A 144,179-nucleotide genomic window follows, 5' to 3' on the forward strand; every position below is an offset into this window, starting at 1 on the left:
ACCAATTGGGCTTCTTTCAGTCTTAGGGAAAATATATGAAAAAATGTGGGTTACTAGATTGAAATGGCACGTATATAAAACTATAGACCAGCATCAATATGGCTTTATGCCACAAAAAAGCACAGAGGACTCCCTCTACGATCTAGTAAAAGTGCTGAAACAACATATAATAGGAAAGCGAATAGCTATACTGATTTCACTAGACGTAGAGGGAGCCTTTGACAACGCTTGGTGGCCAAAAATGAAGGCTGAGATAGCAGCAAGAAAGTGCCCTGGTAACCTACAAAGGGTTTTGAGCTCTTATTTGGAAGGCAGGAGTATAAAAATAAATTATGCCGGTGAAGTATTGGAGAAAACTCAAACACGCGGATGTGTGCAAGGCTCTGTTGCCGGACCTACTTTATGGAACGTTATACTTGACCCACTCATTAGACACTTCACGCAATCAAACGACGTCCATTGCCAAGCTTTCGCCGATGACGTAGTGCTCGTGATAGCCGGCGAAAAATTGACAGAATTAACTCAAATAACTGACAAAGCGCTAGACTGGGTCCACAAGTGGGGTCTAGAAAACAAGCTGAACTTCTCGCCGGCAAAAACGAACGCTATGATTCTGACGCGAAAGCATATCGACAGAAAAGGTATCCAACTCAAAATGAACGGCACTGTGATCCCGATAGTTAAAGACTTCAAACTGCTTGGTATACAACTTGACGACGGGCTGACATTCAACAATCACGTGACCCTTATGTGCAAAAAGCTGGTAACCTTTTACCAACGATTAGAAAGAGCTGCACGGGTTACGTGGGGGTTGAATCCCAGTGTCCAGAAAACAATATACCAGGCAGTTGTCGAACCAATAGCACTATACGCTGCAAGTGTGTGGGCGCCTGCAACAGAAAAACTGGAAATCTGTAAAAAATTGAGAGCTACACAAAGAGGATTTGCGCGACGTATATGTAAGGCTTACAGGACAGTTGCATTGCTACCCGCCCTCGCTGTTGCAGGCTTGCTCCCACTGGACTTGAGAGTTCAGGAAGCTGCCCGTCTCTACTGCATAAAAAGAGGAAGCCCTCTATTGCAGCTGCCAGACAGAGAATACGAGGCTCGGGTGCCATATGGAAATACTCCTCATCCTGTGGACCTGGCCCCGCTTGCCTTTGAAAAGGTCGAAGACCTGTCAGAGGAAACCGTGGCCAAATACCAAATTGAAGGGCTTCGTATTTTCACAGACGGCAGTAAAATAGAGGGAAAGGTCGGTGCGGCAATAACTGCATGGAGAAATGACGAAGAAATAAGACAGTGCACTTTCCGGTTGGAAACCTACTGCAGTGTGTTCCAGTCGGAGCTTCTCGCGATTCTGAAGGCAGGCGAATTGGCAGCAAAATTAAAGGACACTACAATCAACATCTTTAGTGACAGCATGTCATCACTACAAGCTATAGAAAATCAGACGTGCCTCCACCCGCTTGTATTCCGAATCAGGGAGCAAATATATGCACTGCAAAAAAGCGGTACAACCGTACGGCTATTCTGGTTGAGGGCTCACTGTGGCACGGTGGGCAACGAACGGGCTGATGAATTAGCTAAATATGCAGCTCTTCGGAAGAAAACAAAAGCTGCGTATGATTTGTTTCCAACCTCATACGCCAAGCGGACCATCAGGGAGGAAACGTTGTATAAATGGTCAAAAATATATAAAGAGTTAACAAAAGAAAAACAAATAGCAGATTTCCTCCCTGATGCAACGTCGGCGTATAGGTATGCAACAAGTCATACACCAGACAATTTGCTTACACAAGTGATCACTGGACATGGCGGAACGGGCTACTATCTACACCGCTTCAAAGTAAAGAACAACCCGTCATGCCCATGTGACCCCAACATAATCGAAACAACAGAACATGTACTCACAGAATGTCCACGATTTGAGGAGCTCCGATTAAACACCGAACTAAAATTAAAGGAAAAAATTATAAGATGTAAATTCAATATATTATTGGTCGGTAAGTCCACCCACGAAACGTTTGCCAAATACTGCAGGACAATAATTCGGAAAGTATGTGTCCAAAACGGCAGCACAGCTCCATGGGCAAGGACGGATAAATGATAATGACAATAATAATGGAAGCAATAGATAAATATGATCAATTAGAAATAAATATAAACTAGTCTATCTAACAATCAATATGTGTACATATTTTGACACATATTGATTGAGAGATGACATGATATCCCAGCAAGTTAAAGTAAAATGTTATCAATAAAATAGCAAAAAGAGAAATAGAAAGAAAAACAAAAGAATAATAATTATTTAAATAAGCAAAATAAAAATGCAAACAAAGTCTCGGATCAAGTCCGAGGATTGACGATGGCAAGTAAATCACTTGCTACACTTAAAAAAAAAAAAAAAAACCTAACCTAACCTAACCTAACTTTTTTTTTTTTTTTTTTTTTTTTTTTTTTTTTTTTTTTTTTTTTTTTTTTTTTTTTTTTTACGAGGGGAAATGCGTTGCGCATACTCCCGCCCCCGGGGGGGGGGGTCGGGAGTTATGTGGGACTCTCCTCCCTTAGGGGGAGGTCTACCCACTAAAACCCCTCGGTGTACCCTCGCTCCGCCTGAGGTAGGGCTAAGGGAACGCTTGGCGCTTACCTCGGCCCTGCCATGTGCGTGTCGCCCTTGCGGGCTCGACTATTGCGGCTTTTGCCACTGTCCCTCCTAGGTGTGCACTTTTTGCGCCTTATCCGCCTCGGGACACTCCACGCCGGGATACACGGACTTTTTCACGTTTAATTATTTCAGATTTTTAGTGTTTCTACTCATCAATTGATGGCAGTACTAGTATCTATATTTGTATAATTATTTTAGTACCTGCATGGCTTGTAGACAAAATTGTTTATTGTTGTTTATTTTATTTTACAATTAGCACTAACAGTTAAACCTTACGTACTAATCGGTGTTGTGTTACTTATGTCTAACATGCAGACAGAACTTTGACTACTAACGCCATCTGTGACCTCCGAGATCCATCTCATCCATCTGCTTTGGGGTGGCTTTGGGTGTATTCGGTGCTGGAGTGTTAGTAGTACTTGTGTAATTATTTTTGCGCATCAGGATTGTTTCAATTGAAATGATATTAGGTACTTGATTTTGATTTCATATGATTTTCATGATGGTGAGATGTTTGTCGGCATTATTTTAAAACTCAATCGTATTAAGCGGTTTACTGATTTATAGCCCTAGCCTAGCTTGTATTTATAAACAGAACTGCCTTTAGTGTTTCTTTGCCACATTATATGTATAACGGGCAGAATTACTTGCTTTTAGCGCAAATAAAAGAATATAAATAAATATTATAGGACAATTTTATACGATCGCCCAATAAAGTTAGCTCAATAAAGCTTGCTTTATTCAATTCAATTCAATACTTTATTTCTAAGAATATGGTATACCCTATATGGTATTTATAGGTGTACCCTATGTTCTATCAGAACCAAAATTTTATAATTCTTATTTTATTTAGCTGGGCCATTACCAAGTCATTTATTTTAAACTATTTGTGTTTAAAATACATCAAATTTTGTAAAAATATTGCCGTAATGTCAATGTCCATCGAAATTATGGTGTTGGCATTGGAATTTGGAACTATTGGAAAGGACTTTAATAGGCAGATTGTTGGATATTCAAATATACCAGTGGGGAATGGATAAGCGATAATTTACCTTAAAGTACTTAAGAACACATTAAATTAAATTTTAATAATCAACGTGCTAAAACCAAAATTACAAAAATATGACGTTTCCAAATTTGTAAAGTTGCAGCCGAGAGTTGTCGGGCGCCGCCTCCCGTGAGCTTCATGAGCTGCGCCGCCGTCGAGTTGGTGTCGTCCTCCCGCAGCGCCAGCGCCTCGGTCGCGCGCGACGCGGGCGCCTCCGCCGACGGGGACGTGCGCGCCGGCGCCGGCGCCGGCTCCTCGCCGCCGCCCGGGCCCGCGTCGTAGCTCGCCTCGTTGTCGCCGTACTCGCCGATCTACAACACAACACATGGGGCAGCCGTGCCTATTACCAGTTACCACCGACGAATACTCACAAGCACTCGCTTATCGATCTATTATGGGAATTGATTGTATTGCCCTAATGAGCGGTTTTCTACGGCATCAAGTCGAGGCGTCGAAAACGGATGCAGAACGATACGTATAAAGGGAAAATGGATGAGTCGATACTTGCAATGACCACCAGACGCCGGTATAAAGTTGTCGGCGCGACGGTAATTGTAATAAGTAGGTAATTGCTTTACGAGATTATTGCTCGCTGTCAACACCGTTCCCGCTCCCGCTCATACAACCATATTTTAGACATCAAGAATATGGCTCTCTACTGCTGTGTGTTACCCACTTACTTCTGCTGTAGTGTATGGTGGTACGGCCCCAATTGGGCTTCTCTTTGTTGCGGTTCCTAACTCTGCCTAACAGTTTAATATCAGGTGCACCTGCACTGCATCGTAATGGCAAACGGGCACCTGCTCCATGGAGCAGGTGCCCGTTTGCCATTACGATAATGAGTGACGGGTACAGAGTAGGTATGGAAGGTGCATTCGGTACCTTGAAATCAGCTCGGTAGGGTTCGAACTCGAACTGCACCATCCTGGCGCCCGTTGTAGAGGCATTGCGGTGCGCTTTCGGCGTCGGTGGCGGAGTTGACGGCGAGCGTGAGGTGCGCGTGGGCACGGTGCCGGCGCCCCCGTCCGCGCCGGCGCGGCGCCAGGTATGTTCCGCGGTGCGCCACTCGCTCTGCGCTTCGCTGCTCGCTCTGCGCCACTCGTTCTGCGCTTCGCTGCTCGTCGCTATGCGCCACTCGCCTTGCGCTTCGCTGCTCGCTCTGCGCCACTCGCTCTGTGCTTCGCTGCTCGTCGCTATGCGCCACTCGCCTTGCGCTTGGCTGCTCGCTCTGCGCCACTCGCTCTGCGCTTCGCTACGAGGCTGCTGTGTGCTGTATGCCGTTATCGGCATTTTCATGTAGTCATCTGAAACAACTTCGAATTTAGTTAACATATGTCCCATGCATGCTCGAGCTCCCAGGCCTTAGCCGGTCGGATGGTAAGAGGCCTGACGGTTTGTCTCTGGTGCCTTGGCAGAAAGGAAAGTGCTCGCTTTGGGACGCTACACGCGTCAGCACTTTTGCTGCATCGGACATTGGCTGCATCGTGAGGGCAGCAGGGGCAGCTGCCGAGGTGGCAGCGCTGAGAAAATGAGAGAAGTACGCCGGGTTAGACGTAGACGGCTATATGTTTGTGCCTCTGGCGGTCTAAACGGCTGGCTATTGGTGCTCGAAGATTAGAGAATTTTTTGAGGAGGTTGGGAACCGTTTGTGACGAGAGGCCTGGATCCCCACTCCGGGTCGTTCGTGTGGTGCAGACTTGCAGAGGTTATCCATCGCGGTTCAACGCGGTAATGCGGCGAGCGTTATGGGTACCTTTGCTCCTGGGATGACGCGGGGTGGAATTTTTGACTGAGTGCTTTGTTTTAATTTTGTATTTTTGTTTTATTTTTATTTTTTATGTGAAATAATTTGTAGTAAATGTAATAATTATGTGTTTTGTTCTCTAGTTAGTAATTTTGATTTAGTGTGTATTTATGCGTTTATTTGTTGTGTGTAATTTTTGTAATGGCATTATTGTTTTTCTGTATCTTATTTAATGAGGTAACTAATAAAATTATTTACTATTGTTAACATAGAACAAAGATCTACTTTAACATCAGAAAAGGAATACTAGGACTAATACGAAACAGAGAGCCATTAAAATGGAAATGTGTCCATTTCATTGAAGAAAAAAACCATAATTATAGGCATTCTTATATAGTCACTACTTAAAAAAAAAACTAATTAAAATACATTTCATATGCTGCACAAACTCTAACGTCGATAAATCGACGATATAGTTAAATAATAAAAAAAGATAAAAAGAAGGGCCAGGTGTTCAAAATGATCTTGACGCGACTTTATCATTAAGAGAATAAGAGCGTGTCAAGGTAATTAATGTTGAACTCTTCGACCGCTTAGCAACATGTGCTGCTGACTGTACCTACATGCCGATTTGTAAAAGTAACCACCAAAACGAAACTGACGCCACTATAAGGCTCGCACTATCAAAAACTTATCAGATCTCTTGTAGAGCCAGGCTTCTAACTCTACAAGCCCTAACTTCACAAACTCTACACCTTAGTCAAAACATGTGGCATGGCCGTTTCGTTATTACAAAAACTATACACCCAGTGATGGTAGCGAAACGGCCAAGCCATATAATATAAGTTGCCTTATTTGGATGGACCCCCCCACCCCTTCCCCTCTCACATAAGTTTTGTTGTCTCTTTTAGTCTACATCGCGAACGGTGTACAACGCAAAATGCCAACATTATTTTTTTCGCTTTATCTTTACGTTAGCGATGTCGCCGGAGCCCCGCTGCCGCGGGGCCCCTATTCTGTACTGTTTGGCCTTCGGCCATCTAAAGGTAACTAACGAACCTAATCTACTTAGTAATATACAAAAATTGGTCATTTTGCGTTCTAGTAATATACAAAAATTGGTCATCTAGCGTTTTTGCATAAAAAAACCTAACATAGAGTGCCTTACCATTGATTATTGCAATAATCAAAAATAATAATCATATAATCATTTATTTGTCGCAATCCATGGTGTTACAGATGTTTATTGTTATTTAATACGTACATTGTTGTTTCGGACATACATTCGGACATGATTTCGACGTTTCAAAAATCTGCTAAATTAGAGATATGCTACACAACAGTATGCATGTTAAAATTCGGCCATGCCAATATTATGCTAAAAGCATTTTCGGGTAAGCAAGCATTCGGCTAATTACTAATTATGCTCAATACATTTTCGGCAAGATTAACATTCGTCATGAATAAATTATGCGAAACTTGGTATGCATAATACGTTTCGGACATAAAAAACTATGCCAAATGGATGGCACCCTTGGATGGAATAGAGGCCTAGAGAAGGCTTTTTTGTTGTGTACTCGTGGCATGAATTCCTGGCATGATCTCACTACTGGAATTATTATTAACTATACTAAGTAGTCCTATCGTCGCATCGGCGGCCAATGTTAACGAACAAATCTTGTGGATTGTTTTGCAGCTTATTGAAGAAACATTGTAAGTAAATAGGTCGGAGTATATAGTGCCGGCGCGTACTTACCGTGCTGGCCGTCCCGCCGCGCCGGGCCCGCTGCATCCTTGACCGGCGCCGGCGCCGGCGCATCCAGCAGCAGGCGCTCGCTGCACACCGACGCGCAACTATCCCTGCTCACACAAACACTTTATTTTTGGTAACAGTGCACTCAAATCAAAAGGTAGTTGATTTAGTTCGGAGTCGAACCATTCGACAATACGAGCTAAGTCTTCTTACAATAAATGTGAAACATATATAGAAATTGATTACTTTGAAAATCTTTCAGTTGTCAGGGACTTATGGGGGTTTATGGTTGAATAATCAATAATCAGTTAATCACATGTTACCTACCTACTTATAATGGTCGGATAGATAGCCAGACGCACGAGTGATCCTATAAGGGTTCCGTTTTTTCCTTTTGAGGTACGGAACCCTATTTAAAAATGCCAACATTTGTGTTTTCGACAATGATGGCCATAAATACCTAACTTCCGTTAAAAATTTCGCAATTGGAGTAAACCTTTTCTTGCATTTTACGTTGTTAAAGTACTTTATTAAAAACATTAAAATTTATAACTTTGTCCAGATTTCATTCCGGATACGTTGGGTGCAGTGTACGGCACGTACCGGCCGCAACGACGCCGCGTCTGGGCGCAGTGCACGAACTGCTGCCAGCGCGGCACGTGCAGCGCCGCGTGCGTGTCACCGCAGCCCGCGCCGCCGCCGCCGCCGCTACTGTTGTCGCCGCTCTCGCCCGGACTGCGCGCCGACCGCGACAGCACGCCGCACAGCTTGCCCGCGCACACCACGCCCACGCCCCAATCGCTCTGAAGTAACAAAACGAATTTACGAATTGATAAACAAATTATTGTTAACAACACGAGTTCTCAAACTACTGAAACTACAATACCCACGAACGGCGATTACCGTCTGCTTAATCAGATGCTGACGACGCAGGCAACCGAATTTTCGTAAATGCATATGCGTGATGGTCTGGCTCAACTACTACACGGTATTCAAACAGCAATAGGGTATTTGACTGTATTTGAAATAAATTATTTTACACCATTAACACCATGCAAGAAATAAAACACCAGAAGATTAATAGAGAAACGTAGACAGCAGTTATTTTTTGACACATCATCATTCGCTTGCCCTTGTTCCATTCACTTGGTGTCGGCGCGGCATGTCTTTTTCTTCCATGCCTCTCTGTCACCCGTCATTTCATCATTCACTTCCGTTCGTTTCATATCATCTCTCACACAGTCCATCCACCTTTTCCTCGGTTTTCCTCTCCTCCTAACTCCTTCCACATTATTCGTAATAGCTTTCTCGTCACCTGACTTTCATTCCTCCGCAGCATCACATGCCCGTACCACGCTAGGTGATTTGCTTTTTCGGTTATGGGTACAATTTATATTTTACAACCCGTATATAAAACTATAAAGAATAGGTAATTTGATTGTGACGTCACGTGCTAGTGTTTCATATAAATTCCAATATCTGGGTGACCGAGCTTCGCTCGGAAAACATAAAAAAACTCGAAAATGCGCGTTTTCCCAGAGATAAGACCTAGCTAGTTCGATTTTTCGCCCCCAAAAACCCCCATATAGCAAATTTCATCGAAATCGTTAGAGCCGTTTCCGAGATCCCCGAAATATATATATATATATATATATATATGTCGGCGAACGGATGGTCCCGATGGCGGTGGGCGCGTGGGGGTAGTACCTAGATGTATTACTTCACAGCCAAAATAGTAGGTATGCTACAAACGCATGAAATAAACATTCGGACTTGTTAACCATACTAGTGCCTACCATATTTTAGGACTAAGCGATAAAAATAACTAATTGCTATTTAGTTTTAAAAGGTGTGATTTGAAAATAAAAAGATCGCATAAATCCGTTCAAATCTTTATTCAAGTCAAACTACACCGGCTCCAACCCTACACCTCTGACTCGAGAAGATTTAACCCGGCAACAAACTCGGCGGGACACATCTTTTCAAAACAACACATAGTTTCTTTATTTTAATGGCATTATTTTAAGCTTGTAATGGCACATAAGAAATCAAAGTAACACTTGGAATAAAACACTTAGTTAAACGGTTAAACAACGTGAGAATCTATAAGCTTTCAGAATAATCCTTCAGGTGTAAGCCTTCAGGAACGTAGCGAATTAGGCACGAGCTTGGCTAACGTCCGATCTCTAGCGCAGTCCGATCAAGAAGAAGGAAGCCAGTTCCAGCGGCGGAGCCAACCGCTCCCGCCTCCAATTCAAGTTGGTAAACCTGCCTGACCAGTCTACCAACATAACGACAAAAATGCCTGCTCGTGCCTACGTTCACTCAAGATACGCCTCTTGACGTTCCAAAGCCTTCTACCTGTCATTTTAGTTCAACAATACGCCAAACATTGCTAATCGATTTTATACAGGCGTCTAACTATGAACTGTAATGCTGCAATACGTCTTTCTGGTGTCTCGCTCCGACACGGCCGTCCTGCGCTACACACGTCCTCGTGTGTGGATGTATGCATTTGATACTGAAACAAAACATACAGCACAGTATCTCATCGCTCGGTCATTCCTGACCAACAAATTGGGTCTCACTCAAATTACTATTAAAATCAAACCTTGTTATCAATCAAACCAGAAAAAATAATTGTTCTAAATTACTTTAACAATCCTCAATTCTCTAGTCAAAAATAGTCCATCGGGCAACGACTAAATAAAAATAATCATCAGTAATCATCGCCGTTATCTAACGGATACACTCCAATAACCATTGCCCCAATCTGGCGGATACTCTCAAAAGTCTCAAACTTATGTGAAAACAGAACAATCCCAAACATCAAAAACACAAATCACAACAGCTCTAATTCATTGCTCGACAGTATCACTAGTATCACTACTATTGTCGTCAAACTCGTCAATATCAATTTACGGGGAAATTATCTGGCTTTAAAAAAAAAAAAAAAAAAAAAAAATTGGTCATTCTACATTTTTGTAAGTCATCTTAAAATAAATAACATTCTGAATTGATAGTTCCAATTTTACTCATATGAACACAGTACATAAACGGGAAATCATTTTTAACAAAACAACACCAGTTCTTCGGTGCATTGCCAGTCCTTCGGCAGATACCAGATAACCAGATCCTCGTCAGAAGTAACCATCTCAGCTGCGTAAGTGCTACTCCTCGCAAAGAGCATTCTGCACATAAAAAGCAGACCACGTGCACCTCTTACATGCTCCGGCACTTCTGATGCGGTCACTAAAAAAAAATACCCAGTCCATCGGGCATACTTTCAGTCCATCGAAAGCAAACCAGTATTGCCCAGTCCATCGGGCGTGCCTTCAGTCCATCGAAAGCATGACAGTATTGCCCAGTCCATCGGGCGTGCCCTTCAGTCTATCGAAAGCAAAACAGTAGTGCCCAGTCCATCGGGCATAATTTCAGTCCTACGAAAGTACAAGCTTTCAGTCCGTCGAAAGCAAAACAATGTTAACAGTGAATTCCAAAAAAAAAAGAAATTAAAAACAGGTCTTTAAATCATGTTACCCAGAACCATTGGTACTATCAGCGTCAACTGATCAACTGAAACTGAACATTACTGATCAAATTCACTAAAGATAGCTTTCTTCTTTAGCTTTAACAACAGAAACTCGCTCAAGACTTCTATGCAGAAGTAAAACATCTCAAAATAATCCCAACGAAATGGGAACTGCTCACCAGCTTAATAAAGTATGATGCACGCGACCAAGTCAAAGGTGGTGGTGGTGAGGTCCAACCCAAGCACGGAGGCTGATCCTTTCCGCTTGCCGTTGCCGTTGCTGCGACAGATTGCGAGAGACACGATGTGGTTCAACATAGCTGGCTGTTACTGAAATCATTTGCACGGTATCAGGTTTATCATGTATGCAGGCTAAACTCAAAAGGTTTATGAAATGCAAGGTAGCAGACACAAAAAAAACATGTTTCCAATGTATACGGGACTTCAAAAATCTCAGAATAAAATTTAAACTTCAATGAGTGCGTTTTATTTTATTCTATGAACAAACAAACACGTGTTCCAAAAATAAGTAACACGGTAAAATGGGCCAATACGAAAAGTGACAGCTTATTAGTTACGTTCGACTGTTATGCTTCGCCATTACACTCAAAATAAAATTCACTAATAAACAATTAGAACGAAACCTGTCCTTTTATTTCCAAATCTCCAGCACAGAAGATACTGCACAGCTGTCTCTGTGTCACGGGCGTAATGGTATGATGTCTGCAAGTTCGCTCGGCTCTGGCTGCAGGACACTGTAACATTAATTTTCATATGCGTAGCTCATGTTTCCATAGTGTGCACGATTTGTGATCTATCACGGCATTACGAGCAATAATTTGTCGCAATTTTATTAATTACTAAACGTTACAGGGTAAAGATTACATAATCCTATGCATTGGCAAATCAGCAGGATCAATTTCTAACGGTGCATTGTATTTTCATAAAAAAAAAAATTTTTTTGAGGTTAGATGCACAAGTGAGCGATGAAATAATATCACGTCGCGACAGCCAATATTTGATTTTAATTAACAATATGGATTTCATACCAAAATAACTTAAGATCACTTAGATTTAAATGGATTTTAAAAATTAATTGTATGTTCAAATCAATTATTGAGGGTAGATTCACAAGTGAGCGATGAAATAATATCACGTCGCGACAGCCAATATTTGATTTTAATTAACGATATGGATTTCACATCAAAATAACTTAAGATCACTTAGATTTAAATGGATTTTAAAAATTAATTGTATTTTCATGAAAAATCAATTATTGAGGGTAGATTCACAAGTGAGCGATGAAATAGTATCACGTCGTGATAGCTAATACTTGGTTTTAATTAACAGTATGGATTTCAAATCAAAATAACTCAAGATCGCTTTGATTTAAATGGATTACAAAAATTAATTATAAAGAAACGTGGCGATACCAGAAATGACATCACGTCACGACCACTCTGTTCGACAGCCCCAATCATAATTCACAATGATTCACACCAAATAACATAATGAACTGCACTCACCTTTAAATGAAGGTTAAACACGTGAGCCTACCTTACCACGTGTCCAGATTAAGGAATGTAGGTCACCAGAAATACACCACGCTCCCAGGTGGCTGTGTAAGCAATACATGAAACTACGCATCGATCCCACTTCTGATGTCGGCGAACGGATGGTCCCGATGGCGGTGGGCGCGTGGGGGTAGTACCTAGATGTATTACTTCACAGCCAAAATAGTAGGTATGCTACAAACGCATGAAATAAACATTCGGACTTGTTAACCATACTAGTGCCTACCATATTTTAGGACTAAGCGATAAAAATAACTAATTGCTATTTAGTTTTAAAAGGTGTGATTTGAAAATAAAAAGATCGCATAAATCCGTTCAAATCTTTATTCAAGTCAAACTACACCGGCTCCAACCCTACACCTCTGACTCGAGAAGATTTAACCCGGCAACAAACTCGGCGGGACACATCTTTTCAAAACAACACATAGTTTCTTTATTTTAATGGCATTATTTTAAGCTTGTAATGGCACATAAGAAATCAAAGTAACACTTGGAATAAAACACTTAGTTAAACGGTTAAACAACGTGAGAATCTATAAGCTTTCAGAATAATCCTTCAGGTGTAAGCCTTCAGGAACGTAGCGAATTAGGCACGAGCTTGGCTAACGTCCGATCTCTAGCGCAGTCCGATCAAGAAGAAGGAAGCCAGTTCCAGCGGCGGAGCCAACCGCTCCCGCCTCCAATTCAAGTTGGTAAACCTGCCTGACCAGTCTACCAACATAACGACAAAAATGCCTGCTCGTGCCTACGTTCACTCAAGATACGCCTCTTGACGTTCCAAAGCCTTCTACCTGTCATTTTAGTTCAACAATACGCCAAACATTGCTAATCGATTTTATACAGACGCCTGTAAAAGTCGATTAGCAATGTTTGGCTGCGTATTGTTTGCTTGTGACGAAATAGTAAAGTTGCGTAGTGAGTGGCGCCACCATCTATTGGCGTATTATTGAACTAAGATGACAGGTAGAAGGCTTTGGAACGTCAAGAGGAGTATCTTGAGTGAACGTAGGCACGAGCAGGCATTTTTGTCGTTATGTTGGTAGACTGGTCAGGCAGGTTTACCAACTTGAATTGGAGGCGGGAGCGGTTGGCTCCGCCGCTGGGACTGGCTTCCTTCTTCTTGATCGGACCGCGCTAGAGATCGGACGTTAGCCAAGCTCGTGCCTAATTCGCTACGTTCCTGAAGGCTTACACCTGAAGGATTATTCTGAAAGTTTATAGATTCTCACGTTCTTTAACCGTTTAGCTAAGTGTTTTATTCCAAGTGTTATTTTGATTTCTTATGTGCCATTATAAGCCTACTTTTGTAAAATAAAGAAACTATGTGTTGTTTTGAAAAGATGTGTCCCGCCGAGTTTGTTGCCGGGTTAAATCTTCTCGGGTCAGAGGTGTAGTTTGACTTAAATAAAGATTTGAATGATTTCATGTGATCTTTTTATTTTTATCGAATCCGATTCCATCGTAAGATCGTTGTTATTTTGATTATTTAGTACTGAAATAATAGTAGGCACTAGTATGGTTAATGAGTCCGAATATTTATCTCGTGCGTTGGTAGCATACCTACTATTTTGGCTGTGAAGTAATACATCTAGGTACTACCCCCACGCGCCCACCGCCGCCAGGACCATCCTTCCCCGACATATATATATATATATATATATGTCGGAGCGAGACACCAGAAAGACGTATTGCAGCATTACAGTTCATAGTTAGACGCCTGTATAAAATCGATTAGCAATGTTTGGCGTATTGTTGAACTAAAATGACAGGTAGAAGGCTTTGGAACGTCAAGATGTGTACCTATCTTGAGTGAACGTAGGCACGGGCAGGCATTTTTGTCGTTATGTTGGTAGACTGGTCAGGCAGGTTTACCAACTTGAATTGGAGGCGGGAGCGGTTGGCTCCGCCGCTGGAACTGGCTTCCTTCTTCTTGATCGGACCGCGCTAGAGATCGGACGTTAGCCAAGCTCGTGCCTAATTCGCTACGTTCCTGAAGGCTTACACCTGAAGGATTATTCTGAAAGCTTATAGATTCTCACGTTGTTTAACCGTTTAGCTAAGTGTTTTATTCCAAGTGTTATTTTGATTTCTTATGTGCCATTAGAAGCTTACTTTTGTAAAATAAAGAAACTATGTGTTGTTTTGAAAAGATATGTCCCGCCGAGTTTGTTGCCGTGTTAAATCTCCTCGGGTCAGCGGTATAGGGTTAGAGCCGGTGTAGTTTGACTTGAATAAAGATTTGAACGGATTTATGCGATCTTTTTATTTTCAAATCACACCTTTTAAAACTAAATAGCAATTAGTTATTTTTATCGCTTAGTCCTAAAATATGGTAGGCACTAGTATGGTTAACAAGTCCGAATGTTTATTTCATGCGTTTGTAGCATACCTACTATTTTGGCTGTGAAGTAATACATCTAGGTACTACCCCCACGCGCCCACCGCCATCGGGACCATCCGTCCCCGACATCAGCAAGTGGGATAGATGCGGAGTTTCATGTATTGCTTACACAGTCACCTGGGAGCGTGGTGTATTTCTGGTGACCTACATTCCATAATCTGGACACTTTGTAATGGTAAGCTCACGTGTCTAACCTTGATTGAATGGTGAGTGTAATTCATTGTTATTTGGTGAGAATTATTGTGAAATTGTGAATTATGATTGAGGCAGTCGAGCATAGCGGGCGGTCGTTACGTGACGTCATCTCTGGTATCGCCGCGTTTCTTTACAATTAATTTTTGTAATCCATTTAGATCGAGGCGATCTCGAGTTATTTTGATTTGAAATCCATACTGTTAATTAAAACCAAGTATTAGCTATCACGACGTGATATTATTTCATCGCTCACTTGTGAATCTACCCTCAATAATTGATTTGAAAATACAATTAATTTTTAAAATCCGTTGAAATCTAAGTGATCTTAAGTTATTTTGATGTGAAATCCATATTGTTAATTAAAATCAAATATTGGCTGTCGCGACGTGATATTATTTCATCGCTCACTTGTGAATCTACCCTCAATAATTGATTTGAAAATACAATTAATTTTTAAAATCCGTTGAAATCTAAGTGATCTTAAGTTATTTTGATGTGAAATCCATATTGTTAATTAAAATCAAATATTGGCTGTCGCGACGTGATATTATTTCATCGCTCACTTGTGCATCTACCCTCAAAAAATATTTTTTTTCATAAAAATACAATGCACCGTTAGAAATTGATCCTGCTGATTTGCCAATGCAAGCATTATGTAATCTTTACCCTGTAATGTTTAGTAATTAATAAAATTGCGACAAATTATTGCTCGTAATGCCGTGATAGATCACAAATCGTGTATACTATGGAAACATGAGCTACGCATATGAAAATTAATGTTACAGTGTCCTGCAGCCGGAGCCGAGCGAGCTTGCGGACGCCATTGCGCCCGTGACACAGAAGCAGCTGTGCAGTATCTTCTGTGCTGGAGATTTGGAAATAAAAGGACAGGTTTCGTTCTAATTGTTTATTAGTGAATTTTATTTTGAGTGTAATGGCGAAGCATAACAGTCGAACGTAACTAATATGCTGTCACTTTTCGTATTGGCCCATTTTACCTTGTTACTTCTTTTTGGAACACGTGTTTGTTTGTTTATAGAATGAAATAAAACGCACTCATTGAAGTTTAAATTTTATTATGAGATTTTTGAAGTCCCGTATACATTGGAAACATTTTTTTTGTCTCTGCTACCTTGCATTTCATAAACCTTTTGAGTTTAGCCTGCATACATGATAAACCTGATACCGTGCAAATGATGATTTCAGTAACAGCCAGCTATGTTGAACCACATCGTGTCTCTCGCAATCTGCCGCAGCAACGGCAACGGCAAGCGGAAAGGATCAGCCTCCGTGCTTGGGTTGGACCTCACCACCACCACCTTTGACTTGGTCGCGTGCATCATACTTTATTAAGCTGGTGAGCAGTTCCCATTTCGTTGGGATTATTTTGAGATGTTTTACTTCTGCATAGAAGTCTTGAGCGAGTTTCTGTTGTTAAAGCTAAAGAAGAAAGCTATCTTTAGTGATTTTGATCAGTAATGTTCAGTTTCAGTTGATTAGTTGACGCTGATAGTACCAATGGTTCTGAGTAACATGATTTAAAGACCTGTTTTTATTTTCTTTTTTTTTGGAATTCACTGTTAACATTGTTTTGCTTTCGACGGACTGAAAGCTTGTACTTTCGTAGGACTGAAATTATGCCCGATGGACTGGGCACTACTGTTTTGCTTTCAATAGACTGAAGGCGCGCCCGATGGACTGGGCAATACTGTCATGCTTTCGATGGACTGAAGGCATGCCCGATGGACTGGGCAATACTGTTTTGCTTTCGATGGACTGAAAGTACGCCCGATGGACTGGGCACTAGTGTTTTGCTTTCGATGGACTGGGTATTGTTTAGTGACCGCATCAGAAGTGCCGGAGCATGTAAGAGGTGCACGTGGTCTGCTTTTTATGTGCAGAATGCTCTTTGCGAGGAGTAGCACTTACGCGGCTGAGATGGTTACTTCTGACGAGGGTCTGGTATCTGCCGAAGGACTGGCAATGCACCGAAGGACTGGTGTTGTTTTGTTAAAAATGAATTCCCGTTTATGTACTGTGTTCATATGACTAAAATTGGAACTATCAATTCAGAATGTTATTTATTTTAAGATGTCTTACAAAAATTTAGATCACATATGACCAATTTTTTTTTTAATGACAGATAATTTCCCCGTAAATTGATATTGACGACAATAGTAGTGATACTGCCGAGCAATGAATTAGAGCTGTTGTTATTTGTGTTTTTGATGTTTGGGATTGTTCTGTTTTCACATAAATTAGAAAGTATCCGCCAGTTGGAGGCGATGATTATTGGTGTGTATCCGTTAGATAGCGGCGATGATTACTGATGATTATTTTTATTTAGTCGTTGCTCGATGGACTATTTTTTGACTAGAGAATTGAGTATTGTTAAAGTAATTTTGAACAATTATTTTTTCTGGTTTGATTGATAACAAAGTTTGATTTTAATAGTAATTTGAGTGAGACCCAAATTGTTGGTCAGGAATGACCGAGCGATGAGATACTGTGCTGTATGTTTTGTTTCAGTATCAAATGCATACACCCACACACGAGGACGTGTGTAACGCAGGACGGCCGTGTCGGAGCGAGACACCAGAAAGACGTATTGCAGCATTACAGTTCATAGTTAGACGCCTGTATAAAATCGATTAGCAATGTTTGGCGTATTGTTGAACTAAAATGACAGGTAGAAGGCTTTGGAACGTCAAGATGTGTACCTATCTTGAGTGAACGTAGGCACGGGCAGGCATTTTTGTCGTTATGTTGGTAGACTGGTCAGGCAGGTTTACCAACTTGAATTGGAGGCGGGAGCGGTTGGCTCCGCCGCTGGAACTGGCTTCCTTCTTCTTGATCGGACCGCGCTAGAGATCGGACGTTAGCCAAGCTCGTGCCTAATTCGCTACGTTCCTGAAGGCTTACACCTGAAGGATTATTCTGAAAGCTTATAGATTCTCACGTTGTTTAACCGTTTAGCTAAGTGTTTTATTCCAAGTGTTATTTTGATTTCTTATGTGCCATTAGAAGCTTACTTTTGTAAAATAAAGAAACTATGTGTTGTTTTGAAAAGATATGTCCCGCCGAGTTTGTTGCCGTGTTAAATCTCCTCGGGTCAGCGGTGTAGGGTTAGAGCCGGTGTAGTTTGACTTGAATAAAGATTTGAACGGATTTATGCGATCTTTTTATTTTCAAATCACACCTTTTAAAACTAAATAGCAATTAGTTATTTTTATCGCTTAGTCCTAAAATATGGTAGGCACTAGTATGGTTAACAAGTCCGAATGTTTATTTCATGCGTTTGTAGCATACCTACTATTTTGGCTGTGAAGTAATACATCTAGGTACTACCCCCACGCGCCCACCGCCATCGGGACCATCCGTCCCCGACATATATATAAACAAGAATTGCTCGTTTAAAGGTATTAGATTGTAGCAAATCGTTTTGACAGTTCGAAAAAGGAAACTGATTTGACTAGTAAGTAGTCAAATAACCTGTACGGCGTCCACCCGCCGCGGCGTCTGTTATAAATAGTTGAGATAATTAACACAAAAAAAATCTAAATACTTATGAGTTTAATGCAGTGGCGTTTTAAGAAGAGCATAGCTAAACCTGGCAGAAGTGTGGCCCAACGAGACAAAGCGCAGTGTCGGAGATGGCGGCCCAGTGCGGCGCGACGGTGGCGCAAGCCATAGGCGAGGTGCGCTCGGCGTTGCCGACGCGCAGCGCGCCGCCGGCGCGCTCGGGCGTGCGCACCACGTGGCAGGCGGGCGCGGCGCCGCGCGGCTCGCACTCGTCGCCGGCCGCCATGAGGATGGGCCGCGCGCCCGCCGCCGCGCCGAGCGGCGCCTCCAGCTCCAGCAGCGCCATGTCCAGGACGACGCCGATCCACGCCTCTTCTTTCCACTTCTCGTTCTCGGGTGAACCCTGCAGGACGTCGCTTAGGTTCATCATAAATTGATTATTATCATCTGTGTCCATGTCAGAGTCACAACTATCACGATATACATACATACATAGATATAAATAATTATTTTTAATTATCAAAGGGATGACGACATAACGCGTAGACATTACTCAACAATGATAAAGATAAAGTTATATAACTAGTTAAAGTAATAAAGAAGCATATTTTTTCGTCTCTTGTCATTTATATTAGGTACCACTGATAATCTGCAAATACGTATATCTCAGAAACAAATGTCAGTTGAACTCCCGTGACAACGAAAACTTTTGTGTAGGTATTTTGTTAATTAATCAGACGGTCTGCTACCTGCTAGTACCTAAGTATACAGGGTGGATTTTCTTTTTAGGTCAGTGAGGGCAGCTACCAGATCCCGTGCTGCTACGAGAAACGGTCTTAGAAGACCTTCCCTCGATTTCAAATTTAGATATTGTAGGAATGCCGAATCAATTAACGTCATTAACGATAGCGATGTAACCTGTGAGTCAATAGCGAGCGCGATGCGCGCGACGCGTCGCGCCCCTTCTGCAGTGACCGCGCCGGGCGCGCGCGCCCACAGGTCGGCGGGCGGCTCGCCGCGGCCGCGCGCACACGACGCCGTGCTCAACGCCGCGCGCAGCGATACCAGCGCGCCGCCGCAGCGCCACCCGTCCACGTGCTCCACCACTATCTGCAACACAACTAGGGCTTGCAAATATTCGAAACTTTCAGATATTCGAATATTCGACTTTTTCTGACGACGTATTCGAATATTCGAATAATTATTCGAATATTATAAAAAATAAGAAAAGGAACGGGAAATCGGTTTATTATCGTTTTATTCAAAAGCTTTTTTCACATATTGCTAAAACTAAGGATATTTGGCAGAAATCCACTTAATTGACTAGATTTTATCATCCTACTATTTATAAGATGCCCACGTTTATAAAAACAAGTAAAACGCCAAAATTAGACGTATTTAATATTTCTAGATAAAACTTATTATAAATGCGTCGTTGCGTGAAATAATATAACTTTAACCATCCAAACACCTAGGTATGTAAGATATTTTTTTTAGTAGGTAATTATTTTCCGATTTAAATTAACTTGTAATCACTCAGAGGCCTGTAAAAAGGCCTTAATTTCATTGTATTTTGAATCTTTATTGACTTTATTTGTTTTGGCAAGTTATTATTCCTAATGGTCGGCTAATTATATAATATTGGAATATTTAAGGGAAAAAGTTAGTTGAGTACTGGGTAGATTATTCGTCAGCTAAAGGTCCATTGTTAGATTACCAAGTTGGGCAGGTTTGGTATGATTAAATTTGAGAATTGCGATAAGTGGCAAGGTTTAGACTTCAAAAATTCGCTGAACGTACGCTTGTACTGAATAAACAGAATATACCCTATAACTTAAAACTTACGCACCGTAAAAATAACATACTTTTTGATTTCGTTTTCTTTTAAATTGAGTTAGGTTTCACTGTATTCACGAAGTCTATCGAGAGGAATACAGTAAAAATATTATTTCCTTCGTATTTGGGTACCTACCGTTCCTCATTCACTGTAAATACCCGTAAAACACACAGAAACTGTAACTACAGCGGATGACATAGATTTTTTATAGTAATAAAAAATATTCGAATATTCGAAACCTGAGCGGCCGAATATTCGAATATCAAAACAGGTCGAATATTCGACAGATTCGAATATTCGAATATTCGAATTGCAAGCCCTAAACACAACACATCGGTTTTACGTGACCAAAGACTTATGCCACGTCACCCCGACAAAGGGTGTTTAGGTGGGAGTGGGACTAGGGAATGCAATCTCGCATCAAGATTGGCGATTCGAGATCTCGCACGAAAAATCTGAATCGAGATAGGGTGTTTCGAGATCTCGACCGTCACACTTTCGAGATCGAGATTAATTTCGACGAGATCGAGATTATACAAAGTAATTAAAAATGTCCTAATCTGGTCAAAAAACTCTAAGAATTCTGTAAACACTACTACTTATTTAGGGTTCACCATGTTATGTATTGAAAATAAAGACAACAAATTTAATCAACATTTGACAAAAGAACTACTTTTTTTAAAACAAGATAAGTCTTATTTAGCTCTAAGTAGCACGAATCATGTTAGTAAGAAAAAGTGGTAATTATTATTTTTAATTATACATACATAATTGTAACGTGTTTTACTTAGAAAATCAGCATTTTATTTCACTATGCTTTTTGAAAATAATTTCGTAAAAAAACACAGGGTGCTCAAGGTATTGTCGGCCAAGCGGCACCCGTTTGTTGCAAAAAGGCCAACAGCAGAAAACGCTCGTTCATTATTCCGCATATATTCCGCACAGAGTGCGCCACAGTGCTATTATCGTCGGCTAAAGCTGGCTAAACACAATAGTACTGCCAGAACATCATGAATCTAAGGCCTAAGGTAAAAAGATTACTCAAAACAAGTAATTCACAGAAATCAATTTTTCAATCTCGTTCGAGATCTCGAAAATTTTAATCGAGATCTCGACCAAGATTACATATATCGAGTTTCCCTATCAACGAGATTGAATCTCGCAAATTCGTGCGAGATCTCGCGAGATCGAGATTGCATTCCCTAGATGGGACTGACCGCAAACGGCGCACTCTCGACCTCGTCCTCTAGCGGCTCGTCGGCGGCGGCGGCGGAGGCGGCGGCCAGCAGCAGCAGCAACGCCGCCGGCGCCCAGTCGGCTCCCAACATGCTCGGCTCACGCCGCGGCCCGATGGCTCTCGCTGCACGCTGTAAACATCGCGCCTCTTCCGAGCTGCTATCACGGCTGAATGGCACCTGTCACTTGTCACAACTTTTGCTTCTTTTTATTTAATTTAGTTTTAGAGTACATGTGGTATTCACCAAGAAGTGCGGCATACTAAAAAATCTGAGTCCATTTCTATAAAAAAATTACAAATCAGTAAGTAATGTCAACAGATTATACTATACAACTCTCGGAAATTAAATGCTGTCTTGAGAGTTCGCAAACATAGATATACTCGTATGCACCCATGGGCGTGAGGGCGTAACTATTCCACAATTGTGAGCGTTGCGAGTGTTTCGCAGCATGAAGTTTAGTAGGTATAAAGCTATAAAGCATGAGAGGTGAAGAAACTTTGCGAGTGAAACAAAATGTTCCTCTCCAGCCCAAGGAAAATACTAATACTCGTAGCTGTAAAACATTACAAATCCAAATAATTGTTAAATAAAGTGTGTTCAACTTCATTGCTTAATAAATGCATCCTAGCAAATAACGTGAATCAAAACTGTGCATTGTCTATTTGATCACTTCATAGAAAATAGAAATCCCATTTAATGAATATAGAGATAGATTCGAGTCTGTGCGGAGAGAGAAGAGTCGTGGAATATGTACGGGGCCAAATACAATCCACGACTCTTCTCTTTCCGCACACACTCTAACACAATTAACCCTGAAATGCATGATTTTTTTCTTTTTCCCCGAAATTAATATAATATGTATCACATATATAATTGTTTGCAGTTTCTAGGAAAAATAGTAAAAAAAATTATATCATCGATTTTCACTGCGAAATCAGTGTTAAAAGTTGCATAGGCTAAATCATATTTTTGGAAATATATAGCTATTAGTAAGTGGTATAGGAAAAATCTTAACTGCCATCAGAAAGGTACACTATTTATGATGTTCCCATGATAAAGTTTGTAAATATAAAATAATTACAAACCCCGAAAAATCTGCCCAAAATCACATACTAAAAAACATCAACTTCCAGGTTTTTCCAAGTTTTTCGACATTTCGTCTATAAACAAATGGAATTTTTATAAATTAAAATACTGCGTAAATTTATGTAATAATTCGGAAAATTTATTAGTTTTACTATTGAAATAATATACAGGAACAAATATAATTTGTTTAACCCTTAATTTGTGAGCTGTCTAATGCTTTGTGACATTTGGCAACACTATAGCTCGGCATTTAAGGGTTAAGTAATACAACAGAATAATTTATATTTCTATTTCTATTTCGAATATCAAGGTCAAAGAGTAAAGTAAGTAGTTATCTAGCGCTAAGTACTATAAAAAACCTGTTTTTTCCACAATAGAGCGTTCAATATTTCTTGTTTTCAAAATTTAAAACATAAAATCATTATCTTATTAGACCTGGTTTTTCCAAAATCTTTTAGGTAGGTACTAAAGTAGGTAAGTATGTACCCTAAAATGGGCATATTTAGGCCTCGGACAAACTTCCTTGCTTTAAGTTTCAGCCAGACCCGTTTGAAATCTAAGATTTGAAAATTTTGAAATAAATATGTCTGTGGCATGTCTGTGGTAGACATGACTGCAGCATACCTCTATGCTATGGCATGAACCTAGTATTTTCTCTATGATGGCAGATGTTCAGTTGACAGTAGTAAGTTGTGATATGTAGGTAGTAAGTTCAAAGACTGAAAGTTATACATATTTACTAGAAAATAATGCATGAAATCCTTGGAAAAGTCTGTAAATATCATCTCAAAATAGTGCATTTACTATACACCGCGCCTTAATCAGTTGACAGCGACATATGACAAAATGACTAAAAACGCAATCTTTAAATATCTGTGTGTATTTTCGTTAGTTTAGTTGAAGTATTTTATAAATGTAGCGTCGTTGTAAAATCTAATTAATGACTCTACTATAATATAGTTTCAGTTCACTGACTCTCTGCTGCCCAAACCGATATGCATAAAACTTATATTTAACGTGGATAGATGCCGAATGCTATTTCCAAAATGTCGGTGAAAGGTGAAATTCAAACAACAAGCAAAAAATATATCGTATGAAGTGAAGCCGGTCACAGACGGAGCGATAAGTATTGTAGAGGTTCAGGATGGAGGTGGTCGGTGTGGGAGCACATCTCCGTGCGACATGATGTGTCGAGAGCGAGTAGAGAGGAGGCCGCAGACTCCGCGGCGACGGCGCGGGGGACGGCGCGGCGGCGGCGGCGGCGGGACCGCACCGCGCGCCAGTCCACGCCGCGCCGAGCGAGCGTCGCCACGTCTCTCTACCCTCCGGACACCGCGTGCGTCACGCGGCGACACTCGCGAGCGACGCGATCTGTCATTTATCCTAGAATCTGAGTATTGACCTTTGGAAATATCAGTGTTGTGGTGAAGTGAAGTGATGATAACTCGTCCGCGGCCCGCATGACGGGCGCGATGTGGCGCGCGCTGGTGCCGGCGCTGCTGGTGCTGGCGGGCGGCGCGGGCGGCGACGGCGGCGGCGGCTGCGCCGAGCCGCTGCCGACGGGCTGCGCGTGCGGCGCCGCGGGCGCGGGCGCGGCGTGGGGCACGCGGCTCTCGTGCCGCGCTGCCGGGCTGCGCGTGCTGCCGCCGCTGCACGCCGCCCTGCTGGAGCTGTAAGTATCTCTGAACCTCCTTAATTTCAGGCAGAATTACCTATGTGTCTTTCCAATGAACGCTTTAATTTAACAGACGGGATTGTCGTGTGCATACCTATATGTATATAAATCCGGCAGCCGTATAAGCCGTATTGCATTTCTTCGTTTCGATGTGGTGCAACAATCGGATCGTGACCAGTCGGGATAAATAAACAATAAACAGTCGTAGTTTCTCATAAAGTCCTCAAGGTTGGTCATGATCGAGTGCGAAGTTGACATGCCACCATGTGAGTGGGCTGGGCGCAGCGCAGGCTGAGCGGCCAGATGTACAGCGGCGGGAGGCGGCGGTGCGCGCGCGCCGCGCGTTGAACTCTTTTACTTAGCGCCGGCGCTACAACCACCACCTGCGCGCAGCCTGAATTTTAACAAAGCCTAATTTACGTTTCAATTGATAATTAAACTACCTATTTTTCTATGTATAATTTCTGTAACCACCTTAATATTAACTAGAGATGCCCCGAATAGTGGTTTTGGCCGAATACCGAATATCGAATATTCGGCCACTTTCTCGGCCGAATATACCGAATATTCGGCATGAGATGCGAACATTGTGAGTACAATTATTATGAAAACTGTTCGCAACAAAGCACACCGTTTGCCAAGATATATTTTTTGTAAAACAGAACTAATGAATGTAGTTAGAGTAAATCAAATCAGACCAATGATAAAAAAAAAATCATAATCAACAAATGCTTAAAAAAGGGTCTTCCTATTTAACAACTTTCCAATAATACATTTTAAATATTAAAAATACCTAATTTTTGGTATTTTTTGTGTATTTTTTCTTTTTAGGTAGGGGCAACAGATATTCGGTATTAGGCCGAATAGTAGACAACATTCGGCCGAATACCGAATATTCGGCAAAGTGGCAAAATAGGCCGAATACCGAATAGTTGCCGATTTAAATATTCGTGGCATCTCTAATATAAACTCTTTGATCCAAAATAAGTTTTATAGTTTTTATCAAGTGGGTACGTATACCTCAACTCACTTCTTGGTCTCGCTGTCTTTCATTTGGACTCGAGTCTTGACCAAAGGACCCACCGTGGCGTTCGCGAGGCGCGAGTCCGAGTGCGAGCGGCGCGAGGGGCTCCAACAAGAACAACGAGCACTTGGGTACCTATTGCTCTCGAAGCATTTGAAGTATCCAGAGCACTCCACACCAGCTTGAAATATACTATATAAGTACTCGTAAGAGTTTTGTGCTAGTTTCAACTATCTATTGCTTTTATTATTTATTACATTGTATTAAATTAATTGGTAAATAAACGCCTTGTTGAGCTGGCTCCATCGCCGCCACGCCCTGATGAGCTGGCTCCATCGCCACCACGCCTTGTTGAGCTGGCTCCATCGCCGCCGGCCTTGTTGAGCTGGCTCCATCGCCGCCACGCCCTGATGAGCTGGCTCCATCGCCGCCACGCCTTGTTGAGCTGGCTCCATCGCCGCCACGCCTTGTTGAGCTGGCTCCATCGCCGCCACGCCCTGATGAGCTGGCTCCATCGCCACCACGCCTTGTTGAGCTGGCTCCATCGCCGCCACGCCTTGTTGAGCTGGCTCCATCGCCGCCACGCCTTGTTGAGCTGGCTCCATCGCCGCCGCGCCCACGTATCCCCGCGCGTACCACCCTGTACTCGGACGAGGGGGGCGCCGGCCTGGGCGCGCTGCTGGCGGAGCGCTTGTCGCGGGGCGTCATCAACAACTGTCACCCGGGGGCCTCCGTCGATCGTCTGGTCGAATGTATTGCCGCGGGCGAGTTTGACCGCGACTCGACGCTTGTAGTTTTCGTAGGGAATAGTGTCGACTGTACTAAGCGAGATATCTTAAAATTATCCGCTACGCTCTCGGCGATTGACCGGGGAGGGGTTGCAAAAATAATTATCTGTGCGCTCCCATATAGAATGTCGAGCAAGGTCAATAAGAGGGTGTTTAATTACAATTCTTTATTGTATAACCTTTCCTTGTACAGTAGTACGATTTCGTATTTTGATACGAATAAATTTATAGAAGATTTTGTTATGCCCCATAAAAGAACCTACCTGCCGAGAAGATGTCTAGTAGATTGTGCTAACCTGTTAGCATATAATATTGAAGACCCCGTCGGGGCTAGCACGGCGTCTAGTAGCCTTAAGTCACGTAGTATTGTACGCCTTGGTAGCGTAGGTTTTGAGATGGAGCCGCCTGGTGATTTGAATTTAAACTAACCGCTCCGACAACGTGTGCACCAGCCGGCTCCGTTCCTATTGATCACTGTGATGCTAGTATATTTAGTAAAGCCGATGTACTGTATTTAGTTCATCAAAATATCCAAGGATTTACCTGTAAGGAACTTGAAATTGATCTGTTTTTACAGTCCACGAATGTTGACATTCTCTGTGTTACTGAGCACTGGCTTAAAGGTCATGAATTTATGTTTAATTTTAATAATCATAGTGTAGTAAGTTCTTTTTTTAGGAGATCCTGCAATCGCGGCGGGTCATTGATATTAGTGAAACATAATTTAAAATGTAAGGAGCGTAGAGACATTGTTGACATGTCTGTGGAACGGCATATAGAACTTTCCTGTGTTGAGTTGGAACAATTTATAATTGTATGCGTGTACAGGCCCCCTTCGGCGGACTATAACTTATTTGAATCTGTGATAGATGAAGTACTTAGTAGTGTTTTTAGAACTCAGAAAATTATAATTGTTTGTGGCGATTTTAATATTAACTTGCTTGAAAATTCGCCAACTTGTGGAAGGTTACTAAATACTTTCAAATCTTTTAATTTAGATAACTTATTTTGTGAGCCCACTCGAATCACAGCAACCAGTGCTACATGTATAGATAACATCTTTAGTAACAGGGATGCGATTAGTAAATCTGTTATTAACAACCTAAGTTCTGACCACTGTGGACTAAAAGCTTCTTTCAGCGGGAAAACTGAAGAAATTCCTCAAGATACTATGTGCAGGCCGATTTCCGAAAGGCGCCTAGATTTATTCAATCGTAATATCACTAAACAATTATGTTATCTTTCATGTACTCAGGAAGACCCCGATTGTTTGAGTTCCGAGTTGTTTAACTGTATTAAAAAGGAATTTGATGCCTGTTTCATTCAGAAGAAGGTTCAAGGTAAGGCCAAGACTAAATTTAGCGACTGGGCTACGCCGGATATTCACGAGAAAAGACGCCGACTCTACGACTTATATGATTTAAAAGCAACTGATAAAAGGCCGGAATTTCTGGAGTACGTTAAGAATTTTTCTAAATCTTTTAAGATGATGTGTGTCGCCGCGAAAGCTGATTTTTTGTCCAAAAAGATCCTAAATTCTAGTGATAAAGTTAAAACTGTATGGCAAGTAATCAGCAATGAAACTGGAAAACGTAAAATGAAGGATCCGCACTACAACCTACGAATTGCTGACACTTTAGTAAGTTCCGATCGTGAAGTGGCAGATCATTTTGAGCGGTTTTTCTCGAATATACCGGTAGAAACGACAAAGGCTCTTAATTCATCGCCAGACGTCGCTGAAGAAATTTTGAAGACAAATGTGGCGGCATGTACAGAAATCTTCAAATTTTCATATGTCACTCCGAACACTGTTCTTAAGACTTTTAGGTCATTAAATTTAAAGAAAACAGAAGATCTTTGGGGCCTGTCAGTCAAAGTATTACATTCCATTATTGAATCGATTACACCATACTTGGCTGAGATTTTCAACAGATGCATTGATGCTGGTATTTTTCCAGATATTATGAAACATAGTAAAATCATCCCGCTGTTTAAATCAGGAACGAAAACAGATCCAGCGAACTTTAGACCAATTTCAATACTACCGGCATTAAGCAAAGTGTTCGAGAAACTTATTCTGAATCAACTATTGTCACATTTCAACAGAAATAAACTGCTGGATAGCAATCAATTTGGTTTTACCAGAGGTCGATCTACTACTGACGCCGGTGCGGTACTCCTAAAACACATCTTTGACGCTTGGGAAAAAGCTCAAGATGCTGTGGGAATTTTCTGTGATCTGTCAAAGGCATTTGATTGCGTTGATCACGAAAATTTAAAGAGAAAATTAAGCCGCTATGGGATAAAGGCTAGTGCCCTTGACCTAGTCTCATCGTACCTTTCGGATAGAACTCAGCGAGTAGTTATTAATGGAGCTCAATCAGCGGGGTCCCCGGTAGCCCTCGGAGTGCCTCAAGGTTCAATTCTTGGTCCCTTCCTGTTTTTGGTATACATTAATGATTTACCAAAAGTTGTGCAAGATAGACATGATATAGTGTTATTCGCAGATGACACTTCCCTTATATTTAAAGTGGACAGAAAGGAAAATAGCTTCGATAGCATTAATGAAGCGCTATCTACCGTAGTAAACTGGTTTACGGCAAACAATTTGCTTTTGAACGCCAAGAAAACCAAATGCATCAAGTTTACGCTACCTAACGTCAAGCAGGTAACTAACAGCAAGATTAAAATAAAAGGTGATACGCTGGAATTTGAAGATCGAACTGTTTTCCTGGGAGTCACTTTAGACTCAAAACTGCAATGGCATGCACATATAGCCACTCTAGCCGGCAAACTCAGTTCAGCAGCCTATGCAGTGAGGAGAATCAGACAGCTAACAAACGTAGAGACGGCCAGGCTGGTATACTTTAGTTATTTCCATAGTGTTATGTCGTATGGAATTCTGTTGTGGGGAAAAGCGGCAGACATTCAGACAATATTTGTGCTGCAAAAACGAGCTGTACGTTCCATCTATGGACTGGGCGCTCGAGTATCTCTGAGAGAGAAATTCAAAGAGGTTAACATTCTTACCATTGCATCTCAATACATACTTGAGAATATTATGTATGTTCGGAAAAACATCCACGAATTCAAGCTTAACAGTGACATCCATAACTATAACACTAGAAACAAACATAAACTTGCTGTGCCCGCCCACCGCCTCCGTAAGGTTAGTACGTCTTTCGTCGGGAACTGTACACGTTTTTATAACAAAGTCCCTACTGACATAGCGAATTTACCACTTACCAAATTTAAGTCACACATTAAGCGCTCCTTGTTAAGTAAGGCGTACTACACTGTAAATGATTTTATACACGATAGAGATGCCTTTAAGCCTGTAGCTTGATTTCGATAGTATGATAAGAGTTCAATAAATATTGTTTTTTCATTGTAAATTAAATATGCTAGTGTCCAGTAGAATTGACACATGAGACAATCATGTTCTCGCTTGATTATATTGTTTAATTTAATTTTAGTTTTGGACACTTGGAGACCATATACATCTCTAAGTAATTATTTATTTTATTTTTAATGATTCTGACACTTGGAGACCTTTACATCCCTAAGTATTTATTCATTTTATTATTTTTATTTTATTGTACATACTTATATTTTTAATGATTCGGACACTTAGAGACCTTTACATCTCTAAGTCAATTTAGGCTAGTAATTATGTGAAGCTATACCGTCTTTTATGTAACATACGAGCACAAAATGCTGTGTCTCACAGCTAAGTGTTATCACTATTTTAATATTAATATAGGCCGGTAGCTTGAACATGTCATGCTCGCTTAAAAGTCTTTGCTTACGGTGGCGTCGTTGATCGGGTCGCCACTTTCCCGAATGAAGGTTGAGGGAGGCGATGGCTGAGATACGCGTCGTACTCGTGAACGGGTGCTGTTTGTGGAGACGGGTCTGTTTAAGCTAACACGAATATATTTAGTAACTTTATTTTTTAATTTAATTGCAGTGAGACGCCTCATTCGGTTCTCGTATGTTTTTTTTTCTCGTAATGTGTTAATCATACAGGATTGTGACTCTTGGAGACCCTATACATCTCTAAGGATAATTTGATAAACTATGTTATTTTTTAGTTCTGACACTTAGAGACATTTACACCTCTAAATAAGTTTAGATTTTTTTTTCCATGTATCTGTTTTGTTTTTATTTTAATATTATTATTATAGTTTTTTTATGTAATTCGACATTAAGAGACCTTATACATCTCTATGTAATTGTATTACGTTAGTTTGATTTGGTAGTTGTAGTTGTATTTAATAATTGTTGATGTATAATTATTATTATTTTGCTTTTATGTAAATTCAATGTTGACGTGTAAAAGTGCCCTTGTGGCCTATTTGCTGAATAAATGTTGAAGTTGAAGTTGAAGTTGAAGGTGCAGGGCTAAAACACATTTAAAATTAAACTAGCACTGATAAGGCGCATTAACATTTCATTAGTAAAAAGTAATTTGTGAGACTAATATTTATTTATTTATTTAATCTTTATTGCACAAAAGAAAAACTTATCGTACATAAGGCGGACTTAGTACCAAAAGCATTCTCTACCAGTCAACCTTATGGCAAAGCAGAGAGATGTGGGCGGTACCTAGTATAATATGTTTTGTTTCAACGTTAGGATCGCACGTCCGATCCTAGCGTCGATATCCGATACCACATTGCATCTGAGACGCAACAGCTAAAGTGCACGTTATAAGAAAAATTGTCACATAGGTACCTATTAGATATAAGAAGATAGAAGATAGTTTATTCAAGTAGGCATATTACAATGCGCTTATGAGCGTCAAATAAAGCTACACCGGCTCCAACCCTACACCTCTCGCCTCGAGAAGATTTAAATCCCCCCTCAATTGAAGGAGGGTATCCCAATATGGGACTGGCAACAAACTCGTCGGGACACATCATTTCAAAACATTACATGTTATAATATAACATGCATTACGAGTAAATAAGAAAAACACAATTTAAATTACTATAGAATTCATGCAATTATACACAGCAGGTATTTTTCTTTATAGAAATTTTATTATGTAATACATAAAAAAAATATGTACAAATCATACAAATACGTATGTAGCTCTTTCAGAAAACATATCAAATTCTTATAAAAGGAAAAGAAAATAAAGTCAATAAAAGAAATGAGAATACATATTAATACTATATGTATTACTTATATAAATAAATCTGACTGATTGTTATGAAATGCATACATAAAATATTTGATGTGCTTTCTTACCAGAGCTGTAACGTGTCACCTATAACTCTACACATAATACAATGCTTTTAATTGCTACTTGCTCTTATTACAGCTTCTGGTTTGGACCGTGCATGTTTGTCTGTCAAGTAGTCCTCGACTCTGTAATAAGCCTTCAACATCAATGACTTTTTTTAGTAATTCTTAAGAGCTGGAAAGGGTAATCTTAAAGCATCCTCAGGTAACTTGTTATAAAAATTAATGCGTTGCCCAACGAACGGCTTTTGTACTTTACGGACACGAAACTATTATTTATTCTGTGAGAGATAATATAAGAATATCTGGGAGACCGAGCTTTGCTCGGAAAAATGCTCGGAAAACATATAAAAACTCAAATATGCGCGTTTTCCCAGAGATAAAACCTAGCTAGATCGATTTTTCGCCCCCGAAAACCCCCATATAGCAACTTTCATCGAAATCGTTAGAGCCGTTCCCGAGATCCACGAAATATATAATTATACATATAAATAAATAAATATACAAGAATTGCTCGTTTAAAGGTATTAGATAGCTAGTAGATATACGCAGTTTCAACACCCCCTAGCACTGACTAAAAATAATCGACTTGGACCAACATTTACATCTCAAAACTTTTTTGTAATACAAGAATTGCGTTGCGAGACTTGCATCTTTTTACATGTAATATTTTTAATGGGATAAATACTAATATCAGCAACCGGCTTTATCCTGTTGCAATAAGAAAGATTTACCTATAAATGGTAGGTGCATAACAAGTATAACAACTTGTTGTCTCTCGCTTGAGACTATCCTCGCCTCGGCTGGCTGTGGCAGTTTTGTTTGCGTCCGGATTTTATTTCCTGTATCATATCAGTAGAGTAGAGGAGAGTGAGGGACGCGCGACGCGACGCGATAGCGCTCCCCGAGCCCGGGGCCCGGAGCCCCAGAGGGGTGAGGCGTGCAGGCGCGGGGCTAGGGCTGCTACATAGCCGACATTATATTCTCGACGATTCAAGTTGTACTTGTTGAGTTTGTTTTTCAAATATTTCGAAATTGTAACTAATTTACCTAATATAGTAAATAATAAAGCGCTTAAAAATTACCGACACTAAAAATGATGCAAACATGTTCACTTGTTTACATGACTAAAGTAAACCATACAATATTAATCCTCCTTATTATTAATCCTCCTATATTGATTGTTAATCCTCCTTTTAAAATTATAATATGACTGTGTTCATGTGTCGGACCTAATATGTTGTCTTAAATAAACGGATTTATTATTATTATTATGTCTGTCATTTACATAATCTCGGGACCATGGGGTCCCGGACATTTGATAGGCGTGCGTGGGGCCGAAGCCAACACGTAGAAGCCCCTTGTAAATAGACAATTTACTCTGTGATGTGACACTAACCGACGATTATCCCTGTATGCACTATAGTAGTACACCCAAGGATAAGCCCCGGTTAGTGTAGGACTATTGCAAGAAAAAGGAATAAAAAGAATTGGGTTATTGGGTTGAGATGCTAATGGACTGATGGTAATAATAATTATTATTATTTGTATGTCTTTAACCCTCGATTTATACTCTCGCGCGAGCCACGAGACGAGCCGCGAGCCGAGCCACGAGACGAGAGTGTAAGCGGTGGGCTCGAGGCTCGTCTCGTGGCTCGCACGCTCGTCGGGCTAATAATATAATTTAAACACTAACGGCACGGCATAAGGTTTATAACCGAATGACAAGCCGAACGCGAGTGTAAACGGTGGACTCGAGTCTCGTGGCGCGGCTCGCGGCTCGTCTCGTGGCTCGCGCGAGAGTCTAAACCGAGTGTTCCATATCTCGCGACCATGGGGTCCCGGACCTTTGGGAGGCGTGCGTGCATGGGGCCGAAGCCAACAGCGTAGAGGCCCTTTAAGACACTTTAAGCTAAAATATTATTAATAGGAGTTTAATCTTCGCCACATCTTCCTGTGAGAACTGGTGGTAGTTATTGATATGTAAAGAAAATCATAATATTATTGTATGTCTAAATTGAGCTTTTGTTTTGTTCGTCTTTGGCAGAAACATTCGCCGCATATTATCACATTTAAGTAAGTGGTACTCCGGAGCGGCGAGTGGAGACTCAACGAAGGTTGAGAATATTTCAACTTGTCCTTTATAAATACAACAAACTGTAGCTTAAATGAAGCGATAATGCAGTCCGGCAACCCTACGCGTGTGAAACTAGCAACAGAGTAACTCGACCGCTGGGACGCGACTCGCGACCAACTTCCCAACAAGCGGCTACATTTACTTACAACTCCATTACTTACTTTATTTGATCTCGCGCCGCCGCCTCGATGTTCCCGCGCCGCGGCCGCTGGCTATTTGTATAATGTAAACAGTTCATTTAACTAATCGTTTGATTTACGAGCCTCCGCCGCCACGCCACCGACGGACGCAGCTCGCCGCTCCGCTGAGATACGACCGCCCTAATATTATATGTAGGCAGCACTCATTTACCTACTTTGTAATTAATACATTTTGTAATTGCTTTCTGATAAAGATAGCAATTTTTTAACTATTCATAATGGTCTTGCTATAATCCTTCAAGCAAGCTACCTATCAGAAATCAGAAATATTTTTTGTATATACTGTGTAGGTACAGGAAGTATAACTAGGCCTATAGCCAAAAATACTCTCGAATAAATAATCGCTTTTCAAACTGAATCATAATTGCTTTGTCAGTAGGTAGGTAATTACACGTAAGTACGTACTTACCTATTTATGCATGTCAAAATTTTATACAGAACATTTCATTTTGCCGCTAATAAAAAACGTAAAATGTAATAAAAAATAACAAGCAAGAACGGTTGCACTCCGGGAGTGCCGATAGAAGTGAAAACTCACCTCACTATGTTACCGACGCCCGGTAACACGATACATACGTTTAGCGCAGGTATTCTATTTATTTATTATATATTATTATCATTCTCAAATAAGATCACACTTTTTCATTGACATGTTTATTTACATACTGCCATGACAACGTCAAATTATTTGAACATAGGTAATAAATGTCAAATAACATTGAGTTTTTCTTTATTGATTTAAATGCCATTTAAATTATGAGTGGCCACCTTACGGGGCTTACGGTCACGTGATCGCCTTATGCCCCTTACGGTCACGTGATCGCCTTATGCTGTCTCGAGTTTATCATTTTTTCCCTACCTCAAAAAGTGCCCAGCGCCGCTAAAGAAGTTATCACTTCAAAAACATTTTTCAGCCGTACTTACAGCCGACGGCGTACCGCTTGGTTAAGAGCCAACAGGAGTGGTCATTTCTCCATACAAACGTACTCGACTGTTTCCTCCGTGGGTTTTGAAGCTAGAGCAACGAGTGTACAGAGAGCGTGATTTATGTCCCGCGGCGTGTTTATTAGAGCCGCGACCGCCCTAACGATGTTAGCGCCGAGGTGTTTGTTTACACACGAACAGGCACACGCGGGGGATGATGCACGAGTGCCGTCGTCCCGTCCACACTCTAACCGATAATTCGTAAATCTTATTGCGTAGACATAAGGTCTACGAATTGGCCGCTTCCGATCCTGGTCGCCGCGCGTATAATTATACTCGACTAATCGGCGTGCTCTTAGCGCCGCGACCACCATGAAACGATGTTAACACAAAAGTATTTACTTACATTTGACACACAATAATTACGTAGGTAGAGGGTGTCCGACTCCACCGCATCTATTTGAGAGCTCGTTATTTATCCTGAATGCCGCCGTTTATAAGTAGGTAATAATTAAGGTAATTAAGGTAGGTAGGTAAGGTTTATAATAATTTATTACCGTCGTCTAGATGGGATCTTGTCACTCTCGGTTGTATTTGCCATGATAGCATGACATTGAGACATTTCGCGTCATTTGCATGTCGTTCAATGCTATAGGTAGGTACTGCGAGTATTATGTATGTAGTTGCGTAAAAATGAAAATCTTCTTAATGTATAGGTATAACAAATCCCCAGGGGAAAATTTGAACGGTTCTGTAAGAAAGTTTCAATTACTCCGATGAATCGAGTCACTATAATAGCCGCACGCAGGCAGCAGTCACTCCGTCTATTAACAGCAACACGACTGACCATTCACAAACCTTAATATCATTACAATACTCATAAAGTCGTAAGGTTCATTGAAGGCTCAGTTTAGTGCGTCGAACCGTCGATGATGGCAAGTTGTAGCGATGCGCTAGTTGCAGCGCGTATCGATTGCACCACGCGCTATTAATAGCCGCTCCTGCTGCACCCACACGAGGGCACGGGGGGCACGGGGCAGGAGCACGGGGGGCACGGGGTGCCCCGCCCCGGCCTCGGCCGCGTCCTCCGTCTAAACTAAACCCTCTAATTGGAGTCCAATAAGCGCGAGGTCTGCGATAAATACCTCAAGGCTTGTTTACTTCGCGTTGAGAAACATGCTATCCGTATCTATCTACCTACTGCATCTCTAGGTACGATTACATTAGTAGTACATTATCTAGACACATATTTGCGCTCACTCCCAGCTCCCGTCGTTGTGCAATGCTGTACTTTATCACTCCGATGTATAATGTAAATATTTAGATTGCGATTCACGATTACAAGTGTTATTCTATTATCTTATAAATATGACGATAATTCAGTTCAAGGATAGAATATTGTGATTGCAAATGCATTTTATCTTACATGCTATGACGGGCCTACATAAATGCAACTGACCAGACAGGGCAAATTGGCAGCAATTAAGCATAACATATTAGGTATAACACTTGTTAAGTTTGCACTACCTTCTGTACAGTCACCGTGATTATTACGCCATTTAGGGTTCTAGCTAAATTGGACATACATAGCGTAAGTATGGAATAACCAATTTAGCTAGGACCCTAAATGGCGTAACAATCCCGTGTGGTGACTGTACCTGATACTAGCCTACAAATAGTTAAATTAAAACTACGAATGGTGTAGCAGCTTGCATTAGAGCACGTCTTACAGGCCGCGGCCACTCGCGACTGATAAATCTGTCTGACATCGACATTAATCTCCACGTCGCTACACGTCGTACATCACACGCACCATGCGCGTCTAGCGCGACTTCATACGGGCCCGTGTGACACGCCATCCAACATCCAGCAAGCGAGCTATTTCTGACAGCGGCGGCGGAGTCACTGACCGCGGCGCCGGCGCCCGACTCCACTGACGGAAGATAAGATAAGGCGACACGAGGGCTGATGAAATATGAGCGGTGACCCGCTGGTGAAGCCTTCGCTAAATACCTTCCAGCCCACTCTCTACCTAGGTAATTCATCTTGTAGTAAAAAAACATCAAAAAATCAGCATCCATAAAATAATTATTCACCGCGCCAACTGGTAAGCTCTTGATTGTTCAAAAACGGATAGCAAAGTTGCATTTTATTCACATGTGAGGCAATTTAAAGTAATCAAATGCAAATTTTGAGTTGTTTCTTATGTTTGCTGGTAGAATTGACTTTTAAATGATGATTATGAATGATAAATATTTTTTCTACTCCCGTACTTTTATTTGTCATTTAAAGGGTCGTGCACACACCTTTAAAACCCTACCTTATAGTTGTCAAGACAAGTCTTTAGTCTATTCCCCAAAAAAGAATTTGTGCTTACACGCAGTATCTTTTTGGCGATTTTACGATACTTCTATTGAATATAGAAATTTGATATTGGCTGATTTGGCTGCTGTCATAGACAGCACTTTAGTTTTTATGTTTAGTTCCAAAACTGACCATATGGCGCTAGTTGTACGATGGTGGACGTTCGGTCGTACACGTTTACTTACCGGTGTTATTCGATTTAATATATTCATTATTTACGAAAGTCTTCTTGTTTTTCTCATATCGCCAAGTGGTTATGGGCCGTCTGCTCACGCGAGTGATAGTTAAACAAAGAAATAGTTATACGGTAAAGTAAATTCAGTGAAAAAGTGCCTCGAAGAAAAAACAAAACACGGCGGCGTGTGAACAAAAATGGAGGTTACAGGACTTACTGGAAAAGTCGAAAAATTCGATGGAACGAATTTCAAGCAATGGAAGTTTCAAATTATGTGCGCATTACGAGCGAAAGGTTTAGATATAAATGAGGTTAAGCCGGAATCGAATGCCACAAAATGGAACAAAGATGATGGGATGGCGATGTTTATCATGACATCGGCTATGCATTTTGACCAAATTGCGCTTATTGAAAATTGCGAGACTGCACTAGAAATATTGACCAAACTAGAATCAATTTACGAACAAAAGTCTGAGCTTACGAAAATGATGATTCATGAAAGATTTTATCAATATAAAATGAGCCCTACGGATAGCATAGCTCAGCATATCGCTAAAGTTGAAAGCTTGGCCAAACAGCTCAAGGAAAGTGGAGAGACAATCAGTGATACTGCAATTATGACGAAGATTTTGAGTAGTCTTCCTCCGAAGTTCAGATCTTTACGTCAAGCATGGATGTCTCTTGATCCAAAGTCACAAAGTATAATAAATTTGACTGCTCGTCTACTGGACGAGGAGGCGAGCTTAAATGTGGAAGAAAACGTTGAAACCGCCTTATTTGTATCAAAACAGATAAAGAAAAAGGTTACCACTTCTAACTCAACTCCTAGTTCAAGTAAGAAAGATTCAAGTAAAGGACAAGGTCATCGTTACCCTTGTTACAATTGTGGCATTCGTGGTCATTTTGCAAAAGAATGTCGAGCTCCGAAGAAAAGTCAGGGAAAAGGTGACATGTTAGCCTTCAATGTTACTCACTGTGAGTGGAAAGAACCTGATGTAGATGATAAGTGGCTACTAGACAGTGGCGCTTCTGGCCATATTTCTTTCAAAAAGGAATATTTTACAGAAATTCATGAGTACAGAGGTTCCCCATTGAAATTGGGCAATAAGGAAGTCGTAGAAGTTGCTGGACAGGGTGACATCTTGTTGAATAAATGGGTTGATGGTCAGTGGGAGACCAGTATCTTAAAAGGTGTTTTATATGCCCCTAAAATGCATCGAAACTTGATCTCTGAAGGTGTGATAACAAGACAAGGTTATGAAATTGTTAAAAAAGACTCTGATGCGTTTATTTATCTGGACAATAAAAAAGTTATGTGTGCTTCTTTAAAAGGAAATAACTTATATGAAGTGAAAGTGAAGACTGTGTTAAATCAGTGTAACTTAGTGCAAAAATCGGACTTGCGTACGTGGCACGAGCGTTTAGGTCACATGGACATTAAAGAAATACAGAAAATGTGCAAGAATAATGTGATAAACGGTGTGGACTTAGCTAATTGTGACAGTTTTGTGTGTGAAGGTTGTGCTTACGGAAAACAAGCCCGGAGACCATTCCAGAAGTCCAGCAGAGGTCCACTGCAGCCAGGTGACATGGTTTATAGTGATCTCTGTGGGCCCATGAGCGAGCCCTCAGTACAAGGTATGAAATATTTCATATTATTCAAAGATGCTGCCACTGCTTATAGACATGTGTACTTTCTTAAGAACAAGAGTGATGCTTTAGAATATTTCAAGAAGTACAATGCTATAATCAAGAACAGATTCTTGCATAGTGTGCGTGTGTTGCATACAGACAATGGCGGTGAATTTAAGAATAAAGCTTTTCAAGAATATCTTGATAGTGAAGGCATCATGCATGAATTGACTGCACCATACACACCAGAAATGAATGGAAGGGCCGAACGTGAGATGAGAACGATTATGCAAAATGCTCGGTCTATGCTATATGCTCGTGATATATCCCTTGATCTGTGGGCAGAAGCAGTTAGTTGTGCTGTATATATATTGAATCGTACATCTTCAAGTCAAACCCCAGATGTCACACCTTATGAACTATGGACTGATATGAAACCAAGTTTAGATCATGTAAGAGTGTTTGGATGTGTGGGTTATGTTCATGTACCAGATCAATTAAGAACGAAGCTAGAGAGTAAAAGTCGGAAATTGATGTTAGTGGGATATGAACACACAAATTACAGGATGTATAACCCAGAAACGAAAAGAGTGACTGTGTCAAGGAATGTTATATTTGATGAACATAACACACCAAATTTTCAGAAAAGTGAAGCTGAAGTGTCACTTCAATTTGGTGATGATGATGAAAGCGAGAATAATTCCGAACAAGTTGAAAGGGTAGTAGTAGAAAGGGTGGCACAAGAAGAGGCTGATGATACTGTGGATACCTCTTATGATGATGCAAATGAACAGGATGAGACTTATATACCACCTCATGAAATTGAACAAGAAAGTTTAAGCCATGACATGCCATACAACTTGAGATCCAGGAGAGATTGCAATTTTGAAGTGAATCTGTCAGGTAGTTTAGACGTACCAGTGACTTATAATGATGCTATCAACAGCCCAGAGTGTAAAGAATGGCTGAAAGCTATATCTGAAGAGCTGGAATCCCATCGTGAGAATAACACCTGGAGTTTTGTTGACCGAGAAGATCATAGAACCATAACGTCTAAATGGGTTTTCAACATTAAGAGAAATAAAGATGGTGAAGTAGAGAGATATAAGGCCCGCCTTTGCGCTCGTGGCTTTACACAAATTCAAGGTCTTGATTACTATGAAACTTTTTCACCGACCACCAGATATGAATCAATTAGAATATTGCTGAGCATTGCTGCTCAATTGAATTGGAATATAAGACAATTGGATGTTAAAACAGCTTTCTTATATGGAGTCCTAGAAGAGGACATATTCATGGAAGTCCCTGAAGGTGTTAAAGCACCAGCTCCTAATAAGATATGCAAATTGGAAAAATCCCTCTATGGGCTGAAACAAGCGTCCAGATGCTGGAATAAGAAATTTACAGACTTTTTAGTGAAATTTGGTTTCAAACAGTCACAGGCAGATAGTTGTGTTTTTGTAGGTAATTTTGAGAAAGTGAAAGCACTGTTAATCTTGTATGTTGATGACGCTCTGGTTATGTCTGAGTCCACTAGAGTTTTGGACCTGATTGTTGGCCATTTGAAGACAGGTTTTCAAATTAAAGAAATTGATTTGAACAAATATGTAGGATTAGAAATAGTCAAGAACAATGGCGCTATCTGTGTCCATCAGAAAAGATATATCGAGCAGATAATAGGTAAGTTCAATTTGAATACTGCTAATGCATGCAATACACCTGTTGATGTTAACGTGCCTATTCAAAAAAATGAAACTGAAAATGATAGGATTGATTTTCCATACCGTGAAGCTATTGGCTCGCTATTGTTCTTGGCAAATGCAACTAGGCCTGACATATGCTTTGGTGTTAATGTTTTAAGTAGATATATTAACAATCCAAGTTTGCAGCATGTAGCTCAAGTAAAAAGAATAATCAAATACCTTATTAAAACAAAAGATGTTTGTATTAGATATGAAAAGCAGTCAGACTTAGTTGGTTATTCAGACTCAGATTATGCCGGGGATTTAGACACTAGAAAGTCAACTACGGGTTACTTGTTCATGTTAAATGGTGGGCCTATTTCTTGGGCTAGTCAGAAACAGCCCTGTGTGGCCTTATCAACATGCGAAGCTGAATTTTTGGCTGGTTGTGAAGCAGCCAAGAATCTTTTATGGCTAAAGCAGCTTTTTAAAGACATTGACTTTGACATGAATTGTACAACTTTGTGTATGGATAATCAAAGTGCTATAAAGCTGATAAATAACCCAGTGTTTCATAAAAAAAGTAAGCACATAGATGTAAAATTTAATTTCATTCGTGAGAAGGTCCAACAAAAGTTGATTGATATTAAATATGTGCCTAGTTCAGAACAACTTGCGGACATTTTTACCAAGGCTTTACCGGCTGTTCAGTTTATGAACATTAGAGATCAGATACTTTCAGTGTTGTAATTTTCTTTGTTTTGACAGTCAAGAAGTTGTTCTGTTGTTGATTTACAGTTATGTTTTAGTTAAATATGTACTGTGAGTAATTGTACTACTGATTGCTGCAATATCAGTCATTTCAAATTTAGTGGGAGTATTGAATATAGAAATTTGATATTGGCTGATTTGGCTGCTGTCATAGACAGCACTTTAGTTTTTATGTTTAGTTCCAAAACTGACCATATGGCGCTAGTTGTACGATGGTGGACGTTCGGTCGTACACGTTTACTTACCGGTGTTATTCGATTTAATATATTCATTATTTACGAAAGTCTTCTTGTTTTTCTCATATCGCCAAGTACTTCGATACCACTCAAAAAATATTGAATGAAATACAGTGTTGCCAACCTTATTTTAAATGTCATCTCTGACAAATAAGTGAACACTGATTTAAACTTTCACGATTTTTACACATTATTAAATTATACAACGCGATTAAGTCCCGTTGTATAATTTAATTAAATAAGTGAACCTTAGACATGTTTTTTTTTTAATTTCATTCATTCATTCATTCTTTTCCCGCCCGTACCCTCCATTTTTGCTACTTCTTGAATTAAAAATATTTGTTAAATTTACAATTTTATTTCAAAGTAAGTGCTTGGTCGTAGAAAAAGTATTGTATGCAACGTTGTTTAAGAGAGGTCAAAAAATACTCGTGGCGTCTTTATTAACAATTTTCGGATTCGCCTCAAATTGTTACTCACGCCACTCGCCTTTTTTGACCTTTCTTAAACAACGGTTGCATAAAATACTATAATAACATTCATTTGGATTTGATTTGGTTTGATGATTTCGCTCGAACACTCGGGGGCAAAGTTTGTTTAACCCTCGTGCTTGGAAACCCTCGCAACGCTCACGATTACATTTTTCGAACCAGTCATTATTGATAACTCTTATAAAGGCGTCGGCTATCTGACGCGGTTGCACGGACCGAGTGAGCGGGTTAACGAAAAGTAGTATGATTAGTATGAACAAGTGCGACATATACCGCGGTATTCGGAAAACAAGATCCGTCCTTGAAAAGAGAACGATACGATATGTACTAGATACCTGTTAGTTTAGATTTCAACTAGATATCTTTTGCAGCTCAATTCGGGCAACCAATGTCACTTTTACGTTAAATTATCGTATTAAGATCGTTTCAAAATCGTTTTGAGATCTAATAAAAATACATAACGAGACGTTTTAGACATTGTTTGTATCTCCAGAATCGCGGAAATGTCAAATTTGACAGGATATCGTTGTCGTATCTTGGTTGATGTCTAGTTCAAAATCCGAATCGGGCCCATATTGTACCTACAATGGTACCCGCGTGCGTGCACCTGCACCGCACCCGCTCCATGCATGCACCCTCGCTAGCTAGAGGACGCCCTTGTTGTACCTATTGTACTTATAACAAATAAAGCTACGCCACCAAGCCAGCTGCGCCTGGAACAATAGCGTGGCGTGGCGTCAGTGACGTGCAGGTGAATGAAGCGGAGGCTCACATCACTCACTGAAGTTGTTGATACAGCGAACTGAACAAAAGGCCAAGTAAACAATCAATTTTGTTTTCAACTAATCCATCGACTGTTTACTTAATAAATTTAGCGAAGGCTGCAGAAATGTAAATAGTAAATTTGGTAGTCAACTTTTTTTTTTCAACTAATATTAAATTAAGTTGTCTACTCTACTTACTGAATCCGCATAATGCGATTAATTCCCGAAGCTCTGCGCGCCGCCGGCGCGTTTTTGCGAACCTCAGCCAATAATCCATTGAAAGGAAAAAAGCGGCCAAGTGCGAGTCGGACTCGCCCATGAAGGGTTCCGTATTTAGGCGATTTATGACGTATTAAAAAAAACTACTTACTAGATCTCGTTCAAACCAATTTTCGGTGGAAGTTTACATGGTAATGTACATCATATATTTTTTTTAGTTTTATCATTCTGTTATTTTAGAAGTTACAGGGGGGGAGGACACACATTTTACCACTTTGGAAGTGTCTCTCGCGCAAACTATTCAGTTTAGAAAAAAATGATATTAGAAACCTCAATATCATTTTTGAAGACCTATCCATAGATACCCCACACGTATGGGTTTGATGAAAAAAAAAATTTGAGTTTCAGTTCTAAGTATGGGGAACCCCAAAAATTTATTGTTTTTTTTCTATTTTTGTGTGAAAATCTTAATGCGGTTCACAGAATACATCTACTTACCAAGTTTCAACAGTATAGTTCTTATAGTTTCGGAGAAAAGTGACTGTGACATCCGGACGGACAGACGGACAGACAGACAGACATGACGAATCTATAAGGGTTCCGTTTTTTGCCATTTGGCTACGGAACCCTAAAAAGGCTGAGACGCACACTTGCCACACAACACGCAACTCGCTAGCTCTACAAGGCTACAGAATAAAATAAAATATATGTATCTGTTTATATACTCGCATCGCAAGGAAATTAACCCTTTAACCGCCAGAGTCTGATATATAAGACATTACATATTATTATCCAGCTCATTTCGCCACAGTCTGATAAATAAGACAAAGATCTGATTTGATTTTTACAGCACATTTATAACTCCCGTAAAACAAAAAAAAAATCCGACTGTCGACATATTTTTGTAGTGGTCTTTTTTGGTAGGGCGTGACAAATAAAAATACATTATTGTAATCATTCATAGATTTAATGCTCAGTAAAAGGTGTTTAGCACGCAAACCACTGCTCCAAGTAACATTTATTTTATTACATCAATATACAGGATTAAATAATTATAAGATTACATGAATTCAATCGAACATAACCTCGAGCAAAAACGTCTGCCGCCCAATCTGACAGTTCTCTGTCTCCACCAAATGACCATAGATACAATAACCAAAAAGTATAAAACCCGGTGCATATATATACTACATGATTATCAGTGTAAAGCCACATACAGGACATTAACTAAAGCCGGTCAACCAAATCTTGTCAGTAAAAAAAGGCGCGAAATTCAAATTTTCTATGGGGCGATATCCCTTCGCACATACATTTTTCAAATTTGCCGCTTTTTTCTACTGTCATGATCTGGTTGACCAAGTATAGGTATTATGATGCTTACAATATGTATATGTCGTAGTCAGATCGTATAATCTGCCGTATTACATTACGGCTAGCCGTTTTCAAAAACAGGGGCGTTTTGAAATGCGGCGGTTCGACAATTAGCCGGATTGTCATTGCGACACGTTCTTCAATAAGGCGGCATACTTTTCTTATTTTTTGATATATCTGGTTAATTATGTTTTAACATTATATAGAGGATATTCACAGTCACTTGGTTTGTATTTTGGACTAATCCATTCAGCCATTTTCAATTTATAGCAGTTCGAAGTCAACAGTGAATTGTGAAATTTTTGAACGATTTCAAAACAATTTGTTAGACCAAGTATTGAAAATGTTACAGTATGTTATATATTTGTGATCTACTCACAAAGCCCTTTGATTTGGTACCCCACAAGGTATGTTTAAACGAAAATAAAAATAAAGTTTGTACTGCCGACTTTATGACGTCACAGCAACTACCCCCACCACTTTCACGCTTGTCATCTCATATATTTGGGTTCAGGGCATTACACTGAATGCATTGATACCATATTCACCCATATCCGAGACGACATGAGCGAAAATCGATTTCTAGAAGACTTTTCTTTCGCTGGCCGATCCACTATGTATACGAATGCTTCTTTTATATACTTAAGTAATAAAACTTAAGTAAATATGTACTTATCTACACTTCCGATTTCATTTTTCCTTCCTTACTTATATAAAATTTTAATTTTATTCACTAGGAAATTGCAATGAATCGTCATTTGCCATATAGGTATGTTACAGGCCAATGAAGATACTACATACCTACTTAATGACAAACAAAGGTGAAATAATGCATATCGACAGCTAATACTTAGTTAATATAGCGAGCGTAGATTGCTTCCCGGGCTCCAATAAAACAATCATAATATCTGCCTGTTTGGACAGCCCGGCCCGGACCATAGTTACATTACACTACTAACAGATGCAAATACAATAAGTTAAGAGTGCAGGCAGTATGGAGTAGAGTGACGGCAGTGACGCTGTGCGCATGCGCGGCGCGTGCGTCAGCGCAGCGGGTCAAGAGCGCCCGCCGCCGCCGGCGCTGCGGCCTGGCAACTCACAACGAGACCAGCACGGCTCAAGCACGAGTCAAAAGCTTCGGTAAACCAGTATAATATTCGGCCCTGCAGCAGTTGTGTGAGAAACCGGCTTAATGTAGGTATTGGCAAGGTGCGAAGTCGGTGGAGGGGGAAGTGGCGCTGATCGTCACAAACACAGGTAATCTTATGGAATGTCCGCCATTAGTACTAGCGGCAGCCGCTTGAACAAATTTTACTCCATAAGATTTAACGTAGAAAGTCCGCCAAAATGAGGGCAGCACCAGTCGTGCACCTAGCGAATATCAAGTTCACATCAAACTGGTGCACTCAAGATTTCGACTCGCTGCGTCCACGCAACCGTTGGTAACGCATCACTCGCTGCACTCGCGCGCAATCACATCTGTCTCAAGGCGCACACGACTTGTCTTGGTCCGAGCGTGGCCCGCGCATGTTACTTGTGGTCGTATGTGCGGGATGCGCCGCGCCCCATTCACCGGCGCTGTGGGTCGAGGCCGGCGGCTGCGGCGGGGCGGGGCGGGGCGGGGGGAGCGGGTGCATTCATGGCGCGAGCCACGCCGTTTGGCCGCCGGCCAGCTGATGCCCAACATCACGCTCCACTTGACACATCAAAGGCCAAGCTAGATTGCTACTTGCCAAATTCCCCGGTTAAAATACGCAATGCATTTATTTAATTGAAAACAAACCCGCGCGAAAGCTTCATTCATTTGCGCTCGAAACGGGAGCGCTGCATGCCGGTCTCATTCCATTCAACGTAAACTACGGAAGTAGTTCCGAGGCGGAGCTTATTTTGCATCAAATAACGTGTAATATGCAGTAGTTAGGGGGTGGAGGGGAGGGGGTGTCCGGAGTCCGGGCAACGACCGCTGCCGGCGGCAGACGCTCGCCGCTCGCCCACCGACTATCGACGGGGCTGCTTTATTTATTGCACATCGTGTGCCCACAAGCAAAACGAATGGAAAAGCATTTTCATAATGTATATAGAAAACCAACTAGCTATTTTACAGACAACGAACAAAATGCCGCTCTTTCAAAGATAGAGTCGCATCTTTCAGATGCGATGTCCGTCGTCGTCACAACCATGTAGTGTGCCAGCGCAAGTCATTTTCCGCTTGGAAAAGGAAATTGTTTCTTGCGACAAATCCGGCCTATTATCGGGACAAGCCGCTCGGTGTAGGGCTGCGAGGTCTATCAATCACCCGCCGATAGTATCGCGCGGCGAAATTAAATCCGCTGTGAATGAGCCGTGGGAGGGGGTACACGGTGGGCAGGGGGGGAGGGAGGGCCGGATGATGGATGACGTCAATAACGAGGCGTCAGCCGCGGGTCGCGCGGCGCGGCAACGGTTGCCGCGGCAGGGAACCGCCGCCGCCGCCGCTGCTGCGCGCAAGTTGTGGATTCGATTTTATTACCTCCCGTCCATTGTCTACGTATGCCTATCTCATTCACAAACAATAACTGTTGAATTTATGCAGTAATAATTGTTTATGAGCCGCTTTTAAATCTCGTTCCTTTATATGCGGAAATTATCGTTTCTAATTCCTATTAACAAACTTGAAAACTCGGGACTCTATTTATAATCTAATCATAATCACTTAGATTGTAGTTCATTTAAACGTAATTACCTAGCTACCCTTAAAATTAAATATATCGACTACCGTAGGCTCAAAGGGCTTAACGGACAAAACGCGATTTTTCAGGAGAGCCAAAACACAGTTTTTTTTTGAGAAAAAAAATCATAACTTTTTTGTTTGTTTCAATAAACTGATGCCTGTATGTTTTAAACTGATTGCATGAACTTATAATACAATACTTAGTTACGAAAATAGCATGTCCGTTACGCCAAAAAACACGACTGTTTTTAAGAAGGGCGTCCCTTACGCCTCTTTTTTATGGATTATCTTATTCGAAAAAGGGCGTAATTTACAAAAAAAAATACTATTTCAGTACCATTTGGCGTAAATCCAACAATTTCGTTGCAATATGGCAACTTTCATTTAAGGAACACTATACTTCTAAGTACTATAATTTACAATTTTTTTTTTCAAAAACTTAGAGATTTTATTCATTGTTAAGTTTTTTCCCCATTTTTGTTATTTTGGATACTTAAACGTGGAAAAGGTAGTTTTTTTAGCCACAAAACCAATGTTTTATTTTTTATTTGTTTATATTACTTCAACAGAATCACTTCTGTCCTACCATCTGTATCTATTTATGTATATCAAAACAATTTATAACAATTACTTTTACTATAGAAAGTATGTATGCGTTATTTCTGTTTGTAATCTTAATTTGATCGTAAATTTTACTTTTACATACCATAATACTATTAGGTACAATAGTAGTTTTGACTAGGGTTTGCTCCCGGTACTGAGTTTGTATGGCGAGAACAGGGAATTCCCGGGAATTCCCGGTTCTCGCCATACAAACTCACTACCGGGAGCAAACCCTAGTTTTGACATCTCGTATTCAGTAAAATTTAATGAATAAGTATCTGATTATTTATAATATAACATCAGAGTAGGTAGCAAAAAAGACAAATGGCCAGGCCTACGTACTTCTATGTAAACGTTTATAGACAGTAACTTTCATAACGTTAATTCTATAAATTAGGGTTTAAACAAAAAAGTATTAATACTACGTCTAATCAAAATTGCAAATGGCCCAGTCACATACAAAAGTAAAAGTTATCAGTCTAATCTTTATCAATCGCCATAATTATCATTTGAATATAGTCGTGTTTTATTATTTTCATAAAACTGATGAAAAAAGTACCCACTAGTTCAGTATAAATTGTCAAATTTTAGTAACCCTGTAATAAAGCATGAGCACATGAGCAGGTACTGTAAGTACTTACCTAATAAAAAAATGACATGGAAATCCCACTTAATTAACTCGAAATTGTACATAGTATGTTTGCGTATCTCTTACATTGAATTCTCTAACACTTGTATAAATATCCACTAGTTGTGGGCGTAACGTACATTTAGCACTCAAAAATCTACTGCAAATAGGCGTAACATAATGACAATTCCGTCACAATACATTTTCAATGTTGCAAAATTCGTAAGGACTAACATTAATCACTTCCCATTAAGGCCCGACAATCTGCGATGTTTGAGAGACAGACAAAGGGGCAAACTAACTACAACAAAATGCAAACTAACCAAGTCTGCCAAAACCAGCTATGTAATCGGTCCGAAAATATACAATGCTATCCCAAATGACATACAAAACATAGAAAATAATAACTCATTTTATAGGAAATTAAAGAAATGGCTAATTAATAATGCTTTTTATGACATTCGAGAATTCTGTGACATTTAAATTGAATTTACTTTAGTTTAATTTTTAAATTTATGGCTATTTCTTATTCTAGTTAACCTGACATTGTATAATTTGTTTCAAAGTAAACTTTGCTCATTCTGTTATCAATAATGGAAAATGTAATTAAGAATAAGTGTTAATTTAATCTTATCTCTAAGTACCTACAATGTTTTGACGTGTAATGTATCCGTGCATATACGAAATAAAGAAATATAAAAAAAATATGAAATATAAAATAACTGTCAATAAAATAGCACAAATTTGTATAAAATTTCCGATGCAAAGGGCGTATCGTACAAAAAGTTGGGAGTTACGCCAAAATGTCTCACAACATTTATTTGAATTGGCAGATACGGCAAAATGCGTTGGAAAATTGTGTTCGCGCATTGATTTTTCATAGGGCTTAACGGACAAGTTCAAGTTATGGAGACGTTAAATATACCAATCGATAGAGAAAAAAATACTGAGTATAACTGCATTCATAACTCATTTTCGTCATTTTGTCCCTTACGCCCTTTGAGCCTACGGTAGTCGAATTATATCGGTTTCAAGTACCTACTGTGAGATACTTTTAAGCTCACAACAAGTTCATTGCAGACAAAGAATGCTCAAAAGGACTCGTTCTTGTTTCACAAAGTCTGCCAGTTTTATCGCAGTGTTTTGTTCTTTTTTCAGTTGTAACTCTGTAGTTCTAAAACTTATAAATCGTACCGACTGTTTGTTCTTGGGAATGGTTCTCAGGACATTGTGAGCGTAGGTAGTAAAGATACCTTACTATACTGCTAACCAGCCGGTCCGCGAGTGTTGTTAAGTGTTAGCTTGTAAAAGTTGTTAATAACAGCCCAAGTAGCATGTAAGTGTCGGCAAAATCAATATACCAGCTAATTTAGAACTTAGAGTAATTTAAGGGACGTATAAGGGTGTCAGAAAAGATTTAAGCTGTATAAAAGGTATTTTACAGTTATTATACAACTCAAGCTGTATAAAAGCATTATAAAGGATACTGCGTAAGCATGAGGTGCTTTATCAGAATATAAAAAATCTACTATAACACTTTAGGTGTTGTGTGACACTACAAGCTAATTCTACCCTTAAAGCTGTATACAGGCTGTATTGTAGTATCACTTGGCACTTGTAGCTGTACAAAAGTATCTGTCAACTCCGTTTTAAAACTTTAAGAGTTGTGAGACACTACAAGCTAATTTTAGCGTAAAAGCTGTATATTGGCTGTATTGTAGTATCACTTGGCACTTGTAGCTATACAAAATTATCCGTCAACTCCGTTTTAAAACTATTTCTTATGGCGTAATTTTACTCTCCTATAAGTATAGTAGTTGTATAACTTCTGCCTATAAGGGTATTATAAAACTAAAAGAATAAATGATAGCTATAGTACAGCTTTTTTCTGTATTACTGACAGAGCCGATTAAAGCAATTTTGTGCCGTAATTTGACACTCGTATAAGTATAGTATAGTTTTACGAGTTCTCACTGAGTGTAATATAAAACTGAAGGATTATACTTTATGTAAGGAGAACCAAAATACAGCCAAACGATTAAAAATATTCTATTTTAAAGCTGATTTGAATCTAAAAGCTATAAAAGTTACTCCACTAATTACATAGTAAAGCTACTAAGATTATAATGCTCTCCAACTATCTTGTAGGCTGTTTAAAAATTGTCGCCATTTTACAATGAATTAAAACGTATTTAAAAATGTAATTAAAGAAATACTTGCAAATATTTAGCAAAAACTAAAGCCATTTTAAGATTACCAGCTTAATATAAATTGACTATAATGACTATAGCAATAGAAATTATATTTAATAAAAAAAATACTAACCTTAAAAACAAACACTATCTTAGCAATTTTTTTTATTTTTTTTGTGTTTCTCTTGATTATTTTGCGGGCGCGTGAATATTTTGCCGGTAAATATACACAGGTTCACAATAAATATTAATCGGCACTTAGGTACCTATATAATATCCGCTCCCAAGGTCCTTTATTAATATTTAAAGTCCCTTACTTATCATCCACTTATAACATTTGTCGCCATTACAAATATTACGAATGAACAAGAAGACATTTTAGTTTCTTAAATTATTTTTATTCTCTTGTATTTCTTTTTAAAAACTTTCTTACAACTTATATTCTTAAATCATACTTATAAGATATTATCTGTAGTGTTAAGGTTTCCTTTACACCAAATTACAGCTATAATACAGCTATTATACAATTTATACAGCTTATATATAGCTACTCTACAGCTCCAATAACGCGAAAAGCTGTGTAATTTCGGCCCTTTTTTAACTTATAAGGGCTATATAAGCGCTTATACAGACTTTGTACAGCCTAAGTGTACAGCTTATAGTATACAAATAAACTTATATAGGTACAGCTTTTATACAGCTTGAAATGCTACTTGGGAGGGACATTAACGTACGGGGCACGGACATTGGTCGCAGTCGCGCGGGACTTGAACAAAACTAAACTGCTAGCTACTATACTACAGTGTGGACACACTGTTCAACGACAATCTCTAAACCTCAATGCAAATGCATTGTTTTTAGTAAGTACTGAATCTTTGTTCAGACACTTCAGACTTAATGGAAAGACGACATTCGGCTATAAAATACAGAATCGCTACATCGATATTACAGAGGTCGGTAACGATAACGCGCATGTAACATCTCTGGAATTTCAGGCGTCCAAAGGAGGAAAGTAACTGATTACCAGTTAGTTTCGGCAAGCGGGCAGGAGCGCTTAAAAAAAACATTTATTTCAAGCTACAAGGCTCATAATCAGTTGTAAAAAAAATTGTCTTATTGCTAAAATCATCTTATTCTTATAATAGGTAGGTAATTAAAAGATAAACTGTACGTCAAATGGCGGTAAAAGATAACTTTTTTCATACGCATATATGTCACGCATCCGTAGTTTTTTTTAAATTCATACACAAAAGAATGAAGTCCGAGCCTATTCTCATGTCATGTCACTCGAGATCAAATTTTAATGCCGTGCGGTTTATATTTAAAAAAAAGGCCAAGAGCATGTCGGGCCATGCTCAGTGTAGGGTTCCGTAGTTACCATTCTGCCAGAATAGGCTAAACGGGGGCATGTACATTACAAGCAAAAGGGGAGTACTTTCGCAGCGCTTTGTAAGAATTTTTACTAAGAAGAGAAGACTTTTTGTAATATGTAACTCAAAAACGGCTAAAGTGATCATGTTCGCTATACTTAGTTTTCATTTAATGTCTTTCTTAAGCTCTGTTTCTACGATTATTTTCATAGTTATTGGACCCATGGTTCAAAAGTTAGAGGGGGGGGGGGCATTTATTTTTTCTTTCGGTGCGATTATATTAAATAATATTCACTTTACCTATCAAATAAAAATTTTAAGTGTACTGTGGGTAGGCACATGACGTGATGAGTGTTTACAGTCAACACGTCATGTGACATTTAGAAATAGAAAATATATTTAATTAAAATGAACAATTATAATTACATTTATGTAAAGGTTACCTAAATACCACTCACGCAGACCCATAGTATATAAGCCCGTTCTTGCTAAATAAATCAGTGAGTACTCACCAGACTTTCTTGTACTGCCAAGACGAGACAAAGGGCAAAAGGCATATCGGCACGTTTCGTAGTATTTTCGAACCCTCGTAGTTTCGGCTTGGATAATTAATTACTACCCCGAACACCAAACACTTCATGGCGATTCTGCCAGTCGGGCTACTCGAGGCAGCCCCAGCTTAAACGCCGCCCAGACCCAGTCACCCAGCAAGCCAGCTAGCCAGTCACCCAGCAAGCCAGCTCCACTGAAGCCCAAACGCAAGAAGCTCACCAACGAACCAGGAAGCCGAAGCACAGCACTAGACCGCGTCGCGCTCCACGCAGCTACGACCCTGCACAACTATGGGAGAAACAAGCACAGCTTCAGCCCATTGCGGCCTAAATACAATCACGGTAACAATCATAGTAAATACTGAAGGACAGCCTACAAGAACAGCAAAATGGACAAGGAAGCCGCCACCCAGACCTATAGTATATAAGCCCGTTCTGGCTAAATAAATCAGTGAGTACAACTCAACAGACTTTCTTGTATTAATTAGGTACTATCCCGAACACCAAACACTTCAGAAGACCCCTATTCCCTATTTTGAAAGTCCTATCCAACGATACTGTAAGTCTGTAACTTACACCCACACTTTACATATATAGGGAGATACCCTAAAATATATTTTTGAAGTGAAAACTTCTTTAGCGGCGCTGTGCACTTGGAGGTGGGGAAAAAATGTTAAACTCGAGACTGCGTAAGGCGTAAGGAGTAACCCTCTCTTTCTACCGCGCGGCGAAAATGTATGCCTGAGCCTGCTGTTTCGTTTTTATTCACCAAAAATTTTAGTCATTACGTATCATAATCAGGTCAATTATTTAAAACTGGACTTTCATATTAAGCAATAAAGCTCAATGTTATAATCTTGTACGGGCTGAAATACGAGGATCTCACAGTTACATTCTAACTTTATATCACTCCAATATAATTCAATAAAGCTACATCTTGATGAAATCGCTAATAAAAGTGAACTCTAGTACTGGTGAATAAAACTCAAAATATCATGACCAAATATATTTAGATGCGAGGTCTGCAAGGTAACTTTACAATTTCTATTCGGATTTTAAACAATTAACGCTACAAATTTAAGCTCACTGGCCAGCAATTTCGGAACTAAAGTTTTTCAATAGTAAGGAGGATGGGTCAATTATACATACCTAGTGCTGCAAGTGCAGACATTTTGGACTAGTTATTGAGTTTTCACTTCTGTCGGTACTCCCGGAGTGCAACCCGTTGTTTTTTTTTTTCTAGATTTTATTGTACGACGTTGTCGGATTTATTGAGTTACTTACACATTCATGCCAATAGTGAGGAAATGAGATGACATAGAATCTATCCTCTTTCATTTCCTAAAAAAAAAGCCAAACTAACCATTTAATTTTATTATCTATTATTCTTAGTTCGAATGCCGCCCTAGGGGTGCGGGTGAGGGGACTGGGGGGTCGCGACAGCAATCGTCAGGCGCTTAACGCGCACTTTACGAGCGGCTACAACTTACATTCGTCCACAATTACAACTGACGATGCGTAAACCTTATTGCCAATACACAAGGTCCACCAATAGTAATAGAGTATTACTGCTAGTTTACGTTTACGAGCAACCGACTGCTGCACTCCGTTCTCGTAAATCGTCAGCAGCCCGCTCCGCCCCGCGGGGCCCGTTCGCCGAACTTCAGATTGCCTCTCGACCTTGGTTAATGACACTTGGACAAGTTTTTCGCCTTTGTCCTTAACGGGTACTTACTAATTACCTTCAACTTTTTCTTAGAAAAAGTTATTATATCTTTGAGAAGAGAAACGACAAAAAATTTAAGAGTAATGGAACAACTTCAGAACAATAAATGATTAAGTTGATACCTATCTAAGATTTAATCAAGCTACTTAAGGGCTATAGGTCAAATTTTCTACCCATTCCCTTAGGAGTTCCTCAGGGCTCGCACCTGGGACCTTTTCTTTTTGTTTTATATGTGAATGATATTGATACTATTTTTCAGTCTTCTTCCCACATTCTTGACATTCTTTATGCAGACGACACTAAAATATATAAGACTATTAGAAATTATGATGACTGTGTTGCGTTACAATCCGATTTGTCACAATTTGAGGACTACTGTCAGCGAAATCATTTAATTCTAAACGCTGAGAAATGCTACACTATCACGTTTTCCCGCTTAAACATAATCCTATTATTTTTGATTATAAACTAGCTGGTAGCAGTGTCTCACGTGTGTCGTCGATTCGAGATTTAGGGATCACTCTGGACGCTAAACTCTCCTTTAATTAACATATCGATAATATTGTGACAAGAGCTTATAAAAAATTAGGCATGATCTTGCGTTTAAGTAAACCATTCAGAAGTACGTTCACGTTAAAAGTCCGCAGTATTTTGGAGTTTGGCAGTGTTGTTTGGAGCCCACATTTCGGTATTCAGAAGTCTCGACTTGAAAGGATTCAGAAGTAAAAATCTTCGAAAATTGTAACCTTTTAACAAGGTTACCTTATCATTGGGCCATTGGGTTATCTACTGAATTGATTGGGTTACCGAACTGATACGCTTAAGCCTCAAGAGGGGTTTTCCGGTCCTTGGTTATAATGTTGATCGTTTGTGAATTATTTGCTGAACAAGAGTTGTATTTATTAAAAAATAAATAAAGTTTATTCAGTAACATAAAAGTATGTTATTAATTATCTTTTATTCAGCCCAACGTTAATCTTTCCCAGTATTAGGGCGCACATGTGACATATTAGCTTAATAAAGGGTCTGGTGGTCTCTTATCCAGTCAATATACACCTCTTATAACTCCTGTTACCTACCCCTTATAATTCCGTTAAATGGCTGCTACAACGCTCTTAAGTAGCTATGCATGTGAACTTAAGGCTGCCTAAATTTGTGCCCATTTAAGAGTTATAAAAGCTGAAAATGCGCAAATTCAGCTCTTATGCAGCTTTTATATTCAGCTTCAAGCGTATTCGTACTTCATTATTCGGCTACTACACAAGCTATCTGTGCTACTTGGGTTCCCACCGATCGGCTGGAGTCGGGCCGCGCGGAGAATATTTTCAATGTGCCTATACCATTGACGTATATCTCAGGACTGGCCTAACGGGCAATAATAATGGTGCATGAATGGGGCTAGTACAGCGGTATGACACCGCTACAACGCGATTGGTTGATGGGTTCGTATCAGGGATGTTGCGAATATCCGCATCCGTAACCGCGGAACTTCCGCATTATTTTCAACATCCGCATCCGCATCCGCATCCGCATAAAATCGATGCGGATTTAATGCGGATGCGGATGTGGATCAGGTCGGTACAGGAACGTTTTAGCATCGGCGTAACTGCGTAAGTGCTAGACTGCTAGGTAATTTAGTCATTAACCAAAAAACCTATTAGAAATGAGCAGTCAAGCGTGAGTGGGACTTAATGTACGGAACCCTTGGAACGCGAGTCCGACTCGCACTTGGCCGGTTTTTTGAAATAAAAATTACTAAAATGTAATATTTGACGTTTTTTATGGTACTATCTTGACATCCGCATCCGCATCCGCATCCGCGGATGTGAGCCTTTAAAAATCCGCATCCGCATCCGCGGATGTCAAAAAATCGGCATCCGCAACATCCCTGGTTCGTATCACGTGCGCGATTGGTCGTAACTAGTTGCGTTAGTGTAAGGCCTGAGTGGACGCTCGAAGCGGAGCGTTCGGCGGGGCGTGCAGCGTGGCGTCGAGCTCCCAAGGGATTTGAGCAGCATGCACTAAGGCCGCTACTATACGTTTGCATTTGTTTAACATGCACGCCGCACGCCCCGCCCCGCTGCACGCCCAACTCGAGCGTCCACTCAGGCCTTACACTTAGACTGCTCGAATTCTTGAGTGACACCGCTGAACTAGTAGCATTTTTAGTGCCCGTAAGGCGCGTCCTGAGATATACATACGTCAATGGCCTATACATTATGTATGACAGAAGGGATGGAATCCATCCGGAGCCGTCCGCGTATGCGGGCAGCCGACAGGCTTGCGGCCGTACAAACGTGAAATGCGCTCCGACTCCGCCCGCCCGCGCGTTCGGTGGGAATCGTACTTTACTGACGTGGCTCTATCTAGCTAGGCTCTCTCGGTCCATCTTTCTGCGCACCCCGCCCTGGATCGCGATTACTTACTTGTAGTACAATGTGCGTGTTTGTTGCAGGGACCTGTCGCACAACAACATCACGACGTTGCCGCGCGGCGCGCTGCAGCCGGCCGCCTCGCTGCGCGACCTGTCAGTATGAGTACCTACCTTACTTATCATCTCAGGTCAGCGATGAGATGACCAGAAACGATACGAGTTATGACGTTTGAGCCAAAACAGACCGTTGTCGTAATTTTATACAGGTTGCTCCAAACCTCGACGTCCAAAAATGTTTAAAGCGAAAACTTCTTTAGCGGCGCTGTGCACTTTTTGAGGTGGGGAAAAAATGTTAAACTCGAGACAGCGTAAGACGATCACGTGACCGTAAGATTTAGATGGCATTTAAATCAATAAAGAAAAATTCAATGGCATTACATGAAAAACTGTTACATGTAATGTCATTGAGTCATGATAAATTACTTATGACTATTGACACTATATGTAGTTAATACATTTTTGACCTTTTAAAAAAAACTTATGGTCAAGCAGTCTCTAAAATAACCAAAAGTCCTTGAAATCGCTTGTAATTTTTTTTATTTAGGTAGGTAGCTTATTTTTTTTTCTAACTCGCAGTCAAGTTAGGATGCTGATTTTTTTAGCAACTGCGCGGTTTGTAAAAGATTATGTTACATAAAGTAAAATTCAATAAAGTTCAATAGTTTTTTTTTATTAATTATGTAATTGGTTATCCCGGAATTTCTTAACAAATTTAAAAGTTGATAAATTCATAACTCGAAAACTACGAAAAATCGGCTAACATACATGGGGTATATTCTGATAGCCCACGATGTGAGGAATCTAAAAAAAATTTTGGACGTCGAGGTTTGGACCACCCTATAGTTTTCTGTTAGAGCCACACTACACTAGCGTCTCCCGAGTGTCGGCGTCTATTAGTCAACTCTCTGGGCTATAACCGCGAAAGTCGAAGTTCGCAAATTGCGGGTATCTGTCTCTATCTCTCTAATTACGTCTTCATTAGAGTAAAAGAGTAAGATCCCCGCAATTTCCGAAAATCGGTTTTCGCGGTAGCCCCTCTGGGCAGCTGTTTGACGCAACGTTGGCGCAACTGCGCAGCGATGCCATTTTCCATAGCGCTGACTAGATTCGATAGGTAATCAAAAGACGCTTCAAGGATTAGGTAGGTACACTAAGTATGTTCATGAAAGCAAAAGCAAATTGATTGATCTAAGTAATTAATTGCTCAAGATAGTCGGGATAAGTGCGGTGGTGATACTGCTTGTGCTGCTTTTATCGATAAGACGACACATACAATACAGTAAGTAAACCAAAAACGTTATACTTACTTACAAGATCGGATAATGAACTCTTTATGTTTAGCCTGTTTGGCCAACTTTTAATATTTACGGAAATTGTTAGGTACGTTAAGTAATATGTGTTGGTTTTATACAGCGACCAAAAGTGTTTGGATAGACCCTAACCCTAAGGTTTTTTATCCTAACAGTTGAAACTTTAGTTAAGTAATTATGTTAAAGTTATGACTGGACTGGATAGATCAATCAATCACTTTATTTCGTTACATCATAGGTGTAAATAGGTAATAGGGTGTTATACATGTAGCTGCTAATGATGTACCTTTCCGGCGTAGGTACAATTATTTACGATTAAATTATTAGTTACTAACTGAAAAAGATTATAAAATAAAAATTTCAAATGTCAAACAACCTTAACATAATATAATTGGTTATCCCGGAATTTCTTAACAAATTTAAAATTTGATAAATTCATAACTCGAAAACTACGAAAAATCGGCTAACATACATGGGGTATATTCGGATAGCCCACGATGTGAGGAATCTAAAAAGAAATTTTGGACGTCGAGGTTTGGACCACCCTGTAGTTTTCTGTTAGAGCCACACTACACTAGCGTCTCCCGAGTGTCGGCGTCTATTAGTCAACTCTCTGGGCTATAACCGCGAAAATCGAAGTTCGCAAATTGCGGGTATCTGTCTCTGTCTCTCTAATTACGTCTTCATTAGAGTAAAAGAGTAAGATCCCCGCAATTTGCGAAAATCGGTTTTCGCGGTAGCCCCTCTGGGCAGCTGTTTGACGCAACGTTGGCGCAACTGCGCAGTGATGCCATTTTCCATAGCGCTGACTAGATTCGATACTCAAAAGACGCTTCAAGGATTAGGTAGGTACACTAAGTATGTTCATGAAAGCAAAAGCAAATTGATTGATCTAAGTAATTAATTGCTCAAGATAGTCGGGATAAGTGCGGTGGTGATACTGCTTGTGCTGCTTTTATCGATAAGACGACACATACAATACAGTAAGTAAACCAAAAACGTTATACTTACTTACAAGATCGGAGAATGAACTCTTTATATTTAGCCTGTTTGGCCAACTTTTAATATTTACGGAAATTGTTAGGTACGTTAAGTAATATGTGTTGGTTTTATACAGCGACCAAAAGTGTTTGAATAGACCCTAACCCTAAGGTTTTTTATCCTAACAGTTGAAACTTTAGTTAAGTAATTATGTTAAAGTTATGACTGGACTGGATAGATCAATCAATCATTTTATTTCGTTACATCATAGGTGTAAATAGGTAATAGGTACAATTATTTACGATTAAATTATTAGTTACAAACTGAAAAAGATTATAAAATAAAAATTTCAAATGTCAAACAACCTTAACATAATATACCTACCTACAACTAGTAATAAGAACGTAAAATGTGCGTTTAATATTAAATTAAAATTAAGAATAATGTAATAACTTAAATGTCTAAATATATCACATAAAAAGTCTTGACATTATAATATTTTTTTTCCAAAAGTTTGCGCAATAACCTTTGTCTTTGGACTAGTAGTCACTGACTTCAAGTCAGTTGACTCAGAGTCTCAGGTGACAGTTTATTGTATAGCTTTGGGCCCGTTTGTTACAATGTTGTTGCGCATAAGGCTAGTTTGACAAGCTCTAGGTGCACCAGGGGTTCTAGGCGTTGATTGAAACCTTATTGTGGGGCTCTCTCCTTTGGTTGGAAAATATCAGATAGATTGTTCTAAATGAATGAGGTTACCATCCTTAATTGTAAGCTTTTTTACCTAGTGGATCAGCAGCAGTAAATGTAGACATTTCCCGGTAGTTTGCGGGGCAGTAAACCGCCGCTCGCACACAACTGCGGCCCACAGTCCCGCGGTCCCTCGCCGACAACAAACTTTACCGCCAAGGATTACAAGCCTTACATTTTTACAACATAATATATAAACTTGAATTAAGCTTTAAGCCGCGGCTGAATCAACTTTAGCGTAATTTAATGTAGCACTTTACGGCCGAGTCTCATCTCTGGCGTGATTGATAAAAGGGTCGGATGGTTTACGTCGTGAGATAAACTGCGCCATCTAGGTGGTAGGCAGGATTGCCAGTCATAAATGTTTTAGTTTAGACAAGTTTGGGAAGTTGGTCTATAGAACGACAGTTGTCAGAGTTGTCCGTTAAATGTCGACAACATTTTACAACCCTATTAAAATTAATGTGGTTGGGGTCTGTTGGGGTTGAGGGATTTAGTGTTTGTGTAGATAGGTATATCTAGAGATGGGCGCCGACCCCTAAAAGCGCGGCGGCGGCGCGCCGGCAAATATTGGCCGGCGGCGGCGTGGCCATGCATTTTGATGACCTTGGATACATATGGCTCCTTAAAATCTTTTTTTTTTATATACGGGGCAAACGAGCAGACGTAACACCTAACGGTAAGCGATTACCGTCGCGCGTAAGTGCGTTGCCGGCCTTTAATATAGGAATACGCTCTTTTCTTGAAGGTTTGAAGGTCGTATCAGTCCGGAAATACCGCAGGCTTACTCCATAATCCACATTTCACAGTTTAGCTGTACGAGGCAGGAAGTTTCTGGAGAAACGCACAAGAACTGCCAACCATCGAAGCGCTGGTGGCCTAGCGGTAAGAGCGTGCGACTTTCAATCCGGAGGTCGCGGGTTCAAACCCCGGCTCGTACCAATGAGTTTTTCGGAACTTATGTACGAAATATTTGATATTTACCAGTTGCTTTTCGGTGAAGGAAAACATCGTGAGGAAACCGGACTAATCCCAATAAGGCCTAGTTTCCCCTCTGGGTTGGAAGGTCAGATGGCAGTCGCTTTCGTAAAAACTAGTGCCTACGTCAAATCATGGGATTGGTTGTCAAGCGGACCCCAGGCTCCCATGAGCCGTGGCAAAAATGCCGGGATAACGCGAGGAAGAAGAAGATGAAGAACTGCCAACCATCTAAGTGGTGAAGATAGAAATGTGGTCGCGAAGGGCGATTGCGGGAAGAAGCGGCAGGGAAACAAATTCCTCGGAGCAGTCCCCGTTGTACAAGTAAGTACATGCCATAGAAAATGCAAAGTGAGTCTACATCTGTACGCAGCGCCAAGGAGTCAAGCCCATCTGAATTATTACGATGGCAAGTGCCAAATCGTCATTCTTCGTTGGATGCAGCCCAGAGGAAGAAGCAGGTACTGGGGTGCCCCTGCCCACTGGTATTCCATATGTGGGCATACCCGTGCCTTATAAAGCTGTAGGAGGTGGGCCAGTGTGAAATACTATCTCGATCTGCTGAGCACACCGATGCATTTTTGAGACTAATTTGGCCTGACCCTCTAAAAGGCCGCGGAACTGAACTTCACTCGAGATGTCGTCGAAGTAAAGAAGTGCTTTACGCACTGAGCTTTAATTGGTTGAAACAGACATCCGCTACACAGCTCTCCCACTGCGATATATTAGCGACGCGGCTCTTCCGTCATCCAGTGTCGAGTTGGATGGACGCAAAGAGCTTACCCAGAATATTGGCTTGTCCGACCGATGAATCATTTCGCATATCCAGAGACGGAAAAGATGGCGTGCAGTAACTCCCCTGGATAGCTTTGACAAGAGACCAGAACGCACGAGTTGCCGAAGGAAGGTGCTCTAAGTTCTAACTTCTCACCAATCCTACCAATGTGCAGCGACTATGCTTTGGCAACTACCTACTCTTTTGAAGGACCTGGAGGAATTTATTAATTGAAATATTAATAATGCGCCATTTGTCCAATTGTGTCCACAGATCTATCGTAAATAGATATTATATTAAAGTCTAATGCGCTCCGATAGCGACCCGTAACTCCCGCTAGTTGGCGCTGGAGTGCACGGCGTCACACCGGGCTTTGTTCAGGCGGCGGTGGCGGCGCGCCGCGGTCTGACGGCGCGGCGCCCATAGCTAGTATATACCTATTTAAAAGCCAACAGGCTTTTACAAATACTTCGGATACTATAAATGCCTAATTCACGCGGCGTCATTTAGGTAGGTTATTTTCGATTGGGACGATTAGAAAAAACTTAAAAACCGAACTAGGTATCAATCCCGGGTTGGACATTGGAAATTCATATCATTAGTGGAAGCTTAAGTTGGGTTGTTATTATTTAGTAACTACATGTATACATATATCTAATGATAATTTAAAAGGTATGTTTTAAAATTGTGAATGTCTCCTTCTCATAACTAACAGTAGCGATCTCCGCGTGTAGGCTGCCTGTCCACTGGAGCGGAGCAAGGCAGCAGAGCGGTGAATGAGGTAAAAATCTGCCAATAGTTCAAAGAGGGGCGGTGATTTAATATAATTCTATTTTTGGGTTTTTATCTCGCTCACCGCTCCGCCACCTCGCTCCGCTCCAGTGGACGGGCAGCCTTAAGTTAAACAGAGACACGATGATTGTTATTCCCTGTGTGTGCAGGAACCTGTCGGCGAACATGCTGGAGTCGGTGTCGGCGGGCGCACTGTGCGGCGGCGACGGCGGCGCGGGCGCGGGCGCCTGCGCGGGCGCCGCGCGGCTGGCGCGCCTCGCACTCGACGGCTGCGGGCTGAGCGCGCTGCCCGCGCATGCGCTGCGGAAGCTGCACCACCTGCACTACCTGTCAGTACCACACTCATCCTGTCTCACTGTACATATCTTCGGTTGTTGCCTTGCCTTACGTGCGGCGCACATATTGTATTGTAGCACGGACAGAGTTTTCCGCAACTCAACGACTGGCGCCTATTTTGCGTGAAGGCCCACCCCCTTGCGGCTAGTACATCCTATCCTATCAGATCACAATTAATCCTATCAGACCTCTGATGTTGAGAAGGACCTCGGGGAGATCTCTCGGAAATATTTTCTTAACATAGGTACCTAATACACTCAAACAAGACTATACTTAATCAACCAGAGATTCAACAAGCCAAGTGTTTATTTCCCAAAGCGCTATCGCGCGCGCCTTTTAAGGTGTTACTATAAATAAACAATATGAATACCTATCAATACCTATCATGTAACAATATGATCAAACTGCTGCCTAAACAAGTTATATTTCATCATGTTAAACTAGTTTTCCTACGGTACATGATCACTCAAACCATACATTATAGGCTTATGCTCAATAAAAGATAGGTAGGTAACAATCTCGTAGACAATAACGAGATGCGGCGGATTACGGAGGTCATTCCCGCCGCTGCCTTATTTGTCCGCGACTCCTTTCATCCCAGATCGGATAGTGAGTGTAGTTTGATAAATCGATTATAAATTATTCATGGGCAGCTGACGCAGCTACCCCTTCCCTCAACCCCCACCCCGTCCGTGCCCGCGACACGTTGTCTCTAATAACATTCAAATTAGGCTCCTTCGCGAGCGAAAAGAAAATATCTTTTCTTTATTTTCCCATCCATACATATACGTCCATAAATAGGTTTACGTTCCATTAAGTGTTTAGACATCGTGTTCGGTAATGAATAACATGATATTTTAGTTAGTGATCTCGCGAGGAGTGCATAACTGCATACTGTGCATATGCAAGAGGTGTGCCCCGCCAACGCGCCTACGCGGCGCCGGCGGCGCTGACTGCAGGGCGAGTGCGAATGATGGGTGCCATTCCGCACGACGCCGAGCGTCTTCCCACGTGTCAGATAATAGGGTCACAGGGTTGGACTTCACTGTCCTCTCATTGTACCTAAGATATTTAAAAATGCAATTGTATACTTAGTACCTAGTTAAAATAAGAATATCTAAGCTTGTGCCGACACAAATAAAAGCTCGGCAGCGTGCTGAGCTAGGGCGGCCGTAAGCGTCGCGGACTATTTACCGGATGATTTAATTACTTCGCCTAATTAGCGCAGCGTCTGAACAAAATCCTAATTCAGTTAATTAATGGGCGTTACCTGTTCTAGCCGTGACCTGCTGGTCGCATGCAGCCGTGCGAACTGTTCGCCTCGCGGTTTCGCACGGCACGTTGGTTGCAAAACATTCGCGCCGCGCCGCGGAGGGGAAGGAGTGCCGACTGGTTTGCATCAAGGAGAGGAAGTCGTTTGTCACTTTTATCACGCGCCAAATACTCGCGTCGGCTGAAATATTAAATCCTGCACATTAGAGGCGCCGACAGCGGCAGGGTTCGCCGGCCTCGTCATGTGTAACTTACGCTTATAATATAAGTAACCACCTACATGCTCATATTTCTGCCGTTTGAGTTTTTCGAAGTTTGCTGACGATGTCACCAAGATTAATGACTATTATTGATATGAAAGGTCATTTCGCGAGTCCGAAAGATTATTAATTTTTATAAGCTATTATGGTGTAGTTTGGTAATGCCAATGTTTTATACACTCGCGAATCTCGCGATGAATATCAATTATCTCCTTAACGGGCCTCGCTCGAAAGTCGCCGGCTTTCTAGTATTTAATGTTATTAATTCTGCGAGAGGCTCGCTAAAATTGCTTCCTTAATTTTAATTGCATCAATTTTAATTAGTATTGGCTGGGTTGGGTGGGTGTCGGTAGCCGCAGTAAATCGTGTTAATTGTGCCGAGGCTGGTGTACACTGCATTAGAAAGGAGTTGCCTCCCGTCGGGAGCACGCTTTGATTTACTCCTCGTTATTAATTACTTTACTTACAGCAACGATATTACAAGTTGAGCGAATCCGAGGTCTGCCGAGCGCGGAGAGTCAATATAATCTGCGTCGGGTGGCGTGAAGCGTGGGACTAAATTTCCTCTGTCTGATTACGTCACGGATTCTTCCTTCCTAAAGTTATTTTCGTTGTGGGAAATAATCGCGCTATAGTTCATAGTCAAAACGTAATTACAAGAAATTTGTCTCCTCGTGACGCTTTTAAATAAAACCAGTAGTTTTAATATAATGCTTCCCTAAAAAAACACAATATTAATCAGCTAAAAGCTATGTCATTACTGTCATTAGTCACCTCCTACCCACCGTCATCAGGTACGTTTTCACACAACGACGTTGTTTATCATACTTTATTTCCGCAATCGTTATATATATATACCTAGCTATATATACCCACATAAGGGTGTCACCGAATTTCCGAAAACACAAGGATTTGTTAGGGTTTCCTCGGAGTGCAGTTCCCTTTTCGTGACCTCTCTTTTCAGATATTTACGAAGTAAGTTTCGCTGTCGGACTGTCGCGTGTGTTTTCCTTCTCTGGCCAACTTTGAGCATAAACCGATTTACGCAAAAAATACTGAGTGCTCATGGCTAAAAACCTAAATAAAATGCACTGTAGTTACCAACTTAGTATTTCTCCATATTCCATATCAGATTTTTTTTCTAATACAAGGCTGATTGAAGAGTACTAAGAGCCTACATCTACAAGTTTATTGCATAACTTAATAACTATCAACTGCAGAGCAACTTGCAAACAAATTGAATTTGGCGATTCATTACTTGATGCACAGTGCTTTACTGTGTCTAAACACATAATTATTTTCATATTTCATATTTCTTTATTTCGTATATGCACGGATACATTACACGTCAAAACATTGTAGGTACTTAGAGATAAGATTAAATTAACACTTATTCTTAATTACATTTTCCATTATTGATAACAGAATGAGAAAAGTTTACTTTAAAACAAATTATAAAATGTCAGGTTAACTAGAATAAGAAATAGCCATAAATTTAAAAATTAAACTAAAGTAAATTCAATTTAAATGTCACAGAATTCTCGAATGTCATAAAAAGCATTATTAATTAGCCATTTCTTAAATTTCCTATAAAATGAGTTATTATTTTCTATGTTTTGTATGTCATTTGGGATAGCATTGTATATTTTCGGACCGATTACATAGCTGGTTTTGGCAGACTTGGTTAGTTTGTATTTTGTTGTAGTTAGTTTGCCCCTTTGTCTGTCTCTCAAACATCGCCGATTGTCGGGCCTTAATAGGAAGTGATTAATGTTAGTCCTTACGAATTTTGCAACATTGAAAATGTATTGTGACGGAATTGTCATTATGTTTAGAGATATAAACAGCTGCCGAGCCGGTGAGCCAGGAGGTGCGCGAGCTATTGTCCGTACCGCCCGCTTCTGGAGCACGAACGCGCGGCGCCAGTCAGCAGCAAGTCCCCACAACTCGAGACTATAGTTAAGAACCGAATGGAATAGTGCAAAGTAGCTATTTCGTACCTGTGCCTGCGGAAGTATGAGAGACAGACGTTTTAGAGCATAGCAGACTCCTGACAACTTGTTACAAATATTTTCAGTTTGTGTATCCCATTTTAAAGCCGAATCGATCGTTACGCCTAAAAACTTTGCGTATTTTACTTGTGGGAGAACGGTTTCGTTAGCCACGACGGCGAGGGGTCTCGGAGGTCGGCCACCTAAGTTAAAATGGAGCACCTGAGTTTTTGTCACGTTTAAGACTAGTCCGTTGACAGAGAACCAATGAAGTAATTTGTGTACGTCACTAGTAATCAGTTGTTCTAGAGTGTCAATATCTTTTGCAATTAGAACGTCACATGCGTCGTCAGCAAAAATAAACATATTTCCTTCTACAGCATCCGGTAAGTCGTTGACCTGTAAGAGGAAGCATAGGTTTGCGAGCGACGACCCCTGCGGAACCCCTATATCCACACTGCCTTCGTTCGATTTAACCAGTCCATTATTTAAGACTACTGATTGTTGCCTACTTTTTAAATAGTCAACCATGAGTTGTAAAGTTGGGCCACGCAGTCCAAATCCAAAGTGCTCAAACTTGGTAGCTAGCACAGTGTGATCACAGAGGTCAAAGGCACGCGTCATATCGCACAAGAGAATGGCTACATGTGACGATTTTTCCTTAGCTTGCATTATGCTATCTAAAGTTTCGCGAACGACGGCGACGCATGAACGGTGACGTCGATAGGCGTATTGTTTGGCGTGGAGCAGGTTTAATTGCTCTAAAAATGTGTACACCCGATTACTTATCCCCGCTTCGAATATTTTAGCTATTGTGGGGATTATGCTAATGGGCCTATAGTTTTTTAGTTCGTCTTTTTTACCTTTGCCCTTATAAACGGGGACAACTTTAACCTTTTTTAGTATATCAGGGTATATTCCTAATTTTATAAATTCGTTAAAAATGCTAAATTTAAAATTGTTTTTAAATTTGTATTAGAAGGCAACAAATTAACATTTTTAAACAGCTGGTTAAAAAAATTGCTAGACATAGCGCTTATCGCAGCGCCACAGTCCAGTTGCATGCGCACCTTGACTCCGTTCACCGTCACTGTGCGCCACCATGGTTGATCACCGTCGGCGTCGTCGTCGTCTATAGAGTATAACGGCACGTCGTACTCGTCGTCGCCGTCCTCCGACCCGACGTCGTCGCTGGCGTCCGTATACTCCGTGCACACGTTGACGCTATGATGTTTACGGTTTTTACACGCTTTAGCTATATGTCCCTTCTTGCCACACACGTAGCATTCTGTGTTCATAAATGAGCAGCTCCTCGGATGGTGCGTGCCCTCGCACCGGGGACAGCGCGCGCGCGGCGCCGCCGCCGGCTGCCTGCGGCGCGGGGGCGCGCGCGCGCCGCCGCCGCCGCCGACGCGCACCGCGTGCACGTCCTCTTCTCGCGTCGACATCGGCGCCGATGTCCCGCCCCCAGCGCCGCTGCTGGGTCCGCTCGCCTTTGAGTCTCGCTCCGCCGCCTCCAACGACGTCGCTATTTCCACTGCGCGGCTGTTAATTTGTCCTCAGTTAACAGCTTGAAATGTATCGCATCGCTTCTCAATCCGTATGCGAGCTGATCACGTAGGTTCTCTTCTAAGTACGTAGCACTGGTGAAATTGCATTTCTGAGCAAGCTGCTTGAGTTGTGCCACGTACTCATTAATGGACTGGTCGGCCGTTTGCTTACATGCCCGAAATGTCATACGCTCTGCCAACTCGGATCGCTTAGGTGATAAATGTCCGCGAACTTTTGACACTATATCGTCGTAACTCACTGTATCGGGCTCCGATGGATAACACAAATCTATTATTAAGTCCAAAGTTTCCGTACCAACCACCGCTATAAGGTACTGCGCCCGATTGTCCGCTTTTACGTTTGTTACATCAAACCATGCCGTTAACTGACTTATGTAAGTATTCCACTTTCCCGAGCGTAAATTAAACTTCTTAATGTTAAAAGGTAATGTTTTCGACATCCTCGTTAGCCAGATGTTATGTACTGGGAATTAATCTATAGGAGTCAAATAACACAGCACGCGAGTATATTCAAGACTGATTTATTTGTTTTTCGTAGGTAGGCGCGTAAATCTTAATCTACCCTTATTCAATACATCTCAGTTAATTGCGCAATAATGAACGGTAGTGCAACTTTGAGTAATTTAGTTGATGTATCAAATAGATCACAGGTGTTTTTGGATGCTATTTGTTGTGATATAATTTTGTACAGTTCATCTTGGCTGAAACGGGTTAATTTGATGGTAACGGGACTTGGGTTAGACGAGTTGCATAACAGTAATTTTGCTAGTTCGGGACGAGCCGTGGGTGCACATGTGGTGCTTGCTGCTGATAAGAAAATAGTAGTTTATGCAACAGTGATATAATAAGGGTTCTTAAAATTCAAGGGTCGAAGTAAGTTACAAAACGAGACGTAGTCGAGTTTTGTAAAAAAAGACCCGAGAATTTTAAGAACCAATTATGAGCTGTTGCATACATTACTTTTTCTATGACAGCTGCAGCAAAAAAAAAAAAAAAAAAGAGTTATTATTAAAAAAAAAGTTATTATTTAAAAAAATTGAGTTATTATTTAAAAAAAAAGAGTTATTATTGTAAATGAAAACATACCTCTTTCAATCAAGATGATCGGAACTTGTATCTTTAAAAAAAATAAAGCAGTTGTATTATACTCATAAGATGACTGCTAGCAGTCATCTTATGAGCCTATAGACAAATCATTCAAATGACATTGCTTTAGATATCACTGTCAGTCATTTAATTGACACATTTAAGTGCTGGAGTAGAAAAAGGTGTTTATATCATTTGCTAACCGGTTAGGCGAATTATATTGTTCACCGCGGGTATCTTTCATTAGATCTAAATTGCACTGGCGCTTGCCCGATGTACGTCCAGTGACGTTGTTAATAATTTGCCACAGAGTTTTATGTTTGTTGTTGCTGTGCAACAACGTGTTTGTGTAGTACTCCCGTTGAGTGTTAGCTAAACATTGTTCGAATTTTAAAGACATTGATAGTATTCGTTGGAGTAATTCAATGCTAGTTGGATTTCTATCGGAGATGTCAATCAGCTGCGCAAGCATTTGTTTTTGCATAATTAAATTATTGGTGAGCCAAGGACATTTATATTTTTTACTATGGCGAACTGGACGATATGGAAAGCAGATGTTTGAAGTGTTACCGGTTTCGGTATTGAAAACATGTATTAGTGATGTTAGAAGAGTGATACTAATGCTGATATGCTTCCGATATTAAGTACTTATTGAAAGCCAGTAGCGGTATACCTTCATCATTTCATCCGAGCATTAATTGCGCTCCTGTGATTGAGTATGTTGTTGTTGTTGCAGGTCAGCGGACGACAACCTGCTGGAGGAGGTGGAGGCGACCGCGCTAGCGGGGCTGCGCGCGCTGCGCTCGCTCCGGCTCGCGCGCAACCGGCTCCGGGCGCCGCCGCGCGCCGCGCTGGCGCACACCAAGCGGCTTGACTTGCTGTAAGTGCCTACCTACAGTCGGCGGGCTACCTGGACGTGAAGGCGCGCTGCGCTCGCTCCGGCTCGCGCGCAACCGGCTCCGGGCGCCGCCGCGCCCCGCGCTGGCGCACACCAAGCGGCTGGACTTGCTGTAAGTGCCTACCTACACCTACAGTCGGCAGGCTACCTGGAGGTGAAGGCGCGCTGCGCTCGCTCCGAATCGCGTGAAACCGCGCTGGTGCACATCAGGTTCCTGTTGTTCCACATGTTGTTAGCTGCATTACTGGTTTCACTTGCTGTTTAGGTCGACTTGCTGTAAATAATAACACGGTCAGCAGCAGAAATGGCTGAGCGAAACAAGTATCGAAAATGATGTGCACTCGCTCTTCTTTTGAACGTGCGGCTAAACCACCCTATTGGCAAAACTGTGATGAATTTGAGTTATTAAGAGTTTGTGTTGTGAAAATGCGCGAAATTTTATAAAAAACGGATAGAAATTCAGTTACTATCCGTTTTTATGACAACGAAACCTACTACTGCACCTGCCTGACTATGAGTAACTCGTCGCTAATATCCCATCTTCTCATACAAAATATAACTTTTACTATGGGACCAACTCCGAAATAGCTAAAATTTACTCATAGATATTTTTTATCAACAATCACCAATTATCATCAGCCAGCCAAAATGTATGGGAGAGTCATTTTTTTTTCGCGGCTACGGGGTTATTGCCACAGTAAAAGTGGCTCAGTATGACCTATACCTATATTCTTCCCGTAAATTATTGCAGGTGACTAAATTACACCCTGTATTTATCGTGCCTACATATGAGCCGTCAGCGTAGATCGAGTTACCTGTTTGACCTATTTTTCCACTTCACGAGAAACTTAGTTCAAACAAACACAACAATTTTGTGTTAAAAGTTAAATTTCGAAACGACAGATCCAAAATGTATTGAGCAAGCGGATACAGAACAAACAGGTGCACTGGCGCGGCGGCTGGCGCGGCGGCGTCGCGTCGGCGTCGGTGCAGCGGCGTGGTGTAGGTCGGGAGATAATTGCGGCACACGTGACTCACGTGCCACCCCTCCCCCCACCCCGGTAATCCCTAACTCCCCACCAGAGCTCCCGGTCCCGCATCCGCCGGAGGTCCCGCGACACTTACTAATGAGCCGCTTTGTCTGTTACTCTGTTAGTGTCCGTAATATACCAATATTACCAATGCGATTTTCCACATTTTATGTTTTCAGTTTTCAGATTTCTGACGTTAAGCTCATGCCATATTGATTGCCATGATTCCGCATACAACTTTAGGACATGCGCAGCGCTATATGGCAAGGTCATTTTATTTTACATGACACCATTTTTCGGTTCCGTAATAGTCAACTACGAATTTATCCATAACCTCTGACCCTCCGTGGCTTTGTCCCGTGATCGTTAGTGCTAGAAAACTGCAAGTTGACATGGCTATAAATCAATCACACCGACAAAGAGGTAAAATAAAAACTAAAAAAACCGGCCAAGTGCGAGTCGGACTCACGCACGGAGGGTTCCGCACCATCAACAAAAAATAGAGCAAAACAAGCAAAAAAACGGTCACCCATCCAAGTACTTACTGACCCCGCCCGACGTTGCTTAACTTTGGTCAAAAATCACGTTTGTTGTATGGGAGCCCCACTTAAATCTTTATTTTATTCTGTTTTTAGTATTTGTTGTTATAGCGGCAACAGAAATACATCATCTGTGAAAATTTCAACTGTCTACCTATCACGGTTCGTGAGATACAGCCTGGTGACAGACGGACGGACGGACGGACGGACGGACAGCGGAGTCTTAGTAATAGGGTCCCGTTTTTTACCCTTTGGGTACGGAACTCTAAAAATTAGGGTACCTCCCCTACACACGGAGTGTCGTTGGATAGGTCTTCTAATACGAAATTACGAATACGGGTCTTCAAAAATCATTTTTGATTATGTGAATATTTTCGGAAATAAACGCTCCAAAAGAAAAGAATATATCACAGTATGAAAACTCCAGCGATGTGGACGCTCCGCTCCGCACCGGAACCATCTGCCGACCATTATTTCACATGATTGTATTTGTATTGATGATATTCCGGTCGCGCGAGACAGTCGTCAGTTCTCCCTAATCTAATCGGCAATTTGGCAGCAGCGGACTGGAATGTCGTTAGTCGCGACTTGAATGGCAAGCGCAAAGCTGCGAATAAGAACTCGCGGTGAAAGCTCCTCAATGAGATGAATAGCGAGTTAGACGCGGATTGACCGTTCGTAAATCGTATTGCAATGAAATAAGGACTATCAATGATCAGATAATGCGTTGGTGTTATTACGTCGCGGGGGCGATGACCGCGCCCGGAATAAGACGTGTCGTGTATAGGTATTGATATATGTAGTACTATACTTGTATATATGACCACTTGCGCCCGCGCTTCCGTACATCAAAGGTTCAATCGTCCACTTTTAGAACAAATAATATACTCTCGACTCAATTAAGTACGCTAAAATAGTAAGTGGTTTCGTATGACTAGGGCTTGCAATTCGAATATTCGAATATTCGAATTTGTCGAATATTCGACTTGTTTTGATATTCGAATATTCGGCCGCTCAGGTTTCGAATATTCGATTTTTTTTTATTACTATAAAAAAATCTATGTCATCCGCTGTAGTTACAGTTTCTGTGTGTTTTACGGGTATTTACAGTGAATGAGGAACGGTAGGTACCCAAATACGAAGAAAATAATATTTTTACTGTATTCCTCTCGATAGACTTCGTGAATACAGTGAAACCTAACTCAATTTAATCTGTCAGCTCCCAGCGGCTCATATTTGAGCCAGAACGCTTATGGGTGACGTCATATCGTGGGATTCGACAGAAATAAGAAAACTAAATCAAAAAGTATGTTATTTTTACGGTGCGTAAGTTTTAAGTTAAAGGGTCATTCTGTTTATTCAGTACAAGCGTACGTTAGCGAATTTTTGAAGTCTAAACCTTGTCACTTATCGCAATTCTCAAATTTAATCATACCAAACCTGCCTAACTTGGTAATCTATCCATGCACCTTTAGCTGACGAATAATCCACCCAGTACTAAACTAACTTTTTCCCTTAAATATTCCAATATTATATAATTAGCCGACCATTAGGAATAATAACTTGCCAAAACAAATTAAGTCAATAAAGATTCAAAATACAATGAAATTAAAGGCCTTTTAAATTAAAGGTATTTTTTTTAGTAGGTAATTATTTTCCGATTTAAATTAACTTGTAATCACTCAGAGGCCTGTACTCTGAGTGATTACAAGTTAATTTAAATCGGAAAATAATTACCTACTAAAAAAAATATCTTACATACCTACCTAGGTGTTTGGATGGTTTAAGTTATATTATTTCACGCAACGACGCATTTATAATAAATTTATCTAGAAATATTAAATACGTCTAATTTTGGCGTTTTACTTGTTTTTATAAATGTGGGCATCTTATAAGTAGTAGGCTGATAAAACCTAGTCAATTAAGTAGATTTCTGCCAAATATCCTTAGTTTTAGCAATATGTGAAAAAAGCTTTTGAATAAAACGATAATAAACCGTTTTCTCGTTCCTTTTCTTATTTTTTATAATATTCGAATAATTATTCGAATATTCGAATACGTCGTCAGAAAAAGTCGAATATTCGAATATCTGAATGTTTCGAATATTTGCAAGCCCTACGTATGACCCAGTTCCGATATTTATAGACGTCTAGCTTGATGTAGGTGTCAGTTTTGTGAACATATTATTAAATTGTATGAACGTGTGTGACTATTATTTTTAGGGTTCCGTACCCAAAGGGTAAAAAACGGGACCCTATTACTAAGACTTCGCTGTCCGTCCGTCCGTCCGTCTTTCACCAGGCTGTATCTCATGAACCGCGATAGCTAGACAGTTGAAATTTTCACAAATGTAGTAGTAGTAGTAGTAAACTCTTTATTGTACAAAAAGACATATTACAAATAATATACAAGTAGTGAGAAGTACAAAGGCGAACTTATCCCTATGAGGGATCTCTTCCAGTTAACCTTTGAGTAGATGAGAGGAGAAAGTGAAAAGAGAGTGACGAATGCAGCAAAATGTACAACAAGGTACCAAAAAGATAAAGGATATACTTAAATACATACAAAATTTATAGGAAAAACATACATATATTACAAAAAAAGGAATGGGGAAAATACACTAAAAATTGGAAAGAATTAGAAAAATATAAAGCAACTATACAATAGAAATATAGACAAATTAAACAGCCAAATCAAATAACCATAGCTTCTTTAACGTCTCCCTGAACGACGCAACCGATTGTGCCTGCCTGAGCGAAACAGGCAGCTCATTCCACAGCTTCACTGGACGCACTGCGAAGGACTTGATGTATCCTCGAGATTTGTGAGGGATGGCAAGTGATAAATTCGCGCTCGAACGCAGACGGTGGCCACTGCCTTCAGCCAGAAATTGAAATTTTTGAGAGAGGTATAAAGGAGAAGAAGGTGTAAAAAGAACATTGAAGAGAAGAGAAAGAGTGTGAAGATCTCTACGGCGCCGGATTGGAAGCCAATTGAGTTTTTGACGGTAGTAAGACACATGATGAATCATGACAAATGATGAATCTCTGTTGCCTTATAACAAATACTAAAAATAAAATATTTAAGGGGGGCAATACAACAAACACGATTTTTTTGCTCTATTTTTTGTTGATGGTGCGGAACCCTCCGTGCGCGAGTTTGACTCGCACTTGGCCGGTTTTTTTTAAAGGATTAGTGACATAATAAACCTTTTGTAAAATAGCTTTTTAGGAGGCTGAACCAGACGCATTTAGCCATAAGGATAGGTACTAGTTGCCGTGGGAAAAAGTCGGGATAACGCAAGGAAGATGATGATAAAATTGATAAATAATACCTTAGAACCTAGTAACCATCACTTCTTGGTACCTTAGTCATCATGTCATCAACCAAATTAATTTTGATTAATTTTTCAATTGACCAAAAACAAATATAAGACACTGAATATCAAGTTAGCATATTTATTCACCTATTCCGTCGGTCACACACTCAAACGGCATGTACCTAACCTACACACCACATCAGCAAAAAGCAGTCCATCATCTGTGATTTCGTTCCGTCACGTACGTACATATCTACAATTTATGATTGTCATGGTACAGTTATATTTCATGAGTAGCATTCTGTTCAGATAATTTTGAAAACCTGTCCCACTCCCACATTTAGTTCCTGCTGCTGACCGTGGAGACTGCAACCGTCGCACGCGACGCCGCGGCACGCTCCCGATCCGCTCCCGATCCGTTCCCGATCGGGCGCGCAATAAATATGCCCTGTCTATTTATTTATCATTCAGGCAGTTCCGCCCACGCGCGTCGATTAGGATTAAGACGTAGATCATCCAGAATAGAACTAGAATATGGGGCGCCGGCGTCGGCGCCGCCGCGTGTCACCTCACCGCCTCGCGACTACCGCGCTGCACCGCACTCTCCACTACAGCTATACTTTACATTTTTGCATAAAAGACTGAAAAACCGACGACGATAATATGTCTAAATAAATGAGCCTATTTGCTGCTTGTACGGAACATCTGAAGTGGCGGCCGTGGAGGGTTTCGTGCCTTCATAATACTGAGGCAACTGAAAATACAGCTCTCAATAAACAACAAAGGCAAGCACCATTAGTTACGTAGCGATTACCAACAGAGCATCGTAATTTTGTTTTTTAACTTACTGAATTGTCAACAGCAATGCTAAACTACATGATATCAGAAGACAAGCTTTCTTGTTTGCGACAGCTATTAATATATCATTTGATATCGCTAGCCATGCCGTATTTTATCCTTGCGTTAATTGCCAATTCAAAATATCAATTATGATGAATGAAAGAAAGAAAAATGTATGGAAATTTTGGGACACTTTTTAGGGTTCCGTAGCCAAATGGCAAAAAACGGAACCCTTATAGATTCGTCATGTCTGTCTGTCTGTCCGTCCGTATGTCACAGCCACTTTTCTCCGAAACTATAAGAACTATACTGTTGAAACTTGGTAAGTAGATGTATTCTGTGAACCGCATTAAGATTTTCACACAAAAATAGAAAAAAACAATAAATTTTTGGGGTTCCCCATACTTCGAACTGAAACTCAAAATTTTTTTTTTCATCAAATCCATACGTGTGGGGTATCTATGGATAGGTCTTCAAAAATGATATTGAGGTTTCTAATATCATTTTTTTCTAAACTGAATAGTTTGCGCGAGAGACACTTCCAAAGTGGTAAAATGTGTGTCCCCCCCCTGTAACTTCTAAAATAAGAGAATGATAAAACTAAAAAAAATTTATGATGTACATTACCATGTAAACTTCCACCGAAAATTGGTTTGAACGAGATCTAGTAAGTAGTTTTTTTTTTATACGTCATAAATCGCCTAAATACGGAACCCTTCATGGGCGAGTCCGACTCGCACTTGGCCGCTTTTATTTTCATAAACCGCCGGCTGAGAATACGTTTGTGTCATATCCATTTTAGAGCTAAATCGTTTTTTAATGATTTCTAAAATAACAAATAATATGCTATAATTGATACTAATCGGTTTTTCAAAAATTACATTTTTGAAAAATGTTGTGTCATATCCGCATTTTACTATAGGATATTTACACTTTATTAACGGAAAATTATCACAAAAGTGACATATCCACAACTTTTGTGTCATATCATACATTGTACGTTTAACATTTACTCATCAAAAACTGATATGGCAATAATAAAAATGCTTATATTTCATGATTACCACTATATTCACAATATTTGTATAGTTCTAGAAATAGTAGACATATGTGCCTAAATGATAAATAAGTTCAATATTTCCCACATGTTAAAATTTTCGAGAAATATTTTTGAAGTGAAAACTTCTTTAGCGGCGCGGCGCTGGGCACTTTTTGAGGTGGGGAAAAAATGATAAACTCGAGCGTAAGACGATCACGTGACCGTAAGGGGCGTAAGGCGATCACGTGACCGTAAGCCCCGTAAGGTGGCCACTCATAATTTAAATGGCATTTAAGTCAATAAAGAAAAACTCAATGTTATTTGACATTTATGTTGCGGACTCCTTTTTAAGACTCTTTACCTATGTTCAAATAATTTGACGTTGTCTGGCCAAACATGACGACCGGTCTGGCCTAGTGGGTAGTGACCCTGCCTGCTAAGCCGATGGTCCTGGGTTCGAATCCCGGTAAGGGCATTTATTTGTGTGATGAACACTAATATTTGTTCCGGAGTCATGGATGTTTTCTATGTATATAACTGCAGGCATCGGAGTTTTTTTCGCATGGTAAGACTAATAGCAAGCTATGGAGTCGACATTTGCCATAAATGTAAACTCTTATTCATACTCATACTCATGATTAATTTTATTTAATATGAGAACAAATTACTAATAAATAGTTACTACGTATATGAGTTTAATTTATTAAACCTCATTTGTTGCAATAGAGCCAAAATTGAATGGAACTGTCACCTAAGAAAATAACCTTCCGCAATTAAAAAAGTTATAAATTAATTCTATCACTACTGTCATTGATTAGTTGTTTACTTGAAAGATATTTAACGTTTCAACATGTGTCCGTCTATACTTTCATACTTATTTAAACGAGAAATTGGAAAGATTAATCAGATGTGCGATTTGGTACAAGAACGAGAGGAACATAACAAATACTAATCAATTTTATCAGCGGTCAGTACCTACATGACATTAGGTCTTTCGCAGCGATGTAGTTTGTATAGTTGTATGTTAAAATAGTTGAAGTTATGAATTCATAATATAATAGAAAAATATTTTTTTATATAATTCGACTAAGACACGACCGACCGCTCTAAAGGCATTTTAAGATAAATTAAATAAATGAGTATGAGTATGAATAAGAGTTTACATTTATGGCAAATGTCGACTCCATAGCTTGCTATTAGTCTTACCATGCGACAAAAACTCCGATGCCTGTATATAAGTATGTATTTATCTATATACGTATGTATATCGTCGCCTAGCACCCATAGTACAAGCTTTGCTTAGTTTGGGGCTAGGTTGATCTGTGTAAGATCTCCCCCAATATTTATTTATTATGTCAATGAAAAATTTGAGAATGATAATAATATATAATAAATAAATAGAATACCTCCGCTAAACGTATGTATCGTGTTACCGGGCGTCGGTAACATAGTGATGTGAGTTTTCACTTCTATCGGCACTCCCGGAGTGCAACCGTTGTTGCTTGTTTTTTGCTTCTTTTCGCTCTCCTGTAAACCAATGTAAGTGGCGTATGGCACAAACGTATTACTGAATCGCGATTAGAAAGGGATTGAGATAGCTGTCAATCCATATTGATTTTGACGTAAGTGTATGGAAATCTGTTATTTCTAATCCCTTTCTGATCGCGGCATGATAATATTCTCACCCGACGAAATCTGAACATTCGGAATGAAAAACAATAAAGTTAATTATTTCCAAAATTGAGTCACTATACTTAGAGTAGGAACATTTACCTATTCAATAAAATTACGTAAACGTGTTGGTAGAGTGTTGTGTGCTGGGTGATGCTTTAAGTATTAAGACACAGAATAAGACAAACATGTATGTTGCGCTGAAAACATGTAAATCGTTCCTCTTTTTGGCAGGAACCTGGAGGGCAACCTCATCTCGGAGCTGGGCCCCGACGCGTTGCCTCCGCTGCCAGAACTACGGACACTGTAAGTATACATACTTACTTATAAACATGTCTTCTATTATAATCTTCCTTTTTCGGTTGCATTCTAAAGGAGCCCAGGGCTCTCGGCAATTAAGATTTGACTGCTGAGTGAACTGCCATCTGACCTTCCAATCCAGAGCACCGAATATCTTTTTGGAATTAGAACGGTTCTAATAGTTAAATATGAAATCATATTTCGCACATTAGTTCCAAGAAATTGTGAGGTTAGAGAGGTGTGAAGAGCATCCGATTAGTTACTGTCGCACATATATAAACAACGTACCCCATAACCACCAGCAGCCGGCGGTGCCAACAAGTGCTATTACTATCAATTACGCCTTCCTGGTGTTTAAGCAACAGATTGCGTCAGCGCATCGCGCTGATCCACGCAGATCAATCTAGGGCATAAACCAGCTGAAACATATTGTCTTAGTTGCACTTTATAAACAATATAAACTACACCTTATAGTATGGATGGAAACCTACCTGGTGTTGGCATATCTCCAATAACTGGCAAATGGACTCACACTGATACATACCTATAGTTACTTATTATACTTGTAGCTATCTACAACAAGGCAATATAGTTTTCTACTCAAAGGTTAACTGGAAAGATCTTCAATAAATTCGTTTTGTCTAGCTCTAATTACTAGGTAGGTACTGCATTTATACTGTACCTACTTTTTGTCAATGTTTTTCTGTCAGTTCTTATTTTCAATCCCCATTTACTGTTTGTTACAGTATAATGCATGTCACGGGGGATACCAATTCTTTTCTATCGCCTTATCACATAAATAAGGGTCGGGCTGAATAATTACCGGACCCGGGTTATCCCGGGTCGGACCGGGTCGGATCGGGTCGGATCGGGTCGGAGCAATCTGCTTGAGGGTAGAAGTAATTGACCAGAACATATTAGATAGCGGCGATTGATAGTGCGGCGAGTGTTCATTTAATTCTCTCTTGCTTAAGCATAGCTATCTACACAGTAAATGCACTTGAAGACTCATTTAACGGCTAACTTTCATTTAGACAAGGTTTATATTCTTGTAAAATTCTATCTATTTAGGTACACTACCAAATAATTAACCGATAACCGCCGGGTGTAGCTACACTTTTGCACAAAGCCAGTACCGCGTTTGTATCTAGGTAATGAAGCAAACATTGTAAATAGTTTTTAAACGCACACATGCCTACACTGAATCTAAATGCGACAAACTGTGAGTGTGAAGGCAAACTAGTCCCGCGCTGCGTGCTATAGTTGCGTCTATATGCAGAGAATATGCCGGCGTGCGCACGCATGTTGCTCTAGATTGCGCGCTTTATTTGAGCGGTGCATCACTTGCCCTAATTAGGCGCGTAATCTGATTCAAACATGTGTGTAGAGTCGCGGTGCCGTCGTTAGATCTGGACGCTCCCTAGCAGTACCGCGTGACGCGGCGAGGGCAACGCGTACATCCGTGGGCACTCGTGGCTGCTCGGAGTCGACAGCGGACCGGAGAACCAAACCCAAGGTTATATTGTGAGTGCTGGTACATATCGCAAGAAAACATGTACTCCAATCTGAAATAGCTTCACGCTGGTGTAGTTCCCAAACCCCTGTTTGTTGCAAGAAACTCAAACCGGGGCAAGAAACCAAGACATGAAGGAGGTTTTTTAGATCTTCCATCAGCCCGCAAATTAGCCGTATACCTCTAAACCTCTCCTGTCTCTAGAAAAATCAATGTATTCAGGTAAAAGTAAAAGGAGCCTAATGTGCTGGCGCTGGACTGATCATGGCCAGATCCACAGCACACTAATGTTGGCGAAGCGATTCATGTGGGTACCCGCCGGAACCAAGCGTATACGTTATGTATAAGCGTTATACCTACTTAGTACCTAGGTACTTAATACCACTAATATCTGGGAGACCGCGAGCTTTGCTAAGAATGAGTTAAGTAGGTACTAATCTTTTGTTGTGTTTGCACGCGGCGCATGCGCCTTGCGCGCTCGATCCCTCTACTTCCTATGCGCCGCATACAGTTGGCAAAAAGCCGACCTTTCCCGGCGCAAGGCCGCACGTCGCCTCGCCTCGCTCCGCCAACATTGCTATTCCGCGCGCCGCACCGCTCCACTCCTCTATTAAGATTGCGCGATAATCCCCAAACTCGAACTCAGTTGGGATCTTTATTGCCTGCGACGTATTGTTATGGATTCTGTGACTACTAGCTGTTACGCAGCTCCGCAATTATGTACCTACCTCGTCACGGTGGAGATTGTTTTTGATGGAGTGTACTTTGCTGAAGTTCGGAATTCTTTATCAATTGACTGCCGGCTCTACTACTTGACAATTGACATAGATAGAGAAACACCTTGCCATAAATAGTGAGTAGAGTAACGGCGTACGAACTCGCATGCGGTTTTAGTTACATTGCGTACCAGTGAGGTTACTTACAACAATTCAGCCGACCGATCAAATAGCGCAATATAATGAAACTCGCATGCGAGTTCTCGCACCGTCTAAATGAGCCCTAATAATGCAAAACAAAACGATATTTCCACTTTAGTTGCTGTTATACGTCTCATTAGGTACTACTTATAATTAGAGTTCAACGCGTGCTCATAATAAATAATTAAATACAATGTTAATGTCTTATAGAAAAACAATACGTCTACATAATATATGTAAGTAGGTACTACTTAAGTTGTAGCTATTTGAACGTGACCTCAAAACCCTAAAGCAACCGATTAATTAATCTAGCTGCAGTCTGTTCCTATGTGACTCAATGACAAGTAATTACCTAATTAAAACAAATATTCTCGAAAGTATCACTGATTTACTTAATTACGTCATAGTCACAGTTTAATTTTTCAAAAAAGATAAAGATTGTGTTTTCATTGTGTTAACTTCAGCAGATCAGCAGCGTTTTGTAAAATAACATTGTTTATATCTAGTACACAATATTTGTGTGCTGCCCTTGCAGCTTTACTGCACACATAATTGTCACGCCCCCGCGGTGATCACAATAATAAGCTCCCGGCAGCGGCCAGCCATTACTTTGCCGGCCGGTGCCGGAGGGTCGCCCTTGAACTAGAAAGGCGAGATTAATGTTGCGAAGGGCAAGGCCCGGGCCCTGCCGATGCCGTGCCGTGCCGGTGCCCATCCGACGCGTGCAAACAATCTAATAACAGTCATTTGTAAGTGCAAAACTTCTGTTACTTTATGATAAACCTTCATATTGGATTTGAACACGTCCACAGATATTGCTTCACTTCAAATCCTTTCCGTTTCTTCTATGTATAATTCCCTTCATATATTTAGATACAGTAAGACGTAGGAGATTGTAAGTGGGCAAAGTATTATGAATTATCTAAACACGACGTTGGTAATAGAGAGCTAGAGCTTGTGTTTTTTTTGGATACTCCGTTCGCTTTAGTAACCGTTAAAGTGTTTGTCACCTTGAAAATCCAACTTTGTAATTTAAAATTGCTTGCGATTGATAATAAACCCAACAAGTATTCGACGTAGCAACTTTACTTTGCAAGTCCTATCGTATATAGGTTTCAATCTCTATCTACATACCTAACAACTAGGTACTATATTTACTATCTACATCGGTTCGGTGTCTGATTTTCATTCCCAGTATCGGAGGGGGGGGGGGGGGGGGGGGTCGCGACCGCCACCCTCTTCACGCTGTCAGCGGCGCCCGCAATATCACTGCCGCGATATGTTGCCTACAAGCCACCTTACCTACCTTATATACACGGAGCTTAATAAAGAGAAAACTTGCGATTGAGTGTCTCTATGATAAAAAAAAAAAACATTTATTGTAAGACCCATGGATTTATAAATTTCATAAACATGAAACAATTTAAAACTAGGTATAAACTTTAACTAAATGTCATATACTAAGAAAAAGTGACCAAGGCCTCCAGTGCCCCAGGCTCAATGCAGGGTCAGAACGGCCTCCTCCTCCACCTTACTTCTTCCTTATCCACAAAGGAACCAGGGAGCTTCTCATTGGAAGCTGCTCTCTCTTCTACTGAAGAGACCCTCTGAGGGTATACGCTGACCCGGTTCGATGCGACTTTCGGACAGGCGACGCAGGGCCGGACCTAGGGTAGAGCGAGTGGAGCGGCCGCACTAGGCGCCGGATAGCAAGGGGGCGCCAAAATGGCAAATGAGAAAAAAAACGGTTTTAAAAGACGCGAGTGTGGCGAGGGGGGTGGGGGGTTGGAAAATACGCTTGAAAACTTCAACGAAGGGCGCGAAAACCCGATTTCGCTCTACCCTGATCAAGGGCTCGGGCCGGCACTGAGGCGACGACACCTTCACCTACGTAAGCATGATGACGTGATCGATATTAATAAGATGGATTGACGATCACTCATATATCTTTAGCTCGATATTTTTTTTTGTTATAGATACGAGTAATATCGGTAAATCAGTTGGCGTATGGTGCACGGGTTTATTAACATGAGCCAATAGAGCAAGCGACACCTAATAAAAATGCGATTGCAAGCGACATAATACCTACACAGGCATTATCATGGTAACCGTAATGTATTGCCACTCGTACTGCCGTAGGACTCTACCGTTTACAGTACCACTCGGTTACATCTACATTTTGTGGAAACGTTTTGTGGAAAACTCATAATGAATGTCGACGCAACAGAAATTCCGCAGCCTTGTGTTATGTTCCGTTTGCGGCTGATATCTGTGCGGCGACGCGTTAGTGTCGCGTATATTGCGTCCATGATTAATCTGCACCGCGCCGCGACATACAACACCGCTCATGCATGCTGCTATTTGCACGAGTCAACGTCGCGCGGTCCTAGAGCTGAAGGCCTACCGCCAATCACTTCGTTCGCTCGTTCGTCTAACTGCCTCTCTACCTATTGCTTGAATATGCAAAAGCGATAGAGAGACAGATAACGAAATGTTAATTTACGATGCTCGCGGTAGACCCTATACCTTACTCACGAACCTCACGATTCTTTTATTGCCTCAGATTAGCATAATGCCACCGCGGGTGCGGCGCGGGACGGCGCGTGCCCAACGTCCGAGTTATCGCCGACATATTATATTACGGGTGTTATAAACGTTAAATGAACGGCCACGTTACGAGGCAGTTAAACGTGACTTTAAACAGTTTAAACCGCCACTATACGACGCGTTGAAGACGTTCGCCGCGGGTTTCTTTTAATTACGACGGAGTAATGGGCTCTATTCATTCACTCTTTAATTATCCGCCGCTTCACACTTTATATCTTCTTAACAACCGTGGACGAAGACGGAGATGGTAGGAATACATATAGGTACAATGTACATTCAAGATAATGGCTGATGTGTTATAAAACTTATAAATATCTAGATTTGGTTAAATAATTTTAGTGGTGGTTATCTGCAAATTATTTGTGATGCATATGGGATGGTTCATAAACAGGTTATAACTCATAAACTCACCAGATATTATAGCGCTGCATGCTATAAGTTTAACGACACTATATTTAAATCATAAATTTAGAGGTGTGTTATCATACAATTACAAGTTTAACATGCCTGTCTGTCAAGTTAATGGAATCCTTCCTTTGAATTAAATCAGGAGCTTGATGTGTAGTAGCCATACGTGCCGCCGCCGACGCGACGTCCCACTGAACATACATACTGAAACTAATTTACGAATTCAAACCACCGCGTAATACTGCCTGTGAGAATTTATTCATAAATATATATTCCTGTGTACCTACTACTTATAAGAGATTTGATACACGCATTACTGAAATGAGGTTGCAAGCTTGCTTGTGTACATGAGTAGCTAGTTCTACTGCCGTGATAAGCACTTTACGAGTAAGATTCTTGCGTCGCGTTCTAAAGGCTTATTGTACTTGCTTTATGTCGAGCACCTACTATGTTAATATTTTCCCCATTATTATGATTATTAGACACAGATATGTTTGTGCGTTGCAGGTTAACAAGTGTGCGTGGTGGCAATGCTGAGTTGTGTGTTGTGTTGTGTGTGTTACAGGGTGGTGCGCCGCAACCGCATCGCGCACGTGGACGAGCGCGCGTTCGCCGGCACCCCGGCGCTGCAGGTGCTGTGAGTACCCGGCCAACACTATCATAATAACTTTCACACTGTACCTACGTATTATTAACTAGCTGCGACTGCGGCTCGTTCTGTTTCACATTCGGTATGTGCCGTTCTTTTAGAAGATCCTCTTCCCTCTGTTGGGGTGTGAGAGCCGTGAGGTTCGTATCATATTCTTCCACTGACTTCTAGTTTGGGTCCCCTAGCTCCTTCCACCCCATCCCCGATCTCTTCATCCCTCATCATGCTTAGAAAGTGGATATATTCATCGTAAAATATTATGCACTATTATGTTCTCTATACTTAAGACTTTTCTACATGCCTTCAATCCTGCCTTCGAGCCTGCAATCGAAATCAGTTCAAAAAATATTAAACAACTAGGCTACCACGAGTTGGTTTTGGACATTTACTTTAGCGACTGCGTGCACTCGATCGCATTCCCTCTCTATCGCACCAATACATCAGTGCGAGGGAGATGGACTGGGATCGAGTTTACGTAGTCGCTAATAACGTAAACGTCAAGTGTTTAACTCGTGCTCCAGAAATACTCCCGCTTTTCCTTTTAATCAGGCTGGATAAGTAAGTAGGGGTTTCTCATTAAGGGGACGGTATATGACGTTTTCGATTTAGACCTCACTTTGTGCAATCAATTTGTTCAATGAATGATTAATAACTGCATTAAATTATACGCAAATCTGTTCACGAAGAAGCCGTGTACCGGCTCTTCACGCCATATTTTTTTTTATTTCCTGTAATTCTCTACAAATCGACACTAAAAGTGTCCAAAAATCAAAATATGGAGTTCCGTTTGAGCAAGACGCATTACAGTTTTGTCTTTGACAGTAATTGAGTTGTTGTGGGATTTTGAAGGCTAGATAACTAAACTACCAGATTATTATCTACTTATATTTTTACTCACAAATACAACACAGAAATTCAATCCCAAATGTAAACTTTCGTATAATTTCCATACATTGACGACATCACTCAAAACTCTTCTTCGAGTCAGATGGCCGTTGGCCTTGCATCGAAGCAGACGTGTACATCGTCATAGCTCGTTTTTGACATTAATAAAGACATTTCATCATATACGCATACGAAAATGTATACCAGTAGATAAATTGTATTTCATAAAATAGGGTAAATAAATATAATCACGTCGAGCTCCAGTCAAATTTTAAATGTGAGTTGTTGTTATTTACGGGTCGTAACGGTCGAAAACAGCAGTAAATTATCCTAAAACAATACGATTACAATCGAATTTAAGTAACTTGTTCCTTCAAAACCCGCTTAAAATGAAAAAAGTTTAAAAACTCGTTTTACTGATTGGGATTGATTTTCATTATGCTGGTATCAATTTTGCGTCATTATAAAAATGTATATGACTTCTGTACGTCAATGACTTTTGATGTCAATTAATTGTAATCTTGTATTTATGTTAGAGAATATTATATGTTCATTTAAATATTACTCATCTATTAATACGAAGCGAAATTCGTTTAATACCTAAAGACTTGCAGTGTCTACACCTACGTTCGTTCCGTCTATGTATGCGATTACGTAACGTGCTGTTCTGATAATCTTCAAGAATCAAGATAATTAATAACGGCAAGACCAGCATTTAGTACCAGCGAGTTTTGCGGATTTGGAGACCGAGATGAAGCTTACAGGCCAATATCGCTGCGGCCTGGCCTGCTTATTGTTATGTGTATAAATCGAATGTTATATTAATTTACTATAAAAAACAATGTTTTATTTCAATGACATTCTGTGCGTAGAGGTATGTATGTTTCGGTGATTATAAGAATTATGTCCACACAATAATCGTGCAAAGCAGAGACTGCATTATTTCTTTACGGTATAAGCGGTAAGGAAAAACTCATTGGTATCCTGGCTCGTACCAATGAGTTTTTCGGAACTTATGTACGAAATATCATTTGATATTTACCACTAGCTTTTCGGTGAAGGAGGAAACATCGTGAGGAAACCTGCATACTCGTAGTGCATACATTTGCGAAGAAATTCAAAGCTGTGTGTGAAGTCCCCAATCCGCATTGGGCTAGCGTTGAGATTATTGTCTATACAGGGTGGTCCAAACCGTGACGTCCAAAAATCGTGGGCTATCATAATGTACCCCATATGTATGTTAGCCGATTTTTCGTAGTTTTCAAGTTATGATTTTTTAAGCTTTTAACTTTTCCTATGTAGGTAATATTCTCCGACCGTCCATAGTCTGGGACCGGTCTGAAAACCAGCGCCGGGCACCTAGGCCCGGCACACGCTGAGACTGGAACCCTGTGCCTAATACAAAGATCTTCTCACTTTTGTTTTGTATATGATAACAACTGTTTTATTTTATTATGTAAGTAATTCTAACTCTATTTTATGTTCATGTATGTGGCAATAAACAATTCTTATTCTTATTCTTATTCCTATGAAATTCCGGGGTTCCCATACAGAGTGGCTGAAAAATAACTGCATTCCGTTGCCAGGGAGGTGTTGGGATTATACTGAGCAACTTTTACAACCTCCCTGGCAACGGAAATGCAGTTATTTTTTAGCCACTCTGTATGGGAACCCCGGAATTTCATATGAAAAGTTAAAAGTAAAAAAAAATCATAACTCGATAACTACGAAAAATCGGCTAACATACATGGGGTATATTCTGATAGCCCACGACGTGAGGAATCTAAAAAAAAATTTTTGGACGTCAAGGTTTGGACCACCCTGTATATAGGCTGAATTATTATTATTATTTATAGGCGGTACGGTACCGTTATTATTTATCAATACCGCTTCGTTTTGAAGGTACTATACCTGTTGAAATATAAAGTACGGTACCGGTATAAAATTGCAGCAGGTACAACAATTTTTTATAGGTGTACAGTCAGCTGCAGAGAAAAGGTACCACCCCTGCATACAATCTTCTATGCAGGGGTGACCTGCAGCTGACTGTACCTAAACCATCACTGACCGAGCGTAGGCGAAGGTCTCCGTTTCAGCTTGGGCAAAAATACTTTCGTTTGTTCGAATGTTCTCCTTTGCATATCACATTTCTCAAATATCTCGAGAAAATTTGTAAGCAGGTTCGGTAGTTGGATATAATTACTCGGTTTCTTTTTTTTTTATAAGTTCTAATAGGCAGAGATTGGCATAAAGGACTTAAGCGACAGTAGGGTCTGTGGTACTTAGACCATTGTGATTATTCGTAGTGTCCGACCGAAGATTCGGTTTCGGTTTCGGTTTCGGCCATAAAATCATGTTTCGGCCGTAGTTTCGGTTTCGGCCAAAAAACGGCCGAATCTTTCGGCCTGGCCGAAACATACGAAATAGTACTTCGTATTATGAAACTAAACTATGTGACAAAGACCAAAAGTTGGCGAGCAAGTAGGACAACAATATTTATATATACAGAAATTTGTGTTTCGGTCGGACACTAATTATTAGGTACTTACTGATTACGCTGCGCCGCGTGGAACGTGAGGTGCGTTGGGGTAAGTACATACAAATCATTCAAGAAAAAAATCCCTTTTAAGATCACTCGTGTGTCTGCCCCTAATAGACTAATTCAATTGAAATTTGGTACACATTTTTCACATATGACAAAGAGTCGGTGATCCAAAGATGGACTAGTAACGTAAATAAATAAACTTTTAACTTTGCGGCCATTTTTTTGTATCGTGTGATATATCAGATATTAAATTGTAAGATATTTACTAATAATAAGCATTGGTCACGTAAATTATTTTTAGTCTTTTTTTGCAAGTATGAATGATATAGAACATTATTTCAATTATTTTTAAAATTAAGCCTATCCAAAGGCGACTTGGAAGATGTGTCATGGGGATCTATATTCGTTGGGTGAAAAACAAGTTTTTTTGTCTAATTATCGTTTAAAACACAATCGATCGGCAATAACGCGGGCACATAAAACAAAAAACTTCTTTTTTCACTCATAAAACTCCTTAAACCTAATAAGAGCTAAACAAAAACAAGTGCGAGTCGGACTCGCATTCTAAGGGTTCCGTATATTAAGTCCGTCTCACGCTTGACTGCACATTTCTTATAGATTTTCCTGACATATATAGGTAAAGAACTACTTTGTGTATTTTTTTCAAAATTTTAGATCCAGTTGTTTCGGAGAAAGTGGGCGGAGAATGATCATTTTTTGCCTATTTTCATGAATAACTGCTGAACTATTAATCCTAAAATTATAAAAAAAGTTATGTTTGAGATTCTTACAATGAGCTCTTTTATTTGATATGTAACACTATATAGTTTAAAAAACATTTTTTAATTTTTTCATTTACCCCCCCCCCCCCCCAAAAATGGCTACCGTATTTCAAATTCTCTAAAATACATTTTATTTACGTTACACGTCCATCTTTGGGTCACAAATTTACATTTGTGTGCCAAATTTACATATGTGTGCCAAATTTCAACTGAATTGGTCCAGTAGTTTCGGAGAAAATAGACTGTGACAGACGGACGGACAGACAGACAGACGCACGAAGAATTATATGTATATGCACTTATCCCAACGCACCTCTCGTTCTACGCTGCGCGGGGTTCATTGCCGCTCCTACCGCCGTAAGTGTAAGTACAACTACATCATCAAGGCTACGATCGAAGATAATCAGTTCAGCACTGAAATAATAGCGGTGGAATGCCAGTATAATATTTAATTATTTATTTTAATTTTATAAATTTAATAGCAAAATAAATAGCGAATATAGGATACTCGTACAAGTAAATCTGTAAAGATCTTAGGGGTAGATCAGCCGACATATATTATTAAATTTTATTTTGTCGGCCTTAATTAAATTTCCACCCTGCCGAAACTTTATTTATTTAAATTTTTAATTGAATTGATTTTTCGCCTTATGAATAACCGTATAGAGTAGTAAATAACATTTTACATCTGACTTAATGACATCTGGGTTTATTCGGTTTAACTTTACAAAACGCGTATCTCGACAAAGCCATAATATGCAGAAAATAGTTAACAATCAAATGAATTAAATTAGAATTTAAATACGTCACGTGTGACATGAACAGACAAGGAGAGCAAGATTTAATGTATTGTTTCTCTTTCTTCTTTCAATGGAACGTTTTTACAGTTTCTGTTCCTCAAAAGAGGTCAGTGGTTAACACTAAACTCAAAACGCAATCTTAAAAAAACTTGATGGGTCAATGACCTGTCCCAGTAAAGTGAGGTAGTGTGCGTGAAGTGCGCTTGTGTGTGAAATGGGGTAAATTGACAGAATCTGAAAATTTACCCACCTCTACCGTCACCTTAAACAACCTAATAAACTCAGCCTCACTGTGCAGAGAGAGGGGGAACGCGACCATCAGCGTCCTGGGACTGGGAACAATGCCTCAGGCAAATTTAGGGCTAGATTTATGATTTTTTTTTGTTATTTTAATCTCTGTTTTATTAATAAAAGTTTTATATAAGTACCTATATAAAGCTTTTATACCGTAGTAATAATAACTTGGCTATTTGAAGCCAATTCCAAACTGCCTGAAAAGTTACGCAAACGCTTTAAACTTTTATCTAAAGTAGGGACATATGAACTTATGAACCCTGACATTCAGGGAGCGAAGCCTTTATAATTACCTATTAGCACTTACTTTGATGCAAAACCACACACCTGTTCGATGATGAAAACCTGTCCTCATATTCAGAGTTAAATAGAGTAGGTGTAGACTGAACGTAGTTTAGAATAATAGTTTAACGGCCTCCGTAGCCTAGTCGGTAGTGACCCTGCCTACGAAGCTGGAGGTCCCGGGTTCGAATCCCGGTAAGGGCATTTATTTGTGTGTTTATCACAAATATTTGTTCCTTAGTTAGTTCTATATCGTCGTCTAGTACCCACAACACAAGCCTTATGAGCTTACCGTGGGACTAGGTCGATTTGTGTAAGATTGTCCCATAATATTTATTATTTATTTATTATAATAGTAGAATATTTGTGTGAAATTGCTTATGGTAAAGGAGGCAATTAGGTAAACTAAATAGTACGTGACTCTGTGAGATATAGATACATGTTGTATAGGTAATTAACAAGAATTGCTCGTTTAAAGGTATTAGATTAATTATCGAACCTGCTCACCAATTTTCACGAAAGATTGAAAAATGCGACCTGCAGAGGGGAACATATGAAAACATTTTTGCCCAAATTAAAACGGAGACCTTCGCTCTCGCTCGGTCAATAATACCTACAAACGTCAGTTAACTATATATAATTCTGAATACGAGAACGTAACTTGCTTTACCTAGGTATTCAATAAGTGGTTTTGGACAGGAGAGTTTTAAAGTTAACGAAACTCGTAAACGAAATCCGTTTCCACAAATTGTGCATAAATGATAGTCTCCCGAGATGGAACACAAATAGTAGTAAGTATGGTAGTAATAGTAGTTAATTTAATACTTACTCTCTGAATCACTGCGGCGGTTAAACGCATTACGGGAATTATCTCTCCAGAGACCGATCAGGGGTCGATTCGAACTTATAAATCTTAACTTTGATTTGATATTGTTTTGATACTCGAAGGTCTCGATGCTTGTGGCGCTTTTATTTTTCAGTATGGCCGACAAAGAACAAAGTCAAATCTTCTAAATAAATAAATATTATGGATCAGCCTTACATAAATCGCCCTGGCCATGGCCCCACAATAAGCTCAGATAAGATTTATCTTATGGGTACTAGGTGAAGAAAATCTATGTTATATTGTAAACAATAAATTATTGTATTACGCAAGAAGCACAGGGTTATCCTTAATTAACTTTCATCATATTCAGTGAGTGTAAATGCCATGAGGTAAATAAAATGAAAAAAAAAATGCCAGTCCTTAAGGCATAAACCAGCGCAAGCTGATCCCCGACGACGCGGACGGACGGAGCCCAATTCAGATACAGCTATTGGTTAAGGTTAAAGACCGTATCGTTAATTATGGGTACAGATAAAACCTAGTCTAAACTGGTTTTGACATGACCTTGTAGATCGCTCACGCTGATTGGTGCATGCGAAAAGAGTCGCGGCAGTCACAGTCATGATGGCGTCCATCATCATGGAGGTCCGTCACCCGCAAACGGTTAAGATAAGAGTAAAGGGTCACCACTCCGTGTTTACGACCGCTCCTCGTCGCGGAACGACGCGACACGACTCCGACACGACACCATAAAGATACCGATCTCAGACAATTTGGGCAATTTGTGTACACATTCGCGTCTTATCTGTATTTGCCGTAGACCGCGGAATAAAGTAGGCAGCAATAATAGATAGTGCGGGTGAATAATAAAGCCGTTCATCACTCCGGTTACCCCCCGCCCCTCCGCCCCCCCGTCCGCAGGCTCAGCCTTCGACCCCGAGACCGGAGCACTAAGCCTGCGAATTTATATTACTTTACTTCTTGGCCCCGTTGTTTATGGGAGGTCCCCTGCTGTTGACACCTGCGCGAAAACGCTATTACACGCTTCCCTTATTTTAAATTTTGTACGGGTCATAAAAACGCTCGCAAGCAGCTTTAATCCTTTATCCTTTTAAAAGTAAAGAGAATAAGTAGGTATACTAATTTCCGATGTTAGCTGAAAAGTTCGCAGATAAGACTTTAACAAAACAAATAGCAATTTTCACTCGTATTTATGGTTGTTTGACAAATAATAACGCAAAACGAGCTTTGCAAACGGCAATCTCGTGCGTGAGTCGTATTGTGGCTCGTGTAATGTGCCACATCGCGCGTCCCGCGGCTGCAGCGCGCGTGACTGGCTGACAAATTGCCAACAAGTACCTAGGTATGGAGCTGTGCAGTGTGCAGCTGACGATAAACGCTTACTTTACTGCTTGCTCCGTTGTATTCGCTGTAAACATTGGCATTATTGTGAGACAGTTGTCAATGAAGTTGAAATGTTTTGTTATTTATACCGTAATCGTTAACGTTGTGAAGAATCTAAGTAAGATGCTTGTGTCTCTTTGATGAAAATTGAAAGATCATTCTCGTTGTGGGGTTTGTGTGTAAATACGTGAGTTTAATAAAGGGGTGTTATATTTTTGACGCCAATGTATATCTATCTGTATGTGGCATCGTTGCTCTCCAACGAATGGGGTTTTTTTTAGGTGAAAGTGTAAGTTTTCTTGCGGTAATTCTTAGCTATGTTTCATAGAAATCGATTCAGCAGTTATATATCAGCTCTTTTCCAAAATGATGTCATATAGCATAGGGTTTTTTTAGCAGACGAACTTGCAAGAAAGGGCGCAGACACACCCCTGGTCGGCCCAGAACCGTTCTGTGGAATCACAAAACGGGATGCATATTCTCTGCTCAGCGACTTAGAAAAAAAGAGAGCAATCGATTGGTGGAAGTTCGCTAAAGGACAAGTACACTCGAAAGCTCTAATCAAAGGGTTCAACAGCAAAATCGCTAAGGAGCTTCTGGGGCTCAAAAGGCACAAAACTTGCGCGGTGACTAGAATACTGACTGGACACTGTAAGTTGAACAAGCACATGTTTCAAATTGGCAAGAAACAAGATGCGACATGCAGGTTCTGCCAGGAGTCAGAGGAGACTGCAATGCACATTCTCTGTTCCTGTGGACCACTAATGTCAAAAAGAAGTACCTAGTTAGGGCGGCATGTATTGCAACCCTATGAGGTACAGAACGTTACGGCCCAAAGCATCTGTAATTTTCTGGATGCAACGGGCATTAGTAATGAACTTTAAAGGGCCGTTACAATTTCATATTTATTTCATATTCATATTTATTTATTCATATAACAATTAACATTGTGTTTGAAATTCTATTATAAATAACTTAACCTAATTAAATATTTACATTAAATTATTAAAATTAGATCTTATATAACAATCCATGCTCATTATTTTAATTAATTACATACATTTCATCGTCAACTTATTCATTATCAACATTATTCATTATAAACATATAATAAGTGCAAGTATAACCATTACAACGTCACACAACTATATCCATTGTATACAAAAATAGGTACGTACATGACTAATACCTTGTATCGTCCTCCAATAAATATTCCTCTACTGAATAGAAGCATTTCTTTAGTAGAAAAGCTTTTAATTTGTTTTTAAACAAGTTGGCATTTGTGAGCGACTTCAATTCAATTGGCAATTTGTTAAATAAGATAATAGCCTGGTAACCTGCTGAGTGCTTAAATACTTTGAGGTTTGATCTGACAGTCAGTGGCAAGTCCTTCCTTCTTGAAGCTAGACGAGCTTCCCGTTGCTCTTTGTTTTCGATCTCATTCAAGGACTTTACCAAATCACTTAGCACTATAAGAATGTACAGACCGGGTACAGTCAGAATTCCAAACTCGGAGAAGAAATTCTTACATGACGTTAGCTGCGATATTCGTGCTATTATTCTTAGAGCCCTTTTTTGGGCCACAAAAGCCGAATGACAATTGTATTGGTAGCTATTGCCCCAAAACTTAACACTATATCTTAATCTCGATTCGACTAGCGCATAGTAAACCATAATGAGTTGGGCCAATTTTATTTCGTCTCTTAGGCTTCTGAGTGCGTAGCAGGCTGAACTTATTGAACTTACCACTGCAGATAGCTCATCTTTCCAATTTAAGTTAGAGTCTATAAAAACGCCGAGAAATTTCACAGACTGCACTTGCTGGATGTTGGACCCATTAGATAATAAGTGCAGCCTGTCTTTACTATTGGCGGTTGTTGTAAATAGCAGGGCATTTGTTTTATTGCTGTTTAATTTTAATTTATTGGTACTGAACCAGGTATGAAAAAGTTCCAATGCCTTATTTACTCTATCGTTGAGTTGTGTAACGTTATCAGCAGATATTACCGCATTGGTGTCATCTGCAAAAATCACTAGCTGGCTATTCGGGAGTTGACTGTTCATGTAGTCAATTAAATCGTTGGTGAAAAGGATGAAAAAGATTGGACCCAAGATGGAGCCCTGTGGTACACCCCTTCTAAGTCTTGTCATTTTGGATCTATGAGTCGTTTCTTTGTTATCAAGAGTCCATTTTATTTCAACAAATTGATTCCTGTTCTGAAGGTAAGATCGGAACAAAGCTAACACCTTGCCTCTGACACCATAGAATTCCAGTTTATTCAGTAGGATACCATGGTCCACCAAGTCGAATGCAGAGCTCAGGTCCAGAAACAAGCCCGCAACCCTTTTTTTATTATTCAATTGATGAACTATGTCCCCAATCAGAGTACCAATCGCTTCCTTAGTACCCCTGCTTTTTTGATAACCGAATTGCCTTGCAGATAGTATTTTGTTTTGGTATAGGTGTTTAGTTAACCTATCCTTCATAATTCTTTCCAGCAATTTGGATAGTGTTGGCAGTATGGAAATTGGCCTGTAATTTTTAGGATCTGATTTGGATCCCTTTTTATGGACCGGTATTATCTGTGCCACTTTAAACTGATCTGCGAAGATACCAGTGTCTATACATTGATTAAAAAAATAAGCTAACGGTTCAGCAAGAATATCAATATTATCTTTAAAAATGGCAATAGGTAATTCATCATATCCGCAAGAAGTTTTAGGTTTAAGCTGTTTGACGATGAAAGTAATTTCTGCCGGATAAACCCTGTCAAACGGCATGTCTTTATCTACTTTTGTGGCGTGGGAATTCAATAGAGACATAGCATGATAGGAAGCATCTGTTGTGTCACTTTTTTGAGTAAATTGTTCTAATAAAGTAGCACACACATTCTCAGGGCTATTTATCATTTTTACTATTCCATTTTCAGTTTCCGTTTTTAAAATAAGGTTCTCTTTCGAACATTCTGCAGCCTTGTTTCTGGATTTCTGTATTACTTTCCAAATTTCCTTACAAGAGTCTTTCGATTTTTCTATTTGTGACTGTACTGCCAATCTTTTTGCGTTCCGAATAACCCGGTTATAAATATTAATATATCTCTTCCTATACTTCTCTATGGAGTCGGAGTTGTTTTTTTTGTGAGTTACAAGTATACGTTTCATAATAGATCAATACTTGGTCGACGTGACACTCAAAGGCCCGATACCACCCCAATAATAATAAATAATAGGGTTTTTTTAAATGTTTAGTTGTAAAGTGTGATCGTGTGTGCAGGCGGCTGGAGGAGAACCTGCTGACGGAGCTGCCGAGCGCCGTGCAGCTGCTGCCCGCGCTCCGCGATCTGTAAGTACTAAAACACTGAAAAAGGGACCAAGTTGTTTTTTAAATATTTGGAATACGAGTAAGGATTCTTTATATTTACTCATGAATATTAGAAATATCAGTCTCGTTAAATCCTCTCGGGAATCCTCTGAGTTGCTGGAGTTTTAATGCGATGCGAGTTATTCGCTCAAAAAGTTCATCAATTTACCTACCTACACATAAGTTACTACATATGTCTATATCTGTCAGGTCGCTAGCAAGCAACCGCGTGGAGTGGGCGGGCGCGGGCGCGCTGACACGCTGCACGCGCTTGGCGCGCCTGGAGCTCCGCGACAACCCCTGCTCGAGGCTGCATCCGCAGGCGCTCGCGCATCTGCCCGCGCTCACCACGCTGTAAGTATACCTACCTGTTGTGTAGTATCTAGTATCCACACGCTGCACGCGCTTGGCGCGCCTGGAGCTCCGCGACAACCCCTGCTCGAGGCTGCATCCGCAGGCGCTCGCGCATCTGCCCGCGCTCACCACGCTGTAAGTATACCTACCTGTTGTGTAGTATCTAGTATCCACACGCTGCACGCGCTTGGCGCGCCTGGAGCTCCGCGACAACCCCTGCTCGAGGCTGCATCCGCAGGCGCTCGCGCATCTGCCCGCGCTCACCACGCTGTAAGTATACCTACCTGTTGTGTAGTATCTAGTATCCACACGCTGCACGCGCTTGGCGCGCCTGGAGCTCCGCGACAACCCCTGCTCGAGGCTGCATCCGCAGGCGCTCGCGCATCTGCCCGCGCTCACCACGCTGTAAGTATACCTACCTGTTGTGTAGTATCTAGTATCCACACGCTGCACGCGCTTGGCGCGCCTGGAGCTCCGCGACAACCCCTGCTCGAGGCTGCATCCGCAGGCGCTCGCGCATCTGCCCGCGCTCACCACGCTGTAAGTATACCTACCTGTTGTGTAGTATCTAGTATCCACACGCTGCACGCGCTTGGCGCGCCTGGAGCTCCGCGACAACCCCTGCTCGAGGCTGCATCCGCAGGCGCTCGCGCATCTGCCCGCGCTCACCACGCTGTAAGTATACCTACCTGTTGTGTAGTATCTAGTATCCACACGCTGCACGCGCTTGGCGCGCCTGGAGCTCCGCGACAACCCCTGCTCGAGGCTGCATCCGCAGGCGCTCGCGCATCTGCCCGCGCTCACCACGCTGTAAGTATACCTACCTGTTGTGTAGTATCTAGTATCCACACGCTGCACGCGCTTGGCGCGCCTGGAGCTCCGCGACAACCCCTGCTCGAGGCTGCATCCGCAGGCGCTCGCGCATCTGCCCGCGCTCACCACGCTGTAAGTATACCTACCTGTTGTGTAGTATCTAGTATCCACACGCTGCACGCGCTTGGCGCGCCTGGAGCTCCGCGACAACCCCTGCTCGAGGCTGCATCCGCAGGCGCTCGCGCATCTGCCCGCGCTCACCACGCTGTAAGTATACCTACCTGTTGTGTAGTATCTAGTATCCACACGCTGCACGCGCTTGGCGCGCCTGGAGCTCCGCGACAACCCCTGCTCGAGGCTGCATCCGCAGGCGCTCGCGCATCTGCCCGCGCTCACCACGCTGTAAGTATACCTACCTGTTGTGTAGTATCTAGTATCCACACGCTGCACGCGCTTGGCGCGCCTGGAGCTCCGCGACAACCCCTGCTCGAGGCTGCATCCGCAGGCGCTCGCGCATCTGCCCGCGCTCACCACGCTGTAAGTATACCTACCTGTTGTGTAGTATCTAGTATCCACACGCTGCACGCGCTTGGCGCGCCTGGAGCTCCGCGACAACCCCTGCTCGAGGCTGCATCCGCAGGCGCTCGCGCATCTGCCCGCGCTCACCACGCTGTAAGTATACCTACCTGTTGTGTAGTATCTAGTATCCACACGCTGCACGCGCTTGGCGCGCCTGGAGCTCCGCGACAACCCCTGCTCGAGGCTGCATCCGCAGGCGCTCGCGCATCTGCCCGCGCTCACCACGCTGTAAGTATACCTACCTGTTGTGTAGTATCTAGTATCCACACGCTGCACGCGCTTGGCGCGCCTGGAGCTCCGCGACAACCCCTGCTCGAGGCTGCATCCGCAGGCGCTCGCACATCTGCCCGCGCTCACCACGCTGTAAGTATACCTACCTGTTGTGTAGTATCTAGATACTACACAACAGGTAAGCTAAGCTACCAATGCACTTTTACGACCATTAAATGTGAACCCCATTGGTGGCTAAGCAAAAAAGTGAATAGGTACCGGGTAGCGTGTAGATACTAGTATCTACACGCTACCCGGTACCTATTCACTTTTTTGGCTTTCCACTCTCTTTCGTCTTTCAAAATTTTGACGTTCGTCATTTCGATCCCCGCGCGCGAAAAGCGGAAATTGATCAGCATTTTCAGTCACGTTCACCGGAAGCTTAATGGAAAAGGGATATTAGACTTGAACACCATAATATAGGAAAACAGTATGTCCGTCCGTGTCGGTAAGGGTCTGCTCTACTCTTGCGTTTCCTGCCACTGGCACGCTCCATTTGTTAACAATTAACTCGATGGTTTTTGATACCCACACAAGTACACACACAGGCATTCCTAACTACCTACCTACCGGGAGCATTTCCTAAATAGCACTATCTGTAACTAGGGTAACCGTTGCAGAGTTGGAAGGTTAACGGCAGGTGTACTCGTAACCGGAGCGCTGCGTCCGTGTAACACAAACGAATTCAGGATGCGTACCTACAATCTTACAAGCTAACTCTATAACACAACCCGCTGCGTTACGGGCGACTGCAGGTCAACTGATGTGACGTCAGCTGTCCGACTCACAGGCCAATTCGAACATACACTGACATCTGAATGATATTTGAATGATTGTTATTTTAGTTATCTTTCATTTCGCTCACTTGTCCGTACATATATTGGCGAGGGCGAGACGCACGATAAGTACCTAAATAAATGACATCATTTTGATATCAGTTACGTTGAAATTAGCCAGACAGATATATATGTATATATAGCGTTGCTAGATCTAATAAAATTTCTGTAAATGTGCCTTGGGATGGCAGATCCCCCGCTTGTGGTGGGCCAACAAAGGACAAAAAGGTCAAAGCTCAGAATCATCTTGTTTCCCTCTCTTGCGGACTTTCGTATTAATACTCGTCAGCTGAATTGTGCAGCAGTGTACTTTGTACATACGTCTTACATGTACCGGGCCCTTTCCTTTAAAATAGCATGCGAGACAAAACGTATTTGTAGGTTATGTAGGTACCTAACGATTTTAGTGACTATTCATTTCAAATACCTACAATAGAAATAAATAACCGTGATCTTTGTCGCAATTTCCGAAAAAATAGAATCATATTAAATCAATAGGCTCTACATTTAGAAACAGTTGATGCAGCCACTGTCCGGCCGCCCGCCCCGGAAGTGCGTCACACGCCGCCGGACGCCGGACGCCGGCGCCGGACGCAAACAAGCCCATTACGCCGCGAGGACGCTCCGCTCGCACCACATAAATAACGTCCCGGCGACGGCGCTCGTAAACTGCTGCCGTAAAGCGTTGCCGCGTCCGCACAGGCCGGCAATTCCCATTGCTGGCCGAGTTGAAGGATAAACGGACCAAATCGTAACTCTGACCTCGGTATTCGTAACCGCTGATGTATGTAGGCACGAGTAGGTATATCTAATTGTTACGAATAGGTATTTATGCCTTCAAATGTTTCTCATAGGTACACACATAGAATATCCCAACAAACTTTTAATATGTTTTAGTTAAGAGGGGACGTAAACCCAGGCAATTACAAAGGAACAAAAGATATCACTTATTAAGGTAACAAACAGAGAGCGTACTTATAATGGTTCGCCAGAGCCTTCAAAAAGTGTTCGGAACACTCTACACTCCGTCTGCTGCGTATACGAGTAGTACAATGTACATCACGCACCCCTCCGCGCGGATCGGTTCCCGTTTATGCTGATGATCTGCCGCATCATCTTTTATGACTATGGGCTCGATTCGGATTTTGTAATATCTATTAGATATCTTTTAGACATCGCCAAGATACGATAACGATATGTTTAAGATCTAACCTGTCAAATTTGACATTTCCGCGATTCTGGAGATACTCTTGAACGATTTCCAAGATATTACTTAGAGATCTAATTCACATCTAACAGATATATCTAACACGATCTATCGTAAAAGTGACATTGATTGCTCGAATTGCGCTGCAAAAGAGAACTAGTTGAAATCTAAACTATAACGTATCTAGAATGGATCTAGTACGTGTCGTCTCTTGTGAATATCTTGAAGTTCGAATACGGCAGTTTATCCCCCCATTATTGGAATTAGAATATGCGGCCAAAAGAACGAAAACTGGGCTGCGATTACAATCATCTCAATAAAACACAAGTAACGGCGTAGGCGTTCAGCGTCGAACTTTCTCAACAGATTTTCCTTGCCATTCAATATTTTTATTTGACTTCACTCAGACTTTATGTACTGAAAGAAGTGGCATATGGTATAGCACAGAACATACACTCTACTCGAAATTCAATAGCATTTTATAACTTTATTCGATTATTAAAAATACAAGTTTGTACTTAGTACCTACATTTACAGGTTTATATTATGGTTCCATTTTCAGTTTTACTCTACGTAACTACTGAAAGTACTGAACAATCAAAATCTGCGTCGCAATTGTTCCATGTCCATGCACGTCCCTCCCCAAGAAAGCCTTTGTCGCAGAAAGATTATATGTTATTGTAACCAACCCATCATGCGCGTTTAGTTAACATTACAAGCATTTACAGAGACCTTGGTCTCCTGAACTTAACTTGATCAAATGGAAATCGGGAAATGCGGAAGCTTTTCCGACCATTTTACCAGTTTGAATACTTTAAAGTTAGAATTTGTGTTCAACTGACGATTTAGTAAGGAAGCATGTTAAGTTAAACCATAAAATAGTTGGGAAAGACCTCGCTTTGAAATCTATCCAACCAACAGCGACATTCAAACATTAAACGTACATTTGATTTTAATTTAATTTAAAAATCTATGTATGCCGCTCTCGTTTCCCGTTCGCACAGCTCAGACGCTAATTTTGATGCTTTTCATGATGTAATCGCTATAATTGGTTTTTAAGACGGTATACTTAAGTAATTGCTTTTAATCCGGACTTTCTTTATACAAAACAGCCGTTCTTTTGGTAATCAATCGTAGGTATATACTGGTAATAAGGTATATATAAATTATACTGCATAAAAGATACGATTTGACGGTCTAAACAAGTGCGAAAACTTACCTAATTTTAGCTGCCTTGGTGTGTAGGTACTGTACTGTACCAACATAAGGAAGTACCTATAGCAGCCCGGGTCCTGGCGGAGCATGCATGGTTCGCCGCACCGCAGCCGCACCGCAGCCGCACCGCAGCCGCACCGCAGCCGCAGCCGCAGCCGTCACCGCGAGCCGCGGACGTGCGCATCAAGCGCGCTCAATCTCGGCACACCATGATCATGCACCCCATCTGTTGTCATTCATTCACACGACTAGGTACTATCATTTCAAGACTGTTCGTTTTCGTTTGGGATTAAAAGATTATAGTATAGTATCCGAAAGTAACTCATCCGTCTGTCTGTCTTGTACGCTTAAACCACCAAACCGATTTAGATGAAATTTGGTATGGCGATATAACAAATTTCAAGGTAGTGATAGATAGAGGTATATGTAGGTTTGTTTTTATCACATCCTCACAGGCCATACTTGGCCTCATATGTACTCATAGAACCCTTCTACCACATATATAGAATATCATATTATTTAATAAGCTAACATTATCTAGCACCACGTGAAGGCGTAAGTGAAGAAACGAAGTATCGTTCGCTGTCTTCCATACCTCACCGTAACATACGGTAATGATGCATCACACAATACATGTCATTATAATCTACGATCCACTCACGACGAAGCCATATCTGTCCAAAGTCAAACTCAATACCGGCGCCGAAATAATATACGTACTTACTACACAATAATAATAACGCCATATACTCATACTTCAGTCTTGACACCAATACAAGACCTTTTCTTATGATAATGTAAGTAATGTATACTTACGTACAAATAAAGACGTAGGTAACGTAGTAAAGTGCTAGGACTCCCGCGCTATATTACTTTACAGTACATATGGGGCTACTTTTCCGCACTAGTGCGTAAAATAGCACTTTTCGTGCGTATGTAGAAACTTTAAAGTGCCATATGTACTGTAAAACGTTGTTCGATACACGTGCGAATAGGTAATTCGCCACTCGTGTCGATTTAAAACACTCCCTTCGGTCGTGTTTTAATTTATCGCCACTCGTTTCGAATTTCCTCTTTTCCGCACTTGTATCGAAAATAACTATACTCGTATTACTGGAGTTATTTACGCACTTACGCGTCTAAGCTAAGTAATGGATCGGCCGGAGACGAGCATTTTCATCAACTACACGCCACTCAAACTCCGGGTCAATGCCCTTTGCGTCTCTAGACTGATTTTTTTACAAGCTTTTACTTAGTTTTACGCGCCCCCTGTCCGTTAAGCAAATCTTGTTTGACCCATTTCTTATTAGAGTTCGATAGAGCAGAATTTTGCACGCATATTATTATTTCACCTTGGTTAGAGTTTAGTGTAGTGGCTAATATTGGAAGCATAAACTACAAATAAAATATTCTAAATCCAAAATTACTCTTGCTTGCCTATCATACCTATTGACGGTTAAACATATACAAATACATAGTTTGAGGTCCTGAGAAGGACATGTTTTTTTGTTCACTGATATGAGGACATAAGATAATTATAGTTTTTATCAATCATCATTATCATTTTACGCAAGCGAAGCCGCGGGCAGAAGCTATTAATATTGTACATAATACAACTTATACAACACAACCCCGTCCCTAGGACACGTCCATCTAGACTATATACCTATTCTAGACTATTTTGTAATCAAACCTATTAATACTTACTTTCATTCATAACGACTAAATACCTTTATACCTACTAAACATTTACTTAAAAGGATCAGGCCGCGTAGCCAACGTGCCAATCGCTAACGCTCCGTAGCGATCGAAACGCAACTGTCACTGTCGCACTTATATGGAAGAGTGATAGAGAGACACAAAGCGTTTCGTTGTCGAAGCGATAGCGATTGTCAGCTTGGCTAGGCCGGCAGAAACTCGATCTTTTAATTAAACGACACCCTAACAGCGTCTTGGACATTTCAAATACGTTGAACTTAAAATTTGAAGAGACCGGGAATTGCAAACACGGCGGCGCGGGAATTAAGTACCTAGATGTGCCTCCGAGAATACTTGCCAGTATTTTCGGAGGCAGAGGCATTGAGAGACAACAGAGGAATTTCTTTAGGTACCAACTAGGACATTAGAGAAGTAATTTGGAAGTTAAACGAGTTTGAGCACTCGACCCTAACATCCCTAACCTTTTATGTATTCGTCTCGAACATTATCTCATTCAACATTCCTACATACTGATTAATCCAATCATCCATAATAATATGATTGGTGTCCTACTCTTTTATTTGTAAATAATGCGGCGCGCAGTTGCTGCTGGCTCGTCGCAACGTTGGTGTAACTGCGCAGCGACACCAATTTTGCATAGCTATATACTAACTAGACGCCGACACATAAAAGACGCTAGTGGAGACCCCCCACTACGAATTCCTTAGAACATTTTAAAGACGCGTATACGTTTGTGCGCAGGATCCTGTCGGACGCGCGCGGCCTGGCCGAGCTGCCATCCCTGGAGGGGGCCGAGCGGCTGCACACGCTGCGCGCCGACCGCGCGCGGCTGCGGGCGCTGCCGCCGGACCTGTGCGTGCACGCTCCTCATTTACGTGTTTTGTAAGTAAATACTTTAGCTTCTTTCATTGTTTAAACGCATATTATGCAGACGTTGTTACAGTCTTTCAGCTACGGTACTCTGATGATCCATTGGGGACTCACGCGCCGATGGACCCGTAGGTTGTATGCTCTAAATAAGTGATTCAGAAATGATAATGGATGGGTAATAGGTATACGTTAAGCCTATAAACTACACGATGCTGGCCAGTCTAAGAAGATAAAGAAGATGTAGGCACAGTGACATATTATTGCAGGTGACTGTACCTACATATAAAGGGTACAACCGCTGTAATGGTAAGCTTAATTAAATTATTGATAGGTATAATGCCGCAAATTAATTTCGGTGCTTTTAACAAGTGTGAAAAGCGTGCCGCACCACTTTGTCGCAGTGAAGCGGCCACAATCCCGGGAGGCGATGGCGCCGCCGGTCGCTGCGACAAGGTTCCTAATCCCCGATCGCGGGCCATTTGCATATTGAGTGGAGCGGTGTCGCGCTAATAGTCCTCTGGCTTTGCTTCCGATTGGGTGCTAAAACGTACGTAAGCGACAAGCTCAGCCGTTTGAAATGAGCCCTTTTATAAAAGGAACCAAGTCCGGCACCTCGCGCAAACACTCAATTTGTCGGCTTTTTGCGAGCACACGATTTGCATAATAGGTACCAGCGTCTGATACAGCTTACAATTCTGGTACGGAAATGGAAAAATGTAGGAGCTTTTGTCGTGTTCAGATGCTCATTTTCAAATGTATTAAGTATATTGGAGTGGAACTGGATTGCAAAATCAATTTAAAAATGTTAATTGAGTCGGTAAGTTCTACCTATACCTAGTGAAAGCAAGATCTCTCAGGACGAGAAAAGCTTTCTAAGCTAGCCTTCAAGCTTCTCTTGCACACCACACAGTGTGATCAAAGCTGCATCGACATTGTAACATAGGTACTAGGTACGGTTCCTGAACACATCTTACAGACCACTTATTATAATGATGTGCTGACTGAAAGATTGCAAAATTATCGAATTTTCTTAACACTTCTCACATTATCCCATTTCCAAAATGGAAACTTCGTTTATATCGTGTAAAATTTTCGAAAGGTTTTCAACTTTTTGAAATCTTTCCACAACTTGCTGTCTGTTTAAATATATAGTAGGTACTATAATTGTAGTCCTACCTTCTGTGAGTTCTGTATCATTGTTCCTCGATGCCTCGGTATGGTTGCCAACTGTGAAGTGAATGTGTGTTTGTGTGTGTGTGTTGCAGGGCGGTGCAGTCGAACGAGCTGGAAGATCTGCCTGACCTGCGCGAGTGTGGAGAGCTGCGAGTGCTGTGAGTACCTACTCTACTTATTCACGTTCCATTCAAAAAGGACAGGTTCATAGAAAACGCTAATCGAAATTTAAATAATGGATATAGTCACTTGACATTACTTATTAGAATATTATAGTATCTTATTATTATAGTAATAGAATATCTGGGAGACCGAGCAAAGCTTGGAAAACATCGAATTTAAACTGTTGTGAGACATACTAACATTGAATAATTTTACGGTTTAGACTCACTTGTTTTAATCACTCGCGCGAAATGTTAAAACAAGTGAGTCTAAACCGTAAAATTATTTAATCTTGAAAACATATTATAAAAACTCAAAAATGCGCGTTTTCCCAGAGATATATAAGGCCAAGCGCGCACCACGATTTTAAATCGTGCGACGCGATTTTAAAATCGCGCTGTAAATGCTGTAATACATATTTTCTTGTCGCATGTGCGCGCACTGGCATATAAACACATACTTTGCATTTCTGCGACAAAATAACCGCGCGACAAAAAAACGTGGTGCATTCTTGGCCTAAGACTTACCCAGAACGATTATTCGCCCCCGAAAACCCCCATACTTATAGCAAATTTCATCGACTACTTTTCATTTGGCGTAATTTGATGATTGTCATCATGGCTACCTATAGGACCTTAATTAAGTACTACTATCTTAATAAATCTTAAAATACAACGCTCTGCGATACATCGGTATACATATACATAATATATATCTACGTATACGAATCTCTCGGAGGGATTCTTTTATTATTATGTTTAATAAATTTGTCAAGTTCTAATACTATCGCTCTGAAAGAAATGGACAGCCATTATTATCGTCACTTATTATGAAGGAAACTTTTACATTAATGTCAATTACGCAGACCTCTTTAGATTATGATCATTGGCGCCTTTTAGTGTCTATTGCAAAAGTTTGGTCAGCGTTTATTTGGTTGGTCGTTTTGCCCCCGAAGCGACATTTTTGTATTTGATATGCTTATCACAGCACATTTCGCTCGCACCGACTTATAGGTACGAAATTGACATCGATTTGTAAGTTGGAATGGTCCTGGTTATCTTCCCTGGGTCTCGTTCAGTCTAAAAGCCGGCCATTAAAGCTCCACATTAATACAACTCGCTTCCTGAACGGCCTGCTCGCACATTAGGAGCGACATTACGCCGCGGAACTGCCGAAACGTCGCTCATAAAGACAATTCCACAAAACTTCACACGCCATTAAATTCAATGAAAGGTTCCTCGCATGCGGATTACGACGGCGCGGCGTGCTGGTACGAGGGGTGTTCAAAATATTCTCGGTATGAGAATGAAAACAAACAAGTACGAAAAGTTTGATATTTTTATTTTTCAATATACTCCCCCCCTATGTTCATACACTTAAAAGATCGATCAATATTTTTTTTTAATCCTGCATAAAAATATTTTTTATCTTTGGTGTAAAAATGCTCCTCCACTGCCGCCTTCAATGCTTCATCATCGGAAAATTTATTTCCACGCAGATCCTTTTTAAGATTGGGGAACAAAAAGAAGTCGCTGGGGGCTAAGTCCGGACTATACGGTGGGTGAGTAACAGTTTCAAACCCACATTCAACAATAGCTGCCTTGGCAATATGAGCAGTATGGACGGGGGCGTTGTCATGCAGAAGCATAACACCTTTGGTTAACTTTCCTCGCCTCTTTTCTTTGATTGCATCCTTTAATTGACGTAGAATGTTAGCGTAGTACTGTCCTGTGATATTTACACCTTTTTCTTTATAATCGATCAGTAATACTCCTTCACAATCCCAAAATATCGTGGCCATGACCTTGCCAGCTGAAGGAATGACCTTGAACTTCTTGGGATGAGCTGAACCCTTAATGTGCCACTGCATGGACTCTTGTTTACTCTCTGGGTCATAATGGTGAACCCAGGTTTCATCTCCAGTAACTATTCTTAGCAGCACCTCATCAGGATTTTCACCGCACAGGTCAATAAAATCGGAACAACAAGCTACACGCATGTCTTTTTGAAGCCGAGTCAGCATTCGCGGAACCCATCTTGCACTTACTTTTGACATATTAAGATGGTCATGGATAATATCATGTACGGTACCAATAGAGAGATTGGTTACTTGTGCTATAGATTTTACCTTCACTCGACCATCTTCCAATATAAGTTTTTCCACTTTATCAATATTTTCTTGTGAAGTAGCTACTACAGGCCGGCCAGGTCTAGGGTCGTCTTCAACACTCTCCCTTCCACGTTTAAACTAGCTTGACCACTTTTGAATGGTAGATAAAGAAGGAGCAGACTCACGGTAAACACAATCCATTTCCTCTTTTATGGTTTTTTGATTTTTACCCTGTTTTGTCAAGAATTTTATCACGCATCGATGTTCTAATTTAGTTAACATTGTCAATTCCCACATGATGTTCATGTTTGTTCAGCAATTGCAGAAAAACAAAAGAACATCTCGCTTCGAATTATACTTTTTTTTAATGTCAATGAATAAACCTTAGCGGCCAGTAACAAAAGAAATTTTAGAAGAGGTTGTAAGATATCAATACCGAGAATATTTTGAACGCCCCTCGTAACTTACGACCGGGCCTCTGTCTCCACCGCTGCATGAACTCTGTTGTGATACTCGTCCGGCTCACTGACTTCAGGCAAACGTCCATTTATTTTACTTAATGTTTATTATTCATAAACCCCTGTTAATAATATAACAGTAGTTCATTTGGCATTTGTAATGAAAACTGTTTAGCAAAGGACGCCGAAGGACAAATATTTATTCGTGCAAATAAATTAGGTACCTACTATATTACGAATGAAGTACAAGCCGGCCAGGATGCCGCATGGCAAACGTTCCTACTCTTCGTAACATATGCCTAATACCTGCATATGCAATTTCCCCTAAGAATTGTTTTTTTTTTCTAAACTTTCACCTAATTCTGAAAATTACGCACCGATATTACGAGTACGAGTCTATCTATAGTATATAAAATTGTTACATCAAGCTAATTAATGGTGATGTGATGATGAAGTCGATCCAATCGAGTGACCGCTTGGTGTTTTATGAAATACACGGTCGGTAGGCACATGAGTGGATGTAAGTAGGTATGTAGGTATAGTTACGTATATGTATGTTTGTACATATGTACGAAGCTACGAAGGTATAGGCCGGTGCCCGCCGCACTAATGCTGTTTGCACTGCTTAGAACCCCATCCCAAAGTCAACAGCCGCAGAACACAATAGGTATATCTACAGTATTATCTACGCAAAAATCAGGCCGCGTGAATATTGACATATCGGTCGGGTCTCCAGCGCTCCCTTGTAACTCGTGATTTACATACCTCGATCCAGCATTTTGCGAATTCATGTAAAATAATACCATATACGTAATTAAGGCAAATAGATAAGTGCCTATATTCAAGGAACATCAACGACATTAAATCTTTTTTATTTACGCCTTAACTGCTCTAAAAATTTGCTGTTTTAGATATTCATACAGAGAACCACTTTACTCGTACATTTCTGTAAATAATTAGATATTTTGTGTAAACTACTTCGTTGTTTCGTATGTGGCTTCCCTTACATTCCATGACTCTTGTCTTTCCGCACTCTAACAAATTTTACAATAAGTTCAAGGTACAATACAAATACAATAAGTAGGTACCTACTTATTTATTTGTATAAAATTAGATTATTATTAATAATAATCAAATTTTATATCAACAATAATTGTATAATTGTAAAATGTATAATTTAAGTTTAATTGTATTGTATTGTATTATTAAAGAAATAAAAGGCTTAAATAAATAAATAATTTTTATTTGTATATCTATGGTAGGTATTAGGTATTGTGAAGCATTCAGCGGTGGAGCTTCAAACAAACACCAGAATAGAACTTCAATTACCAAAATGTATTGTTAGACTTATATAAAATATCTGCATGCGTGGCCTGGATAAATATAATATATAATGCTACAACCTCTGTATTGTATCATGTAACGTGTTGAGGTACTTCGGCAGGGACCTGTCCTGGAACCGCATCTCGTTCCTGGAGGGCGGCGCGCTGCGCGGGCTGCGCGCGCTCACCGACCTGCTGCTGGCGGGCAACCATCTGCGGCGAGTCCCGAGGCAGGCCTTCGCGCACACGCCCGGCCTGCGCACCCTGTTAGTATGCAATGCGCGCTATACTTATACATCTCCTTGTTGACTGATCTGATGCTACTCGCGGAGCACCGACTGCGCCGGGTCCCGCAGCCTTCGGGCACACGAACGTCCTGAGCCCATGAATTTACAAATTATACAGTAAACACCCCACTGTAAGGCACAAGTCTTCTCTGCGTGTACAAAAATGTTCGTGAAGTTTGGGGGAAGGATATAGGAGGTCCCTACACTGTGCAATCGACCGAAAAATTAGAAGGGGCAGAGGCCGCCCCCCTACGACATGGATGAGCGCAGTGTCGAAAGATTTGAGGACGATAGGCGCAAGCCCTGACATGACGCAAAATAGAGAAGAACGGCGCAAAATGATACGGAGAGCCGACCCCAAACCCTAGGATATGGGATAAAGGCTAAGATGATGATGATGATGTTTCCAGTGAAGCAGAACTTTTAGCAATTTTGTAAGATAAATAAAATAAAATAAAATTGTATGAGATCCTTACGTAAATGTTCTTTTATTTTTCAGAAACCTTGAAAGCAACGAAATTGAACACATCGACATCGAAGCTTTTGTGCCCATACCCAACTTAGAGGATCTGTGAGTATTTTAGAAATTGAAATGGTATGGAATGGACGTACTTATTTACTAAATAGTACATGAAACACGATTCAAAGGTCACCACTATTAGTAGGACCGCTCATGTTGGTGTGTGTGTGTGCAGGAACGTGGGCAACAACGTGTTCCCGCTGCTGCCCGGCGGCGGGCTGCAGCGGCTGCGGCGGCTGCGCGCGCACAACAACCCGCGTCTCACCAGCTTTCATCCACCCGACGTGTTCCCCAGGATCGAGGTTCGTTACACACCGTTCCTCTGTGTACACGGGGCTAGGCAACAACAAGTCCCCTGCTGCCGAGCGGTCATCGAGCAGTCGTCTGACCGAACAACTCTGACCCCCACTACCATCAGCTTGTTTTTCAAGTGTGAAACACTTTTCACAATGGAGCACTTTATTTATACACAAAATTTTTGCCAGTCAAAGAAGTACTTTGCGAACACCTAACTAAATATAAATTTGAAGAAAAATATGCTTGCAAAAAGTATCTTTTTAAACCAAGGCCGATTTAAGTTTTTTATTTTTCTATGAACCATGGCAATGTTTAATTGTTAAGGTTTAATTTTATGTTGGCAGACGCTGGTACTGTCGTACGCGTACCACTGCTGCGAGTACATGCCGCTGATGGCGGCGGCGGACGGGGGCTGGGCGGAGCCCCCGCCGGAGCCCGACGACGAGGGGGGCTTCACCGACGAGGTGCTGCCCCTGCCGCCGCACGTGGACCTGACGCGCTGGGCCAACTCCTCCGACCTCTGGGCGCACTACCGTGAGTACAGCGGGGCCCCACGAGGGGGCTTCACCGACGAGGTGCTGACGAAATATGTACATTCCTATGATGCCTCTATTATGGTTTTCCGGTTCCCTATGCTTCCTTCGTGTGAACTAAATTAACTGTATGATGTTTCCGTGGGCAGTGAACTCGACGGGTGTGGGCGACACGTGGCTGCGCAAGGCGCTGTCGGCGTGGGGCGCGGACACGAAGCAGGAGCGCGGCGTGCGGGCAGCGCCCCCGAGAGTCCGCTGCTTACCATTACCTGGTGGGTATCAGCTGTCACTCCTCACTTTGGCCAGGGAATCACTAAATTAGAACAACTCAACCTGGCAAGACCTAGCAAGGAACAAGACATATCTTTTGAAATAAACGCGTGCTTTTCTACCTGTGTTGTGTTACTCGTATTCTTTACTAAAACAGATCTTAATCGCGTATATAAATAAGCTTGAAAACTACATCCCACGTTGACATTATAACCCTCGTGGCCTCGTGGTCCTGGAGATCGAAGGACGGGTTAAAGTTGACATCAACGTCTTCCAGCTGCGCTAATGTTTCGATCTACCCGACTTGGTCTTGTTTATCGTGTGCTAGCACTGAAGATAGTGTTGTTGGTTGCAGGGCCGTTCCTCCCGTGCGTGGACCTGTTCGACTGGTGGACGCTGCGCTGCGGCGTGTGGGCGGTGTTCCTCCTGGCGTTGCTCGGAAACGGCACCGTCGTCTTCGTGTTGATCTTCAGCCGCTCACGTATCGATGTCCCGCGCTTTCTGGTCACCAACCTGGCGGCTGCTGACTTCTTCATGGGGATCTACCTTGGTGAGTTACTCCTGCTCTTGCTGCTCGGCAAGGGGATGGGTGTACTTCGTACTGGTGTTCAGCTGGTCATGCACGGATTGGCGTACCACACTTCCTCGTCACTAACCTGGCGGCTGCTGACATCTTTATGGGAATCTACAGTCAAAAAATTTAATTTCTGACCCTTTTCACAGTGACAATCAATATGAAAATCGCTAGAGACCTCTTACTATTGTCACCGTGACAAAGTACAAAATGGATAGGAAATTAAATTCTTTGGCTGTACCTTGGTGAGTTACTCCTCCCGGCTTTGTTCGGCAAAGGGACGGTGGTCTTCATGTCAGAGTTCAGCCAATCACGGATGACGTACCACACTTTCTGGTCACAGACCTGGCGGCTGCTGACATCTTCATGAGGATCCACCTTGATAAAACACGATTCATTCTTTGTACTCCACAGTAGTGGCCAATTGCCCAGTCTTCTCTTAACACGAGCCATCGGGACTCGAATCCACGATCTAACGATTAGTTTACTATACCGCTCCTTAAAGTAGCTAACCCAAAATTAACAGCATTTTATGTAGGGTTCCTGGCGGTGGTGGACGCGGGCACGCTGGGCGAGTTCCGCACGCACGCCATCGCGTGGCAGATGTCGGGCGCCTGCCGCCTCGCCGGCTTCCTCGGCGTGCTCTCCTCCGAGCTGTCCGTGTACACGCTGGCCGTCATCACGCTCGAGCGCAACTACGCCATCACGCACGCCATGCACCTCAACAAGCGGCTCTCGCTGCGCCACGCCGCCGCCGTCATGGGCGCCGGCTGGGCCTTCTCGCTCGGCGCCGCCGCCCTGCCGCTGCTCGGCGTCTCCGACTACCGCAAGTTCGCCGTCTGCCTGCCCTTCGAGACCGAGACCCCCGCCGCGCTCGGCTACGTGGTGGCGCTGCTCGCCGTCAACGGCGGCGCCTTCCTCGTGCTGCTCGGCTGCTACCTCAAGATGTACTGCGCCATCCGCGGCTCGCAGGCCTGGAACAGCAACGACTCGCGCATCGCCAAGCGCATGGCGCTGCTCGTCTTCACCGACTTCATATGTTGGTCGCCCATCGCTTTCTTCGCGCTGACGGCCGCGTTCGGCGCGCAGCTCGTCTCGCTCGAGGAGGCCAAGGTGTTCACGGTGTTCGTGCTGCCGCTGAACTCGTGCTGCAACCCGTTCCTGTACGCTATACTGACGAAGCAGTTCAAGAAAGACTGCGCGCTCGTGTGCAAGGCGATCGAGGAGTCGCGCGTGACGCGGGGCATCGGGCGCTGCCGGCACTCCTCCAACTTCAGCAACCGGCAGACGCCGGCCAACACCAACAGCCTCGCGGAGCGCTCGTCGCGCGGCCCGCACCAGCCCGCCTGCGCCTGCGCGTGTCGCCGCCTGCTGCCGCCGCCCGCCGCGCCGCCCGCCCCGCGCGCGCGCCGCCTGCTGCGCTGGCTGCGCGCCTGCGGCCGCCGCGGCCCGCGGCCCGCGCAGCAGGCGCCGGCGCCGCGCACGCGCACCGCCACGGGCGCGGCGCCGGCCCGCGCCGGCTCCGTGTCGTCGTCGGTGGAGTTCTCGTCGTCGCGCTCGGACTCGTGGCGCGCGTACGGGCGCGCGCCGCCGCCGCCGCGCCGCGCCGCGTCGTGGCTGGTGGCGCGCAAGACGTCGCAGGACTCGAACCTGTCGTCGTCGCGCAACGACTCGTCGGGCTCGAACGCGACGGCGTCGACGGGCACGTGGCGCACGACGCGGTCGGGCGGCAGCGCGGCGGGCGCGGGGCGGCCGCGGCTGACGCGGCAGCCGGCCGTGTCGGGCGAGGAGCCGCCGCTGTCGCCGCCGGGCGCCGCGCTGCCGCCGCCGCGGCTGCTGCACACCATCCCGTCGGCGGCGGAGGGCGAGGCGCCGCCCGACGAGCCGGAGCCGCCGCGCGAGCCGCACAAGCCCGTGCCGTGAGCGCGCCGACGCAGACGCACGCTGACGCTCCGAGACTGATTTATTTTGCGGGCGCTATTAGCCGGTGGTTCGCCCGGACGAGTGATGTCGCCGCTGCCCCGCGGCCGCTCGCGTAGATCTCCCGGACTGACCGGTCGATAATTTTGGATATACGAGTACATTATATGTGTAATTTATAAGGAAAAAACAGACAAATAATGAAGATATTTTGTACAGTATTATTTAAATGTCCATGACGAATGTTACGTAAATGTAGAGATCACCATAGAAAATATTTAGCATTTAGGAACTCCTGTGAGACGCAAAGATACAATATCTTCTCAATAGATATAAGTACGAGTAGGTAGTTGTGACAAACGATAGTGGCGATGGCGCCAGGCGCCACTCGACACGACGGTGCAAGTGCTCAGTATTTATTTATACAATATTTATAAATAATGTTAAAAGATAACTTATTGTTACGTAGTGGTTTGAATAAGTGTGTATAATATTAGGAAGTAATGTGTAATACTAATGATACCACCGAACACCGAAGAGGGCCGTCCGTGCACTCTAGTACTTCCATACTTCACCAATGCTTCCAAATTAAAATAAAAACATTAAGGTCGAAGTTTGCTTACTGTTAAACATTCATCTAAGTAGTTAGACACCAGTGGCGACGCGTCCATAAAAGCCGACTCCCACCGGCTTGCCTGTTTTGGGACGTTTGAGCAGAGTTGTAAAGGAAATATGTAAGCGAGATTAGCCCCGGCTTGCCTATGGATATGTTTGACGCGCCGCCACTGTTAGACACAAAGTCGTATCGCCGATCCTAAAATTGTCGTTCCTTCCTTACTTTTACCTACTACTTAACTAGATAGAAAAAGTGGTCACTCCTATTTTGTATTATTGTCGAGCCTATTTCCAATCAATTCAAGGTGTACCTAATTTCTAATATCGATCGCAAACATGGCTGAAAAACTAACAATAAGCTATATCAATCTCAGTAAAATATGACAGCCAAGCTACACATACACAACCTATTCGTGATTGCAATTAAAACTAAAACCCACTGCCGTCCCATCTCCGCCCGATTTTACGTCTACATCGACCTGAGTTTGGATAAGTCATAATAAAAAAGCCAGTATTTTTGTAAATAAGTAGGTAATGTAAGCAGGGGCCCGTTTCTCAAAAGTTTATAACTTATTGTAATACAAGCGGATGTCACTTTTTACAGCTTTTGTTAGAAAGGGACTTCCACTTGTATTACAAGTTACAAGCTTTTGAGAAACGGGCCCCGGTATCCGTGAAATGTCCATTGGATATATTTGAATTAGCCTCCATAAAACATGTTTCAGTGGCTCTCTCTCTCTCTCTCTCCAGCTAATAGAGACGTCACCACTTTTACGTAAAGTTACAAGTAGATTTGTTTAATAAACAACGCCTGTTTTGCATCAGGTACGAGTATACTTATCTACCTACTGGATATACTAAGTTTGTACTTACTTAGGTATACATTCATCTTGGGGACCGGTCCTCAGTTTACCTCTTACGATAAGATTTTCACAATTAATATGTAAGTGATTACGAATGAAACACATTAAATTAAATTTGTTCTTACTTTTATAAAAGTTTATTATGCATATTTAATGTACCTACACACATATTTACACAATATTTTTGTTAATAAAAGAATATATGTACCTACATGTATTATGAAACAAGGATCTCAATAACAATGTGATTAAATGCAGAGCCCTCTACCTACACTGTTTTATTGTCAGTCTTGGCTTCGAAACTAATCTAGGCATTTGCATAAGGTGTACGAATAATAACAATATGCACAGAACATATACACCGTGTTTTTTTTATTTCCGTTAATTTCAAGGGTGCATTCCTGAGCTTAAATTAAGTAACTTTCTCAAAGACACCGATATTCTAATTAACTCCATTTCGGAGATAATCAAAAATTTATTTTTTTCCTATAAGGCCTCTACAAGTGTGTACACTTGCCTTAGGGCCAGTTTACATATTGATTAGTGTTTAGAATGAGTTCATACATTTGCTACTAAACTTAAGTACAATCTCGGTCGATCGATGTTCGAAATGACATTGATATGTCACAGACTTCAATTGTTTGGTTAAGTTAAATGTATGCCCGTGTTACAACAACGCTATATGCTACATTTAATTACTTTTCAAACTTATTTTTTTTTGTAAAAAAAGCAAAAAAAATATTTTTTTTGAAAATTGACTATGCCATTTAGTTCTCTTAAACTTACTTAACCATACCCCGAAGTTAACGGAATTCAATAAAAACACGGTGTATATACTAAAGTAAGGAAAAGGCACAAAGCACGAAGGATTTCGTACAAAGACTCGCCTGTTATTATATATCTCTAGATATCGCACGCGCGTCATTTTATTGGTGTCATTCGTGTCCCACCTGTACGTTACCAGCACTCGATGCCACTGTGCGAGCGGGACAGCAATATAATTATGCGTGTTCAGACTCCTGAAGCTAGTCTACGATTGCTGTGAAACGATGATTGTTTGCCTTTCAACATTCGACAGGCGCTTACAGCACCGATACCAATAATTTTGTATACCTACCCGTCCCTTGCACTTTTTCACATAGAACATGTAAGACGTTCATCGTCAATTAAATAGTTTTTAAATATAATTTTGGGTTTTAATGAGTAAATTAAGGCTCCGTAATGTACACTACGATACATTAATTGGTGGCCCATGCTTAATTAGTTGTATTCTATACATTATTTACATATTTCATTAAAAATAAGCTACTTTCGAGACAAATTAACGTAAATTATTGCTAAAACATTACGTAACCTACCTAACCTAAAACAATTTTACCGTTACAAATTGGTTTTATCTTTTAAATTAGCCCTCATTTTACCTCATTCAACAATAATTTCATTGTATTTAAAGTGTTTCGCCGACTATTCCAGGATCGTCACGGCGCGGCTCAGCGTAGCAAGTCCCGTTATAATATCAAGTAGCTACCAGTCAGCTGAGCTCGCGCAGCCGGACTCCCAGCGGCAAGTACACCGTAGTGAGGAGCGTGAGATAAACCTTTTGTTATCTTTATTATAGTTAACAGTTTTTGTTTACCTAAAACTGAATAGGTAATAACAATGTCGAGCGAGGATGAGAAACAAAAGGCTTTGGCCGCAAAACGCTTGAAAGAATTAACTGTTTCGCGAAGTTCAATTAAAGGGCAAATTACTAAATTTAAAATTTATATAAATACGTTGAATACAAAGGAGGAAATTTCTAATATTGAATTGGCTGAGCTAAGTCTTAAGCTTAGCAAGCTTGAGGGTTTGTCATCCAAGTTCGACACATTGCAAAATGAGATTGAGGTCCTGAATGCTGACCAATTGTCGACTGAGCTTGATGAACGGGAGATGATTGAGCAAAATATTATTACAAACATTGCAAAGGCCAAAACATTAATTGAAAAATACAGTGCGATCGAAATGGAACGACGCAATTCGGTCGCCGTTCCTGTGCCCGCTCAATGTACTCACGATCATCAGGATCAAGGTTTTAAATTGCCACAAATACAAATTTCAAAATTCGATGGTGCGTATTTCCGCTGGCTTGAGTTTCGTGATACATTCGAAAATCTTATTCACAAAAATGAACGTATAAAGCCTATACATAAATTTCACTACCTCATATCCTACTTAGAGGGCGATGCGGCTAGAATTATTTCTAACTTAGAGGTGTCGTCTGCCAATTACGAAGAAGCCTGGAAGTTGCTAGGCGACCGCTACAATAATAAAAGGTTGCTTGTCAACCACCACCTAAGTTCACTGTTTAATATACAAGCGCCCGCCCGCGAGTCCGAAAAGGCACTTCGTTTCTTGGTCGATCATGTCACTAAAAATTTGAGAGCATTGTCGAGTTTAGGCCAGCCGACCGACAAGTGGGATATGCTTGTTATATTCATGTTGACGTCTAAATTAGACAGCCAAACTTTAATGAAGTGGGAAGAGTACCGCAACACGCTCGATGACGTCCCTACTTTGGATCAATTTCATAAATTTTTAATTAATCGTGCGGACGTCCTTGAGGCACTAAATCGCAATAAACATGAGACCGGTAATTCCAAATTTTTACCTTCTACGTCACGACCAAGCCCGCCAGCACCTAATCACCAAAATAATAGCTACAATAATAACAAAATAAAATCATTTGCAGGTGTTTACCAAAAATCAAAGCCTAATTTTAAACAAAATACCTATACACCTGGTACTGCTGTATGTATAATATGCAGCGACAACCATAGAATATACGATTGCCCTACTTTTGCTGCTAAAAGCATAAAAGACAAATTAGCCGACGTCGCGAATTACAAGTTGTGTGCCAACTGCCTTAGGCAAGGTCATCCGGTCAGCGAGTGTCGTGGAGGTCCTTGTCGGGATTGTAATCAGAGGCACAACAGCTTGCTTCACGAGCCTAGCCGGACTAGTCCGGGCATAATAAGTAGTGCTGCTACGGTCAGCAACGCATCATCAGCGGCAAACTTTTTTGACTTGGACAATAACCGAGGGCTTTTGTCTACTGCAATAATCGAAGTGTGTAATCCTAAAACAAATCAAAAAGAAAGAGTACGAGCTTTCCTAGACAACGGGAGTGAGTTTTCATTTATCAAACAATCGCTAAAAGAAAGATTGTCACTACAATCGAATCCTATCGACTGTATAAATCTGATAGGAGCTGGCAATAAATGTGTAGACAACATTGTCGAAAGATGTACTACGCAAATTCATTCACTACATAATCCATATAAACTTGCCTTATCGTGCTTTGTGCTAAAGGAGCTAACAGGCAACATTCGTGAACGTCCAGTAGATGTCCAAAGTCTACAGATACCTAAACATATCCGACTAGCGGATCCCGATTTTAACCAACCAGGCGAGATCGAGATTTTGATCGGCGCGGACATATTTTGGGACATCCTAGGTACCAAAAAACTTTCTCTAGGTCCCTCTATGCCTACACTACGAGATTCTAAATTTGGTTGGTTAATATGCGGACGAATGTATACTAATACTAACAATCAAAATAACAAAAATCAAAATACTAACGATACAAATAACAAAATTCAAAATAAAATTAATTGTAATCATGCAATTATATCTAAATCACAACAAAACATCGAAAATATGCTAACTAAATTCTGGGAGACCGAAGAGGTTCCTAACAAAAATGCTTTAAATCAAAATGAGCAGGAATGTGAAAATCATTTCCTAACGAACACTATACGGCTAGATAACGGTAGATTTTGCGTTAAATTGCCGTTAACTGAATCACCTGAATGTCTTGGGGATTCCTACAACTTAGCTAAAAGAAGATTTTTAAATTTGGAACGAAAATTCAAGCGAAATCCGACCTTGAAATCCGAATACACTACATTCATAAATGAGTATGCAGAGCTAGGCCATCTGTCTGAGTCTAGCTTGCTCAAGCCAAATCCTAACTACTTTTTGTGCCATCATGCTGTTTTTAAAAATAGTGAATCTACATCCCTACGCGTCGTGTACGACGCCTCAGCTGCTTCCTCCTCTGGTAAATCACTCAATGACATTCTTTTGGTGGGGCCAAATGTCCAGGACTCTCTTTTCTCCATTCTTGTAAGAGCGAGACAATACCGGTACATTCTCTCTGGCGATATCGAGAAAATGTACCGCCAGGTTCAAGTTCACGACGATGACCGAAATCTGCAATTGATAGTATGGAGAGAAGATGAGTCTAGCCCCCTTAAAACGCTGCGATTGAATACTCTAACTTACGGTACCGGAAGTGCGAGCTATTTGAGCACGCGATGTTTATTTCAAGTAGGAGAGGAGCAGAGTGATCAGCTCATCAAAACTATAATACAAAAAGATTTCTATGTTGATGACCTGATCACTGGAGCCAATAGTGAATACGAATTAAAATATATACAAAAATCAGTTTCTGAGGCACTAAAGACAGGATGTTTTAATTTAAGAAAATACAAAAGTAACTTATCGTCTCTGTTTGAAGATGCTAACATAAATACACAAGAGAATTTAATCATTAGTGAATCAGCTAGCACTCTCGGGTTAGGATGGAGCCCAGTTAATGATACGCTAAACTTTCCTGTGAAAGATCCTATTCCGAGTGATGTCATAACTAAAAGATACATTATGTCAAACGCATTTAAAATATTTGACCCACTAGGTTGTTTAAGTCTATGTATAATTAAACCAAAAATGCTATTACAAAAATTATGGGAGCTTAAAATAGATTGGGACTTACCTGTTCCGGATTATATTAAAAAAGAGTGGGAAAAATTTGTCGAAAACATACCATTCATCCAAAATCTCAAAATAGATAGGCGAGTTTTATGTGATTCACCAAAATTGATTGAAATGCACGTTTTCAGTGACGCATCACAGTCGGCCCTTGGTGCCTGTATTTATATGAAGTCTCTATCTGAAAACGGTGACGTCATTGTCAGGCTGCTATGCTCAAAATCAAAAGTCGCTCAACTGTCGCCTACGACCATGCCGCGGCAGGAGCTAGGTGCTGCGCTGCTCGCTGCCAGGCTCAGCAGGGCAGTCCTAGACTCTCTCAGATACAAGCCGGATCGTGTCGTGCATTGGTGCGACTCAAGTATCGTGCTGAGCTGGTTGCATAATAAATCTGCTAAACTAAAGGTATTCGTGGCTAATCGCATAAATGAAATCTTAGAAAAGACTAAAGAATCAACGTGGAGATATGTGCCTACCTCTGCAAATCCAGCTGATTTAATTTCGCGGGGAGTGGATGCCTGCCAGCTTCCAAAGCTGGATCTGTGGTGGTTTGGACCTACATTTTTAACTGAAGATGAATCTAAATGGCCTGTTTTAAATAATCTTAAAATTGATGACTTACCTGAAACTAAATGTAATGTTGTAAATTTAGAAACTCCCATCGTAGACTTCGAAAAATATTCTACGCTAAATAAATTGCAAAGATCGTTTGCATATGTTAAGAGAATGATATTTAATCTAAAAAATCCTAAAAATAAACGAGTAGGTGTTTTAACTGTTGACGAGTTGACAGAATCGTTTAAATTTCTCTGTTTAATCGCTCAAAAACAATCGTTCCAAGATGAGTACGAGATGCTTACTAAATCTAAGCCGTTAAGCTCTAAATCTAAAATATTAAAGCTTTCACCTTTTTTAGATAACGACAAGGTGATTAGGGTTGGCGGTCGAATCGATGCATCTGATTATCCGTATGAAAAGAAGCACCAAATTTTGCTTCACGCATCTCATCGTTTATCAAAACTTATATTTGCCAATGTGCACATAAAACATATGCACGCGCCTCCTCAATTATTGTTGTCTCTTGTTAAGGAAACCGTATGGCCTATAAATGGAAGACGCCTTGCTCAGCGCACAGTAAACAATTGCATGCGATGCAGGCGTGCTCGCGGCAAGACTCTGACCCCAAAAATGGGAAATCTCCCAGCTCAGAGAATAAATGCGGATTTTCCGTTTATATCAGTAGGTTTAGATTTTGCGGGACCTTTCTATATTTTAAATAGGAAGGGTCGAGGTGCTAAATTAATAAAATGCTATTTATGTTTATTTGTGTGTTTACGCTATAAATGTTTGCACTTAGAAGCGGTTAGTGATCTAACAAAAAATGCTTTCATAATGACGCTTAGGAGGTTCATTGCGCGAAGGGGCAAGCCTGCGGAAATATTCTGTGACAATGGTCGAAACTTTGTCTCCGCGGCTAAAGAAATAGGTCAATTTATAAAAGCTAATCAGGAACCTATGTCTGATTTTGCGAATCAAGAATACATAAAGTTCATATTCACTCCAACTTACGCACCTCACTTCGGCGGTATCTGGGAGGCCGGAGTAAAATCCGCAAAGCACCATATAAAACGTGTAATAGGCAATAGCCATTTGACATTTGAGGAAATAGGAACTCTATTTGCGCAAGTGGAAGCGATTCTAAACAGTCGTCCCTTGTGCCCCATGTCTACGTCCCCTGACGACCTCCTTTCCCTCTCTCCAGGGCACTTCTTAATCGGAAGACCATTGACTGCACTGCCGTCGCCTGCACTGGAGAACCGCCAGGAGATGTCTCTTCAACGTTATGCTAGGATAGAAAAGATACGCCAGCATTTTTGGAATAGATGGCAGAGAGAATATATATCCGAATTACAAGAGAGAACCAAATGGAGAACAAACACTGCCAAACTTAATTTGGGCGACTTGGTTCTGCTCCACGAAGATCACGTGCCTCCGCTATGCTGGCGCCTTGGAAGGGTTACGCGCTTGTTCCCGGGAGCCGACGGTGTTGCCAGGGTTGCAGACGTAACCACCACAAAGGGATGCGTACGACGACCACTCGTTCGCCTCTGCCCTCTACCATCACCGGAGGACTTGAAGTTTTGAAAGGCTGTTCCTTTCAACGAGGCGGGAAGATGTTCAGACTCCTGAAGCTAGTCTACGATTGCTGTGAAACGATGATTGTTTGCCTTTCAACATTCGACAGGCGCTTACAGCACCGATACCAATAATTTTGTATACCTACCCGTCCCTTGCACTTTTTCACATAGAACATGTAAGACGTTCATCGTCAATTAAATAGTTTTTAAATATAATTTTGGGTTTTAATGAGTAAATTAAGGCTCCGTAATGTACACTACGATACAATGCGCGTGCGATAGAGATAGGAAATGGCGGGTCATTGTACGAAATTCTTTGTGCTTAGCGTCGTTACTTTATAAGTAACAGTTTTTACCACCGAGGCCAAGACCTGAGTTAGAGCTACGCCATCGCTAGGTACTGTACCTACTGACGCGAGTCTAGCCTTTCGAAGTACCTACATTCGGCGTCGAAGGTATATGTTATGTTTACACTTTACTCCTTTGTAATATGGCGAAAAATGTAAACATATCTTTGACGTCGACTGTACAATCACTTAATTTATTGCCTTATGACATAAAGCGTTCCTCCAGATTTTCTCTATTCGGCACGCGACAAACTTATATACTTGTTGTAAATAATATAATTGTTAAAAGATATAGGGACACGGCCGAGTGCATAGTCATGACTACAAGTGAGCAAATATATAAACAGTAAAGTAATATAGTACCCACGGGGCTAGCACAACTGACCATTTCACGTGACATACTAATCTTCAGTCTATCTCACAAGTCTCGCAATCTTCACAGGAAAAAATAGGTAACAGGGTGCCTAGCCAACATGCCAATCGTTTACGTCGTAGGTCGTAGTGAACGAAACGGTATAATCTCTCTCTATCACTCTTCCTTGTTCTCGTGTCGTTCGCTACGGGGCGTGAACGATTGGCATTTTGGCTAGGCACGCAGTTTACCTCACATGACTAAAAGTCAAGTGGTGAGTTGTGTTGATCTCACAGAAAAAAAAATGGTTTATATTTCCCGCTCAATCGCTGTGGCCAAAATAAAACTTTGTATTTGTTACCACCGCGCGGGGGGTCTCGCCGCTCAAACACGAAAACTCCTGTAAAATATATTATACATGAACATTATGTACTGCCATACCTAACGTTAAGTAAGTTATTTATATTTATACTAATGTAAGATTGTTGGTAGGTGTGTATGTACAGTTGACTGCGCGGTGCGTGAGAGTTGTTTAAATTATTTTATTGTACAATAAATACATTATTCGTGATAACACATTGTTTCATTCGCACACATTAGATATTTATTACATTATCCATTCACGCAATAATTTTATCTATAAATTTCATCCATACAGGGTGGATTTTCTTTTTGGGTCAGTGAGGGCTATCAGATCCCGTACAGCTACGCGAAATTGGTCTTAGAAGACCTCTCGATTTCAAATTGATGGAGATTGCCGGTTACAGATTTTGGAAAAAACATACGGGCTGTGAGAAAAAGGTAATTTTTGACAAAACGTTTGTTTTGATGCCAATCGATCCCATTCCTATTGAGGATCAAAAGCTTGTATGGAACCAAAAAATAATCCGGCTAGAAAAGCCAGCACAAATCGAGGAAAACTTTTCCCATACCATTTGTATGAAAATGAAAACTTTTATTTTTCACATGCAATTTTTGTATGCCAATCGATGCCATTCCTATCCAGTATCAATAGTTTTTTTGGGGTCAACTTACGGTAATGTACTAAAAAGCCACAAATTAAAGAAAACTTTTTCCATACATTTACTATTAGTTATTTACAAATGAGTAGGTACAACCTAACTGTCCTTACTGCTATCTTCTTTAGGTGGTCGACAACATCCGTTAGGGCATGGAAAATAAAGAAGAAGAACAAGACTGCTATCTTTTGCTGCATAGTGCTCTATCTATGCTCATGTAGAATATATTACCACCAACATACAAATCCACGCGAACGAAGTCGCGGGCAACAGCTAGTTAAATATAAAAATCTTTGGTTAGTATTTCCGTATCTACGAACACATTAGGTACAAGAATGCATCTCGTTGAACTCCATTAGGTACAAATTCGTTCAGTACATTTATTGCATCGTTAATACAAAACCTAATACCTACAATATTAGGTTAGTATTAAATTAGGTTACACGCCATTGACCTATATCTAAGGACGTGCCTTACGTGCACTAAAAATGGTACTAGTTCAGCGGTGTCACTCACGAATTCGAGCCAATCGTGCAGTCTAACGCAACTAGTTGCGACCAATCGTGCGCGTGATGCGAACTCACCAACCAATCGCATTCTTATTGCGCGTAAGGCCAGTCCTGAGATATATGTCAATGTTACACGCCTAGGTACCAATTCTGTGATATAAAACAAAGCCAAACTTCTTCAGGAACTTATTTTTACTAAGACCTACCACCCACTGGAGTTTCCTCGCCAAATAGGTAAGTTTTAAACAGATTCACACGATTATCTGGAACAATGTCGGCCAATTTACGTCATTAGGTACTTTTTTAAGCTTTGTGATTTGTACCTGTTTATTTAGGACCTACAGCCAGTTACCAAGCCCAGTTGACGAATTGATCAACGTCACTCAGCAAAGAACGATACGGATAGGTGTAGTGCCTAAATAAAACTCGTAACCTATTAACGTTATACCTACGTGATAGTATGTCAAGCTCTATAAATACATTGGTACGTAATTTATATACCTACTCGAGCCTTCAGTTATAATATAAATCTAATAGACCTAATAGGTCTCCTGAGTCTCCTCGGAAAACAATTCTCGCATGTCGGTGACAGACGGTTAGGTGCAAACGAACCTTAATCCTCTTCCAATGACCAGTGGTCTGTTGGTCTCTACCCGAAGTATAAAGACCTCTTGGCAATATGGCAACGTCATTCATAACTATTCAACATCGGTGGAACTGGGTATGAAAATACTATGTCAGACAGCCACAAACTAATTGATTCTCGTCAATATCGGCCATATAGCGTAACTGCTTAATATTAAAGTTCGATAGTGCGAGCCATCAGCGCGGCTCCATAGGCTCGGAGCCGGCGCGAGACGCCGGCGGCGCGAGCTCGGCGGCGGCGGCGGCAGCGGGCTCATCCGGCGGTTCGGGTAGCGCATCACGCTTGCGCCGACGCCGGAACTCGAGGAACTGCCGGCCGAGCCGCTCGTCCAGCACGTCGGGGCGCCGCCGCTCGCTGGAGACCGAGCCGCGTGATGGCGGCGCTGTGCTTGCTTCCTCTTCGTTCTCCTCGTCCACTTCCTGGAAAACACAAGTCAGGTTGTCAAATATGTTTACATCATCAAGGAAAATGATTGTATGTATTATATATTAATACATTTTATCCCAGCTCCAAGTTATTAACTTACCTACGCAATATAATATTTAAAACCTTCGCGTTTTGAACACATATTAACTCACATTTATAGACGGGTCTAACGCGAAATTTATTCAATTACCTTTATATACCGACGTTTAACGTCGAAACGTCGGTATATAAAGGTAATTGAATAAATTTCGCGTTAGACCCGTCTATAAATGTGAGTTAATATGTAATTACCTACGCAAAAATATCTGCTACACATATTAGTTAGTGTTGTTAAAATCTAGGTAGGTATTTTATTTACTTATCATCAAAAGTGCCTTTGCACCTCTTTAGGTGCAGTAGCCATGCAGCGAAAGTCAAAATAATCATCTTAAGAATCGTCTTAAGATGATTATCCGATCGCGGTCTCTTACATTGTGAACAGTGTAAGCAACAGGGGGATTACGACGGTGTATTGTGTTCTTAATAATAGGCATGCACAGCAACTGATGGAAAAACAGCAAGAATCTTCCAAAATCACAATGTGTCTACTTAATTATAAAGGTAGCATTTTATTACTTTGATCTCCGCGAAGGTAACAGGCATGGTGCGATGCCTGGCGCGCACGCCGCCGCGGCGCGCCCGCCGACCGCGTGCCAGCGCCGACGCCGCTGGCGGGTACACCGCCTCCATAACGTGCACTGAAAACACGACAATTACAAGATTTATATTGCTGTACCCTTGTAGGACCCATAATATATATTATGTAATATGTTCGCAATAAGGGCCGTGCGCGTGGGAGGGTCCGTCTCTGCCATCTTTGTAGCCCGAATCGGAAACATAAACAAATACAATTGTACATTGCCAAAGCAAGTACTATCATCTACCGTTCTCGTAGTTCTCGTACGTTTTCTCGTGCATAGTAGGTTGTGCCATCTTGTGGGCTACATCGGAAACATAAACTTCATGCACATTTACGCCACGCAATACGCAGATAGGTACAACTTTAATTAAGTACTTAACCAGTTAATAAATTAGGACGGTACCTAACTCTCTGAAGTCTTTGATACCATCTGACCCATCGTATTTCCGATAACATGACTAACATTAAGCGAGCTGTTAGCAAAGTGGTAGTGCATGGTAGTGACGCGCGATCTTGGTTATTTATACAGAATGCTGCATTTCTCGTCATTCCGACTCATTCTTGTTTTAATTGCCTACAGTTATATCTCTGCTCATAAATCGTTTCAGATGATGGAGCATAAAACAGCTGGCTAATTATATGTCGCATCATATCCTGTGGGCCTTGATAGAAAACGCCAATCGAAAATTAAATACCTAATGTATGGAAAAGTCACTTATCTTTTTGACCTTCCGTAGCATCTGTCATCCCGGTACTTTTTGTTTATGTATCAACGATATCTAACAAAATGTCGTCTGAAGCCATGGTACCATGTGAAGCATGAAGCGAATGTAGATAGGTAACAGGTATGTAAATGCCTACCGCTATGAATAAGTTTAATCATAGAAATAGAATTATTAGCGAAATTATAGGTCTGCGAGTTTAATAGATGGTAAAGATTTATGATCCCTCATTACTATCTACCTAGATTATGTCAATGTCATAGAGTACCTGCACGTAGGTGCAGCACTAGGTGCAGAATCTTTTGATTATGGGTGTAGTAAGGCATGCATGCAAGGATCATGCAACTATTCACTGCAAAGTGCAAACGACTAATGATTAGTTTTATGGAATGGGCCTGAACAATTTTCAAAAATCAATACCTACTGAGATTACTGTACGGTTACCTATAATCGATATGCGATGCACTTACCAATTGAAGAACGTTGCCTCACTCACGGCCCCAAGAGCCCTTAGTACTGCAGGCCTTCGACCTCAACTGCGCGTGAGAGCGGCAGCTGCGCACGCGCTGACACGCCGCGTCCTGGCCCACTTGACAGCGCCGGCGCGGGGGCGCGGCACCACAACACCGCCACGCCACGCCACGCCTGCTCAAGAAGACTATCACACCACCAGCCCTAAACTTCAACCACAATTTCTCCGAATGCACCAAACGACAGAGCGCGATTCTTGGTGCGGATTCACTGGTAATCGTCCGCTGTTATTTTTTCCCAAGAAATCTGAATGTATTGGTGTGACCGCGATCCGGCGGAGCTGGCGGCTCGCCAACCCGCCCGCCCGCGCCGCGCCGCCGGTAAACAAACGCGATGCGAAATGCTTTATAAACAAAACGGGGCAACCACGCCGCACGCAAACACGGAAAGTGAATAAATACCTACGGGTTATTTATAATCCGACAAGTCATCTTAATCAGAAGTGATAGGTATAGTATATCGCACGTCATGGCAGCGCGACTCCAGCGCTGCCGCTGGTGCGCGAACGTTGCGCGCCATCCTACTCTTCATAATAGTTGCAACAAGTGAGAATATAGTATTTGCAATGAACACTGCTATTGCCTGTTATGCCTCTTTGATATGTAGTGTGTGTGCTATACCTTACCCACACATATACAATTATACAATGTGGCTACACATGTATCATTTGACGCGCATTATCCAATATCATAGCAAGCAGTTGTTTGTCCCCACCTCACATGGCGACCCTGCCAGTGCGGCCTTGCGCTGCACCGGCGGCGCGCCGCGCCAGCCACTACACGTCGAGAAGAAAAATAAAAATTGAAGATTAAGTGATATAAACAACGAACTAGAGAATTTATTTTGACGAAACCTGAGGTGGATGAGCTATCTGTATGAGTGCTGTATGATGACGAAGCCTGCGCAGTGGATCTGAAGGTACCTATGCTGTTATTATATTTTTTTTGTGTCAATAAATTGCTGTGTTGCTAAGTTCATAAGAAATGAGTCCAGAAATTTTGGATTAATTAAGTACCTACATAACCTCGTGCCGCCCACCATACAAAATTATAGCCAAGGAAGTTTGAATCTTCTTGTAATCGAGACAAAGGTTGACATTCCATCGAAACTGAGTGTATACACCTATAGGCAGGGGGGTGTCACTCCGCAGTTTAGGTACATTTGGCCGGCGCGCCCATCGGACAGGCGTATAGCAGTGGGCTGCCGCTCGGCGCGCACGATAGTCGTGTCACGTGGCGCTCGCGCAAAATTGAAAACACACAATGGCTTCGAAACTTACTTCCGCGAGAATCAGACATGCTAACTTAGGATAACAAATGTAAGTTTACATAATCAACGTTTGTAATTCCTACATATTTTACCTAAAAACAATAAATCAGTGGGTATAGGTATAAAAACTTAATAATCAGATTTAAGAGCAGGCATATTGCTGCGTATTGAGAGTACGGCTTGAGTATTATATTCTTTGGTACGGCTTTATTTAATTGCCGCCTTTTTCTACTGTCAAGATCTGGTTGACCAAATATAAATATAAAGTAAAGGTATTCAAGTTAACTCGTTTTTTTTTATAGGTTTTGGAAAGCATCCTTAAGTATAGCATCATTTTTAGCACACATTTTTTAAGGTTTTTGAGTTACGAGAATATTACAGGATTTGTCTATTTGGAAAAATATTAATGAGAATGAATGTTTAATGGATACTTGGAGGATATAATCAAACGGAGACGCCATTTCTGTACAAAACAGTCTGCCGATTTTTGCGGGGGAGGGGAACGTCAAATGTATGCGTAACGTAAAAATAGCCATGTCAGATAAACGTCAGTCCATACATTGTGTATGACCGTTGGCCGCCTATTTTCGACAGAGGGGAAAGCCTGTTAATGGCTACTCCGTTTAGTTGTATCCTCCAAGAATGGATATGACTAAATAACTGGAAGAGACGCTTTTAGGCCGCCTTTACACCTGTAAGTTTTACTGACGTAAGTAGGGACAAAGCTATTTGTTAGAATGAGATAACGATATTCATCTCTCATTCTGTGGTATAGCTGTGTCCCTACTTACGTAAAACTTACAGGTGTAAAGGCGGCCTTACTCAAAGTACTATAAAAATTAAAACTACTGAACACATTGATATCGGAATTGACCTAATATGAATAGTATAGCTGGTCAAGCAGATCTTGTCAGTAGAAAAAGGCGCGAAATTCAAATTTTCTATGGGACGACATCCCTTCGCGCTTACATTTTTCAAATTTGCCGCCTTTTTCTACTGACAAGATCTGCTTGACCAGTTATATTTACTGAAGACGTTTACCGGATTGAACTCAAAAGAAAAAAAATCTACTTATGACAACTTGGAGGATATAATCAAACGGAGACGCCATGTCTGTAATTTTCTGTACAAAACAGTCTGCCGATTTTTGCGGGGGAGGGGAACGTCAAATGTATGCGTAACGTAAAAATAGCCATGTCAGATAAACGTCAGTCCATACATTGTGTATGACCGTTGGCCGCCTATTTTCGACAGAGGGGAAAGCCTGTTAATGGCTACTCCGTTTAGTTGTATCCTCCAAGTATGACAAGGCAGTATGGCTTAGAGCTTTAAGGCCAAGCCACACCGGATGCGTGTGCGTGCACGTACGCGTCCCGCTGCGTTGTAGAATACGAAAACTCAGCCTGTCCAGATGGACGAAGAAAAAAAAAAAAAAGGTTTTTGACACATGTCAATGTCACATCCACAAATGCCACAATTTGATATTTCAGTGTAGTCTAAAATTCCACAGATTTCACTATTTTCAGTATTTTCACTTCACTTCGTATCATAGAGTATATTATAATTATCTTCGTATTAGGTTGACGCCAGGCGCTTGGACGCCGTTTATTTATTTTTCGTGCAAGCTTTTTACTATTAACCAAGATGAGTTATATGCTGGGGCATCTGCACAACGGCTGGCAAGTGGACCAAGCTATTTTGTCCGAGGAGGACCGAGTTGTGGTAAGTTTTATCGTATTTTTTTGCAGGTTATGAATGCTTTCACTTTTCTAGAATAGAGACAAGTGAAAGCATTCATAACCTGCAATCTATCACTTGAAATGAAAGCATGCCTCTTATGAATGTTTCCTAAAACAAATTCTCGCTCGTGCGCGAGCATACGCCAAGTTTTACATTGAAAGAAAAATCGATTAATTTGTTTGTAGGTGATTCGTTTCGGCCACGACTGGGACCCGACATGCATGAAGATGGATGAGGTGCTCTACAGTATCGCAGAGAAGGTCAAGAACTTTGCAGTCATATACCTTGTGGATATCACTGAAGTCCCAGATTTCAACAAAATGTAAGTGACTGTTGAATGTTTGCATGTTTACACTTCACATATCATATTCTTCCTCTTCACACAACACTTTGTAAGGAATAATGTAAAACAGTGGGTAAAAGTCATGGATCTTACCATTAGATAAACATCTTTAGGGTTAACTCAGATACCTAGAATAGACTAGAAACTAATTGCTCTATCACTTTTGTTGGTTGTTAAATATTGTCACAACTTCATACCTCACGGTTGTCACCACAGGTCTCTTTTATGTAATGCTCTCTTTGATTGTCCTTTTTATTGCGAGCCTTGAATTGAAGCTTGACCCACTCCGTGTATTCCCATAAAAACCCAAGATTTTCCTATGGTGAGATTCATAGTCACTTCTTAAATACCACCTTTCTTCCTTCAACTAGTTCAACTTTACCAATGTATATTTATGTTGTACAGGTATGAGTTGTACGACCCCTGCACGGTAATGTTCTTTTTCCGCAACAAGCACATCATGATAGACTTGGGCACGGGCAACAACAACAAGATCAACTGGCCGCTGGAGGACAAGCAGGAGATGGTGGACATCTTGGAGACCGTGTACCGGGGAGCGCGCAAGGGCCGCGGTCTAGTCGTCTCTCCTAAGGATTACTCTACTAAGTACCGCTACTGAGCTCCCACACTTTTTATTTTTGTGGAGATTTATCTTACTGTGAAAAGAGTCATAATATAGGAAGAAAAGACAGGCAGAGTCAATGTGAATGTATAGTATACAGACAGAGGAAAGAAAATATACTCAGATTTATGAATTTGTCCCGAGTAACTTTTCCCTTTATAGGCCGATTCTGAATAGTAGGTAATATTACGGGCATTGTTTTAAATGTTTGTGTGTATAGGAGGTAAATGTATGTTAATTAAATTTAAGGCATTTTAGATATTATCTGTGTTTTTATAGTTAAACCCTTGCCCCTTAACCCTTTGATATAATAAAGCATTAGTTATACTAACAGTTTGCTTTAACCTTTTAACCGCCAGCAATTTTTGATCGAGCGTGCTCGTGTCACCATCGACAGTAATTGTACCACGCAGAGTAAGGTTGGCATAGTTACGGGAGTTATAAATGTGCTGTAAAAACCAAATCAGATCTTTGTCTTATTTATCAGACTGTGGCGAAACGAGCTGGATATGTAATGTCTTATATATTAGACTCTGGCGGTTAAAGGGCACAGACAATCCAACCTCTAGACTGAGCTTATGCCAATTCTTTAATGAAACCAATGCTGCCAAAAATACGGGGGTGCGGGGGGACGAGGAGAGCGAATCCCGTGCCGTGATTGGTCCGTTCAAAGACACGGACCAATCACGGCACGGGATTGACTCGAAGATGGAGTAACGCTACCGTATGTGTGGCAGAGGGGGTAGCGCGACTATGCTATGTCTAGAGGTTGGATTGTTATCTTATTAGTTACCTCCCGAGACCCAGAACTAGTTGCTTTGTTTTTGTATTTGGAACCCTTATACAACAGAAGTTCCAAATAGATTGTTTTTTTTAACATAGGGGAGCAGACAAGGAATGAAACGGCAAATACGTTTGTTGTAAGTTTATTCAGTCTTGCACAGACGATCGCTTTGTTCGGCGGCCGCCGGTGGGGACACATGACTAGACACCGGCGCCGGGGGGGGGAGGGGAACGGCCTCGCTCCTTACATTACAATACACTTCCCGACATTATTTATTTTTGGTTAAAAATTTACATAGCAAATATTTTCAACTTAAATAAAACCTAAATGTATTAGTAACAAGAGAAAGCTTTTTCAGGGAACGCGTGAAAAGTGGCACGTCGTCGGAGGCAAAATAATTCTGCTATAAATCGGCGAAAGGTAAATTAGTAACATTAGGATAACAAATTCCTATGAGATAGTTTAATCAGAAAAGTGGCTTAGAGGTAGGAACGTTCGGGAAGCGTATCGTGATATAAGTCGGGGTCGAGGGTTCAGTTATGTTTGCGGGGCTGCGGGTCGGCGCGCCAGTCGAAGGCGGCCGGCGCCCAGATGGAGGCGAGCGAGTGGAAGGGGTCGAAGGCGCGCACGGGGGCGGGGCCGGCGACGGCGGGGGCGGGGCCCGGCCGCGCGAGCGGGACGGCGCGCGGCGCGAACCCGGGCGGCGGCCGCAGCGTGCTCGCCCACGGCGGCCCGCTCCACGGCGAGCCGATGGTGCCGTACGCGTGCGCCCCGCCCGAGGCGGGACTCTCGTCTGGAAACGAACGGTTATCGTTGGAACACGTTTCGAGATAAAAACGTACGCGTTTATGCTTAGCACGCATTGCGGTTTTTAAAAAGCGGTTCCGCTACCGCAAAAAATGTAACGTACGGCATTCTTTATAAGCGCACGCACTTGCGATTTAAGAATGCCGTACGTTACATTTTTTGCGGTAGCGGAACCGCTTTTTAAAAACCGCAGCGCGTGCTAAGCCTCATGAACGTTAAAAAGAGAAACTCCCGCTCCGGCTAAACGGTGAAAAGACATCTATTTTTTGGTCCGAACCAAAATCACGCCAAGGAAGAGCGACCCCACTCACCTCGGTAGTCGCCGACGGCGGGCGGCTCGCGCCGGTGCGGGCGCCAGCCGACGGCGTAGTCGTCGCCGGCGCGCGGCGCGGGCGGCGGGCGCGGCGCGTGCGCGTCGTTGTAGTAGAACAGCGAGTGGTCGGGCTGCGGCGCCGGCGGCGGCGGCGAGCGGCGCGCGGGCTCGGGCGCGGCGCCGGCCGCCACCACGCTGGACCACGACGCGCCCCAGCGCAGCGCCGGCGCCGCCGGGGGCCGCGCCGGCGCCGCCAGCAGAGCCGTCGCCGCCGCCGCCGCCGCCGCCGGCCGCTCGCTGCGCCGCTTCGACACCTGGAACGCGCAATCTCACTTAGAACATTTGGAAGTGCTCCACACGCGAATATTAGAACTATTTTTTTTTTTTTAATTTATTAAGAAACAAACAGTCTTGTACAACAGATAAGTATATAGAGTAACATTCTTCTAGTAATAGACTTATAGTTTCCTATATGTAAACAAATATTATAATAAAAACTTAAATTATACTGCCCCCCTACATTTTCTAAAAATTAAAAACTCATACTAAAACAAACGACCGGAGTTAGGTACCTAGTAATTTTCTATTTATAACCGAACACCGACCGAATATACGGGGTGAATTTTCTTTTTGGGTCAGCGAGGGCGGCTCCCGGATCCCGTGCCGCTACGAGAAAACGGTCTCAGCAGACCTTCCCTCGATTTTAAATTAATGAAGATTGGCTTTTACAGATTTTGAAAAAAACATACAGGGTGCGAGAAAAAATTCATTTTTGACAAACTTTTTTTTGATGCCAATCGATCCCATTCCTGTTGAGGATCAAAAGCTTTTATGGGACCAAAAAAAAATTCCGGCTAGAAAAGCCACAAATCGAGGAAAACTTTTCCCATACAATTTTTCACATGCTATTTTTGTATGCCAATCGATTCTATTCCTATCTAGTATCAATAGCCATGGACAATAAATATCAGGTCGATGCAGTGTATACAGATTTCGCAAAGGCGTTTGATAAAATTTCTTATATAATACGCTCTTATTAAAACTATGGAACCTTGGTGTGCATGGTGACCTTTTCCGGTGGGTTAAATCATACGTAGAAAACAGTTCACAAGCGGTAGTACTGGGAGGTTTTTTCAAAGTCTGTAATAGTCAATTTTCATTAATTTGAAATGGAGGGAAGGTCTCCTAAGACCGTTTTCTCGTAGCGGCACGGGATCCGGGAGCCGCCCTCACTGATCCAAAATGAAAATCCACCCCGTATAAAATCACATTTACCTTGTCTTTACGAGTATGGTGTTTCCCGGGCGGGGCGCGCGGCCTCACCGGGGGCTCGCCGCGCCGCGTGGGCGAGCCGGCCTCCCGCCGGGCCGCGCGCGCCGACGCCGAGCCGCGCGGCTCCGGCGGCGGCGGCGGCGGCGCGCGCGGCGGCGGCGCCGGGGCCGAGGCCGGCGAGTCGGCGTCGTCCGGCGGGGACGACGAGTCCGAGCCGGACGCGGCGTCCGAGTCGGTCGGCGTGCGCGGCGGCTCCTCCGCGTCCGGCTCCGTGTCGGACGCGTCCGGCGGCGGCCGCGGCGGGGCGGGCTCCGCGTCGGGGCGAGGCGGCGCGTCGGCGTCCTCGCTCGACCGGGACGACGAGTCCTCCGCTCGCGGCGCGTCGCGCCCCAGCATCTCCGCCCGCCAGCGCTCGAAGGCTCGCCGCTCGGCCGCCGGGTCGAGCGGCGCGGGCGCGCGGCGCGGGCGGCGGCGGCGCGGCGCGGCGGGCGCGGGGGGCGGGGCGGGCGGCTCGCGCGCCAGCGCCCGCAGGTCGAGCGGCGCGCGCGGCGCCGGCGCCTGGCGAGCGTCCCGCGCGCGGCGCAGCAGCCGCTCGGCGTCGAGCGCGGCGGCGGCGAGCACCAGCGCGAGCGCGACGACGGCGAGCAGCGCGCCGGCCGCGCGCAGCGCCGGCTCCCACGCCGGCCGGGGCCGCTGGCGCGCGCACGCGGGCAGCAGGCGCGCGGGCACCGCGCCCAGGAGCCTGAACGCCGCCGGCCCGGAGTCGGAGCGGAGCGTCAGCGGGCAGGGGACTCGCGCGAGCGAGCAGTCTGTTCTGAAGGACAACGTCAACGCGCGGGTCTCGTTGGGTTGTAGGGTGAGCGGGCCGCACGGGTCGAGCCGGAAGCCGCGCGCGGCGCAGGGCTCGCCGGCGAGGCGCCAGGCGCGCAGGCGCAGCGGCACGGCGCCGGTGTTGCGCGCCGCCACCGTGCGCCGGACCTCCCAGCGGGACGAGTCCGGGCCGGGGCCGGCGGCCTCGCACTCTTGGCCCTCCTCGCAATCCGGAATCTGGAGGAACGTCATCGTTTTATTACTACCTTGCACAAAATGATGGTCTGTTTGTACCGACTTCCATTTAGATTGAGGTGGTACTCAAATAATCCAATTGAATAGTTGGGAAAACGGCTGAGCTAATTTGAAAAAAAAAAAAAAAAAAAGATTAATAACAATAAGCTACTTCAAGAACCAGTTAATTCCATGAAATCAGAATCAGATGCCAGGATCTGGATCGGGATAAGTCGAGGCAACTTGTCCCCGTAGTATAGACCAACACCGCGCGTGTACCTGCAGCAGTATGGGCGCGTGCTGCGCGTGCGCGCGGCGGCCGCCCAGCTCGAAGCGCGGCACGGCGCCGCGCCCGCCCAGCTGCACCGCCTCCACTATCGTTAAATTATTCCTGCAACAAACAATGCTCATATTATTCTTCACTTTGGGTTTAAGGACCGCAACGAATTTTTCCGTCTTTTTTTTTTTTCATTTTATCGACCGAAGTTTGAATCCATGATTTCAGACCACCTAAACTAAAAGCTCCGGCGGTCTTCACCTTGGATCTGAATTTGCAAACGTATGAAGAACATTTCCTTTCATTTGTGATTAAGCATTTGATAGTTTCGGTCCAGAACACAAACGTAATCGTATAACATAAAAAAAACAATATAGATGATCCGGACCCCTGACCGTACCGGAGTCGCGACGCCGCTACAGTACTCCTTCAGTAAGTTAGTAGGTGTTGTAGCGGTTACAATAATAGGTAAAAAGCGGCCAAGTGCGAGTCGGACTCGCCCATGAAGGGTTCCGTATTTAGGCGATTTATGACGTATTAAAAAAAAACGACTTGCTAGACCTCGTTCAAACCAATTTTCGGTGGAAGTTTACATGGTAATGTACATCATATATTTTTTTAGTTTTATCATTCTCTTATTTTAGAAGTTACAGGGGGGGGACACACATTTTACCACTTTGGAAGTGTCTCTCGCGCAAACTATTCAGTTTAGAAAAAAATGATATTAGAAACCTCAATATCATTTTTGAAGACCTATCCATAGATACCCCACACGTATGGGTTTGATGAAAAAAAAAATTTTGAGTTTCAGTTCGAAGTATGGGGAACCCCAAAAATTTATTGTTTTTTTTTCTATTTTTGTGTGAAAATCTTAATGCGGTTCGCAGAATACATCTACTTACCAAGTTTCAACAGTATAGTTCTTATAGTTTCGGAGAAAAGTGGCTGTGACATACGGACGGACAGACAGACGGACAGACGGACAGACAGACAGACAGACAGACATGACGAATCTATAAGGGTTCCGTTTTTTGCCATTTGGCTACGGAACCCTAATAATACCTAAGGTAGAGCACCGCCGAATACATCTCGGCGTCGGGCGGCTGGAAGTCTATCTTCAGTTCTATCTCCGCGTCGGGGCCGAGCAGCAGCGCGGGCAGCGCGCCGCCGTCCCGCTCGCGCGGCGCGCCGTCCCGCTCCCGCAGCGCGGCCGCGGCGCCGCGCACGGCGCGCCACGCGCTCGCCGCGAACACGCCGGCCACGTGCGAGCACTGCCTGTGCGCGCACTCTTCTATCTCCAAACTGGAACATATTAGTTAATATTTGGGGGTTAAGTTGCACAGATAGATCTAGAACGAACTAAACTTTTCACAGCTTGTACTATGGGCACAGAATAAATATTAATATTTCATAAAGAATGGACCCTCGACACCCCCCGAACCATAGAGAAAAAATATACATAGAGTGCTCACTCCATACATCAGTTTTAGTACCAAAAAGACTATTAGCATCTAGCATCGAGTAGCGGAACTATCAGTACTGCTACTTGACAATAGATGTAGCACCGACCGGAAAGCCTTATGCTGTTGAGATAAGACTTTCCGGTCGGTGCTACATCTATTGTCAAGTAGCAGTACTGATAGTTCCGCTACTCGATGCTAGATGCTAATAGTCTTTTTGGTACTAAAACTGATGTATGGAGTGAGCACTCTATGTATTTTTTTCTCTATGCCCCGAACGGAATTTGTCATGACCCAGTTTGTCTATAGATTGACAGATCTCAAATAGATTAGCAATGCAATGATGAAATGTTCAAATATTAGTATATTGTGCCACGAATGGGTGCTTGTCGATTTCAGTATTAAGTTTTTTTTATACCATAATTACGTCAAAATGCGTCAAATTGTCTGCCGATTGCCGCCGCTAAGCCGCGCGATGTCGTTCCCGGGTTGTAAGGCCGTCTTCACATTAGACGCGGATCCGGACATCGCTCCGGAGAGCGAGCGGAACATCCCTATGAACACGCGTAACGCTTTCTCGCTCCCTCGACACTCACAGTATATCGTCGGCCAGCACGGCGGCGGTGTAGCCGGCCACGGAGACGTGCACGGCGAGCGGGTGCGGCGCGGGGTTGCGCACGCGCAGCCAGCGCGCGGCGGGCGCGCCCACGCCGGCCAGCCCCGCCCACCCCGCGCCGGCCCCGCCCACCAGCCGCGGCCAGCCCACGCGCACCCAGCCCGACACCGGGATGCGGACCATCTGCAATAGGGATGATGACACATGTTGAATTTTATATCAAAATCTAGTAAAATAGATAGCAAATGTGCAATTAATCACGATATTGTGGAAATAAAAAAAAATATATGGAAATAATACAAAAATACAGCACCTGAAAGTTTCAAAATAAAAGTTGTATTTAACTTCTAAAAACGAAATAAGTAAGCATACCATTCGATTCCTCACATTTTACCCAAATAAAGATTTTATAGCAACTATATACATAAAAGCAATATTTCACCGACAAAAACGCAGTTTTCTTGTTCTGTTCATACTTCAAGATGCGCTCACAGAGACCTTGACGTCACGTTCATATGTCAATTTGTTCGGGACGTTTCGCCAGTGAAGTACGACGGTCGGACTTTGACTATCATTTCTGACTTTTGTATTGCTTTAATGCAATGGGTCCCACAGAGACATTTGATCCTAGAAACAAACCTGATTAATTGATACCATAAATGAAAATTTGTCATGTAGCCTATTGGTACACGAACATTTTTAATTCGTCATCGACTCGTTAATCATGGACTATCATCTCCATTTTTATTACCTTAGAAATACACATTAAGAAAAGGGTCTCGCCGATCCCCGCCGTCCGAGCCGCTCTTGTCTCTGGCCACTCACCTCGGTGGTGTCTATGGCGAGCGACACGTTCCTCACGGCGCGCAGCCGCTCCGTGTCGTACAACGCGCGCCTCCTCCCCAACAACTCCAAGTCGGCCTCCAGCGAGGTTCGCAGCCACTCCTCCTTGTCTCTGGCCACTCACCTCGGTGGTGTCTATGGCGAGCGACACGTTCCTCACGGCGCGCAGCCGCTTCGTGTCGTACAACGCGCGCCTCCTCCCCAACAACTCCAAGTCGGCCTCCAGCGAGGTTCGCAGCCACTCCTCCTTGTCTCTGGCCACTCACCTCGGTGGTGTCTATGGCGAGCGACACGTTCCTCACGGCGCGCAGCCGCTCCGTGTCGTACAACGCGCGCCTCCTCCCCAACAACTCCAAGTCGGCCTCCAGCGAGGTTCGCAGCCACTCCTCCTTGTCTCTGGCCACTCACCTCGGTGGTGTCTATGGCGAGCGACACGTTCCTCACGGCGCGCAGCCGCTCCGTGTCGTACAACGCGCGCCTCCTCCCCAACAACTCCAAGTCGGCCTCCAGCGAGGTTCGCAGCCACTCCTCCTTGTCTCTGGCCACTCACCTCGGTGGTGTCTATGGCGAGCGACACGTTCCTCACGGCGCGCAGCCGCTCCGTGTCGTACAACGCGCGCCTCCTCCCCAACAACTCCAAGTCGGCCTCCAGCGAGGTTCGCAGCCACTCCTCCTTGTCTCTGGCCACTCACCTCGGTGGCGTCTATGGCGAGCGACACGTTCCTCACGGCGCGCAGCCGCTCCGTGTCGTACAACGCGCGCCTCCTCCCCAACAACTCCAAGTCGGCCTCCAGCGAGGTTCGCAGCCACTCCTCCTTGTCTCTGGCCACTCACCTCGGTGGTGTCTATGGCGAGCGACAAGTTCCTCACGGCACGCAGCCGCTCCGTGTCGTACAACGCGCGCCTCCTCCCCAACAACTCCAAGTCGGCCTCCAGCGAGGTTCGCAGCCACTCCTCCTTGTCTCTGGCCACTCACCTCGGTGGTGTCTATGGCGAGCGACACGTTCCTCACGGCGCGCAGCCGCTCCGTGTCGTACAACGCGCGCCTCCTCCCCAACAACTCCAAGTCGGCCTCCAGCGAGGTTCGCAGCCACTCCTCCTTGTCTCTGGCCACTCACCTCGGTGGTGTCTATGGCGAGCGACACGTTCCTCACGGCGCGCAGCCGCTCCGTGTCGTACAACGCGCGCCTCCTCCCCAACAACTCCAAGTCGGCCTCCAGCGAGGTTCGCAGCCACTCCTCCTTGTCTCTGGCCACTCACCTCGGTGGTGTCTATGGCGAGCGACACGTTCCTCACGGCGCGCAGCCGCTCCGTGTCGTACAACGCGCGCCTCCTCCCCAACAACTCCAAGTCGGCCTCCAGCGAGGTTCGCAGCCACTCCTCCTTGTCTCTGGCCACTCACCTCGGTGGTGTCTATGGCGAGCGACACGTTCCTCACGGCGCGCAGCCGCTCCGTGTCGTACAACGCGCGCCTCCTCCCCAACAACTCCAAGTCGGCCTCCAGCGAGGTTCGCAGCCACTCCTCCTTGTCTCTGGCCACTCACCTCGGTGGTGTCTATGGCGAGCGACACGTTCCTCACGGCGCGCAGCCGCTCCGTGTCGTACAACGCGCGCCTCCTCCCCAACAACTCCAAGTCGGCCTCCAGCGAGGTTCGCAGCCACTCCTCCTTGTCTCTGGCCACTCACCTCGGTGGTGTCTATGGCGAGCGACACGTTCCTCACGGCGCGCAGCCGCTCCGTGTCGTACAACGCGCGCCTCCTCCCCAACAACTCCAAGTCGGCCTCCAGCGAGGTTCGCAGCCACTCCTCCTTGTCTCTGGCCACTCACCTCGGTGGTGTCTATGGCGAGCGACACGTTCCTCACGGCGCGCAGCCGCTCCGTGTCGTACAACGCGCGCCTCCTCCCCAACAACTCCAAGTCGGCCTCCAGCGAGGTTCGCAGCCACTCCTCCTTGTCTCTGGCCACTCACCTCGGTGGTGTCTATGGCGAGCGACACGTTCCTCACGGCGCGCAGCCGCTCCGTGTCGTACAACGCGCGCCTCCTCCCCAACAACTCCAAGTCGGCCTCCAGCGAGGTTCGCAGCCACTCCTCCTTGTCTCTGGCCACTCACCTCGGTGGTGTCTATGGCGAGCGACACGTTCCTCACGGCGCGCAGCCGCTCCGTGTCGTACAACGCGCGCCTCCTCCCCAACAACTCCAAGTCGGCCTCCAGCGAGGTTCGCAGCCACTCCTCCTTGTCTCTGGCCACTCACCTCGGTGGTGTCTATGGCGAGCGACACGTTCCTCACGGCGCGCAGCCGCTCCGTGTCGTACAACGCGCGCCTCCTCCCCAACAACTCCAAGTCGGCCTCCAGCGAGGTTCGCAGCCACTCCTCCTTGTCTCTGGCCACTCACCTCGGTGGTGTCTATGGCGAGCGACACGTTCCTCACGGCGCGCAGCCGCTCCGTGTCGTACAACGCGCGCCTCCTCCCCAACAACTCCAAGTCGGCCTCCAGCGAGGTTCGCAGCCACTCCTCCTTGTCTCTGGCCACTCACCTCGGTGGTGTCTATGGCGAGCGACACGTTCCTCACGGCGCGCAGCCGCTTCGTGTCGTACAACGCGCGCCTCCTCCCCAACAACTCCAAGTCGGCCTCCAGCGAGGTTCGCAGCCACTCCTCCTTGTCTCTGGCCACTCACCTCGGTGGTGTCTATGGCGAGCGACACGTTCCTCACGGCGCGCAGCCGCTCCGTGTCGTACAACGCGCGCCTCCTCCCCAACAACTCCAAGTCGGCCTCCAGCGAGGTTCGCAGCCACTCCTCCTTGTCTCTGGCCACTCACCTCGGTGGTGTCTATGGCGAGCGACACGTTCCTCACGGCGCGCAGCCGCTCCGTGTCGTACAACGCGCGCCTCCTCCCCAACAACTCCAAGTCGGCCTCCAGCGAGGTTCGCAGCCACTCCTCCTTGTCTCTGGCCACTCACCTCGGTGGTGTCTATGGCGAGCGACACGTTCCTCACGGCGCGCAGCCGCTCCGTGTCGTACAACGCGCGCCTCCTCCCCAACAACTCCAAGTCGGCCTCCAGCGAGGTTCGCAGCCACTCCTCCTTGTCTCTGGCCACTCACCTCGGTGGTGTCTATGGCGAGCGACACGTTCCTCACGGCGCGCAGCCGCTCCGTGTCGTACAACGCGCGCCTCCTCCCCAACAACTCCAAGTCGGCCTCCAGCGAGGTTCGCAGCCACTCCTCCTTGTCTCTGGCCACTCACCTCGGTGGTGTCTATGGCGAGCGACACGTTCCTCACGGCGCGCAGCCGCTCCGTGTCGTACAACGCGCGCCTCCTCCCCAACAACTCCAAGTCGGCCTCCAGCGAGGTTCGCAGCCACTCCTCCTTGTCTCTGGCCACTCACCTCGGTGGCGTCTATGGCGAGCGACACGTTCCTCACGGCGCGCAGCCGCTCCGTGTCGTACAACGCGCGCCTCCTCCCCAACAACTCCAAGTCGGCCTCCAGCGAGGTTCGCAGCCACTCCTCCTTGTCTCTGGCCACTCACCTCGGTGGTGTCTATGGCGAGCGACAAGTTCCTCACGGCACGCAGCCGCTCCGTGTCGTACAACGCGCGCCTCCTCCCCAACAACTCCAAGTCGGCCTCCAGCGAGGTTCGCAGCCACTCCTCCTTGTCTCTGGCCACTCACCTCGGTGGTGTCTATGGCGAGCGACACGTTCCTCACGGCGCGCAGCCGCTCCGTGTCGTACAACGCGCGCCTCCTCCCCAACAACTCCAAGTCGGCCTCCAGCGAGGTTCGCAGCCACTCCTCCTTGTCTCTGGCCACTCACCTCGGTGGTGTCTATGGCGAGCGACACGTTCCTCACGGCGCGCAGCCGCTCCGTGTCGTACAACGCGCGCCTCCTCCCCAACAACTCCAAGTCGGCCTCCAGCGAGGTTCGCAGCCACTCCTCCTTGTCTCTGGCCACTCACCTCGGTGGTGTCTATGGCGAGCGACACGTTCCTCACGGCGCGCAGCCGCTCCGTGTCGTACAACGCGCGCCTCCTCCCCAACAACTCCAAGTCGGCCTCCAGCGAGGTTCGCAGCCACTCGTCCTTGTCTCTGGCCACTCACCTCGGTGGTGTCTATGGCGAGCGACACGTTCCTCACGGCGCGCAGCCGCTCCGTGTCGTACAACGCGCGCCTCCTCCCCAACAACTCCAAGTCGGCCTCCAGCGAGGTTCGCAGCCACTCGTCCTTGTCTCTGGCCACTCACCTCGGTGGTGTCTATGGCGAGCGACACGTTCCTCACGGCGCGCAGCCGCTCCGTGTCGTACAACGCGCGCCTCCTCCCCAACAACTCCAAGTCGGCCTCCAGCGAGGTTCGCAGCCACTCCTCCTTGTCTCTGGCCACTCACCTCGGTGGTGTCTATGGCGAGCGACACGTTCCTCACGGCGCGCAGCCGCTCCGTGTCGTACAACGCGCGCCTCCTCCCCAACAACTCCAAGTCGGCCTCCAGCGAGGTTCGCAGCCACTCCTCCTTGTCTCTGGCCACTCACCTCGGTGGTGTCTATGGCGAGCGACACGTTCCTCACGGCGCGCAGCCGCTCCGTGTCGTACAACGCGCGCCTCCTCCCCAACAACTCCAAGTCGGCCTCCAGCGAGGTTCGCAGCCACTCGTCCTTGTCTCTGGCCACTCACCTCGGTGGTGTCTATGGCGAGCGACACGTTCCTCACGGCGCGCAGCCGCTCCGTGTCGTACAACGCGCGCCTCCTCCCCAACAACTCCAAGTCGGCCTCCAGCGAGGTTCGCAGCCACTCCTCCTTGTCTCTGGCCACTCACCTCGGTGGTGTCTATGGCGAGCGACACGTTCCTCACGGCGCGCAGCCGCTCCGTGTCGTACAACGCGCGCCTCCTCCCCAACAACTCCAAGTCGGCCTCCAGCGAGGTTCGCAGCCACTCCTCCTTGTCTCTGGCCACTCACCTCGGTGGTGTCTATGGCGAGCGACACGTTCCTCACGGCGCGCAGCCGCTCCGTGTCGTACAACGCGCGCCTCCTCCCCAACAACTCCAAGTCGGCCTCCAGCGAGGTTCGCAGCCACTCCTCCTTGTCTCTGGCCACTCACCTCGGTGGTGTCTATGGCGAGCGACACGTTCCTCACGGCGCGCAGCCGCTCCGTGTCGTACAACGCGCGCCTCCTCCCCAACAACTCCAAGTCGGCCTCCAGCGAGGTTCGCAGCCACTCCTCCTTGTCTCTGGCCACTCACCTCGGTGGTGTCTATGGCGAGCGACACGTTCCTCACGGCGCGCAGCCGCTCCGTGTCGTACAACGCGCGCCTCCTCCCCAACAACTCCAAGTCGGCCTCCAGCGAGGTTCGCAGCCACTCCTCCTTGTCTCTGGCCACTCACCTCGGTGGTGTCTATGGCGAGCGACACGTTCCTCACGGCGCGCAGCCGCTCCGTGTCGTACAACGCGCGTCCCTCCCCAACAACTCCAAGTCGGCCTCCAGCGAGGTTCGCAGCCACTCCTCCTTGTCTCTGGCCACTCACCTCGGTGGTGTCTATGGCGAGCGACACGTTCCTCACGGCGCGCAGCCGCTCCGTGTCGTACAACGCGCGCCTCCTCCCCAACAACTCCAAGTCGGCCTCCAGCGAGGTTCGCAGCCACTCCTCCTTGTCTCTGGCCACTCACCTCGGTGGTGTCTATGGCGAGCGACACGTTCCTCACGGCGCGCAGCCGCTCCGTGTCGTACAACGCGCGCCTCCTCCCCAACAACTCCAAGTCGGCCTCCAGCGAGGTTCGCAGCCACTCCTCCTCGTCTATGGCCAGGCCGGTGTAGCACGCGGGGCCGCACGCCAGCTCGGGCAGGTACTGCACGTGCCCTATGGTGTTTGTGCCGGGCCCGATCCACCAGGCTTCGGGGTCTTCTGGTGGTCTTTAAACATAAATTAACATTTCTTAGGAAGGATTCAATATTAGCTAAATACAATAAATAAAATATGGGAAGGGACTCTTCATTTCAGACGTTAAGTAGTCTAGTTCATTTCCAAGGAAGCAAGAAAAATAGATAGCAACGGCCCCAGGGGCCAAAATATATCGGAACGCATCCTTATTTTTATGGGAGCAAAGGTGTGTTTTAGGTCA

General features: G+C 42.8%; 4 protein-coding genes across 4 annotated transcripts; 3 read left to right on the top strand and 1 right to left on the bottom strand.

Annotated features, from left to right (window-relative positions):
* Positions 1-23,916: 23,916 nt before the first annotated feature.
* LOC134654427 (lutropin-choriogonadotropic hormone receptor) lies at positions 23,917-113,025 on the top strand. Its single transcript, XM_063509867.1, has 17 exons — positions 23,917-24,273; positions 56,540-56,611; positions 62,251-62,430; positions 69,354-69,497; positions 78,189-78,260; positions 84,265-84,336; positions 95,441-95,509; positions 95,738-95,881; positions 103,262-103,402; positions 104,656-104,721; positions 108,738-108,881; positions 109,402-109,473; positions 109,598-109,724; positions 110,064-110,253; positions 110,402-110,524; positions 110,878-111,072; positions 111,635-113,025. The coding sequence occupies exons 1-17, from the start codon at positions 24,062-24,064 to the stop codon at positions 113,017-113,019; spliced, it is 3,408 nt and encodes a 1,135-aa protein (XP_063365937.1). The 5' UTR covers positions 23,917-24,061; the 3' UTR covers positions 113,020-113,025.
* A 4,046-nt stretch (positions 113,026-117,071) lies between these two features.
* On the top strand, positions 117,072-121,536 carry LOC134654418 (uncharacterized). The gene has a single exon (XM_063509858.1). The coding sequence runs from the start codon at positions 118,020-118,022 to the stop codon at positions 121,449-121,451; it is 3,432 nt and encodes a 1,143-aa protein (XP_063365928.1). The 5' UTR covers positions 117,072-118,019; the 3' UTR covers positions 121,452-121,536.
* Positions 121,537-124,358: 2,822 nt separating this feature from the next.
* On the bottom strand, positions 124,359-125,486 carry LOC134654690 (uncharacterized). Its single transcript, XM_063510166.1, has 2 exons — positions 125,359-125,486; positions 124,359-124,736 (listed from the first exon to the last, which is right to left on the bottom strand). The coding sequence occupies exons 1-2, from the start codon at positions 125,470-125,472 to the stop codon at positions 124,494-124,496; spliced, it is 357 nt and encodes a 118-aa protein (XP_063366236.1). The 5' UTR covers positions 125,473-125,486; the 3' UTR covers positions 124,359-124,493.
* Positions 125,487-129,524: 4,038 nt separating this feature from the next.
* Positions 129,525-130,686, top strand: LOC134654691 (thioredoxin-like protein 4A). The gene is made up of 3 exons (XM_063510167.1): positions 129,525-129,666; positions 129,870-130,006; positions 130,433-130,686. Exons 1-3 carry the CDS (start codon positions 129,589-129,591, stop codon positions 130,644-130,646), a joined length of 429 nt encoding a protein of 142 aa, XP_063366237.1. The 5' UTR covers positions 129,525-129,588; the 3' UTR covers positions 130,647-130,686.
* Positions 130,687-144,179: the final 13,493 nt, after the last annotated feature.

Source organism: Cydia amplana, chromosome 15 (genome assembly GCF_948474715.1).
Source record: "Cydia amplana chromosome 15, ilCydAmpl1.1, whole genome shotgun sequence".
NCBI lineage: Eukaryota > Metazoa > Arthropoda > Insecta > Lepidoptera > Tortricidae > Cydia > Cydia amplana.

Coding starts and splice junctions, on each gene's coding strand:
- LOC134654427 (XM_063509867.1), top strand. CDS start 24,062: ATGACGGGCGCGATGTGGCGCGCGCTGGTGCCGGCGCTGCTGGTGCTG. Junction 24,274..56,539: donor CACGCCGCCCTGCTGGAGCT/GTAAGTATCTCT, acceptor TGTTTGTTGCAG/GGACCTGTCGCACAACAACA. Junction 78,261..84,264: donor CTGCCAGAACTACGGACACT/GTAAGTATACAT, acceptor TGTGTGTTACAG/GGTGGTGCGCCGCAACCGCA.
- LOC134654418 (XM_063509858.1), top strand. CDS start 118,020: ATGCCTACACTACGAGATTCTAAATTTGGTTGGTTAATATGCGGACGA.
- LOC134654690 (XM_063510166.1), bottom strand. CDS start 125,472: ATGGAGGCGGTGTACCCGCCAGCGGCGTCGGCGCTGGCACGCGGTCGG. Junction 124,737..125,358: donor TTACCTTCGCGGAGATCAAA/GTAATAAAATGC, acceptor TGTGTTTTCCAG/GAAGTGGACGAGGAGAACGA.
- LOC134654691 (XM_063510167.1), top strand. CDS start 129,589: ATGAGTTATATGCTGGGGCATCTGCACAACGGCTGGCAAGTGGACCAA. Junction 129,667..129,869: donor CCGAGGAGGACCGAGTTGTG/GTAAGTTTTATC, acceptor ATTTGTTTGTAG/GTGATTCGTTTCGGCCACGA. Junction 130,007..130,432: donor GTCCCAGATTTCAACAAAAT/GTAAGTGACTGT, acceptor TATGTTGTACAG/GTATGAGTTGTACGACCCCT.